General features: G+C 35.7%; 7 protein-coding genes and 1 long non-coding RNA gene across 29 annotated transcripts in view; 4 read left to right on the forward strand and 4 right to left on the reverse strand.

Moving 5' to 3' along the window:
* Nucleotides 1-2,622: 2,622 nt before the first annotated feature.
* Nucleotides 2,623-10,281, forward strand: LOC113051079 (tubby-related protein 1-like). Of its 2 annotated transcripts, none has more exons than XM_026214690.1 (13): nucleotides 2,623-2,757; nucleotides 4,476-4,599; nucleotides 4,685-4,789; nucleotides 5,693-5,818; nucleotides 5,935-6,045; nucleotides 6,133-6,282; nucleotides 6,939-7,024; nucleotides 7,154-7,321; nucleotides 7,922-8,034; nucleotides 8,142-8,250; nucleotides 8,329-8,427; nucleotides 8,548-8,719; nucleotides 9,545-10,281. In XM_026214690.1, exons 1-13 carry the CDS (start codon nucleotides 2,743-2,745, stop codon nucleotides 9,676-9,678), a joined length of 1,512 nt encoding a protein of 503 aa, XP_026070475.1. In that variant the 5' UTR covers nucleotides 2,623-2,742; the 3' UTR covers nucleotides 9,679-10,281. The 2 variants fall into 2 exon arrangements, with proteins under 2 accessions (XP_026070475.1, XP_026070476.1); XM_026214691.1 differs by having other exon boundaries at nucleotides 6,136-6,282.
* Nucleotides 10,282-13,387: 3,106 nt separating this feature from the next.
* On the forward strand, nucleotides 13,388-47,616 carry LOC113050146 (transcriptional enhancer factor TEF-5-like). Of its 12 annotated transcripts, none has more exons than XM_026212849.1 (15): nucleotides 13,388-13,554; nucleotides 13,939-14,005; nucleotides 27,561-27,812; nucleotides 36,225-36,289; nucleotides 36,416-36,649; nucleotides 37,802-37,813; nucleotides 39,133-39,261; nucleotides 39,355-39,398; nucleotides 39,481-39,537; nucleotides 41,529-41,590; nucleotides 41,732-41,868; nucleotides 43,712-43,885; nucleotides 44,017-44,160; nucleotides 44,239-44,391; nucleotides 44,910-47,616. In XM_026212849.1, the coding sequence occupies exons 3-15, from the start codon at nucleotides 27,689-27,691 to the stop codon at nucleotides 45,021-45,023; spliced, it is 1,449 nt and encodes a 482-aa protein (XP_026068634.1). In that variant the 5' UTR covers nucleotides 13,388-13,554; nucleotides 13,939-14,005; nucleotides 27,561-27,688; the 3' UTR covers nucleotides 45,024-47,616. The 12 variants fall into 12 exon arrangements, with proteins under 12 accessions (XP_026068634.1, XP_026068636.1, XP_026068637.1 ...); XM_026212851.1 differs by having other exon boundaries at nucleotides 36,416-36,478; nucleotides 44,910-45,119; XM_026212852.1 differs by having other exon boundaries at nucleotides 36,587-36,649; nucleotides 44,910-45,119.
* Nucleotides 47,617-53,686: 6,070 nt separating this feature from the next.
* Nucleotides 53,687-66,021, forward strand: LOC113050148 (plakophilin-1-like). The gene is made up of 13 exons (XM_026212861.1): nucleotides 53,687-54,017; nucleotides 54,942-55,039; nucleotides 57,584-58,011; nucleotides 58,084-58,225; nucleotides 58,627-58,831; nucleotides 59,487-59,655; nucleotides 61,309-61,426; nucleotides 62,411-62,587; nucleotides 62,717-62,887; nucleotides 63,294-63,447; nucleotides 63,646-63,841; nucleotides 64,122-64,206; nucleotides 65,562-66,021. Exons 1-13 carry the CDS (start codon nucleotides 53,702-53,704, stop codon nucleotides 65,589-65,591), a joined length of 2,289 nt encoding a protein of 762 aa, XP_026068646.1. The 5' UTR covers nucleotides 53,687-53,701; the 3' UTR covers nucleotides 65,592-66,021.
* A 154-nt stretch (nucleotides 66,022-66,175) lies between these two features.
* LOC113050149 (troponin T, cardiac muscle isoforms) lies at nucleotides 66,176-75,679 on the reverse strand. The gene is made up of 13 exons (XM_026212862.1): nucleotides 75,547-75,679; nucleotides 75,381-75,423; nucleotides 75,214-75,224; nucleotides 72,153-72,179; nucleotides 71,968-71,989; nucleotides 71,762-71,822; nucleotides 71,276-71,392; nucleotides 70,343-70,420; nucleotides 69,999-70,106; nucleotides 69,808-69,920; nucleotides 69,589-69,679; nucleotides 69,256-69,296; nucleotides 66,176-66,567 (listed from the first exon to the last, which is right to left on the reverse strand). The coding sequence occupies exons 2-13, from the start codon at nucleotides 75,407-75,409 to the stop codon at nucleotides 66,528-66,530; spliced, it is 738 nt and encodes a 245-aa protein (XP_026068647.1). The 5' UTR covers nucleotides 75,410-75,423; nucleotides 75,547-75,679; the 3' UTR covers nucleotides 66,176-66,527.
* Nucleotides 75,680-79,357: 3,678 nt separating this feature from the next.
* LOC113050150 (troponin I, slow skeletal muscle-like) lies at nucleotides 79,358-83,631 on the reverse strand. The gene is made up of 8 exons (XM_026212865.1): nucleotides 83,532-83,631; nucleotides 82,445-82,472; nucleotides 81,648-81,654; nucleotides 81,421-81,462; nucleotides 81,193-81,324; nucleotides 80,963-81,052; nucleotides 79,708-79,884; nucleotides 79,358-79,623 (listed from the first exon to the last, which is right to left on the reverse strand). Exons 2-8 carry the CDS (start codon nucleotides 82,450-82,452, stop codon nucleotides 79,531-79,533), a joined length of 549 nt encoding a protein of 182 aa, XP_026068650.1. The 5' UTR covers nucleotides 82,453-82,472; nucleotides 83,532-83,631; the 3' UTR covers nucleotides 79,358-79,530.
* Nucleotides 83,632-86,751: 3,120 nt separating this feature from the next.
* LOC113051080 (cysteine and glycine-rich protein 1-like) lies at nucleotides 86,752-90,122 on the reverse strand. Of its 2 annotated transcripts, none has more exons than XM_026214692.1 (6): nucleotides 90,031-90,122; nucleotides 89,501-89,610; nucleotides 88,217-88,385; nucleotides 88,011-88,140; nucleotides 87,620-87,713; nucleotides 86,752-87,052 (listed from the first exon to the last, which is right to left on the reverse strand). In XM_026214692.1, the coding sequence occupies exons 2-6, from the start codon at nucleotides 89,607-89,609 to the stop codon at nucleotides 86,976-86,978; spliced, it is 579 nt and encodes a 192-aa protein (XP_026070477.1). In that variant the 5' UTR covers nucleotide 89,610; nucleotides 90,031-90,122; the 3' UTR covers nucleotides 86,752-86,975. The 2 variants fall into 2 exon arrangements, with proteins under 2 accessions (XP_026070477.1, XP_026070479.1); XM_026214694.1 differs by having other exon boundaries at nucleotides 89,501-89,617.
* A 7,701-nt stretch (nucleotides 90,123-97,823) lies between these two features.
* Nucleotides 97,824-144,179, forward strand: part of LOC113050151 (neuron navigator 1) — a 56,594-nt gene continuing 10,238 nt past the window's right edge. The window contains exons 1-19 of one of the 9 annotated variants that reach the window (XM_026212866.1): nucleotides 97,824-97,894; nucleotides 100,916-101,657; nucleotides 102,389-102,477; nucleotides 111,924-112,026; nucleotides 116,020-116,382; nucleotides 130,168-130,306; nucleotides 132,943-133,246; nucleotides 136,251-136,983; nucleotides 138,024-138,428; nucleotides 139,528-139,569; nucleotides 139,652-139,806; nucleotides 139,889-140,050; nucleotides 140,873-140,925; nucleotides 141,098-141,121; nucleotides 141,381-141,458; nucleotides 142,309-142,317; nucleotides 143,071-143,154; nucleotides 143,787-143,898; nucleotides 143,989-144,110. In XM_026212866.1, the coding sequence (XP_026068651.1) occupies nucleotides 100,981-101,657; nucleotides 102,389-102,477; nucleotides 111,924-112,026; nucleotides 116,020-116,382; nucleotides 130,168-130,306; nucleotides 132,943-133,246; nucleotides 136,251-136,983; nucleotides 138,024-138,428; nucleotides 139,528-139,569; nucleotides 139,652-139,806; nucleotides 139,889-140,050; nucleotides 140,873-140,925; nucleotides 141,098-141,121; nucleotides 141,381-141,458; nucleotides 142,309-142,317; nucleotides 143,071-143,154; nucleotides 143,787-143,898; nucleotides 143,989-144,110 (3,654 nt within the window). In that variant the 5' untranslated portion in view covers nucleotides 97,824-97,894; nucleotides 100,916-100,980. Of the gene's footprint in view, nucleotides 97,895-100,915; nucleotides 101,658-102,388; nucleotides 102,478-106,721; nucleotides 107,720-111,923; nucleotides 112,027-116,019; nucleotides 116,383-124,842; nucleotides 125,144-130,167; nucleotides 130,307-132,942; nucleotides 133,247-136,250; nucleotides 136,984-138,023; nucleotides 138,429-139,527; nucleotides 139,570-139,651; nucleotides 139,807-139,888; nucleotides 140,051-140,872; nucleotides 140,926-141,097; nucleotides 141,122-141,380; nucleotides 141,459-142,308; nucleotides 142,318-143,070; nucleotides 143,155-143,786; nucleotides 143,899-143,988; nucleotides 144,111-144,179 lie in introns of those variants that run through there. The other 8 variants (XM_026212867.1, XM_026212868.1, XM_026212870.1 and 5 more) reach the window with 8 other exon arrangements.
* Nucleotides 103,517-106,648, reverse strand: LOC113050153 (uncharacterized). The gene is made up of 3 exons (XR_003276742.1): nucleotides 106,539-106,648; nucleotides 105,526-105,642; nucleotides 103,517-103,891 (listed from the first exon to the last, which is right to left on the reverse strand). It is a non-coding gene; the product is annotated as an uncharacterized LOC113050153 (long non-coding RNA).

A 144,179-nucleotide genomic window follows, 5' to 3' on the forward strand; every position in this document is an offset into this window, starting at 1 on the left:
GCTCCACCTCCGAAGCTCCTTGAGTTCACTGGCCCTCTGAGAGCATGATCTGTGAAAGGGAAGAAGCGGAAACAGCGCCATCGTGTCACCGGATGAAGTACTGCAGCTCAAACAACTTTAGTTCACCATAGAACATGATCTTGTGTCAATTTCCAGATTTAATTTATTGTATTTAGCAATATCGCCACCTAGTGTCGGCGCAGGAAACATTTAAATAAACGATACCTATTAATAATATAAATTATACAATTTATTCTATATGTAATAATACACATTTAAAATGGCACAATTTGTAAATATAATAATATAATAATAATAATAATAATAAAAAGCAAAAAAAATTTGTATTTATAGTGTGCCTTTCTCAAACTCAAGGCGACAACATATACACAAATGAGATAAATCAACGAAGTAAAGCATTCATCATTCATATATATATATATATATATATATATATATATATATATATATATATATATATATATATATTTTTTTTTTTTTTTTTTTACGCAGGAAAGGGGAATGCAGTGAAGTGAATAAAATATTGCAACAATAATAATAAATATATTACAACAATAATACAACATAATAATAATAATAATAATAATAATAATAATAATAATAATAATAATAATAATAATAATAATAAAACCTTTGTATCCATGTTTTTTGTAAGCTAATGTAAATACTGACATTAATTCCAGGCATGGAATTTCTAAAATGATATTGGTATAATTGTCACTGGAATCATGCACCATCTTTACTTGCCTGTAGGTGGCGCAATATTAGATTAGATTAGATTAGATTCAACTTTATTGTCATTATGCAGAGTACAAGTACAGAGCTAATGAAATGCAGTTAGCATCTAACCAGAAGTGCAAGAATATAGTGTTATATATATACATAAAAGTGCAGAGTAAGTAAAGCTTATACAGAATGTACAGTGGAGTTGCTATATACAATATTGATCAGAGTATATACAGAATATAAATATTAATGTAATGTAGGGATTGTATGTACATTATGAACAGAGCAAAGAATGATTATATATACATTATGAATAGCAGGAACTTGAGAACAGTAATAATAAATACAGTTGAATGAGTGTGCAAAAGTATTGTTTAACAATTATATGCAAAATAACAGTAGTGCAATTATATTTTTTGTAGAATAGTTTACTGTGCTTGTACAGTAACAGCTTTAGACAGTTTATAGTGTAATGGATTTAACCATGTGCAGTCTGTGCAAAATATGAGTAGTGCAATACATGTATGTAAAGTACTGTGACCAGTGCAGTAAAAGAGCAGGTGCAGGTTAGATTGGTGGTGTGGCGTTCAGGAGTGTCACAGCCTCAGGAAAGAAGCTCTTCCTGAGCCTACTTGTTCGAGAGCGTAGGCTTCTGTAACGCCTGCCGGATGGAAGGAGGGTGAAAAGTCCATGGTTTGGGTGAGAGACATCCTTGATGATGTTTCTTGCCCTGCCCAGACAGCGCTTCTGGTAAATGTTCTCGATGGATGTTAACTGGGTGCCGGTGATCCGTTGAGCAGTTTTCACCACCCGCTGGAGTGCTTATGACCATGAATATGACCATTCTAACAACATTAAACTAAAGTCTTAAAGTGTTGAGTTTAAAGTTTATTACTGTGCAAAAATAAGAGGTACTTCTAGTTCTCAGTTCGTTTCAACATATTTGATTTTCAGATATATATTTACACTATTCCAGCTTTTCTTGATGGCTGATCAGCCAGTGGCCTTCATGACCTGCTTTTGCACAAGTCAAGTAGAGCTAAACCAATAATAGGAGAAAGCTCTGCGTTCAGCCCAGCGATAAGCTCGTGTTGGACAGATACTCTGGCCTGAATCTGCTGTATATCTGCTATCAGAGCACACAACACACGTCTGATCTTTGATCATCATCTTTGAACAGGCAATTTTCTTCAGAAAATGCAAAAATGAAATTATGTTCAGCAATAGCAAAATCAAATGTTTGTTTAATGTGTCAGCAAGGGGAGTGTTTTTTAGCATTTAGCAAGGAATCATTCAACTAAATTTAAACATGATGACCAATCAAGGCAGCAGCAGGTGACTTATAAATTCAGCAGAGTGATGTGAATCATTAATAATAGTAAGAAATCACAGTATTTACCTTAATTACACAAATGTGTATTACGATGACTGGGTCAGTCCATTGACACATTTAGTGCATGCATGATGCTCAGGAGGAAATCTACATCACATGCAGGACAGGAAGAAGATGATCTGCAGGGCTGGATGACAATATTACATTATTTATTAAATAAACAAACAAATGGAAATAAACAGAGTTAAATTAATAAGCAAACAAATTAAGTCCTGTGGAGATCAAGAAAGATGTTACATCAAAGATGTTGGATGTTACTTTTAACTATTGATTAAACTTTATGTGGATTTACTTCCATGTCCACTAGTAAAGGCAAAATGTGATTAAAAGTGGTGAACATTTAATTTCAACCTACATAAAAATCTTTAAGTTGACGTCCATTTGTCAGTGACCCATCTATCTTCTCTTCTCTGTTATTTCTTCTTCTCCAGTGCCGCTCGATGTGTGAGTTTGACAGATGGGACAGTGGGAAAATCCGCTTAGCAACTTTCTGCTGATGGAGGTTCATTGAGTAAAGCCCCACACTTTCTCATTCAATCACTGCAGCGAGGCCTCGCACGCTTCTGATCAACTTTATCAGATACAGTTTCAAGATCAGGGACATGTCTGCCGAAAAGGTGAGTTTGATTTAATCAATCGATTTTATTATTATTATTAGTATTATTATTATTATCATCATCCAAATACCTGTTGATTTACTGAAGAACATTCAGAGATTCTGTTTTAAACTAGATCTGTCATCAGAATAGATTTAATCCCAATTAATATATTTAATACTGATAATTAAAAAACATAACAAGCATGCTATCATTGGTATGTTGGTTGATGTCACTTGTCTAAATAGTGTGTTATAATAAATAAATAAATAAATAAATAAATAGTGTGTTATAGTGAGGTCACTCCTAGTTTTACAGGAAAGTTCAGTGATATCTAATGGATAATTGCAAAAAAATACATGCAATTTAACAAATCAAACACATCCAGCCATGAATTTCACTATTATTAATCACTTCAGTTCTGTTGCTTGTGATTTGGAAAATGCTAAATGGCTGTAAAATATTAAAGTCTTATATTTACATATTACTAGTAGGACTACTAGTATAACTATAACATCTAGTAGAAATTATGATGCATTGCACATTTATATAATATGTGTATGGTGATGTAGTATTGTAGTAATCAAGAATATGTTTGATAGTTACGATGTATTTAGTTTAAGGGTTCAGAGCTTGACAGATCATTTTGAAATGATGATAAATTTATAAATGAAAATATGCCTCATTCAGTCTCATTCGAAATATAAAAGATGACCTACAAACACAACACGAGTTCATTCATTTTTACCTTATTTTTAAAGCCTTATTTCAAAACTGTATTCAGTAAATGTATTATTTGTTGCTGTTGTTATTGTTGTTTATTTAATGGATACATTGAATTAGGGTTTTTTGTTTTCCTCCACACCTCATGACAGAGATTGACTGAGTTGATGCTATTAATAGCCTTATTCCGGCTGTGTCTTAAGTGGATCACACACGCTTACACACACATACACACACTTTCAGACTCACAGACAGTCAGTACAGGATCCCACAGAGAGTGTCTCCTGTTTTAGGCCATATATACGAGGGTGAAAAGATGAGTGGAAAGATTTAACACACACATATTTGTGAAATAAAAGAGAATAATGAATAGAAGTGAGGTTTTTGAAGCTTAATCACTCACAAACAGGACGAGTTGAATAATCACTGCTGTTATATAAAAAAGATAAAGCAAACCTCAATGTGATAAGTTAATTATTTTATCTAAAACTTCAAATGCATATATATATATATGTATATGTATGTATTAATAATGTTTTTTTTTTTTTTGGATGCAGTTTAATAAAAAAAGCATAAAAAATCTTAAAATCCGAAGAATGATATATGTTTTTGGATGCAGTTTTACCTGCATTTGTTTGCCTTTTGTTGTTGTTGCTTTTTTATACTTTACATATAGCCTAAAATATCTTTCATGTATAACATCCTCCACATCAGACAGATTGGTGAGCATGTTTCAAACAAAAATAAGAGTATTTAGTAAATAAATTGCTCAGAGAACAAAGCACAAGTTGTACACATAAACTCAAATCCAATAACTGTGCATTAGCATTCTTTAGAACTCATTGAATAGGCTTAAAGTCACAAATATATTCTTTTTTTAATTTGTTGCTATCACTTGCATCCTTACTGGTGAGTAATCTAACTTTCTAACTTTGATTAGTTTTAATAATATCTACTGTCCAACATGTCTATTACAATAATATAATTTTATAACTGCACACATCAGGATATTGCAGAAGCCCAAAAAGAAGAAGCCCGAGTCGACTCCAGCAGAGACCAACGGCACCGAAGCCAAACCCAAAAAGACCAAGAGCAAGAAGAGCGGTGATCTGCCGGCCGAGAGCAGTTCGGTCACTCAGAGTACGGCAGAGAGCTCATGTCCTGATGTTACATCACTGCGCTTCTGTCAGTCTGTTTACACAACTCTCACCAACCTTCCTCACAGATGGAGAGAAGGTGAAGAAGAAGAAACTGGAGAAGGACAAAGAATCCACAGAGAAGGAGAAGGAAATCAAAAAGAAAGCGAAAAGTGCTCCAAAGAAGAAGAAGAGTAAGTGACTTTGTGTTTTTTTTTTTTTTTTTTGCATGTGTGTCATCTGTGACCCTGGAGCACAAAAGCAGTCTTGAGCATATTTGTAGCAATAGCCAAAAATTGTCAAAATTATAGATTTTTATTTTATGCCTAAAATTATTAGGATTTTTTGTAAAAAATCATGTTCCATGTAAATATTTTGTACATTTCCTACTGTAAATATATCAAAACTTAATATTTGATTAGTAATATGCATTGCTCAGAACTGGACAACTTTTTGTGTATTTTCTCAATATTTTTATTTTCAAATTTTGAAAATCTAGATATAATAGTTGCATGAAAATAAAAAATTTAGAAAATCCACAAAAAGTTGTCCAAATATTGTCAGATCCTAATAAACCATTCATCAATGGAAAGCTTATTTATTCAGCTTTCAGATTATATATTAATCTCAATAAACATAAAAAAGCCCTAAGGTCTAGGGTCACATTCATATTATTTATGTTATTATATTAAATGATGTTTGTTATTTATTTATATTTTATATTATTAGATTTTCTATTTATATGTTTCCTTTTCATTTTAATTTTAGCTTAAGCTTTTTTTTTTTTAAATAATAGTAATCATAAATAAATAAAAAGTCTCTTCAAAAACTGAAAACAGTCAGAGTTTATAGAGCTATAAAATGTTCATGTATAGCAGCTCAGATCTTGGGAAAAATTGATGAGAAATGTTTGAGATCTTTACATTTTGTTTGCAGATTTTTTATATTTTGAGCTTTGTTTGAAACAAGGAGTTTGAGTCTCAGTCTGCTCTTCAGTTCGTCTGAAAGAGAAACAACTGTGATACTAAAGACGTGACATTCAAAAATCAGTCTGAACCAGATTTTCTGAGCACTTAAATGTGTTTATTGCAAAACAGGTTCTACAGATGACGATGATGAAGAAGGGCATGATGAAGAGACCACTCCTCAGAAGAAGACAAAGAAAAAAGCTTCAAAAGAAAGTTCTGATGGAAAGGAAAAAGATAAGAAGTCCAAAGCAAAAGGTTTTAAACTACAAAGCACTTTAAACTTTCTAATCTGAGATATAATATTAGTTTAGTAAGTTTCAACAATATCTGCTAACTTGACTTATTTATGCTTGCTTTCTGATGATGTTAAGATGTCAAAGAGGACGCAGACAGTAAAGGAAAGTCTAAAGCCAAGAAGAAGGAACCAGCCTCCATGTTTCAGATCAACGGAGACAAGCCTGAAACCAAGAGTAAGAAGAAAGGTAATGTTTTGAGAGCTCGTCTATGTGCATGTGTGACTCTGTTTGATGATTCAGAATAATACATGCGTTTGCAAATGTGACGTGAAGCAGCTGCTAAATCTGAGAGTGAAGAGGAGAGCGAACCAGAAACCAAAACCAGCAAGACGAAGAAGAAGAGCAGCTCAAACCCAGCATGCATGTTTCAGACAGGAGGGGACAAAGACAAGGACAAGGACAAAAAGACAAAAAAGACCAAAAGTAAGCCCTGATCCTTTCAAGACATTATGGTATATGCAATTTTAAAGCTTCAATAATATATAAAACATTTTATGTATACACACAATTATATCACTATAAACAGTTCATTGAATAAGTAAATAATATATACATAAATTGATAAACAAACAAATAAATAAAATAGAATCTGCATGGCATATGTTATATTTGTTTTCTGAATAGCAATGAAATGATGTTAAAGGAGATTTATACCATGTCACAGTGTGAGGAAATTAAATATGATTGTTATTATCTATGTCTGAACTGACTTGTTTCCATAAAATGGACATTTCCATGTCTAATTTTAAGCATACTCCAATCAGGATTTTTGGAGCTGGTCACAGGAAGCAGTATCTATATGATACGATCACCGATACCAATCTTTTAGAAGCTATTTTTTATCGTGTAGAATTATTTATAATGATGCTCCGATTAGGATTTTCACTCAGAGCCTGAATTTCATTTGCGTGCAGCGTGCAGCTTTCTTCTAGTGCAGACAATCTGTACCTCACCTTCAGCATTGAAATAATTTTACCTGTGTCTTTAGCTTTAGATTTGTGTGTTGCCTTTATAGAGAGCGCCGATCCAAACCATTATCAGCTGGACCCCTATCTAATTTGATTGCTTCTCATCCTAAGCTCCTGCTAAAGCAGAAGAGACTGAAGACTCTGATTCAGAAGTGACAAAGAAGAAGAAAAAGGGCAAAGGGAAAAAAGGAAAGAAGGTGAATTCATTATCTTCCACATTAATTCTCACTGCAGCATTCATTTCCGATGATTTTATTTCTCTAGTAACAAAAGACTATGATCATCACAGGAAACGTTTCTAAGATTCCTCTCTTATTCCTCTGAAGGAGGAGCGAGCACCTTCTCCTCCCATCGAGTTTGACAATCTGGAGGAGTTCGTTCTTCAGCCTGTACAACAAGGCGTCACGGTAAAGTGCAAAGTGACCCGTGACAAGAGAGGGATGGACCGAGGCCTTTACCCAACGTACTACCTGCACCTGGACGATGAGAAGAAAGTACTGACATTGGTTTTTATCTCTACATATGGTGTGCTTTTGTTTTTGAAGAAGTCTCTTACGTTCACCAAGACTGCATTTATGTGATCAAGACTACAATTAAATTTGTAATTTTATGAAATATTTTTATATAATTCAAAATAACTGGTTTTCTAAGTGAATATTTGAAAATGTCTTTTATTTCTGTGATGCGCAGCTGTATTTTCAGCATCATTCCTCCAGTCTTCAGTGTCACATAATCTTCAGAAATCATGAAAATATGATAATTTGCTGCTCGAGAAACATATCTGATTATTATCAGTGTTGAAAACAATTGTGCTACTTCATATTTTTGTGGAAATAGTGATACAATTAGGATTTATCTTTGATGTATAGAAAGTATAAAAGAATGCATTCATTTAAATAGAAATATAGATAGACAGCTTTACTTTACTGTTATACTCTTGATCGATGTAATGGATCCTTGCTGATTAAACATATTGATTTCTTTAAAAATCTTTTAATTTTTATAACGACAATATATGTCAGTAATTTTAGCTTTGCAAACAGGAGTAATATGATTTTTGATGTGACACATTTTTCTGTCCATCTTATATCCAGGTATTTTTGCTAGCGGGAAGGAAGAGGAAAAAAAGCACAACCTCAAACTACTTGATCTCCATAGACCCGACCGACCTCTCCAGAGGAGGAGAAAACTTCATTGGGAAGCTGAGGTAAGTGGGTTTGCATGCATTACCATTATAGCTGCTCCTCTTGGACTCTTTTGTAGGTCTGTAAGACAGTCTTTTTCATGTAAAGGTTATTTGCATGTATATTTCAGGTCAAATCTGATGGGAACCAAGTTCACGGTGTTTGATAATGCACTGCATCCGGACAGAGCTCTGCCGGACATGTCTAACGCACGGCAGGAGTTAGCAGCTATTATCTATGTAAGGCTGCTGTTGTTTTAGTTATTCAGTGCTTGCTATATTTCATAGCATTAATTTCAAATTGCATTGTGAATTTAGGAAACAAATGTTTTGGGCATGAAAGGACCAAGGCGAATGATTGTAATCATTCCTGGCATGAACAAAGATGGAGAACGAGTCCCTATGCGGCCACGTAGTGTAAGTAAAACACAAATATTTGTAAAATGATATTTTTTTTTTCATTTTATTTACTTTTTTTTTATTTATTGGATGTATGTATTTGTTAAAATGGCAGCTGAATCAACTGCTTCCCAACAGGAAAATGATGGCCTCCTCATTAGACATCAGAACAGAAATATGGAGAACTTGATAGAGCTGCGCAATAAGACGCCGGTGTGGAATGAAGAAACGGCGTCACACGTGTTAAACTTCAACGGCAGAGTCACACAGGCCTCCATCAAAAACTTCCAGATTGTGCATAACAAAGACCGTAAGTAACTTAACCATATCTCTGCAGCTCCAAAACATAAGCTACTGTATATTTGTTTTATATCTCTATTAAGCTTTTTTATGGATATTTTATTAATTTTAGTATTTCAAATTTTATTCCAGTCATTTGCCAGATCAACATTTCTAATGGATTGATTTTTTTTAAGTTCCTTTTTTTCCAGAATATTTTAATTTTATTTCAGCTTTATTTAAATTATTGTTTATATGTATATATATATATATATATATATATATATATATATATATATATATATATATATATATATATATATATATATATATATAGGTTAAGCTAATAACATGGTTATGATAACCTGTATACTTTAAATGCTCTGTAATACGTGTTGACTAAAAGTGTCAAAAGTGTAAACATTTTTAATGCAACACACTGTATCCCACAATGCAATGCACTTGATCTCCCCACCCATTACCATTGTGACAACTGTACCACAAATAATAGCAGCAACTATTTTAATCTCTTCATTCATTAGTAATTACACAAAATGTATTATTAGCTCACAAAAAATTGATTAGAAATTCAAAATAATCATACTTTAATTGAATTAAAAATGCAAAATGCTCAAGTGTAGCAAAGCAGTATTTGAAATGTTTATTGTTCCATGTTGCATACTGTTTGCATACTGTTTCACTATTTGAAGTATGAAATGTGCAGTGTACACTTGTGCAATATGCAGTGTCTGTCAGCAGTTATACAATTTTATTGCAAAATAATAATCAATGCTATATTTGTATGTTGGCTGAGTAAATAAAGCATTACATGAGCCTCTTTTTCACTATATTTCAGAGGACTATATAGTGATGCAGTTTGGGAGAGTAGCAGACGATGCCTTCACTCTGGACTACAGGTATCCTCTGTGTGCTGTACAAGCCTTTGCTATCGCTCTCTCCAGCTTTGATGGCAAAATGGCCTGCGAGTAAAAGTGTAAAGACGTCCGTGATTTTGTCAAATGCAACAAATGGGAAATGTTCTCACTCATCATCAGCTCAATTCACGACGAGAAGACCAAAACCCATAAATCTGTAAGATAAAGCCACCATTGCTAGTGGGGTTGCATGATTTTACATGCCATAGAGAGATCTGCTGGTGATACCAGCTTTGGCTTAAAATAAGTAATGGTTGTACAGTGGATGTACTGAGAAGGGAGGAAGAGTTTTGAGGTGTTTGATTTTGAGTTTGAAAGATGTAAATGACCCCTGGTGGTGAGGAGGTCATGCTAGATGTGTCCTGTGTTTGAAAAGGGCAAAAGAAACAATGGATTTATTTAATGGTTTTATTGTTATGCATACCATGCAATTAGGAAAAATGTGTTTTAACATTGTCTGCTTTACATTTTAGTAAACCTGGTTAAAATTGGTGTTATCTAATCCTAGTAAAATAAATAAAAATAAAAAAACTAGTTCACCCAAAATTGCAGAAAATTTTCTCACCATCAGAACATTCAAGATGAGTTGATTTGGAGAAATGTAGCATTGCATCACTTGCTCACCATTGGATCCTCTGCAGTGAATGGGTGCCGTCAGAATGAGAGTCCAAACATCTGATAATAACATGACAATAATCCACAAGTAATAATCAATACCACTCCAGTTCATCATTTAATGACTGTGTGTTTGTAACAAACAAATCTTTTATTAGGGAGTTTTAATTTTTTTAAATAAAAACTCTTGTCCAAAATCCATAATCCATAATAAAGTTAAAGAAGTTAGAACCATCTTAATGATAGATTTGTTTTTTTATAAACACAGCTTTTGGCATCACAAGATGTTAACTGAGTGCTGTGGATTACTTGTGGATTATTGTGATGTTTTTATCAGCTGTTTGGACTCTCATTCTGACGGCACCCATTCACTGCAGAGGATCCAATGCTGAGCAAGTGATGTAATCCTTAATCTCTCCAAATCTTTTCCATTGAAGAGACAAACCTCTAAATCTTGGATGGCTTGAGCACTCTGGGTGAGTACATTTTTAGAAAATGTAAATTTTTGGGTGAACTATTCCTTTTAAAAAGGGGAAAAAACATGTATCTGTATTATTGGTGTTTTGTGTGAGTAACAGTGTAAGAATGCTTATCTGAGAGCAAGCAAGAAAGAGGGCCCAAGATTAAAGCAAGGTCCAGGGTTGTCAAAGCTGATAGTAAATTTCTGATTTTTGCACATGAAATATAATTGACTGATGCTTGGAGTAGGCTATGTCAAACATTTCAACCGCTTGTGCTGTTTGCTTACTCAAGCAAAGATGATCTGGAATAATGAGTGTCAATACAGGAATACCAAATCACTTGATGCATATGTGAACACCTGATGTTTGGTGTTTAATTGTTTTGTTTTGCCTTGTACGTGTAATTGTAGTTTGTTATTTGTGTAACATAAGATATTTGATAAAAACCCATAACTGTCTTAATGCACACAGACAAAAGTCATTAGTCATGTCATTCCATTTTTACCTAATGCAAATGTAAATGTAGGAAGAAAAATTTGAAATATACTTTGAAATGAAATAAGTGTTTGTAAAAATGTGCTTCGTTTAAGAGTTTTGTTTCTGGGTGTTTGATGGATGTGTGAAAGGTTTTGCTTTTGAGAATGCAGGTTGCCTAAAGTCAATATGAAATAAAAATGTACTTCCTTGCACCTTCTGTGTATCTTTGGTATTTTTTGTTTCATTTATACTTTTTTTTTTTTAATGCTTCTCTTTGACTCTGAAATTTATTTTTCCCTTTAAAACCACCAAAGCAGCTTCAACATTGAAAACTGATGTTAACCAATAACCAAATATCGAGAAATGTTTTAGGCTTTAACATTAATTTAAAATTAATGGATTCATAAATGCTATGGCAATAATAGCAAATTACAGTCGATTTGAAAACGTATAATGAGTTGGGAATGCTGATTTATAATGAGTTTAATAGCCTTTCAAAATCTTGTAAGGTAAAAAAAAAAAATACAGATCTTAAGTCATTGCATGAGGCTGAATGCATGCACAGTATAACAGAATTAAAGTCTCGATGGGGATCTCTCTTTAAACTTTCAGCCTCAGGCTAGACCGGATGATCTGTCACAGCCTGCTGGGTTGGTTGTTCAAACTTGTAGGTCTCAAAAAAGTTAACACATTGAGTTGCTGTGATAGTTTCAACTATTTCCTTGTCATGTTCCTGTAGCTTTTTGTAGCCCTTGTAATATTTAAACTTTTACTTTGCTAATCTTCATTCTGGACTGTACTCTGTTTCAGGCTTGGCCTACAGACGGAGCTCTACGTACGTGGAAGCAGCATTCGTGCATTATAATCTTAGGATCCATTCCAGCATATTACATCACTGAGCATGAGTGTTTTGCTCCCCTGAGAGGTTGGTTGTGGTGAAGAAGTTTTGCTGCTCACACTCATCGCTCTGGAATGTTGAATGGATTCTATTAGAAATGCAGAATGATGAAGAGTATGGTGATGATGGCCTTCTAAGGGTCTGGGAATCAAGCAGTATTTAATCTGCAAATATAATATAATGTGCTTTTAAAAAGTGTTTAAAACACAGTGTTTATCTCATATATATATATATATATATATATATATATGTGTGTGTGTGTGTGTGTGTGTGTGTGTGTGTGTGTGTGTGTGTGTGTGTGTGTGTGTGTGTGCGTGCGTGCGTGTATGTGTGATTTGTGTACTTGTTTTTCTATTCTGGTAGGGACTTAAACCTGAATACACACAGACTCATGGGGACTCGTGTCACGGTGGGGACCTAAATTGAGGTCCCCACGGGTAAACAAGCTAATAAATTACACAGAATGAAGTTTCTTGAAAATCTAAAAATGCAGAAAGTTTCCTGTGAGGGTTAGGTTTAGGGGTAGGGTTGGTGTAGGGCGATAGAAAATACAGTATAAAAACCATTACGCCTATGGAGAGTCCCCACAAGGATAGCTGACCAGACGTGTGTGTGTGTGTGTGTGTATAAACATAACATTAAGCTTAGTACTGAAAAATTATTTGAATTATTATAAGTTTTTGTATAAAATGTTGAACCTATGTTAGTTTTTATTTTTCAGTAAATGAGTATATAAGTACTTATTTGAATTAACACATTTGACATATTTTAACATATTTAAATTGGCAATTTTTTTTGTCTAAACTTTTTTTAACGGCATTCGTTTTTATTTTCAGTAAATGAGTAAGTAATTACTTATTTTAATGAGCATATTTTACTTCTTTTGTTTGTATACAGATTTTAACATATTTAAAGTGGCCCTATTATAAAATAAACGTTCAGAAATTCCAACAAGTATTTCTTAAATCCACAAACGCAAAATAATACTAATTAAGTTATTAATGAACTAAACATTGTAAATGTTACCAGTCTAATTAGTTATGTTAATGCACAAACTAATTGTGTGAATATTTGCAATATCATATTATGTTCCAGATATTATCTACGCTGCGCTATTTTTTTATTGTTAAACGTAATTACATTAATCTAAACTTGGTATTTTTTAACTCAAACGCACAGTAGCTCAAGTACAGCTGTCATATTTTCTTCTCTGAAGCCCAAAGTGGGCGGGCCTTTGGAGAAGTCCCCGCCCCCAGCAGCGTTGATTGACGCGCAACGGTGGCCCCTCCTTAAACTTTTCTCCCCCTCCTTCGTTTTCCACTGAAGTGCGTGAATTTCATACCAAACCCATACTTCGCATTCCACCTTTACTGTCAAACCGGGAGAAATATTACTGAAAACAATACAGCACCAAGATAAATATAACGTTAAAGAAATAAACCTCGTCCAGTTCTATCGGTAGAGGTGTTTGCCAATAAAGGTGAGTTTTAGATTGACTCGTTCCCTTTGTCTGATCGCGTTTTTCATGCCGCTCTAGCGAAGTTTTCAGATCTTTGTCATATTTCGCATTTTTCCTCGGAACTCCCTGCGTTGGGTGGGATGAGGGACAGAATTCCGTGTGGATATGCTGTAATTGTGCGTGTGTGAGAGCGAGGAACCGATTTTAGTGTGATAGCCCGGAACTTTTAGCCTTTGAATTAGACTTTTAAGTTAGAAACATTATTGCAACTAACGCTTCCATTGTTGCACGTAGAAGCGGAGTCGAAAATGTCCTGCTCGTCCGCACAGGCTCTTAGTTACTCTCATAGCAGGGTTTCCCAAACACTTGTGACTGAAAATAAGGAAAGCGGTTTTGTTGTTCCAGGGAATTGTCAGAGAGAAGCGACAGAAGTGTTTGGAGAGATCTCTCACCCCGTTTTCTACGTTATCAGGTAAGTCTGACTGTGTTTGTTTCACTTGACAGGCTCAATAGGTTTAATATTTACTGATTTCTGTGAGATTATTTGTGAGGTGGATTTAAGAGGAGAAAAGTACATGCATTAAAAGTTATGTTTATTATTAACAAAGTTCATTGCACACTCTAAAAACATGATTGGTTGTTTTGTCCCAACATTGGGTTAAATATGGACTAACCCAAGTTCTGGGTTAAAAACTTACCAACATTTGGGTTAGTCCATATTTGACCCAAAGTTGGGTTGTAACAACATTTTTAAGAGTAAAAAAAAAACTTTTGGGAAGAGTTGAACTCACTTAACCTTAGAAATAATGTAAAAACAATGTATTGTAAAACTGTTTGATATGAAAACTGATTTTTTTTTGGAAATGGCCATATATGTCTTCGGGCACTTTACAGATTGGACATATCAAAACTGAATGAAATATTATTATGTTTAAGTATGGATTTTTGTTCTCTTAATAAACTCTTTGTTATATTATAATGATGTGTTTTTTTTTTTTTAAGAATAAAAACTATTTTGGTTCCTCAGGTATAGCAGTGACGTTGAGTGATCTTCCCGCCCAAACAGCTCAGATTGAGCATTTCAGTATTAACCCTTCTATGTTTTAAAGATGATTTTAACCCTTTTTGGTGTCCTATCCCGACTTTGTGACATTTAAAAAAATATCTAAACAAAAAAATTCAAATGTGTTTTATTAAATAAAAAATAACATTTTCTCATCATTCCATTCATATTTATTTGTATATATTGTGCTTTTCAAGATACAAACTGTGAAAACTGTTTGGTCTTTATGGTCAAATTTGTTGATCTAATCATGGCCTTTGGTCTTTAAGATGTTATTCATCTTTAAATAGTTTCTGTAAATCTATGAAATTTTTTTTTCCATAATTTAAACATGAACCCTCATGAATGTGATTATTTTCAGTGTAACAAATTTTCCTGAGGGATCCTAGGAGGATGTAGGTTTTTAGGACAACAAGCGTGTTAATTAGTTCTCATCTTATCAAACAGTTTCATCTTATCTGTGTTCTTTTGTGATTTACTTTTTTCCCCCCTGGGTTAGTTGGTGAGACCCAAGTATTTTGAGTTCTGTCCTCCACAACGAATATGTCAATTCATTTTTAGTTTGCTCAACACACATGTGAGTGTTTTTAATGATGCTCTCCATATTTTTATCGTTCCTCTGAGTTACTATGAATGGACAGGTTTCGTTAAACAGAAATGCTGCACTTCAGGTTGGACTCAGTTCAGCTCAAACTGACTCTTCTAGTTCTGCTGCTTGATTAGGTTGTCTTATGTTTTGCCTCCTTTTAGAAAAGTTGGGCTTCTCAAAAAGAGTTTGAAATACAGCTAGATAAAGGTCGGGTTGTGTTTAGAAGTGATTGTTGTTGTAGCTTCTTAAAGAGACAGTACGTGGACTAGATGTTGTGCTGTTTTTTTGTATTGTTTAGTCAACAGTAAAAGTATCTAAATTGTAACATTTTCTCCTATTTAATTTTTTTGTTTACATTTAGATTTTGAGGCAAATCTCAGCCAAATTCTTTTCTTGCTCTTGAGTCCAAAACACATTGTCTTCTGAAATTTATTGAGATGTTACCCCATTATCTGATCAACAACAAATGAAACCCACCAAGAGATTTACACATCAGTGGTTCGGCTTCTTAAGTCTTTTACAGGAAGTTTAGTCTAGTTTAATTTGTGACATGCACTCCAGGCAACCTGTACTGGTATGTGCCTCTTACGTGATATGTAAGTCACTTTACTGTAAGCCTTCACTGTACGGAAATGTCTTTTGAAAAAAATATTCCTTGGGTAAATATGTAAGCTCAAGCCCACTAGAATTAGTGTTAGTTTTCCCTTATGCCATTTACAGTGGCCAGTACTGAAGAAGATCACAAGGCATGGGTTATATAATGATACATTTTCACATAATACAAGTTAATGATTACAAAAGCACATTTCTGAAATGAAAGTATTGTTTTACACAGAATTCTGAAACCGAGCATCTTTTTTTTTTTTTTTTTTTTTTAATAGACAAGGTTGTTGACAAGACAAGACACATTTTAAGCAAACACATTTTTGGATGTAAATTTAAACAAATGCCACATGTTGCCTTTTATGGCTTCTGTGATGGGCCACATTTGTTGTTCAGCTGCAGATATGCTGTACTCATTTTATTTATGTATTTTTCCTCATACATCACAAACGAACCCTGAACTCCCTCCACTGTGGGGCTTTGCCATATGATGACACGTCATTTCAACCTCTTGCTCTCCCGCATTACATAGAGCTTTACTGTTTAATAAGCTAACAAATCAGTTTTAATGATTTGTTTGTTCTTGCGCTGAGCTCTCAATCCTGTTCCCAAACCAGTCCTGAAATTTGCAATCATCTCCACTGCATTTCTAGCGGTCCTTGATGCAGAAGGTCCAGCGTGTATCCTCTTCTTGTGCCATCGGAGCAGATTGTTTGTGCCATATGTGTTTACATTGCTGGCCGGTTGACAGTTCCTTTAGCTGGTTTGTGTTAAGGGCCCAGCGTAGAGCATAATGAGCCTCTTTCCATTTGTGCGGATTGAAGCGGCCTTTTAGCACCCGCCGCAGAAGTGGCTCTCCAAATGGTGACCACTTACCTGTCTGTCAACAAAGCTCTGAACAAATCTCTATCTGTGTGTGTGTGTTTGAGAGAGAGAACATCTCGAATGATGCACTGGCGTTTGGCCTCCCAACAGCCCCGTGTTTGCAGAAGGAAACATTTTACATGCTCTTCAGTTCCCCCAAATTAAATTTTTCCCTTTTAAATTAAAGTCCTTATCCATGTCGAGGTCGATGGAGCCTGTGGCGAGACGCGAGTCAGAGCACGCACAATGTGTCGCTATGCTTTATTAATTATAATGGAGAGATGGCTTATGTAAGCGTGTTTACATTGCACTGAAAATTAATGCCCGTTCTCAGGACACTTGTTTACATGCAATTCCCGCGCGAGGCATTGGCAGATAAGATTTTTTTTTTGGCTTCTCCGTGGCTGTTTGTGACTCGAGGGAGGGGCGAGCTGTGGGCTTGAACAGTATAGCCTTTGTTTTTTGTCTGTCTGAAGTTGCTAAACTTTCCAGTTGTTCTTGAAACTAACTGTTTGTGGCAGTGCACCGGGGTTCACGCGGCAGTCAGATACGCTCCATGCAAACATGCACCTGAATTGGAGAAAGGAAGGCAAACTGGTTATTTTTGGCCTTCTGTATAGTGGTTGCTTTTATTTGTCATTCTTTGTTAAGAAGCTTTTTTATGTGACTGTTATCATTGTGATAATCATGACAGTGAACATTGTTGCTGTTTTCATCATGTCTATTACATTATGAATTAACTTAGACTTAGTGCTCATTCTTAGGATTAGTCATTTGAATAAACCCTAAATCCTAGGTATTAATGGTATTTATTCAAGCATGTTTTTCCAAACCTGTATCACTTATAGAAGATATTTTGAAAAATCCAAAATAATCATCATAATAATAATTTTGGACCCCATTTAGTTTATATCATCATTTGTTTTTCAAAGACAAAAGTAAGTCAAGGCGTGGGTGAATAAATGATGACAGAATTATCATTTGTGAGTGAACCACTCGTCTCACTTCTCACAACATTTGTGCCATTTGTCTCGTATAATGCGGCATATTAAAGAAATGTGTGGTATTAGTGTCAGGGAACAGACTTATGATTTTCACCTTGCGTATGATGAAACCAATTATAAATTCCCCTAAATTTACATTGAATGAGGGACTCACAACACCCTAGCATTGTGTTTTGCAAGAGCCAGTTACTTTTCTTCATAAAATATAAAAATCTGGTTTTGTTTTAAACATATCATCAAATGCATTTACTCTAGTTTTGGAGGTAAATAACAGACAATTGATTAAGCTTATTTGGTGATTTGTCTTTTATAGTTTTGCCATATTTGTTTTAGAAATCTCTAAGAAAGGTTTCAATCTAATTTTAATAATAAAATCTGACTGCAAATTTAATTTGTACACTGTATAAAAACAGTTTTGGAGTATATTTTACAAGAACACACCATTTCAGTCTTTCATACTACTTCTGTTAAAATGAAATTTTAAATAGTGTGTTGCCTTTCTTTGTAATTATTCTCGGAGAAAATAGTTTTTACACCAAATCTTTGTGGGTGCATGAGGTTTTGTCTGTGTCTTCCTCTGTTTTTGGCATAGATGTGTGACTCAGAGATCAGCACATGGGGCCTCTTTCTCTCTGCCATCCCAGGAGTCCTGTGAGCGTTCGTCTCTTTATGCATGTCTTTTCGGTCTTTGTGGGGTTTGGCTCGAGCCTCTACCTCATCCACTAAATGACCAAGTCAGGCAAGAGCACTCCTTCACAAATTCGGCTGATGATTTTCCGCAGGAAAGTGCTGAATCAGATGTTCGAGCGAGTCCTCTGGCACATGCGGCGCTCTTTGTGTCAGTCTTTCCTCTGCTGACTGAACCAGGACTAGAGTAAACCATATGGAGAGATCTGAGAGCAGACGGCCGTCCTGGAAAGTCACCCTGGTGGATAATGTCGAAAGGAATCGGGAATCGTTAATATCATGTTTAGCTGTCTCGTATGCGTCAAGGGTTATTTCCACGAGGTGCTTCTGTTCATGTAAAGAGTCATTTTAGTTTTGTAAAAGCCGTTTATTCCTAATTTCACTCTCTTAGTAATTTTACATTTTTCTCGCCTGTCGAGCAGTTCGGCAGCTCTCTCTTTCTCTCGCAGGCTCTTCAACAGCTCTGATCGTTTCCTGAGTGCCGAGCCAGAGAGGAAGTAAGAGGAAGTTATTGGAGAAGAAGGGAAGAATTTATTAAAGCCAAACACAGAGAGGAAAAGAAAGCAAGCGGGTGAATGAAAGTGATTGGGGAGTTGGTAGAAAAGAGAGAGTATGTGCTGAGACCAAAAAGGTTTCCTCTCTCAGATAAGCTGATAGTTCTGGAAGGGTGTTGAAGCAATCTCTCGCCATTGACTTTTAAACAAAAGCTCTCTATTAGAAGCTGAAAGTCAGTGCTCTGAGCTGCAGGACTTGGTTAAATGCTATCAAACATGATTACATTTGAGGCCTTAAACATATCGAAGCAATAATGTGTAGGCTAGGCAGAAATTGCTAGCTAAACAAACTTGATCATGCATTATTCCAACGTGTCCAAATGTAAATTATATTGCTTTAGCACTCATTAGATAAGTACCCTTTTTTTTTACTGAACAAAGTTTAAATGTTAAAGTGTTAGCATGTTTATAGCTAACTATGGTACCTGAATGAAAATGCATCTGGTTTAATACCACAAATATTTATTGGTAACTCAATCCTCCCTTTCATTTTTTTCTTTTATTGCATTAGTAGTGCAAGAGTGTATATTAAGTATGTACAATCGGGCTGCACATGCATTGAGTTGACCAAGTTTACACATTTGTGTAGCATATGAAATGCTGACTCCATTTCTTTTCAAATGGTACCAATTTATCAGTACCATACACATATCTTTTTTGCCACTTAGATTTTTTAAATTCATCATTATCATTAATATTAGGCAATGCATGCAAATTTCCCTTTTATATTTTAGTTTTCTGTTGTCGTCATCTGATGCTAATTTCAAGTTTATCAATTTATCTTCAAGTTAAATCTTATCAAATCTCAAAATGAGCATTAATTTTGTAGTTATGATGCCTAATTAACATTTGAAATGGTTGATTTTTTTTTGTTAATTTTTTTTTTATTTAGACAGAATAAATTGAATAAATAGTATAATAGTATAGAAATAATATTCAGTACTGGCTATTTATTGATTATTGGCCATAACATGACTCATTTATTTTTTTTGCCATTATTATAATATTGGTGCATTCCTTTTTGTCTTTGTGTTATTTTATATTGACCTCCAGCAAATACTGTTTTTAACGTCTGAGATCATCCAGGCCAAGCTTATAGTTCCATTTTGAACTTTAATATCCATTACTGTATGTTGATTCCTATTCATTTTTTTAGGCTTTTCATAAAGCCTTGAGTACAATCTAGACAAACTAAATTGATCTTCTAAGTTTGTTTCTCTAGTTGGCCACCCATAGGTTTTATGATGGTCAGTTCCTGGTGTGTGGCATTGGGTTTGAAGGCCATAAACGGTGTGTAGACCATCAAATCCAATGAGTTAAAAAAAGAGAAACCGACTAGAACGAATGGCAGGTTTGCCTACATTTGTCTCTCTTGGGCCCACGTATATCCGTTCCTTCAGACATGTTCAGACTTGGACTCCTGCGACGATCATGTGAACAGACAAGTGTGAAAAAAAAAAAAAAGCTTGAACCAATCACTTTCTCAGATTTTGAGAAGTGTTTTTTTTTTTTTTATTGCTTAATGCTTTTTAATGATCGTCATTAGCCAGCCAAAAAAGGCAAAAGTGATGCCGGCTATTCCCAAGAATAGATTGAGTCATACTCTTTCAACCTAGTTTCAGAGGTTATCTTCTGCTTTGATGAATCATACTAGTAAGGGCTGATCTCCAGCAGGAAGTGTGATTCATATTATTTTGGCCGTAGTTGGAAATCAGTGACGGACAATGAGAAGAAGAGAAGGAGACGCTCTAAATGTCTTTATCTGTAATCTGAACCCGACCAGCAGCTGCTGCTACACTTGTCCAGCCCTGTTGTTCTCCTGCTGCTGACTGTGTGTGTGTGTGTGTGTGTGTGTGTGTGTGTGTGTTTTCGAGAAGGAGCCGAACACACTGAAGAGTATTCGGTGTGTACGCTCTTGCGTGAGTGAAGGGTGGGTGTGATTTGGAGGCTGCCCGTAGGGATACGCTCCCTGGGGGCGACTATTGCCAACAAGTGTTCCAGCTGCAACAGTTTCCTAACAAATCTCACATTATGAGCTGCGTTCGACCGGAAAACCAGTTGGAGGACATTTGTTGAAAGAGCTTTGTGCATTCGTTTGAATACAAAAAAAAAGGCAATTCTTACTCTTATAAATAATTAAATTCTGAATCACTCTTAAAAATAAAGGTTCCAAAAGGAGGTTTTCACAGCAATGCAACAGAAGAATCTAAGTAGTTTAAGGTTCCTCAAATAACCTTTCAGTTCCCACTGTTTGTGGACTATATAGTGGAAAAAGCATACAATGTTCTATGGTTCACTTAAGAACTGTTTGGGGAGCCAAAAAAATGGTTCTTATGGTATTGCTGAAGAAACCCCTTTATTTTTGTTCTTCATGTCACTAAAGAACATTAGTTTTTTTAGAGTACAGGCTAGTCATGACTCAGATCTCTCCAGCTCTCCTACATCTCTGTGTTTGGGTTTCATAACTTGAGTGTCCAGCAGAAGGGAAAACTAAAGGTAGGTTCTGGTGGTTAGGGTTGGCTCCCATGAAGTTCCCCAACATCCTTTATTTTGCGTCCAGGGCAGAGTGAAGATCTTCCTCTTGAACAGCTTGTTTTCTGCCAAAAAATGTCCGCCTGAGATGACTAACGCGCAAATGGACTCCAGCGTTCGCTCCCTGTGCTGGAAAGTCCCTCTGCTCCTCTGACAGTTAGCAGAGACCCTGAAGATGACTTATTATTGAGACTGGAAGAGACTTTATAAAAGCCAAGATGTGGAGATACAGGATTAGTTGAGATCTGTTGAGAGCTTCTTTGAGAGTCCTAGCACCATGACTTCTCTTGTTTTGAAATGATGGCAAGTCCAGATTTGGATTAAATCCCATGATTCAGTCATGAATCTCTCTCTGGTTAAGCTAAAACTTGATTTTTCTCTATGGCATTTTCTTGGTATTGGCCAATAAATGTGACTTTTTAATATTTTTGAATCTGTACTGACCTGAATAAGTAAATTAAGATGTCTAAATTGATCAATATGATCACATTTCTAGTTAATTTCTTTATCATATTTATTCTTTTTTATTTATGTGTACATTTATTTTGTAAAAATAGTTTATAGTAGGCCGAAATTTATTTAATAACCTTTGGGATAAGATTTTTTTTAATTGAAAAGTAGTTTTCCACTGACTTTGATGCCATTTGAAGCATGTGGATAATTTTTTTATAGATCTGTGTAAATCTAGTAGTTATTGGTTATCTGCTTTGAAATGTCAATCAACTTTTATTTTGAAGCTGATAGCCAAAACTGGCTTCAAAATTAAAACAACTATTTAGAATGTATTATTTTAGTAGTTTTAGTTTAAATAAAACTGACTTCTTTACTATTTCATATTTCTCATTCTTTCATCATTTCATCAAGCTTTTTTAAGTGCTAACGAAAAGCAGACCGTACACATGAAGTGTATCAGTGTTTTATTTGTGTATTTTATCCCTCTCTTCCTGTCACAGAGAATTATGGGAAATGTAGTTAGGTGGCTCAAGTTGGTCTATTCATAAACCAAGCTTTATTGCTATACTTCATCAACAGTATACAACTCATACTTGCTAAATTATATGTAGACTACAGTGTATTAAAATTTAAACAACAAGCTTAAGTAGTGGCTTATATTCTTTAAAAATGTCATCTTCTAGATGTTTTCACTGTAAACCATAACTCCAGTGAAAACTTCTATATCAGCTGTGTGATTTCATGTGCTAGGTCATGAAATCACCATTCAGTTTTAGTTCAGTCCTCTGTTTCTTGAACATGTGTGTCTTGTGTGTGACCACAATGTCTGACTTTTTCCTCTCTGAGAGGAAAATCTGAAAAGGCCACCAAGTAAACATCAATCAGTGCCCCTTTCCTGGAACGGCCGAATGACTAAGTCTTCATGATTCTGGTAACCATAGTCTGTCAACTTCCGTCCCCCCATAAATGCCCCCCGTACACACCAGATTCCATGGTTGGAAGTGTCTGCTTGGGTAAAAACTGGCTGTAAGTCCATGTTTTGTAATTGATATTAGATCATACTGAAGTAAGTTTCCCTGGGCTTTCTCCTACAGAGACTGTGAGGAATCCAGTGAACCCGGAGAATCGTGGCTGGAGCCAACTCAGTGCTTCAGCTGACAACAATACGTACTGTGTTGGAGCTCTGGGAGATAGTGGGCAGGGAGGGCTTGTGTTCATTCAATGGAGACTGAATGAATGTGTGTGCAGCATGGCTTTCACTGCATTATTTACATTCCTGCACCACATGGAAATTCTTCGGCATTATATACTGACTAAGAGCTCTGTTTGGTTCGGCAGGGAGAGAGAGAGGAGGCGGGAAAGAGGAGGTTGTTGCACTAAATATGTTTGCCATGTCATTCAAAGTTAAGTTCCAGTTGCCTTATGGGAAAATTAAGTTTTTGTGTTTGCATCGGCTGCGTCGCATAGAGCTGAATGGGCTTCAGCATTGCAGGATGAGGCTGGTTGTTTTGCAACAGATGTTTTGCAGTTGTGTCCATCTGACCTTATTCTTGCTCACTTGCCCTGTCTCTTTTTGAGAGTAACTGGACGTTCATGTTCGCAAAGTTGCTTTAAGATGAAATCGTAAGATAGAGAGAGAAAGCCTTGCCAGATGTTCGTTGCAATTAGTATTAAAAATAAACTTTGTTCTTTGTTGGCAATGCATCAGTGTGTATTGCAACGGCTGTTTTTTTTTTCCCTTCAGGAAACAGTTTTGTGAATTTGAATTCTTATTTGCTACCACTGTGGGATTAAACACTTAAATGTGTATGTGTGTATATGTATGTATGTATGTATGCATATACATTACAGACCAAAAGTTTGGACACACCTTCTCATTCAAAGAGTTTCCTTTAATTTCACGACTATAAATATTGTAGAGTCACACTGAAGGCACCAAGGGCTATTTGAGCAAGAAGGAGAGTGATGGGGTGCTGCTCCAGATGACCTGGCCTCCACAGTCACCGGACCTTAACCCAATCCAGATGGTTTAGGGGTGAGCTGGACCGCAGACTGAAGGCAAAAGGGCCAACAAGTGCTAAGCATCTCTCGGGGAACTCCTTCAAGACTGTTGGAAGACCATTTCAGGTGACTACCTCTTGAAGCTCATCAAGAGAAAGCCAAGAGTGTGCAAAGCAGTAATCAAAGCAAAAGGTGGCTACTTGACATTTTTTTCAGTTGTTTCACACTTTTTTGTTATGTATATAATTCCATATATAATTCCACATGTGTTAATTCATAGTTTTGATGCCTTCAGTGTGAATCTACAATTTTATAATCATGAAAATAAAGAAAACTCTTTGAATGAGAAGCTGTGTCCAAACTTTTGGTCTGTACTGTATATATGTGTGTATATGTGTATACATACAGTCTATATATATATGTATATGTGTGTGTGTGTATACATATATATACATGATATACACACATTTATGTATGTTCATATGTAATTTAATAATTGCTAAATATTTAGAATTTATAATGCTATTTATAATGCTAAATATCATTTAATTAAATGATATATCATAAAATTAAATTACATTTGTGTGTGTGTTTAATATATAATTTACATATATAATTTATTTAAATTATATGGATTTATTACTTTTTTATTATTTACTGATAATTTTAATTATTGTTTAAAAATATATTTTGTTATTAGTTTTAATTGTTTAACTTTTTTTGTACTTTTAATTTGTCTCTCCCCCCGAAACTTGTTTTATGGCTGCTGTTTTTTTATTTTTTATTAACTAGCTTAAAAAAATATTACCATGGTATTTGCATAAAAATAAGCCATAGGGATCTTATTCTACCATGAAGTTAAAGGGTTAGTTCACCCAAAAATCTAAATTATGTAATTAATAACTCTATTAATGTTATTAACACCCTCTTGTCGTTCCAAACCCGTGAGACCTCCGTTCAGGAACACAGTTTAAGATATTTTAGATTTAGTCCGAGAGCTCTCAGTCCCTCCGTTGAAACTGTGTGTACGGTATACTGTCCATGTCCAGAAAGGTAAGAAAAACATCATCAAAGTAGTCCATGTGGCATCAGAGGGTCAGTTAGAATTTTTTGAAGCATCGAAAATGCATTTTGGTCCAAAAATAACAAAAACTATGACTTTATTCAGCATTGTCTTCTCTTCCATGTCTGTTGTGAGAGAGAGTTAAAAACAAAGCAGTTTGTGATATCCAGTTCGCGAACGAATCATTCGATGTAACCGGATCTTCTTGAACCAGTTCACCAAATCGAACTGAATCATTTTAAACTGTTCGCATCTCCAATACGCATTAATCCACAAATGACTTAAGCTGCTAACTTTTTTAATGTGGCTGACACTCCCTCTGAGTTCAAACAAACCAATATCCCGGAGTAATTCATTTACTCAAACAGTACACTGACTGAACTGCTGTGAAGAGAGAACTGAAGATGAACACCGAGCCGAGCCAGATAACGAACGAAAGATTGACTATCTTAAACTGTGTTCTGAAGATAAACAGGGGTCTCACAGGTTTGGAACGACATAAGGGTGAGTTATTAATGACATGATTTCGATTTTTGGGTGAACTAACCCTTTAATACGAAGGCAAGTCAAAATGATTTGAATTGTGGTTCTCACAGTACACATTGTTCCAAAGCTGCTTTACCAAAATAACACACAAAAAACATCATGATGTTAATGTTTATAATATCTTAACACCATGGTTTTTTTTTTTTACCTTACAAATATAGTTTTTCAGTTCCTCATGTATGAATATAGTATTAGTTTTCATTTTTTGCATTGATAAGCCACCTCCAGGCCACTTTCCCTCTGTTGGCTATACTACTAGTTCTTTCTTTATCAGGAGTGCCGAGAATGCTCAAGTCCCCGAGCATGCTGATGTTGCGTTTTGTCCAAAACAATCCCACTGTTTTTCAGACTCCGAATGGATGTCTAAATTGGTCAGCCCTCCCTTCCCTCCTGCTTTGCCCCCCGCCCCCACCCCATCGACTCCCTTTGACTCCAGCACTCCTCCCTCCCCCTTCACCTCCCCCTCCCCTCATCCTTTGCTCACCTCTCCTTATTTGGGCAGACTGCTTGGAAGCAGAGGGTGGGGAAGAGGGTAGAGCGAGAGAGTGATCGGTTGACATAAGGGAGAGAGAGAGAGAACTAACTCTGCACTTCCTTAATAAGGACATGTCTGGAATTTAAGCCCTACTCTCCAATAGAATGGCTGCTTTGCACTCCCCATGCACACACTCGTCTCTCACCCTCTCCCTTAGTGCACACACACACACACTAAATGGAGAGCTTTTTCAGAGCATGCAGTCATGCGCTTTTACTTAAAGTTTGCTTGTTTGTGTTACTTTGCATTATATGATTCTGTTTGGTGACATGGCAGAAATCTAGGGCTAACTCTTTAGGCAAAAAAAAAGATCACAATAAAATTTTTCATATCAGTCAATATCAATAATTATCACGATACATTTAAAATCTTTATTACTTTGAAGATTAAAGGCAGATTTTTTAAACAAGGTGTTCATTCAATCCTGCTAAAACATACAAATACTATCCAAATTCAAAATGAATGTTTATTCCATAAAAGTATGCACTACTCGTATCACCTTAGCAAGCACACTGTGAATCACCTACAATACCCTTACATTGTGGCACTAAGTTTTTCCATGCTTACTTCACTTTAATCCTAGATCATAGTCTTTTATAACTCAATTTTGATTGTTTTGTATTTTAACCTAGTGTAGCTCATGCTTGAGGTTAAATGTCTGCAGTGTGTGACTGATACAAACAAGTCTGTAAAGGATATTGAGAAACAAATGCGTAGTTGTTCCAAATGTTGGTTCTACTGCAGCATTAGACATTCTGTAACTTCTCTGGAACATCCATTGACTGCAGCCGTCCCGATTGCATGGGATGAACAGTGTTGCTTGTCACCTGAGAGGCAAATGCAATTTGGAAATGAATTGCTAAGTGTCCTCTCTACAGCATTAGATCACGCTGAGTCCTGCAATGTCGAAAACTTATTAGTCCGCTTACATATTCCAATGCTCTCTGCACCGTTGTTTTACTCACTCTGTGTCATCGGGCTGCCAAGTCAAGCTTATTCTTTCAGTGTGCGTGTAACCAGAGCATTTGAATATCCCCAAAGGAAGGTCTCAATCAGAGTCGGCCGTATTTACCCAAGCTGCGTTTTTTCGTCAACATCAGCAGAAAGTGAAATAAAAGAATGAAATATGTGGGCACACCAGTGAAACCTGGGTCCTGGTCCTCATGAACAATACCATGCGAAAAAGAGGCAGCCTGAAAAACACTTAAGATCCCTTAAACATTTTCAGACATTTAGACGGCCACATTGGACCGCGTGCTCCCAACCACAAGCATTTTTGCAGGCTAGTCCTAATTATCAAATCCTTTTAAATGGAGCTTTATATAATGTTTAAAATCCATTTGTCGTTTTGGAAGCTTTTGAGAAGAGGAAATGGTAATAAGAGTTACAGTTGCTGTTGTCTTCATCAGCCGGTCCCCAAAATTGTGGGTGCGTACGACTAAAGGAAGCGCTTTTGAAAGGGGATTTATTATGGCCATAATAAAGTAACGTTCTCTTTCTGTATGCTTCTCTTTCCTTGTTTCTTTCTCGCAGAAATTGCGTAGCGTGGGGGCTCGTGGCAGGGCCCGGTAGGAGCCGGCACCATTGCGTCCAACAAGTGGAGTGCCAACGGCAGCCCGGAGCAGGGGCTGGAGGATGGGGGTGATGAGCTGGACAAGGCCATGGATGGAGACGCCGAGGGAGTGTGGAGTCCCGACATCGAGCAGAGCTTTCAGGAGGCACTGGCTATATATCCACCCTGTGGCAGGCGCAAGATCATCCTGTCAGACGAGGGCAAGATGTACGGTGAGTGAGCTTCCACTTTGCGATGAGTTCGCATCAACTATTGACAAGTTACTATGCTGTTGGATGCTAGTGCTTGATCTTCATGCTGAATTTAAACTTTGTGGTCTCATTTAGGGCTGCAGCTTTCATTTATTTTGGTAACTGGTTAATATGATCTCACTAAATTAGTTTCCTGTCTTATTGTCATTTATGATAGCCTGTTATTCCACATCCGGCTCAACATTGTCCTTCAATTAACAGACAAATTGAATCAGAATTTTAAAAAGTGTAAGAACATACTTGATTGTACGTATTGGTTGATGCATCCCCTCTTCGTGTCGCCTCAATATTGTAAATGCTCATTGAAAATGAATCAAATGAATCAGTGCCAGTGTGAACTGTATTTTTGTTGTAGTGGGTAGCCCAGTCATCATGATGACAACAAATTCATGTATTTGATATGAGGGAAGCAATTTTTGGCTTTAAAACAACCTGAATTTTGCAGGAATTTCAAATTGTACTCCTCAATTGAAGAGAGTCTTAAAAACACATGGTTCAACTGTTGAGATTGTATCGCTGCCTTCAGTTTTTGTGATGGAGGTGTTTTTGTGCTTCTAGATAGAATGGCTTATGGGAGGGGTGGGAACTAGAGAAAAGATAAGAGGGCGGGAGATAATGGGCTGATAGAGCCGGCTTGTTATACCTGACATGCTTTCATCCACACACACAATCCACTCGAGGATCCCTTTGTGCATACCATCATGAAAATCCATGAAGTGTCATAAAATGTCTCATGCTCATACGCCATCTGCTCTCTTACGTAATCTTGTATTTAGTCATGCTGAAACAGCCATTCACTAGCAGCCATCAATGGCTTTGTATTAGGATATAGGTGTTCGGTTTTGTTCGATAAACTGAGGTTCCTGTTTTCTAAAACACCCATGTAACTTAAAAACACACAAGCATTGCATGTCTTAGCTTAGCCAGCAGTTGTGTGTTTTCAGAGCACATAAACAGGCCTACACTTGTCCCAGAGCACCTCTGTGGACTACAGGCCCGACAGAAGACAGGTTTCTCAAGAACATATCGCTTTTCTGTCTTTCTGTTGCTTTTCTGTTCATGCTTGCTTGCTTCCCCCTCCTCTATTTTTTGCGTTTGCCCTGAAACTGATTGTATTTATCATCTCTGATCATTAGCAGATCTTTTTCTTTTCCCAGCCCTGTGAGAGTTGTCGTTTATTTTCCTTCTGCCTCCCTCTCACCCAGTTGAAAAAGTGGCAAAACCAGCTCTGTTTGTCTTGCTCAATCAAGGTTTTTTCCCCCACAAGATCTCACTCACCCTCCCGCCTCCATTTTCTTGTACTCCTTTTTTCTTCTTACTAGTTCTTCCTCCTAAACAAGGTAGGTCTGCCCCTGAGGCAAAGCACTTTAATAACTCCAGGTGCAAAGGAGTAGTTCCAGTGTAAAAGCGTTAAACTCTCATTAGACTCAACAACATGAGGATAAGAATTTGTGAATGCAAACTTCTTTTTTTTTTATCAGACTTTTAATCTTGTTGCATTCCAAAAGCGAATAATTCGTCTAATAACATGAAGTATTCTCAATGTTTCACTTTAGAGGCCATTTGAGTATGTTTTCTGTTTCTATTGTCAGTCTTCAAAACCACAGATCAAAGATAATCTTGCTTTGCAAGTTGGTTAAACTAATAGATATCTATCTGAAAAATGCCTCTGACCTTTGAAGGTAACGTTATCGCTCCTATTAAGGACGTAGTTGACACGCCAGGAAAGCATGTTAAGTGTCGCGTATATTTCAAGTCTAAGGCTACGTTTACACTACAATGATGTAGTCAAAAACTTAAAAGTTTTCCCCTTGCATTTATTTTCATTTTCACGTATACACAACAATGTTTACAAAATTATTCTCTTTTAAATATACGCAAAAAGGTAAAAGACACTGTATTATGTATGTCAGGCCAGTAGTTGGTGCTCTCACCTTGTTAGTAAACCGTACCTGTAGGGAAGTCCCGATTATGTGTTGTATATGATGCGTCTCCTCTGTTGGTTGTAATATTGGTGAAGTAAATTCACACTTTGCTGAAGAAGCGTTAGCAAACTCTCAAGAAGCAACAACAATACAATGTATTCCGACATTGTTGTGTATGTTTGTTCGCGCTTGCCTTGGAAATCAGCACGTACTGCACATATACATACCTAAAACGTACTACTCATGCGCAAAAACCCGTTTTCAAAAATATCAGTTTTCAGTCCCCAAAACACTGTTGTCGTGTAAACAAACATGCAAAACGCATAAAACGTTTCCCGTTTTTGGCTGAAAACATAGCTAATTCGAATTGATTGATTTACGAACTACAAAACAGCTGTATCAGGAAGTTACTGGGACAAAACGAGCGAATCTGTTGCTGCAATTTGATGAATTGCAAAAATGACCAAATGTGGTTTTAACTCTTGGCTTGAGCAATACGTCTCTTTTTCAATGCACTCATAATTTGCAGATGGATACTCCAGTTTGGCTGGTTTGGGAGGGTCCAGGTGTTTGGCTTTGGTCCCCTCCTCCTCAAACTGCTTGCCTTTCTTCTCCTCAGAGGAACAGACAAGACAAAAACCCAAGTGCTGGTTTGAATTAGCAAGCCAAGCCTCAAGATACAAACCAGACTGGGAGAAAGCACAGCAGAAACTGACAGTAAGCGTCCCAAACACAGCCCAGTTTTGGTGAAGAAACATTGAGGTTCTTTTAGGGTTGCGGTTGTCTTTTCCTTTGAAGAACTCCGTTAAATGCAACTGTTGTGTTCATATGTATTCTTCTTTCTTGTGCAGTGTTCTAAAAAAATATGTTAATTCAACATGTTTAATGTAAGCTTGATCAGTTCAGAAGACGGGTATGTGAGCTTCCTACTTAGACAGCATCTGTAGATGCTATATGCACCTAGTGCAGAAATATATAACAGTAGTCAACAAAACAGTGCAACCATGTAACATCCTTTGATTTGGCCATATTGTAGGAAAGTCCCAAAAAGCATTTCGACAAAACTTTCATAGACTTATCCAAATTTGGTAGGCCAGAGGTGCCAGTTCTGCTCCTGGAGGGCCACTATCTTGGCACAGTTTAGCTCCAGTTCTAATTAGACACCTGAACCAATGACTAGTCTTAAGAAATACTGGAAACTCCCAGTATTCTTCCAGTAAAGAGCTGGATTTGTCACTGCTGTCCCATTTGTCATTGTATAAAGAGTGGTCGCTTTTGGCTAAGGGAAGCCTTTTGCCAAATCAGTGCTAGCTTGGATTGGCAATCTCGAGTGTGTCATTTGGGACAGGTTCTGAGTTAAAGGGAAATGTCAAGTTTAAGCAGGGCTATTAAAGTATAAATGGGAAAACCACTCAATTTATGCACTTTTTATGCTCCGTAATAGTGGTTTTCACTAGATTAGCAACACGCAAGTATCAGTCTGTTAGGATCAACTGTGAGAGTTAGTTGCATCTCTTGTAGACCCTATGCAAGGTCTTTCTTTTATGCAGCATGTGTCAACAAAGCAGCTGACATTTTTCAAGCTATTAAATCCGTTTCATCCTCTCTTAGAAGGTGCGGCTGTCTGTGTTGGCTGCAGACGACAAGACAGCACACTAAATCTGGCAAGCAAGCCTCCTGAGTCTCTTCTTTAGTCTGGGATTACATCATTCAGGCTTTATCCTCCTCTTGCAGTAGATTTAAACATACTAACTGACTCACTATGAAGTCAGAAAGACGCTTCAAATGCGTGTTTCAGATGCCATGACTGGCTGATAAGAAAATACTGGAATATTGACATTGTTTGATAGGACATCATTGGCATTTTCTGGAAGCTTATGCCTGATATCTGTTGTGTATCTGTCTTTTTTTTTCATTGAGGGATTCCCTAGAAATCATGCGGCCTAATGGCGGTATCCTTGGTTTCGTTTTATATCACTTGTTCTCCATGGTATGTTTGACAGATAAAGGTTTAGTGGTTTATTTCCAGTGAAAGTTGATTTGTGAGATGATTTGACATGTTAAGTCACTGTGCCAATAAAGTGAAATTCCACAAATCGGATTTATTAATAAATAATTGACTCTCATTGCCATCTTCAGGAAAGTGAATACCGACCTCATGGAGAGCCTGTTCTCTCTTGTGACTATAAACACGTTATCCATTTACATGTAGTCATCTGCCACTGAAGGAGCCCCCTCACAAAGAGAATGACGACAGCGCTCATAATACCACCGCTGATGTGAGGCCTGGGGAACGCTGTCTGCTCTGGCCCTGTTAACACCGCCTGGATAGAGATTTTTTTATTATTACACTAACTTTGATGGATGGAAAGTTGTTATGCTTTGAATTTTTTTTCAACCCTCCAGCAGGAAATGGCTCCAAGAGTTTAACTTGAGTTTTGCTCCCAATAGTGACTTGTTTCTTCTAAACGTGTAAACGTTTCTTGTAATGGTGACTATATTGCAGAATTATACCTTTATATTTTTTGGATCTCTCAATATGACATTAGGAGAGCCTGTTTACGTCTCAAGTAATAAATGAAGATTTGAGGTCACAGCAGTGAGATGTACAGTTGCGTTCACAAGAAATGAAGTTAAGTGAACTAAATTCTCATAAACCACTGGAGAGAACACACACCTGACATCTGTATATGTTGCATGCCAAATGTCAAGCCATTTTTCACAAAATGCTAAATTTCTGATGCTACCATATCTTCCTTTCCTCCCTCATCTCCTCTTCTCAGCGTCTTGGCTCTGCCCGGGGGATTTACAGCCCAGTTGAATGGCAGAAATGCCGTCTGTCTGGTTTCATAGTTGTTATAGCTTCAAGATATTTTCCACCTGTGCTTCAACGGGAACGGAGGCTAACAAAAATGCCCTGCAGCATGATGATGGAGCCAAGTACCATCCGCTCTCTCATTTCTGTTCAACAGCACGTTCTGGTAAACCATCTCAGCAGAGAGCATGAATGGTGTTTGAAGGACGAGATAACACAATGTGTTGATTGTGGTTTGGTTAGTGGATCACAGCTCATTCCTTGCAGGAATTGATCCAGCAACCTTCCAGTGACCTGCTAAAGTTTTCAGGTGTTATTCCTGAATTGAAACAGTCCTGCTTGAGCTTCCTTTCAAGACATGCAAAGGTTGAGAAGAAACTCGATGAGGGAATTAGAGCTTGGAGGTGGGAATATGGGACATAGGGGGTCCGTGTTATTCTTTGCCTCCTGCCGGAACGGTTCGTGGCAGGTGTGGGTGTCCGTTTGGTAAGACAGGATGATCTTCAGCTGCCAGTTGTTTGAAGAAACAGCAAAGCTCTTTGTTTCTCTCTTACTCTCTCCCCCCTCACTTTTTCGGGCCCTTCTCTCGCTCTCTGAACGCATGCTCCAGGCTGTTGGCCTCATCAAATCAAGTTGTGTGGGGCAGATGTCACAGGCGCAGTGGAATGTGAGGAATGCGGAGGCTCGGAGAGAGAGAGAGGGTGTGTCTGGGGAAGGGTGTGCAGAAACCAAACTCAAATCACTGCAGTGGTCTCTCTTCTGTGGAAGACAATTTCCACTTCATAGTTAAAAAAAAAAATAATAATAATAGCAATTTGCAGCTTTAATACTCTTAATTGCAACAATGTTTTCCGAAAAATTTGTATATACAAGTTGAGACTTTATTTCTGACAATATGTCTTTAAATCTTGCTAATTATATTTGACTTTATATCCCAATTTTTTTACTTCGAGGCAGATATGGCCATTCATATTCTACTTGGACTCTACACTGAACATGTCTATGGCTGCTAATCAATGAGCGGGAAATGTCACTAGCTAAAATAGTTTGATAACCTACTGTCTTACTGAAGGGGGCGCCGAATGCCCCATGCATTCAAATTTCAGGACAGTTTTTGTCTTTAGTGAGAAAATTTGAACAGTCGAAAGTGTTACTTTTTTTGTTTTTGTTGTAATTGAAAATTTAGATAACAATAATAACACATTATTATATTTTTTAAATATTAATATATAATAAAATGACATATTCTTCAAGCATTTCTCAATTAAATAGATATTAAGTAGAAATATATATTTTTTCTAGTATTTATTATTTTTATTTATAGGCATTGTTTATTTTATATACAGGTAAATGGTCAGTATTTAAATAGATAATGGAAGTTAGTGTTTTTAAAGGTACAGGTTGTAGGACCTGCCACTAGAGGGTGCACCAAAACAATAACAATCACGTGGTTTGATGACGTTAGGAAGGAGCGTGGAATGATGGGATTTGTTGTCTTCTACCCAAACGCTGACGGCCATCAATCAGACGGAAAATAAATCATGGATTTAATTGATTACAGTTTAGTCAGATGATATGAAAACGATTACCTCTTGTTCAACAAATATATTCACTCATGTACATTCAAACACAATAATTGGGCATACATAGCACACGCGAGTTCAACGATTTGCACTAGTAAAATTACATACAAAGTCATTGCAAAGACTCAATCAGACTATGGATAAGACGCGTCCTCGCGCGGGTCTAGAGACGCGACGCCCCGCATTTGGTGTGTATGCCCCATAATATTATGGGCCACAATACTAATCTTGTTGGTCGTTATAATAGCATACATTTTCTGCAAAGATACGAATCAAAACAACTCACCTGTCGAGTAAAACACGAGCGAGATCGGCATCTCTTTCTAGTTGAAGTTTGTTGCGAAGCTCTCACCATCTTTGAAATGCAACACCGATATTGAATCTCGCTCCTTCTCTCCTCTTGTCCCAAACTCTTCTTGGGTCGTTTGGTTGGCCCGTACGCTTACGTTTACGTTTACGTTTATGGGAGCTGTCTTTGTCGACAGAACCAGCGGCAGATGGTAACCAGTAATTATGTTCCATAAATAAGTAACACAATCCACCATAAAATGTGCAAGAAGTAAATAAGGAACTGCTTGAAGCAAGTTAGTGGTTTGCTGGACGCTAGACACTACTTCCGCATTTGTCCATGACACTGTTGTCATGTGGTTTCTACATCAATAAAGGCGGTTACTAAGGGTAACTAACGTCATTGACAGGCGAATGCACCGTGTCACTGTTTAGAATGGGAATTTTCTCAAGATTTACAAGGTATTGAAAACATTATATTGTTAGTTATCAGCTGGACAAAATATATAGCACTTGACTAGTGGTTTTTGGGTATTTTATGCTGTTCACACCAAACGCGTATATAACGTCTGGCACAAATGATTTCAATGTTAAGTCAGTGCAAAGGCGCATTTACGCGCGTCTGGAGGTCTCACGGCGCGAATGAGGCGTTTAGCACGGCGCGGAATTGACGTTTTGCACGATAAGCGCATTGAGCACGAATGGTGCTTTTTGTGCATTTAAGCGTTTGACGCAAATTTGCGTTTGCCGCCCGAGTTGAAACATTTGAACTTTGGTGTCAATTCGCGCCGCGTTAACCAATCAGGAGCCTGCTAGGAGTCACTTATTCAACATGGAGGAATGACTGATGTTGTCAGTGAGCAGTCTACCGGAGCTATATGACAAAAGTTCATATTTCTATAGATACAGGGATAAAAAGGACCTATATATATGTATATATAGGTATATATATATATATATATATATATATATATATATATATATATATATATATATATAACATATTAATAACCAACCCTTTAATTATTTTAAACGTCTCATGTTGTTATGAAAACATTCGCATATTAGAATGATTGGGAAAGATCACGTAACATTTAAACAGCCTTCTGTCTGTACCGCCTTCATTTACTTGCTTGTTTTCATCACTTTTGCTTTCATTCTCGGGCACTGACTTGTTCGCTAAACTGAACATCCAATCAGAGCTCTCACTCTCGCCGACGGCCCCGACATGTTGAATCGGGAAAACTGCCTTGGAACTTACCAAATGAAAAGCCATAGGCTCCTTCAGGAGTTTCACAGTAAATTAAAACTACTTAAATTACTGCATTATATAAGACAAAAAAAATTGCAAATATAAAGCATTGGACATTCATACTGATTTTTTTTCTTAAGTAGAATTATTTTCCCCCTAATCAAAATGTTAACATCCTTAAAACAATACATTTACTTTAGAAGAGATTAAGTCTTGTTTTCAGAGAAATCTAACACATTTGTTACTGTCATAACATGTTTTTTCAAGTTTAGCATGTTTTCTTTTAATTTTTGAATACTGCTGCTGTGAAATACTAATAGGTATTGAATTAAAAATATGATGGCAAATCTATTATATAAAGCCAAAAGCCTGTCTGTATCAGTTCTATTTGTGGTTTCAGTCTCGTGAATTCTGCCAGTGTTGTTGAGAGATGCATGCTTCTCTTGCATTGCTTTTGTCGCCACCTTTTGGTCACTGTAAAACTTACAGGAACTTTTCTTTTCTTCTCAGGTCGCAATGAGCTTATTGCCAGATATATCAAGCTGAGAACAGGCAAAACCCGTACAAGAAAACAGGTATTTAATGCACTTCATATATGTATATATACTATTGATTGCAATAACAACAACTTTAATAACAGTTCTCCGTTTAGTAGGTGAAATAAATGTGTATTTTTGTTAAACCATCTCAAAATTCTTCAGGTATCTAGTCACATACAGGTGTTAGCGCGGAAGAAAGTTCGAGAGTATCAAGCAGGTATAAAGGTAGGTTGGAAACGCAGATCTTGTCCCTCTTTGGTTACGGCTTCTCTCTCTCTTTCTCCTCCTCCTTTTCTTTTTCTTTTCCTCCTCTTTGGCTTTTCTGTTCTGCAGGTTTCTAGCCATTTGCAGGTTCTTGCCCGGAGAAAATCTCGCGAGATACAGTCAAAGCTGAAGGTATGCGCTTTCCTGCGGGTGGGGGCGGGGCTTGACAGCATTTGCCTTTGCACAAACCAATGAGAGATCGCTAGAAGTTCCATTTATCTTTGGCTGAATGAAATCTCGAGGAATGAGTGCTTTCATCAATATTTGGCATAAAAACAAAGCAGGAAGTGCTATGGAAAGCTGTGCCATGTAGCGTAGTGCTTGTGTTTGGCGCTGCTGAAGGTGCATGAATGCCTGAGATCTTTGACTGTCGGCTTTCCTGAAGCTCACTGTTTCTTCAACCTTCTTTCCTTGCATCCAGACTCCATGTGTGTGTCACCAATACTCAGTTTTGACTGGTAAAGTCTGTCTGAGAAACTGCTGGATGTCACAATACTGTCATGAGAATTAGCGGTCGACCAGTATGGGTTTGTCAAATGCAGATTATTTTATGAGTCTGTCCGAGACTTAAACATATGTTGAAATTAAATTAAATTGTGTTATTATATGTCTGTGTGTGAATAGAGGGAGATATTATGTAATGTAGTTGGTCTATGGTAAAAATATGTTGTTTAAAGGATGACTTGAACATTTTTAAATGTGTAAATTGTGTATAAAAGTTATTCTAATCAGGATTGCACAAAGTTAGAATAAAATACTGGACTATTTTTATGTTGAAATGTTTTTACCTTACATTTAGGATAAGTCAGTTGGATTCCAAAGTTACATAAATATAATTTGCGTAAACACTGAATTCTTAACATTAATATCTAGAATTTGCCTTAATGGCAATGTAGTATTTTTGATTATTTTAAATTGTAATGTTTGGCGCCCCCTGTCAATATATTAATGAACTACAAGACAGAAGTAAATTATTTTCTGAAATGCACATTCTTTTTATTTTTTAATTCTTATTAGCTATTTTTTGTTCAGGCATGTTATAAAAACATTGAACAAATCGAGTTAATGTGTGTGGCTTTTTTTTATGCACAAAGTATGAAAATTTCTACCTCTTCATAGGCGCTTTTTCACAAGCAGTTTTAATGTCTAGGAAATAGTTTGATAAGCTCTAGAATAGAACTGACTAGTTGGCATACATCCAGAACTTTGCTGTCAGTTACAAAAGGTTTAGTATAATTTGCCCTCAGAATATTGTACTAATGGTCTTTCTTTCTTTTGATTCAGGCAATGAACTTGGTAAGTGTGGATTTGAATGGTGCAGATTATTGTTGACTTTTTATTTTTGCTTCGCTTTGCTTGGCTGTCCTGCACAGGTTCAGCTTACATCCAGCACTGCCATTATAAAGTCCTCTTCTCATAATTCTTGTGTCAATAATGTGCCTGGCCGTTTTGCTCTCTGAAGTTTCCATGTCGTCCCTCTATTTTGTGATGTACTGCAGATCATACAGCCATTATTAATTCCAGAAACTTAATTGCGAAACAACACCACATATTGTGGTCTTGCTTCCGAGTTAGCTGCAAGTCTTTTTATTATCCACATTCATTTATTGTGATGCAAAGTGACATGCTGCACGCTCAGCCTCTGGAAAACGGAAATGTCATGCCAAACGTGTAGTTAATTTCTGCTTTCATTTGTGGGCATAATTTAATATCCTTGAAGAAGAAACTTGACCAGATTTAGTGAATGACTGGTGAACTTGAAGACAAAACTGGAATGTAGTTCAAAACCGTGTGTGTTTGTTTGACATCCCTTGCCAGTATGTTGCTTTTGCTTTGCTGGCTGCCCAATAATTGATATCTTTCAGATAACTGTATTGCTTTTGCCCTTTTCCTCTTCTTATTGAAACTGTTATCCAGAGACTCTTATTAAACATGATTCTGAAAGGCTTAAAGACAGTCTGAATGTTCAGTTACTAATTATCGACTACATAATGATAATGTTCACAAGGCAGAGGACTAGTTAATACAAAAAGAAAAATTTGCAATATTTTCAGCCTTAATTTAAAGGCCTATTTTTTAATACATTTATAGATGCACAAATTTGAGATTTAGTTTGAAAATCGTTACATTTTTAGAATGTTCAGAATCCTAAAATCGTTACATTTTTAGAAATCGTTACATTTTTAGAATGTTCAGAATCCTAAAATCTAACAGCAATGACATCATTATATTTGCATACTGATTGGTCTTCTGTTTGTATGCTATATTGTGTTTAGTTTTTTGCATCCATTTACTCATCTAAAGCTGCCTTTATACTGCAGAGATAGTGTTGCAGTTCTGTGTGCTGATGTTAATGCACAGCTGAAAGAAAACAAGATATATGAAGCCTTAGACATCAATTTACCTATAACAAATGTCCTTTGTTGTCTTGCATTCACTGTAAATGTGAATCTTATTCTCTTTGTGATTCATATGGTGCTCTCTGATCTCCTGTTGTTTCCCTTTCTTGCTTTATCATAAATCAGCAGGCTGCTTTGCATGAATTAAAATTAACAATGATTTAGTCAGTATTGTCTTCTGGGTTATTCTGCTCACCTGTGTCTCCATCTTCTCAGGATCAAGCGTCCAAAGACAAGGCTCTCCAGAACATGGCAGCACTTTCCTCCGCTCAGATCGTGTCCCCTAGTCTAATCAAAAGCCCTCTTCCGCCTCTTCCGCAGTCCCCCTACCCCCCGTCTGCACGGGTACAATTTAGATAGTTGTATTTAACCTGGAAGTAACCTTTTAGACAAATTATAGAGGGATTTGATTTTTTTTTTTTCACTGTTGTTTTCCAGTTCTGGCCGACCCCCATCCCCGGCCAACCCGGACCCTCTGAGGAGTGAGTAACTCATGAATTCATACGTGTTGCTCTGTGTGTTTGTGTATCTGGCACGTTTAATGGATTACATTTTATGTATCAGGCTGGTTCTTAGGCACAATCCAGGAAGAAGTCCTGGGCTTGGCCGCACCAGCTACGCGTAAGTTCCCTCCACAGAGCTTGAACTGATCTTTCTGATCAGTTAGAGTTAACATTGATTCACTGCTTCAGATGGGAATCTGCTTCAGATTCTATTGACAGTAGTATAATAGGTCCAACCGTTTCAGTGACTTATTTGACTGATTCAAACTAGTATATCTTGCATTTGATAGAGGGTTATTTTAGTACTATATTTTTTATTCATATTTTTCAGATTTTCAGTTTTAAGTAAATTTGTCTTTTTATTACTTTTTATTATTTGTCTTTATATATATATATATATATATATATATATTATACCTTATATATTTATTATATTATATTTCTTTCTAGTTTTACTTATTTTTTTTATTTTTATTTTATTTTAGTAGCTTAAACCTATTTCAGTTAATGGCCAAAGCAAAATTTCGAATTTTCGTGAAGGCTTTCGTCTAATATTTATATTTTATTTTAGCTGTATTTCAGTAAACAAAGAAGTATTTTAATAGTTTTAGTTCACAATAACAACGTTTGTTTGATGTGAGAAACAAAATCGTCTTAAGAGTCATTTGTTTGTAAATAAATCAGGTTTTTTGGAGGACAGCTCGTGAAAACGATGCATCGGTTTATTATCTGTGCAAGATTACTATGAGTGTGGAAAATATAGAAAACTATGTATATATAATTATATAACAATACATGATAATACACTAATACATGATAATACAAGAATAATTTCAGGAAATTTACTGTGCCTGGAAAAGTCACGGAAATTAATAAAATCATGAAGTTATGAAAAACTCATCCATTTCTATAAAATAAGTTGTTCTAGTTATGCTTGGCTCTAAATTATTTAATCCTACATTTCTCTGTGCAATGTTATTGAATAGTCTAGTAATTACAAACAACTGAGAAAGTCATAAAATCATCCGTGTTTAAAAGTAGTTGAACTCTTATTATTCTGTGTTGGCCACTCTTTTCCATCACATTCAGTTCAGATTTGAAACTCACAGTTTCATTAAAACTTGGTTGGATTTATGGCTGATTCAGTACGGGTGCAGGAAATCCCATTAGAGACCGATTTTAGTATGCTGCTCTGTCTGGGTTCTGCTTTTTACTCCCATCATTATTCACAGGCAGCTTGCTAAACTAATTCCTCTCCACATGGTGGACTCTGTGGTCTCCGCTTCTGTTGAGATCTCTTGAGCGCGTGTGTTATCAGACACACAAGACTGTTGTGATGTTACACTTCCACTCTGAAGTAGGTGAACTTACGCTTAGCTGAAACGGCCAAAACAAACAGTTGTGGGACAACTGAAGTGTCAAGGTGTGAAATATTGCCACCTTTAAAGCAAACACATGACCAAAGGGTTCCCACGGTCATGGACAACTGGAAGATACCAGGAAAACTGTGTAAAATGATAGTTCGCCCAAAAATGAAAATCTGACATTTTTCACTCAGCCTCATGTTGTTCCAAACCTGACTGAGTTCCTTTCTTCTCCAACAAAGAAGATATTTTAAACAATGTTGGTAACAAAAAAGTTGACGATGGCCATTGACTTCCATAATATAGAAAACAAATACTCTGGAAGTCTGTGGCTACCATCAACTGTTTGGTAACCAACATTCTTCGAAATATCACCTTTTGTGTTCAGCAGAAGAAAGAGTATAATTTTTTTTTTTTTGTTATCCTCTCCATCTGGAATATTAATTAAATAATAATGTGCTTGTTATAAGACTTAATAAGACTTGTTTAGAAACCATACTGATGTTTGACTTGTGAATCTTTTTTTGTTGTTGTTTTTTTACTCGTTCTTTGCTTTCGATTCAGTTGAACTGGTTACAAATTAGTTTCATCAAAATTATTTTTAACAATCCTTATCCAGTGGTCCCAAATGATTGGAAATGGTCTAAAAGTGTGGGAACCCTGACAAGTTGACGTTTAACCCAAGTCAATAATCTTTCATGTGCAAAAGAACTTTGAATCTAACAAATCCTGAACGCTTTTTCAGCATCAAGCCATTTGCACAAACTCCTTACCCAAACCTTTCAGGACCTGTTCAACCACCCTTATGTAAGTGTGCTAGTGCACTAGTTCACTAGTCCATTCAACCCCCCAACCACACACACACACACACGCACACACACACACTTCCATTTCTTCTGTTAATTTACCAGGTTGAGTCTTAACTGGCGCCCCCTTGTGTTTGTGCAGCATATGAGCCCCTGGCCCCTCCTCTCCCGCCGGTTGCCACCGCAGTGCCCGTGTGGCAGGATCGCACCATCGCCTCCTCCAAACTGCGTCTTCTGGAGTACTCTGCGTTCATGGAGGTCCCGCAGGATCAGGACTCTGTGAGTAGACCGCAGTTATGCATATCTAGAAGAGTCGAGGAAAGAGTGAAATGGATTATGTGGAAATAGTAATAGATTAATTCATGACAAGTGTGCACCTCAAAAAAAGTCTACATCATAACAGGAGATCTGACCTTTGTCAAAGAAAGCCTTCTTAGTTGCCTTTTTCCCTATCATGCTTTAGAAATCCTATGAAGGTATACATCAATTGAAAACCTTAAAATGTCAAAATTCATCCTTTGAAACCCATTTTAAAATCAGACATTGCATTACCATGAAAATGGTACATCAGAATCATGTTACAAAATGTTTTCGTTCATGAAGTATAGAAATGTAAGTTTGGATAGCGCACTTTCCACGTCTACGTTCCAAAATGTGTTTTTAGGACCTGCCACTAGAGGGCGCACTACCAAAACAATAACAATCGCATGGTTTGATGACGCTAAGGAGCGTGGAATGATGGAATTTGTTGTCTTCTACCCAACCGCTGATGGCTCTCAATCAGACGATGTGAAAACGATTACCACTTGTTCAACAAATATATACACTCGTGTACATTCAAACACAATAATTGGGCATACATAGCACATGCAACTTCAACGATTTGCGCGAGTAGATTTCATACAAAATGAAGGCAAAGACCCGATCAGACTATGGATCAGACGCGTCCTCGCGCGGGTCTACAGATGTGACGCCCCGCGTTTGGTGTGAATGCCCCATAATATTATGGGCCATAATACTAATCTTGTTGGTCATTATAATAGCATACATTTTCTGTAAAGATACGAATCAAAACAACTCACCTGTCGAGTAAAACACAAGCGAGATCGGCATCTCTTTCTAGTTGAAGTTTGTCGCGAAGCTCTCTCCATCTAGGAAATGCAACATCGATACTGAATCTCGCTCCTTTTCTCCTCTTGTCCCAAACTCTTCTTGGGTCGTTTGCTTGGTCCATACGCTTACGTTTACAGGAGCTGTCTTTGTCGACAGAACCAGCGGCGGATGGTAAACGATAATAATGTTCCATAAATAAGTAACACAATCCACCATAAAAACTTCAAGAAGAAGTAAATAAGAACAGCTTGAAGCAAGTTAGTGGTTTGCTGGACGCTAGACACTACTTCCACATTTGTCCACGACACTGTTGTCATGTGGTTTCTACATCAATAAAGGCGGTTACAAAGGGTAACTAACGTCATTGACAGGCGAATGCACCGTGTCACTGTTTAGAATGGGAGTTTCTCATGATTTACAAGTAATTGAAAACATTAGAGATATTGTTAGTAATCAGCTGGACAAAATATATAACACTAGCCTAGTGGTTTTTGGATATTTTACTACAAATATCTTACAAATTGTACCTTAAAGTGGTTAATAATATATTTATTAATACACTTTTTTTATTAATAAATATAAATCTAATTTTAAACAAAAAAACCTGAATTAATAAAAATTTTCTCATTTTGTTAATTTACAAAGAATATATAAATCATGTATATATAAAACGTGACCATTATACTATACATTTTTCTAGCTATCGTATGCTAAAAATGTATCAGTTGAATTTATAATCCGATATTGCTCTTTGTTTTAAGTATGTTATCAACGTAACTGTTTCAGTCAAAGTTTAATTGATGAAAACTCAAGAATTTCTTAGTATTTGGTTTGTCTCCTTTTGCTCTAACCACATTGTTGCTGACTTTTGAATAAATTCACTTGTTTTTACATATTGATATTTCTTCTTTCAAAATAAGACTAACTTTATTGGTTTTAATAGTGAACCTGGCGTTGCGCACAGAAACACAGACGGCTCACAATATATTTGACTTTTTCCTTTTTACAGTACAGCAAACACCTGTTTGTTCAGATTGGCCAGACCAACCCCTCGTACAGCGACCCTCTGCTGGAGGCGGTGGACATCCGACAGATCTACGACAAGTTCCCCGAGAAGACGGGAGGACTCAAGGAGCTGTACGAGAAGGGCCCTCAAAACGCCTTCTTCCTCGTCAAGTTTTGGGTGTGTGCATGTGATTTCTGTCAATAAGCATGTAACCCTTCACTGAAAAGCACTTTAGTGGGGCTTCTCCAGACATGACTGATTCCTCCAATCATGCAGCTTGAATCACGTTGGTTGTTTTTCTGTCTCAGGCGGATCTGAACAACAGCGGCTTTCAGGATGGACCGGGCTCCTTCTACGGAGTCAGCGGTCAGTACAGCAGCTCAGAGAACATGACCATCACCGTCTCAACCAAAGTCTGCTCTTTCGGGAAGCAAGTGGTGGAAAAAGTGGAGGTGGGTGAGAGCAGCATTTAACTGACTGAAAAGCGCTGGCGTTTCTCACATCTGATCACGTTTCTTTTGGACTTCCAGACCGAGTACGCTCGTGTCGAGGGAGGGAAGTGTTTATATCGAATCCACCGCTCTCCCATGTGTGAATATATGATCAACTTCATCCACAAGCTCAAGCACCTGCCTGAGAAATACATGATGAACAGCGTATTAGAAAACTTCACCATCTTACAGGTAAGAGACTTTGAACAGCCTGTCATGTTTAGATTTATCTCTATTGTTTTATATTGTTTTATAAAACTCTAAATATATTTATCAGATAATTCTGAAAATGTTTAATATTTAATGATGATGATGATATAATGATAGTTGTAATATATTATTTTACTTTATTGTTTAATGCTTGAAAATAATCACAATCATTATGAGATTAATATATTTATAGTAATATATAAATTTATGATCAGAAAAATAAAAAAAAAAAAAATCTGTAATTTATAGGAAACATATAACATTATAATTTTATAAAAATTAAGGTTACAAAATTCAATTAATTTATTAATTTAAATTGTGTGTGCAGCATATATATGATAATAGTTATAGTGTATAATTTGACTTTTATGTTTATTGCTTGTAAATAGTACTCAAAATGAATATTTTCTAAAGGCTATTTAGCTTTGTGAAAACTGTCAGAATTGAGTTTCTGTAATAGAAGTGCTCTCTGTGTTTCTTCTCTGTTTGTGCTGCTGCAGGTGGTGACCAACAGAGAGACCCAGGAGACTCTTCTGTGTATAGCGTTTGTATTTGAAGTGTCGATGAGTGAACACGGGGCACAATACCACGTCTATCGGCTCATTAAAGACTAGCGCTCGCCGCTGCCAGACTTCGGTTACTTTGCACAGTCCCTCCGTCACACGTATGGAGGAATCTGACAAATTGTCCAAACATCGGAGGAATACGCCAAAATGTTACAAAAAAAAACACTAATGATTTGCTTTAGTTTTAAACCTGGTAAAGAATTTGAGTCTTTGAGGACATAAAAAAAATATAGTATTACTCTGTTTAAAAAAAAAAAAAAAATCAAAAAACACTTTTTTGTATTTGTTTTTTAATGCCTTAAATACAAAATGGGTCATGTTGGTTTTGTTGCATATACAGATCAAAGATGTCTTTTAAGCTTTGTTATGTCTCCACGGAGGGAATGTGAATGTGTTTGGATGGGAAGGAATGTCATGAAAGACGATGTGTGCCATTTATGCAGCATTTTACGGTGATCTAAGGGTGAATCTCACATAGAAATGTCTCTTTTTACTCTAAAATCAGAAGAAAAAAATATACATCTAATATATACATATTTTAAATAAAGAAAATTAAGGCTATTTTAGGACAAATTTTGCATGTTATTTTCATTATGCACCCCCCCCCCCCCCAATTCTTATTATAAAGCAAGGGAAAATACTATTCTCATTACTCCAAAAAATTTTTAATGAAAATGAGCACAAATGCAATGCTTTTCTGCTTTACAGTAAAAAAATAAAAATTATATTGAAATTTCTTCAATATAATGTCATGATGCAAAAAAAACATTGTCCCAAAAATAAGCTTGTTTTCTTTATGCATTTTTCTTTTCATAAAGAAATATATTATCTTTTTTTCTTTTGATTTTGGGGTGAAATATGACCTGGATGTGTTTGTGAGGTTTACCTGATTTGTAAATGAGGACCAGGTCGGTCGGCCAGCGGAGGGTTTGTGTTCATCTTTATAAAGGACAAACATACTGTAAACACTGCAGTTAGATATCAGGAAACCAATGCCTTTATTCAGCTGAATTACTGCGGATGTTACTAGTTTCATCAGCTGTCCTTTGAACAAGAGAAAAGGCGTCAGAAAGCATTTTGCAGGTACTAAAGGATTTTGAGTAGTTGACCCAAATGTGAGTGCCTTTCTTCAAAGAAACACAAATAGATTGATACTCTGAAGTGCCTTTTGACTACCTCTTGACGTGAAATAGTAGGAATAGATAAAGCGATCAATTTCTTTGTTACAACATGACATCGTATTTAACTCTGCTGTTCATCAAAGCTTTCGCGAGATGCACAAACTGAGAAAAGGTCAGATTGTTTAAGAGTCAAGCCTGAATTCCACTCTGGTACAAAAAAAATGGCTCCACAGTTGCTGCCCGTCAAAATTTTAAGCATTTAATCCTGGAACAATACCTCGAAAGAGTTTGTGTTTTAAAATTGGAGGATTGCTGTTGCATTGCTGTCGTATCTGGTGCTTTTTAAACCCTTGAAGAGAATGTTCATTTCCAAGCTCTTTCTTACTCATTTTTTATCTTCACCTTCACAATATATTTGCTCTGTGCACCACTTTTTTTTTGTTGCATCAAGTAATTTTTTTTTGGAATTTCATGTCGGATCCTTTAGTTTTTAGTTAAAGCATCTGTTTTTCATTTATATCTGGCGTTGAAGTGTGACAGAGAAGTCATTAATGTCACCCCATATGTCAGCACAGATGTGTGTTTTTGTGGTTTGTGCATCTCATTTTTAGATGTAAAAATACAAATCCTTTTTTATGGTAAGAATGCACCAGGTGTTTGACATGAAATTACAGAAATATTCCATTTTAACGGTGCTTAATCGAGATTTTTGCTACTGAAAATGTAATGTTTATTTTCCCGTTAGAGAACTAAAACTTGAATTTTAGACCAGATTCGATGTTTTAAATGCCTGTTTTTGTTGAAGCCATGTAGTATTTTTGTTCCACTCACCCTTAAAATTTAAAGACGGTTCCTGGGATGGTTGTTAGACATGAGACGGTGCTCGCTGATAGTTTTAATGTCAGATGTGTTCAGAAGGTACTGCTAAATCTTGGGTACACCTTAAAAATGGAAATTTTATGTATATTGGTACAGCCTTAACCTACTTTTTCGTGTTTGAACTTCAATGACGACAGTTTCCTCAATTGTATTTTTTCTTACAGGTTTTCTTTTTGTTTCCTTTTTATAAGTATTTTTATTATAATTATTAATTTTATGTTTTCTCTTTGACTTTCGATTGATGCTATATGCATACATTGAATATGTTGTGTGTTACTGTTATTTCTTGCCATAATCTAAGTGGTGTTGGCAAAAGCTTTCCCTCTGTTTTTAACCCTTCATTGTGGCCTTGGTTGCCAGTTGTGCATTGCAGTTATGTATATTTTCAACGTTAGGGGTTTGTACAATATAATCAAAACAATGTATAGCAATACCAATAAAATGGCATGGGTCTCCTTGGACCATATTTCTTGAAACACACTTACAACTTCGTACAAAGTGTCTTATTGTACAAGTGCCAAAAGGGACCGCGGATGAAAATTAGCAGTGTTGGCTAAATCTGCCGCATTTTACATATTGTATGTACTGTTAATGTGCATTGTCCCTGATTAAATAAAGAAAATGAAAATCTCTTTCACATCAGTGAGGATGACAAAATCTTTGTGGAAGCCAAAAAGGAACAAGATATTTATTTATATGTCTGACATTCAGTAAAACGGAGTTAACATGATTAGTGTTTTGTAATTAACTCTCATCATCTGCTTCCACTATGTTGCAGAAGTTCTTCCTTTAGAGGGCGTTTGAAAAAAACCTTTTAGGAAAATTATTAGCCTATTATTTATTTATTTTTTTTTTACTCCAGAAAGTATTTTGGTTAAATGTAGGCTATTGATTCTTAAGCACGAATAAAAACCTCTGCCCAAATAGCCTAATTTTAAAATAATTACCCCCGAATAGCGATTTAATAGCTGTTTAATTACAATTATAAAGAGAATACTTAAAATATGTTGATTAATATTTTGAGCCATTGTACTTAACCAAAAAGAGACAATAATAAAACTAATTTTCCCAGCATTCCACTCAACGTGGCGCTTGTAATGACGAAACCGTGATGTCCGAGAGTAGGCGTTCACGCATTTAACAAGTTTCATGCATCTGCTTCAAAGTAGCTTTTGCACAAAAAAACAAACACTGTATTGCAAAACTCGATTATACGCGAAACAAAGTCAAAGTCGTGTTTCAGTGACAGGAAGACACTTTAGTTTGCGCTTTGCTGTTGAAAAATGAACACGTTTTCTAATTCTGTTTCTTTCCTGAGCTGGTCAACACAATCAATGAAGCTCGCACTGATGCAAAGGTGAAGGTGGGTCTCCACTGTGCTGAACGCATGCGCCACACCGCGACACGTACAGGCATCATGGGTCTGGTCCTGTTAGTGCTTGAGCTGGCAATCGCTGCTGTCCCATTGTTTGCTCTGGGAGCTGAACAGTCCTCTCCCAAAGCCTCTTTCTACCTGCTAGGGGGCGCTGTGTTTTGCCATCCTCCTCTCCACACTGCTACTGTACATCTTTTACAGCATGGAGGTGAAGGCACTGCAAGGCACTGAGGACCAGATGAGACTGGCACACTAAGTAGCCTTCAAAAAAGAGTTAAGGTGTCCCCCAAGGTTTTATCCTCGGACCATTTGCGAAATCCACTAGATGGGAGTTTGTAGCCAGATAGATAAACCAACATTTATGTGTTTTTTGGATTTGTGAAAATCACAATTTTATGACATATTGTCTGGTTTTATTAACTATGAAGCTTTTTCATTCTGATATCAAGGATACTTGTTCCTGGGAGCATAGAATCCAGAAATTTGTCAAGATGTTTGTAAAATCATTACTTGCATTACATATATACTTAACTTTACTTGATTACTTCACAATGGTCCTCAACCAGGGCCACAGAATGACTTAAAATTAAATGAAAAATCAATAAACATAGTTAATATACAACTCAATATTATTATTATTATTATTATTAATTAATTAAAATAATGATTAAACATTTATTAATTCAACTATCTAAATTAAAATGCTAACAATACATAAAAAAAGTCATATTTGTCACCTTATTTGAAGAACATACAATACGAATGTGCACGCACACACAAATAGGTTGAAAGCCACTGTTTTAGAAGAATGGTCCACTTTGAACCATGTATGACAGGTTAGAATTACTTGCTCATTATATATTGATTTCTTTGTCAACGTTTGTTAATGGAGACCTGCTGGGGAGGTGTTTCAGTCCTTTATATGTTAAATGTTTCCAATCATTAACTTGTGACATTTTGTCCGTTTTGGGAAAACAAAAGCAAACTGATATCTTCAGTTATTTTCAGTTGCTGTTTGGGAAAGTCAAGCGGAGGAGAATAAAAGTTGTACTGCAACTGTGTATTTTCCTTTTGTTTAACCTGTCAACATCCTCAAGTATATCTAATATAACAGGTTCATTACATAACTGTACCTTTTGTCAAAATAATAAACAAAGAACATCAATTTTTCAGGCAAACTGGTGAGGTTTGGTTTTAATGTGATCTTGCCACAAGGGTGCAGTGTTGGTTAAGCATTATCACAGTCTTTAGGAACTTAAGAAATTGTTCATGGTAGATGTTATAACACAAATATACAGTATTCTGACAGTTGCTACAGTACATTTAGTAGTTAATAGGACTAGATCAGTTTTTGAAAATGAAATTTGACCTCTTTTTCTAAATGTACATCTATGAATGACTACTTGTTAGAGATAAAGATATGTATTTTGTATATAACTTATATATAATGTTTATTCGTCGTGTGGTACAAGTACAAGAAGGGAAAGTGAGACTCCTCCTTGTTGTCCCTTCAGAACAGGACAGACCCATTCTTCATCTTAAAAGGTATATGCTGTTATTTACTGTTGAAGTGTTCTAACATTGATGAGGATTCATGTGTGGAGAGGGACTTGCCCATGCAGATGACTCGGGTGCAGTTTTGTTATGGGTGTGGTTGGAGCTGCTGTCTGCACATGTGTGCTTACTAATTCCTTCTGTCTGTTGTAACTCAGTCCTCGTCTTAGTCATGGAGGTTCTCAGCAGATGTGCTCATGCATGGCCTCAGGACTGCACTTACAAAGGTCTTTGTTCATGAGGAAACGATGTCAAATTAATAGGTAGTAACACATGTTTTATACTATGTGCAGTGCTAGTAAAATGCTAAAAGTAAACGCTAAAAGTGAAATGGTACCTGAGAGTTCATTTGGGGTTGCTCAGATTTCTTCAACCCTCTGAAGACACCTTCTCTAAACCGTTCTCTAAACACCTCTGCAACAACTGGACTGGGAACGTTTCACCTAACTCCTCATAAGAAAGGCTTTTGGGATTATTGAAGGCTTACTAGAAGGAATCTGTGTGTGTGTGAGTGTGTGTGTGTGTGTGTGTGTGTGTGTGTGTGTATATGTGTGTGTGTGTGTGTGTGTGTGTGTGTTTAATGTGTATATTATATTATAAAGATTAAAAATTAAAATCTAACATGTCCAGATAAATCATCTTTAATTGATCTTATCCTAATCAACGTTCCTCACAAATAATCAGCAGCTTCTGTTTTTGCAAACGACATTAGTGACCACTTTGTTGTTGCCACGGTCAGAAACACAAAAATTCCCAAAACCAAGCCATGTATCATTATTAAGCGTGACACAAAACATTTTTCGGTACAAGGGTTTTTATATGACCTGTTTTATTTTGATTGGAATAAAATGTATCTTCCTGCAGATGTTGAAAATGCTTGGAAATTTTTTTATGATGGTTTTACAGAAAAGTATGCTCCCTTCAGAAAATATAGAGTAAAAGGCCAAAACAGTGCATGGTTCACTGTAGATTTAGCCAACTCTCTTCATGAGTGTGATAAGGCCTGGGCAAAAGCCAGGAAAACAAGCCTGGATTCTGATTGGCTGCTCTTCAGGAGACTGCGCCACTTGTGTACTGTGGCTATCAGGAAGGCCAAAGCTGACCACTTTCTTATAGAAACTTCAAATAATTTAAATAACCCCTTAAAATTCTGGAAGACGATTAAATCCTTGGCTGGAAACAAAACTTGCATTGAGCTGCCACCATGTATTCTTAAGGACTCACATAAATTATCTGATAAGGCTGAGATGCTTGGCTGTTTTAATGAGCATTTTATTGCCTCTGGTTCATTATTTGATTCCCTCAACACTTCACATCTGAATCATCTTAAAGGTAATTCTCATGGTCATTCTGGAGTCAGTAATTATTTTAGTTTCAAGCCATTTTCAGTTTCAGAAGTGCATAAAGCCTTCAAACTTTTAGACATTAGAAAATCGGCTGATCCTGATAACTTGGAGCCTTATTTTCTACAATTAGCATCTGATTTTATTGCACCGCCTTTGACTTATCTTCTTAATCTTTCTCTGGACACAAATGAAATTCCACTTATATGGAAATCCGCATTTGTATTTCCTCTGTTAAAAGGAGGCGACCTGACTGATTTAAATAACTATAGACCCATCTCGAAACTGTCTGTCCTGGCCGAGGTTATGGAAACTCATGTGAACGAACAATTGAAAGAGTTTCTAACTATCAACAATATTCTGTCTAATTTTCAATCAGGTTTTCGTAAAAACACAGCACAACTACAGCAGCCCTAAAAGTAGTAAATTATTTCATTGACTCTTTAGATAAAAAACAACATTGTGCAGCTCTCTTCATTGACCTATCGAAGGCTTTTGATACTGTGGATGATGCAATATTAAAACAAAGACTTCTCAGTGTCGGGTTGTCAGAACAAACAGTTTGTTGGTTTGACAACTATCTATCAGGTAGATCCCAGTGTGTACAGGCAGATGGTCTCACTTCCAGCCCTCTTAGTATATCCAAGGGTGTGCCCCAGGGGTCAGTGCTGGGACCACTTCTATTTATTTTATATATCAACAATCTTGATCAAAATGTCTCCAATGCAAATTTTAATTTTTATGCCGATGATACTGTGATATACTGCTCTGCATCAACTCCAAACCAAGCTCTTTGTCAGCTTCAACTTGCTTTTGATACTGTACAATGTACTTTGTTCGATTTAAAACTTGTTTTGAATGACGACAAAACAAAACTTATGTTGTTCTCAAATGCAAAATCAAAGTCAAGGAACCTTCTACCCATCACTACTTCTCAGGGCTCCGAGATTGAGTCTGTATCTCAATTCAAGTATCTTGGTATCCTAATTGATGATTCACTCTCTTTTAAACCTCACATTCAACAGTTGGTAAAAAAATTAAAGCTGAAATTGGGTTTTTATTTTAGAAACAAGACATGTTTTTCCTTTGAGGCCAAAAGGAGGCTTGTTGCTGCCACTCTCTTGTCAGTGCTGGACTATGGCGATGTTATATACATGAATGCTTCCATCACAAGCTTGAAACTGTTGGATACTGTTTATCATGGAGCTCTTAGGTTTATCCCAAACTTTAGAGCACTTACTCATCACTGTTCTTTGTATGATCGGGTTGCTTGGTCTGCATTGTCCACCTGTAGACTTAATCATTGGTACATTTTTATCTACAAGGCAATTCTTGTTCTGCCTCCCCCATACCTCCAATCTTACATTGAAAAGAAAAATACAGGAAGATATTGTCTTCGTTCTGAGGACTTATTATTATAATCTGTCCCTCAAGTCCGGACCGAACTGGGAAAAGGGGCGTTCAAGTATGCGGCCCCCTGCACTTGGAATCAGCTGCAAAATGTCCTGAATCATAAGGAGCCGGTTTCATTGGCTGATTTTAAATTACTTTTAAATAACATGGAAGCTATACAAACTGGTTGTAGATGTTATGACTGATTCAGTTATTACGGACAATCCTTGCTGTTGTTTATCACTTGCGATAATTGTGAAATTCTTATGACTTTATAATTATTTATGACTTGTACAAATTGTTATATGTTGATGTTATATGTTATATGTTTTTATGTCTGTAACCTTAATTGTGCTGCTGCCTTTCTTGGCCAGGACGCTCTTGGAAAAGAGATTTTTAATCTCAATGAGTTTTATTCTGCTTAAATAAAGGTAATAAATAAATAAATAAATAAATTTCCACATGCTTTTTATGATCATATTTACTGCACAATAAATGGATGTTTACCTTTATTTTGCTTATATGCATTTTATTTAGATAAAAAAGATAGATTTTTAACAGTGTTGTTGTTGTCATTATTGATATTATTAATATTAATAATAGAAAATATTATTAATTATATAACTTAATAAAAAATGCTATAAATGCTTAAGAAGTATACTGTAATCATATTTATTTTTTTCATTTATACTGTAACTATTGTTTTTAATCTAACAATATACAGTTCTTCTGGAGTATATCATATAATACTATAAGTGCATCGTTATGTGGTGTGTTTAAAATAAATAAACACTACATTTTGTATTTATTTTCATCAGTTTATATAAATATATATATATATATATAATCTGTTTTCTGAATAAATACACCCTGCACGTCGTGCCTAACAACGCCTTTTCATAATATTACATTAAAATCAAATACTTTTAAAGTATATCTATTATCCTTATTAAAAGTGACTCTCTGTTGTATCATTAACAAGCTTTCTAAGTGTAATCGGGAGAGTGAAGAGCGGATGTCGAATGCGCTTTCGTTCTCTAGTCGGGCGTCATTGGGGCGTGGATGAGGGCAGGACCAGGTGAATCTCTCCGTGAGTCAAACCCTGAATCAAACACACACCAGCCAGACGGAGCAGATACCTGGAGCTTTACGAATCGGACCTCACCTGTCTCTGGAGTGGAGACAAAAGCCAAAATGATGCCCGAGCCTTTAAGATCGGCTTTGTCCATCGGAGGTGTGGAGGACACGTCTCTCGCGGTTCCGTCCGATCGCGAGCCGAGATCCGCGCAGCAGCGAGTTCTGGAGCAGGTTCACACCATCAATAGGAGCAAGTCCAAATACAGCAGCAAAAGCGTGTCCGGAGTCACTTCCCCCACCAGTGAGTGCACTCCAGCTCATCCACTCCTGCTTTACACGGAATCTTCGCATTTTATAATTTGATAGAACTATGGGAATACAGCGGTATCCATTATTATCACTGGGTTTCATTTTCACAGACGTTTGTTTCACTTTATGGTGAAATTGTGATACTTCTGCAATTACTAAGTGCGTATGCACATGCAATACTGTGAAAATGAGCAATTTCTTTTTCTAAAAATGCCTTTCATATTAAACAAAGGTAGGCCTATTTGGTTTTATTCAGTCATATTTAATCATTTCTTTGACATGAATAAAACCAGTTTATTTAGAATTACATTACGCATGTTAAAAAGTCCATTGATTCTTAATATAAACTCTTATTATTTATGGATAAATCACTATGTATAAGCAATTCAGTACTGTGAAAAGTGACAATGAGCATTTTATTAATTTATTATTATTGTATTATTTTAAAACCAACAGTATTGAACTATTTGGTTTTATTCAGTCATGTTAAATAATTTCTTTGCCTTTTAACTTGCCAGTTAACTTAAAAGTACATTAAAGTACGCACAATAAATATTAAATGATTAAATAATTTAAACTCTTATTGTTAAAGGATAAACCACTTGGCAAATCAAAACTGTAAAAAGGGAAAATGTGCACTTTCTTTTTCTAAAAAACAAACAAAAATCAAACACTTTCGTTGTAAACTAAGATATTTGGTTTCTTTCAGTCCTATTAGATAATTTATTTAACTTGGATAAAACCATAATGTAAGTACCTCTTTTCCCAAAGTAAAATCTGTTTTCAGAGGACCCTCATTTTGTTATAGAGAATGAAGTGCTAAACTCTGTGAAATACGTACCTTAAATACTGTATATTACATGAAAATATCCCTGAATGCATATTTTATTTGTCGTTTGTCATAATTCAATCGCAGGCCCTGAAGGTAACAGTGTGTTTAACGACTTCAAGTTTTCTCCCGGCGCGTCTCTCGGCAGACCCTCGGTCAGCAGAGGAGGAACCATGACAAATGGGGTAAATGTCATCAAATATGTTTTTACAAACATTTAATTTTTTCATACGTGCTCTGCGTGTGTAAATCTTTGCACATCTTCAAGTGTGTGTAAATGAATTCTGCGTTTCAGTTTCCCACGGTTGGGTGGATAAAGCAAAATTTTTTTCCATTATTCACTCTTATATTCACTTCTCACTGAGTCATCTTTCAGGATAACAATAGAAACATGTGAAATGTCAGAGCTTTAGCTTGTAACTAAATTTCAAATGTTATTTTTGCAAAAACAATAATAGTTACTAACACATGAGAGCAGAAAAAACAATCCATCAAAGACGTCAGTGGATGAAAAGTAGTTAGTGTCTTAACTTAATTACACGTGGTTAGTAAGTCTGTAGTGTGTCCATATAGTCCTAGTTACTAGACAGAGGTATGCAAGAAAAAAAGGCTAAATGAAACCACTCCTCTCCTTCAGTTTTTATGACTCATCCCATTGTTGTCTTACCAAACGGTGTGGTTTCTAGGTATTCTGCTAACACTTCTTCACATTTGGGTGTTTTAAATGGCTTTGTTGGCTTCAGTGGACCATTAAATCCAGCTGTATTGTGTTACTTCATTATGACGTTCTCTAAAAACAGTTTTTTGTTTTCTCACCAGTGGCACACTGTTGCTTGGATTTACCTATAGTCATAATTCGTCTAACAATCATGTTTAGGAAAAACTGTGGCATGGATTAAATGATTATGATGGGTTTGAGTCGTTTTCAGTGTATAATGATAAGATTAGGATTGTATTTACAGTTGCATTACAAATAATGTTATCAACATGAAAACTGTCCAGGCTATGCAAATGAACGGTGTTTTAGTGTGTTATTATAAAATTATGACTTAAGTCTTATAGCACTATTTAAAATGTTTTAATTTTAAATCATAAAATGCTTTAATTATAACTTAAATTTTTGTTATATTAAAATATTTGCATTTAGATTTTTTTTTTAATTACAATTTATATATTATATCAGTATGAAAAGCAAGTGTCCAGACTATGCAAATGAAAATGTTGAGTACAGAGTAGTTTCTGTGTGTAAATATAAGTTGGACCAAAGTCTGATGGCACTCATTAAAATGCTCTGTTTTGGATGTAATAATATATTTATATTTGCACACACACGCACACATAGGGCCCTATCTTGCACCCAGCGCAATTGACTTTGTACACCGACGCATGTGTCATTTCTATTTTGCACCCGCGCAAAGCGCGCTTTTCCCTCCACAGAAGCACGTCGCTAAACTAGTGAATGAACTTGCGCTCCCTGGGCGGTTCAGCGCAAAAAAGGAGGCGTGTTCCGGCGCAAACAATCCCTGATGCTATTTTGCTGTTCCATTAAACAATTGCGCCACTGACCAGAAAAAACCTAGTCTAAAGTCAGTGGCGTGTTGCGCGTTGTTTATTATGCTATTTTAAAGGCGCATGCTTGACCATAATGTATAGCGTGCACAACGCGCATACACTTTGCTCATGTAATCTACACAGATGCAACAGTTATTTTTGCATATCATAAATTGTTACACTAAAAAAAAATATTAACACATGAGATGACGGAAATCATTGTGGTGTATTTTGGGTGGGTTTCTCCCATCCCCATACAACACAACTTCTCTGTCTTTCACTGCTCTTACAAGAACATCAGTCTCCTCGGCTGTGAACCGCTCCTGGCGTGCGCCTGGTAAATACGCCATAATAATAGCAATCCATAATGGAACTTGCGCACCTGCTTTCAAAGGGAATGTTGGATGACGCTCTGATTGGTTTATTTCACGTTACGCCCAAACCACACCTATGAATAATGAAGCTACTTCAGACCAACCCATTTTAGATTTGCGCCGGGCGCAAGAGCCATTTATCCCGCCGGGAAAATAGCAACAGCGCCGAGACCCGCCCACAAACTTACTTGCGCTTCGCGCTTTGACACTTGCGTTTCAGATCGTCAAAATAGGGCCCATATTGTGTGTGTATGAGTGTGTGTGTGTGTGTTTGTGTGTGTGCATTTTAAATAGTTCTATTAGACTTAAGCCATAATTTTAGAATAACTCAATAAAACACCATTCATTTGTATAGTCTGGATGCTAAATATATATATATATATATATATATATATATATATATATATATATATATATATATATATATATATATATATATATATATATATATATATATAGCTTTTCAAATTTTTATAATTATAGGCTTAGGAATAAAGTATACACAGTATGATAACATGAGTTATTTTGCATTTAATTATAAATTAAAATGTGAATTTAATAATAAACAAAAACATTTGGATTTTACCAATTATGATATCAACATGAAAATTGAGTGACATTTTTATTTTGTTTCTCTTTGCATTAAATAATACATTACAATTTGCATTCATTAATTTTTTTTATTTTTTTTTTATTGCATATACTTTATTTGGCATCCAGATTATTTAATTACAAATGATGGTATCAGCATAAACATTTTACTGAAAAATTGAAATGAAAAGCTTGACTTGTTTCCCTGTCCAGACTACACAAAATCAAGGCTTTATGTGGCAGTCGACTAACTCTCACAGCTCCAGCGGTCAGCAGGTGACCAGTGGCTCGGGCAAGTTAGATTGCTACTACAACACTACTAGGACCCTCCCTGCCCAAAACCGGACCAATAACCAACTGTTCAACTACCAAGCCACCCGCAGCGCTCCAGACCTGGGCTTCAAGTCCAGCGTCAACGGCAGGACCGGCAGGACTATACGCACCCAAAGCACCCAACAGATCTTCAACAGGGTCCCGAACAGTCAACCTGCTCAGGCTCTCGGTAACGGCTCTTTAAACAGAATGTCTAACAGCAATCAGACCATCACACAATTCAGCAGACGCCCGTCTTCCCTGCTGTCCAACGGAGGAGAGTCCAGGATGTCCATGATCAGGACCGGACAGGTCAAGGATATCTCTGGGTGAGTTTTTTAGTGTTACGATTATTTAGTGATGATCTGTGACCGGTCTCTCACTCACTCGTTTGTCGATAGGATGAACGCAGAGAAGATTATGATGGATATGACGATGCAAGACGCGATCGACTATCTGTTCAGTGCGGATGAGAGCGTCCAGCTGTGTGGAGCCGCTTACATCCAGCACAGCACCTTCACTGATGACAAGGCCAAGCAAGAGGTCTGGACCATAAACTGTCTAAAATCTTTTAGACAAATACTACTATAGAAGTGATGTGTGTTTTGGAAATTTGCCATGGTATTGACATGGAATCCTTTAAATATATTTGATCATTTGATCAACACCATAGTATATGAATTATATAACGTAGTTATGAATGCATGTACGACCAAAGTGTATGTGTTTTATGACAGTACAATGGTACAATATCCTTGGATTGACAAGAAACTACCATGTTTATATTTCTATTTATCTGTAATATTTCAGCTTTAGTGTTAGACATTGACGTACTGTACTTCAGCTTATTTTATTTCAGTTTTCTAAAGTTTTAAAGTTATCGGATTGCATCTGAATCCATCACTGTGCTATGGTATCATTTCTCTGTCTGTCCTGCGTGACAGGTGCTGATGCTGAAGGGCATTCCTCCGCTGGTCAACCTGTTGCACAGCCCCAGTCCTCGGGTCCAGGAGGCCGTGGCCGCTGCTCTGAGGAACGCTGTCTTCAAAAACCAGGCCAACAAAGAGGAAGTGCAGCGCTGCGGAGGAATCACACAGACTGTGCAGCTGCTCGGAGACACCAGCTCTGAGACACAGAAACACCTGACAGGTGCCCACCGTCTCTGTTTGCATTACGTTCAGCTCCACCATTCAAAGCACATGACTGGACACTAGACCACAGGACTGTATGTGTGTGTCCCACAGCATTAACTAGTGTCAAATTTGTACAAATGAACTAATTACATACATATACAATAAGCAAAAAAAATACTAGGTTATTAGATTACTACAAGCTAGATTAACAAATACTGTAAAACTATTTGATAAAATATTAATATTTTTTCTCATTGTTAGTTTGATACCAAATGCATTAGCTAACATTGATAAATGTAACTTTATTGTAAAGTGTAACCATTAAAATAAATTAATAGCAGCGATACGGTACAAATGTACTTCAAGTCAATCAAGTTTTATAGTTTTTATGTAGCTTTTGTTTGCAACTTAACATTATCCTGCTAAAAATTCAGCTTTGCATCACAGGAATAAATTACTTTATTAAAATATATTTAAAGACTACACAGTTATGTTAAATTGTAATAATATTTCACAACATTACTGTTTTTGACCTTGGTGAGCAGAAGATACTTTTATTCAAAAACATTAGAACACTTTTAAACAGTCGTTTGTTTTTTCTTTTCATCTCAAGCTCTCTGTTGGATGGTGTTTGTGTCAAACTGTCTTGAATTGGTTTTCTGTGGTGGTAGGTCTCTTGTGGAACCTCTCCTCTGCGGATAATCTTAAGCCGGATCTGCTCCGCTCTGCCCTGCCCGCAATCACAGAGAAAGTCATCGAGCCGTTTTCAGCAAGTTCAGATGACAGCTCCAACACCAGCCCAGCACCAGATGTCTTCTACAACGCCACGGCATGCCTTCGGTAACATCACACACACACTGACTGCTGTATGCGATGCAAACCTCACTACTGAGGCCACTTAACATACTGCTATTGTTGTTGGAGCTCGTATCTGACACTGGCTATATTTTCTCCAGTAAGCTGTTAAAAATATTTTATCTGGATTCATATAGATTTTGGCACACCTACAGACCACCTAGAGTTTGATACCTGTTGGAAATTAAACTGTAAATCACTTTCTGGAATTGTTAAGCTCTAAACTGATTGCTTGGCATTAGGTACATACCTTTCAGGTGCACTTTTTTTAATGTTAAAATGTAAAAAAATTGAATAAAGTTGGCCAGGTTACTAATATTAAAGATGATAGTTCATCTAAAAATGAAAATTTCCCCATGATTTACTGAAGCATCCTAGAAGTATATGGCTTTCTTCTTTCAGACGAATCCAATCAGAGTAACATTAAAACAGGTTTTGGCTTTTCCAAGATTTGTAATGGGAGTGAATGGATGTTATTTTTCACTAGTCCAAAAGAAGCCCAAAGGAAGTTTTAAATATGGATATTTTCTTACAAAAATGCATCAGTTTGCTTCAGGAGGCTGTTATTCCCCCTTACAGCCAAGTGGTGCACTTTTTTTGTGATGGATGGATGCACTTTATTGGACTAATAAAAAATAACACTCATTCACTCAGAGCCAGGAATGCTTTGAATATAAGACTGATTGTATTTGTCTGAAAGGAGAAAGTCTTATATCTAGGATGGCTCGAGGGTGAGTATATCATAGGGTAATTCTCATTTTTAGATGAACTATCCCTTTAAGACGAGACAGTAAATGCAAACCATTGTTTTTCAAGCACTGATCAATTTGGAGATTTTGGGCAAAAAAGAACACATTTATTTGTTTTCACACTTTATCTATTTGCATCGATTTCAGTCACAATACATCTTTAAAGGCTGTTTTCATCACTTTATCAGTACAGTTTTCTTCCTGTTTGTATTCAAAGGTTTGTTAATGTATATTTCACCTGGCATTTTATTTTATTTCATATTACATTTTATTTTAATTAGATTTCTGTTCTGGAAACGTACATTAATATAAAACACTGTTTTGTGATTAATCAAGTGGGAAAGTGCAGTGATTAGGGTAAGGGTGTATTCATTTTTTACCATTTTTACCAAAGGTTTATCTTGCCTTAAAAATTTAGTTTAGTTCTTAAGGAGAGTTCAGTTAAAAATTACAATTCTGTGGTTTTCTCAGCCTCCACCTGTTCCACAAGTTTCTTTTTTCTATTGAACACAAAAGACTTGCAAAATATGTTCTTTTGTGCTGACGAAAGAAAGTCATTCAGGTTTGGAACAACATGAGGGTGTGAGTAAATTGTGAAACAAATTTCTTTTTTGAGTGAACTGTCTCTTTAAGTTCTTGACCCATCAGAAATGTGGGGTTGGTCACTTCACGTGTCATGTCCTGTGTAAGTGGGCGGTTCTTGACCAGAACGAGCTGCAGTATTGACTTAAGGATTATTTGCATTGCATGACTCAGCTTTAGATTTGGCCGCAATTTGTATATGCTCAAATTAGTGTTTAAACATTGTACCTCACCTCTGTCTTCAGATTGTCTGTTGCTTTTCTGAGATCAAAAACACACTATGACTGTTTCTCCTGTTTGTCAACAGCAACCTGAGCTCCTCCAAAGTAGGGAACCGACAAGCCATGCGCAACAGCAAAGGCCTCATCGACTCGCTCATGCGCTACACAGAGAACTGCGTAAAAGATGGGATCTTTGACAACCAGGTAACCGTCTGATGATGATTATATGTGCTACTGAACAGAGGAACTGGAACTGTGTTTTACAGGCCTGGAGAAGCATGAGAGAATGTGAGAGAAAGCATGAAATGTGAATTACTCTATTATTCCTAAAATAGGAAAAGTCAAAAAGTGTGGGAACCTTGCATCAGTGTTTTCTCAGTAATCGTGAAGTAAAGGAGTTTTAAGGTGGCATGACATGTCAAGTGTTTTTTTTTTCCTAAGAAAGCATCTTTATAGTCTGGGTGGAGAATGTTGGTGTGGCTTAGTGTTTTTATGAAGTAAAAAAGTATTGCCCGAAACTCTAAACTCCCTGAAGGAAAGTGTGTAAGGACATAAGGCGTTTCCAGGGGCTAGACGCATACAGTCAAACTCTATTGTTGTGACTCGAAAAAATGCTGCATTACTCGTATTTAATTGACTGCCAGATTTGATCAGAACCTTGCAATCATGTTTCAACATCTGATTTCATTTGATATGCAAATGAGGAGAGAATTTCAACTTCCTAAACCCAGGACAGCCACTTAGATCAAACTCAAACATGCTTGAAAATCTGGTTTTACATAAAACCTGACATAACATGATTTTGTGAAAAAAAAAAAAAAATTATATATATATATACAGACATTACAAATAAAAAAAAAATTCTTAAAATATTTATGCATTTATATTTCCAGCTTGAATTTTTTTAAATATATGTATGTGTGTGTGTGTATATATACACACACACACACACACATACATACATACATACATATAAATATATATATATATATATATATATATATATATATATATATGCAATTTTAATAACAAAAATAACATGTCATCAATAATCAAAAATGATTGCTTAATAACTATAGAGTAAGATTTATGATGGAGCAAAACACAGAACAGGACACTTCTGCTGCTGCTTATTTCAATGTCTGTTGTTTTTACCACTATATTGGTTATTGTGCTCTTGTTTTCCAGTCCTTGGAGAACTGCGTCTGCATTCTGCACAATCTCACCTACCAGCTGGAGACCGAGATGCCGTCTCTCTTCACTAAAATAAACGCACTGGCCAGTAATGCTCGTAATCGCGCCAGCTCCTCAGACACCGGTCCGATCGGCTGCTTCGGCTCCAAGAGCCATAAACTGCAGCAGGAGGTTTGTGGTTTTACCCTAATTAAAGCCTGCATTTCACAGCCAGTGCAAAAAGCTTACTTGCTTTGGATGTTAGTTTTTCTTAAGTGTCATCTTCATGGGTTTGTATTATCGTGTTTGTTTGTGTTGCAGAGAATGTTTAACTATCCAGTGATGGAGGACAGCAATCCTAAAGGTGCTGGCTTGCTCTTCCACCCCAAAGCCCTGCAGATGTACGTCAATCTGTTGCGCTCCAGTGAAAGCAACGCCATTCTTGAGGCCAGCTGTGGAGCGCTGCAGAACCTCACAGCCACCGAAGGCTTGGTAAGACATCAACAAGTCAGGTTTAGTATGCACCTGGCCATAGTTTGGATGCAGAGAAAATCAAGAATTTTGCTATATTGTTATATATAAATACAGTGTATATATAAAAATACGGTGTGTGTGTATATATATATATATATATATATATATATATATTACCAAAGGTTAAACTTAATTACATATATATGAAATAACTTAATTGTAATTTAATTAAATATATATAATAAATATCATGCATGTATTCATTGGTTGCACTCAAACATTTTATTTTATTTAATTATCATGATTACATAATATTATGATTAAATAATGTTTTATATATTAAGCATGCATATATATATATATATATATATATTATTATTATTATTCCAGATAAATCAGTGTGCTTCATGTCTTGTGTTTTGAGGTATCGAATGTGTTGAGTAATACAATCATTCAGAGGCTCAACGGTCTTAAGAGCATCAGTCCGCTGTTGCAGTCGCCCAATCCTGCTGTCCAGAACAGCGCAGTCGCTCTGCTCGGGAACCTGTCCAGATCCACAGATACAAACAAAATCATGGGTAAGCTAATGTAATGGCTTTCACCTTGTAGTGTAATTGCTTTGAGGAGTTGTATAATGTTTGAAGGTCTTCAAGGCTCTCTGTTCTGACTTCACTTCAGATTGCATATGATTGACTTTTTTGCACTTAGGGTTGTATTCTTAGCATGGTGTTTTTGATATAGTGCGGTTGTTCTGATGAATGTTTTTGCTGGTGAAGCTCGACAGACTCTTCCTCAGCTGGTCGAGTTCCTGAACTCAGGGCTCAAGAAGGTCGACACCTCACCCGAATATGACAGCACTATGTCCACAGCTATTCATTGCACACACAACCTGATGAAGGCGGACCCTGAGATCAGCAAGAGCCTGCTGAACACCAGCCTGATCAACTCCCTCCAAACCACCAGTCTCAACATGTGAGTGTGCACTTCCTAGTGTCCCACACAGGGCTATTCTTGATATATGAATCAATAGAAGAAGGTATTTCACCTTGTTTGTGTTTTTTTTTTTTTTTTTGTGCCAAAGCAGCTGAAGAAAGCAGAACAATAAAGAATATTTAAAAAAAAAAAATTCTAAGAAATGTTAAGAATTTATAATAACATATACTTTTATCTATTTTAATTTAAAATATATTTTTCCGTTTTATATGTATTTTTTCAAGGCTAAATGTAATTGTAATTTCTTGTAATATATCAGGGGTCTGCCAAAGACCAGCATTTCAGCAGGAGTTTTTCTTCACTCTCTGTGGTCAGAGAAGAATATTCAGAGTTTCCTTAAAAAGGTAAGACTGCAAACATAACCAATATCTGCTAGAAAGACTTTCCTAATACAAATGAAAAAAAATATATATATATATATACAGTTCCTCAGTGGTTCTTTGCAGCAGAGAATCTAAATCAAGAGCAAGTTCTCGATGCTTCATTATAGGTTCTTCAGATCTGTTTTGGTTTATTGATTTATTCATACAGTGCTTCACATTAAACAACAGGAACATAACAGTGGAAATGTTGTAAAAGTCGCCAATTCTGAAACAAAAACTGAGTTTCAGTTATAAGCAGCTCTACAGAAGTTAATGATGTCATTATTTGGCTCAGTGTCGATGCTGCAAACTTTATTTTAGAAAAGAGGTTAATTCAGCTGTAAGCAGCACTACAGCAGACAATAGTGTCATTTATTTATTTATTATTTATTTTAATTTATTAATTATTGAGCAATATGTTTATCTATTTTTTTTTAAATCTATTTCTTTCATGCTCTAAAGAACATAATAGTGTAATTACACAGCTTAGGTCATCCAGTGTTGATTTAATTCAGTTCTGTACTGTCAGAATGTTGGTAAATTTGATCAAATCTGTTCAGATTTATTCCTCCATAAATGAAAATATAATGTAAAATAATGTATGATTATAATTTAGTTTATAAATATTATGAACAATATTTGTATCTATTTTTATTAGGGCCAGAGCACTGCAGTGCTTATTATTATTAAAATTGTATTCTATTTAATATGTATTTTTAAATGTAAATTTTAGTTTAATAACTCTTGCAAAGTTAATCAGTGCATTTAAATAAATATTACTGAAAATTCAATTTCTTTTAAACTCCATCTGAGCAAGCCAAAGGCGACAGTGTGGCAAGAAAAACACCTTTATGGTACCTTTATTTTACATAAGAAAAAACGATGTTTTTCCTCCAGAGTAGCTGGTGGAATCAGATCTCTCATTCCTGAGGCTGCTTGTAGGAAATTAATGTGTGTAGTTTAGTGTGTATGTGTTTGTGTGTGTCTGTGTGTGTGTGTGTGTGTGTGTGTGGGACGGTTGAGGATACTGGGTGTGGTGTGGAGAACTAGCCGTGAGGTGTGTGTGTGAATGCTCAATGGTGAAAAGCAGCCACACCTCACCACACCGACCCTGCAGTCCTGGCTTTCTTTGTGTGTCGAGATGACCTGAAGAATCTAACCTGCCCTGTTTCTGATTATGCGATCAGACTCACATAATGTCATTCTAGCTCAAAAGTCAGTCTTAAACATACTGTAAATCGGCAAATACTGCTGTGAGGTCATGTTTACGTATATTTAATATTGATCTGTGTTCTATATTCACAGTAAAATAGCTAACCTGTGTGTTTACCTTGCAGAAAGGCATGAATAAGAGGATGTTTTTGTGAATGACGTCATCGGCAGCGTTCAGATCTCTTCAGGTGGTCGACTAAGAAATGCACTGAGTATTGCAGAGGAGATGAGCTTAATGAATATGATTTGTTATTTTTATAATTTACATTTTTCAAGACCATAGTGTTCTCATTCAGTTAAGATGATTTTATATGCCTTTGTTTGTCTTTATAATTTTTTCTAAAATGCAAATGGTTGTATGAGAGTGTTATAGGTTGTTTGTGCAAGTTTAAGATATTATTTTTATACTGTATGATATCAAGTTATATATCAGACAATATAAATATACATATGTATGTCAGTCAGTCATTGAGTAAAAGCTCCTTTGGCTCATTTTGACATTTCTTGTGTTAAAGGTTTGGATCGATTTATATGTTTCAGCTCACAGTGACTTCAAGCTAAGTTTCAATAAAGTTTTCAACAGCGCTAGCTTGTTTCATGATTTACTCTAAAATGTTCATAACTTTTACAAAATCTATGCAAAAAGAAAGTGAAACACAGGGACATCCTTAAGCATTTGCTGTTAGTCTGAAAACTCATTTATTCTTAAAATATACAATCATGCTTGAAGATCTCTGAAAATGCATGCAATGTTTAATTATATCTGTACTTTCACTTTACTTATTATGATTCATTAACATTAAATCAACCAGATAATAATCATAAATGACAGCATTACACATCATGGCACTTTGCATATTATGACATTCATATAATTAACACCGAAAAGTCAATAAATTCAACTTATCATATTAATATGACAAATGTGGACTGTTATTTGTTAGTCTCTTAAAAACCAACTTCACTGTGTCATCTTTTATTCAGCTCCAAAAACATTAAATATGAGGATCAGAATGTATAACTATATTAAAGCACATTATTTATGCAGATATGAGTATGGTAGAAGTTTCTGGTGTCTCTGTGAAGCTGCTTTATTTTCGTAGTCCTCTCTTACTCCTAGAGCCTTTGGTACTAAGAGATAGGGGGGAAAAAAAACATTTAAAAATACATTTGTTATTAAGTAAATGATCAGTGAACAATTTTATGGTTGCATTTTTTTAATGCTTGTTTTTAGATCAGAACAGACGTGTGATCTTTTTTATGGTCACAAAGAAGACTACAGTTTGCCGCTTGACTTAAACCTCATCTGTTTATAGCATTTATTTTATGACATAAACTATACAGTGATGCACATGTTCTTTTATTGACGTGCCTCAGATTAGTCTTATTTTGCACAGGCATATGTTGTCTTGATCTCTTGCGGTAGTGATGTCAGGCCAGATCAAATCTCCCATTCTACTAGTGCTTAAAACGGGATCTTCCAGGAGCCCTGGGTCTGTCTGACCCCCTATAACTTCCCTGTTAACCCTTGAACAGCTGCTGGATCTGTCTTCATTCTCTGTGTGCCCTGGAGAGCCCTTAGATAAATCATCTTGAAACCGAATTTACAGTAGTGAGACTGTAAATGTTAAAAAACATCCCAGCTGTGTTACGGCTCAGTTTAGTTCAGGTCACATTAGCCATAACAGCTCGGTAGAGGGGTGTGCAGATTTGGCATGAGTCAGACAGAGGGTGAGGGTTGAATGACGGGATCAAGCGCTGGTTTGGAATAGCAGCTCTGTTGTGTGATATTTTATGGTGATGGTGGTCTATTATTAAACCACCTGACTTCCAAACAGCTTAGTGTTGAGCAGCTGTTCACATGTTTACGAAAAATGACATATTCATACTACCAGATGTATTTTGCAATCAAAACAGTCCCTTATACAGGGTAAAAAGCAAAATCTGCATTTAATTAAAATTATTTTGCATTAAATGAATGTGTCTTTATTTATTTTGTAATAACAAACTGTTAAAAAAACATAAATGTTATGTAACATATAAATCTTATATAAAAACATGGTTTGGGGCATTTACAAAATTTTATTTTTACATTTAATAACTATGGTAAATACATACAACACGTTGTTTGGTTTTATTTTCCTGATTATTAAATAATTTTTGTTGCATTAACTTAATATCGTGAGATTTTTTTTTTTTTGTAATATTATTATTTTTTTCTATAAAACAAGTGATTTTATATCATTAAACTTTTAAGTATAGTAAAAATATCTAAAAACTAGATTGTAATACCATGGTATTTTTGAGTACTATTTAAATACCATATTTTATTTGAATTGGATAATTCGGTGGAATTGTTTGTAATTGTTTTTGTAATTGCAATGTTTTCCAGATTATTACATTTTTATATTTTATTATTATTAATAATGATTAATTATTTATTTTAATTAGCTTAATTGCATCAGAATGATTCAGTAATATTAGGTTATATTTCTTACTTGAATTAAACCAGTTAATTTAGATTAATATATATTTATAAGTGACCAGACAATATTTTTTATGAGGTGTATTGTTTTGATCATTTAATCATGTAATATTTTGATTTAATCATTTAATTTTTTTTTTTTTTTTTTGTGGATAATTTAATAACAGATATTTTTCATTTGTATTTTAAGGTAACAACAAATAGTGTATATTTTTTATTTTGCATAAAAATATATGAAATAGAAACAAAGTTCCCTTAAAAACCATAAGGTGTATGGTAATTTGGGTATATATCAAAATGCAACCATGCTTCTTTTTCTGTTTACTTGCAATGTCCAGTACACAATCCTTCAGATATCTGTTTATTTCCTTTTGCATGCCTTAGGTTCTGGATAAAGGTTGTGCTAGAACAAAGCAGCAACTGTTATTCCTCACAGAGAGTTCTGGAAACATGATGCTATTCTAGATTAGTGGCATTATGCGCCTTAGCTTGGTCTTTACCAACGCCTTTCACACACTGAGGTCAATCCTGTGTGTTATTTCAGGACCATTGCTCATCACTGTTCACATCTGAGCTGAAGGTATAACGGGTTTTATTGTTCAACAGTCGCTTGATATTTAATATTTGATATTTAACACCTGTAGGGGCTACGCAGGTTTTTGGCAGTGTTGACACAGTTGAATGGGGCCCAAATCTGTATTTGTTTTTCTTTCTTATCTAATGACAATATCCCACTGAAATATATTTGAGCTGCCTTCATAAATATCAGATGTTATGGAACATGACTCCAGAGCAATCTTAATGTCAATCATAATGGCATGCTTGATTTACTGCTGGGGTGAATCATGCAATATGAATTGCACTATAAAAAAATCAATACTTTTATTCAGCAAGAATGTATTAAACTGATCAAAAGTGACAGTAAAGGCGTTTATAGTCGAAAGTTCTATTCATCAAAGAATCCGGAAGAAATATGTTCCAGAAAAATATAACAGATCAGCAAATCATCATAATAGAATGATTTCAGAAGATCATGTGACACTGAAGACTGGAGGAATGATGCTGAAAATACAGCTTTACATCACAGGAATAAATTATGCTAACATATATTACAATAGTATTGGTTTCACTGTATTTTTATCAAATCAAAATGTTCAAAAACATTAAAAATAGGTAAATCTAGTGTACATTTCTTTGAATTTAATATAGGCCTAATGACAAAAATATGCTGATTAGTGTCTAAAATGTGGGCCATGTGAACCTCACAAAATGAAAGGAGGAAATCTTTGGTTTGTCGTATGAACAACGCATCAATCAGTCTTGATCAAACTTACTTTTTCTGATGGTCACTGACGCGATTCCTAAGGACTGTGATCTGGGAGACAGAAAATCACAGATATGAATCAGTCTCTGTGAATCTGCTCTGCTTCCTTCTCATGTTGCTTCTCATGATTGATCTGCTTGGTCTGTGCTGTGTGTGTGTGTGTGTGTGTGTGCGTGTGTGTGTGTGTGTGTGTGTGTGTGTGTGTGTGTGTGTGTGTGTGTGACTTCATGTGTGTGTGTAAGTGATAGTTGTACTGTACTGTTCATCCCATAAACCCGTCTTCTCCTAATGTCATCATAACTCCTCTAACATCATGTTAGGTTTTGTGGTTTTGAATCCTCACCTCATATTTCTGGCACATGTATCTGTCCTGCAGCTCAAACCTCTCGGCTTCAAGTTGGTGCATCCACTTCCAGAGTTCATTCGCAGTTTCTCTGAATAAAGACACATGAGGAACATGATAAACCAGTCTATGAATGTGAAGCAACAGCCTGTGATGTCACGTCACGGTGCTGCTCGACTATATTTCATACAGGCATTGGTGTTTTTTTAATTCCTTCACCTGAGTTTATCAGCACTCAGGTTTTCGACATTCAGTTCCTTACGGCGTTCACTAAGAATCGTTTTTTTCTTCTCCCTCTCTGTTTGCTTCCTAGGCACTCCCTTTTTGTCTGTCTGTCAATCAAAGCAAAACAGAAAACTAGCATTTGTAGTGGTTGTGCAGCTTTGACCTTTGACCTCTGGGCTCATTACCCTCTGCATGAATCCTGTGAACTGGAAGCTCGAGAGAATCTTTTTCTTCTTAGCATCATCATCGGCCTTCCTCTTAGCCTCTTCCTCCTCTTTTTGTGCCTTTTCCTCCTGGAACAAATTGATGGCCATTTGTAATCTGAATTTGCACAGGACCTCAGGTGTCATTAACTTCCTGTTATTTTATGCTGTTTGACATTGCAAAGTGTTATTTGTTATCATTATACAGTATATTAATGTATTATCCTAATCATAAACAGACTGGTTTGTAGCGAAAATAGATTCAACTGCACTTTATCTGCGGAAGTCAGAAGTCTCACATTCAAAGAAAAGAGCTTTTTTCTTACGGCTAGTTTGTTTTGTCGCTCTTTCTCGTGCTCCGTCCGGATCCGGTGCTGCTCCGCTCGTTCTGCCCTGCGGTTCTCCTGATGGTCACAACACACAGACAACCAGCCTGAAGATCAACTAATCATATTTAGCACATCTAAAAGCTTGGAAACAAGCTCAGAGTTCAGTTTGAGGCACTTATGAGGCACAAATGGCCTTACTGCATCAGTCGGAACAGGAGATTTTTACTGTTTTTGAAAGAAGTCTCTTTTGCTGACCAAGGCTGCATTTATTTGATCATAAATACAGTAAAAACAGTCATATTTGCTGCTCAAGAAACATAATTGTTATTATCAACACTGAAAACCGTTTTTCAGTATAAAGTACAGCTGCTTCATATTTTTGTGGAAACAAAAGTAAAAAAATTAGAAGTAAAAAAATATATATATATTGTAACGTCATAAATGTCTTTCCTTTTTTAGTTTAATACCTCCTTGATTAATGATCCCAAAATGTTCAACGGTCATGCATCGCGTCAATCGATGTGTAACTCAAATGTAGTTTGTTTTAGTTTTATACTTTAAGTCACGCATTCAGAATTCACAATATACACAATACACAAACATTGACTGTGGTATATTTCAATCTTTTTTCTAGTTTTTTATGTTCCCTACACAGTTATGTCTTTATTTGAAAGTATGTATTTATGTAGCTCTCTAAAATGAGTCTCAGTCCTGCTGAAAAGAGCAGAGTACAGCATTGAGTTTCATGCTGGTAAACCAGTATAGTCCTGCTGTTTACCGACAAAACCTCACGGCTCAATAGCATTTATCAGCAGGGTGATTTCTACATGTTCACTTGTTTTATTACAGTTGCAGCAGTGAAGGTTAATTCATTTGTTCTGCAATGTCTGACAATAATTATGAAGAAATGTATTTTGTAACATATCTTACAATCCTTTGGGTGAGGTTGATTAGCTCCTCTTCTTCTTTCTTTCTGCTCTCGAAGTGAGCCTCGATGAGCGTCTGTAGCTCCGTCAGGTCTTTCTCCATGCGTTTGCGGTGAATATCCTGAGGATTTTGTTTTGAAGGTGATTATGTAGTATAGTGGTAATGTACAGTACAGTACAAACTACTCGTAGCACATGTTTTATGACAGCGCCGGTCATATAACACTGTTTAGTTGAGTGGTTTATTGGCATGACAGTTAACTTATATTTGTAAAAAATTTGCAGCTTTGCTGCTGACAAGGACGACAGTGCAAAGCAAAATTGCAGTTGTAAACAAATGAATGCAATGCAAATAAATTAAAGAAGTCTACTACAATAATTAAATAAAATATGATGCACAATTAAATTAAATTAAATTAAATTAAATTAAATTAAATTAAATTAAATTAAATTAAATTAAATTTTCAATAAAATAAAATAAAATACTCACATCAAAATCAACTTTCTCTCCATCAGGAATTTTAGGAGGCACCAAAGCTGGCACAAAGGGTCTAATAATCAATAACAATGCATTAGTATATATATTTTTTCTTACTAATGGTCTTACATTTGGAAATATATAGTTATATATTATACTTTATATTTAACCTATTTTATTTATAATTTATTTCACAGAAAAGTGAGAGTTACACTCACTTATGCTTTGGTTTTGTTTCTCCTGCATCATCAAGTTGGCAAGAGTATAAAGAAAAAATGAAAATGTATAATTTAGTTGCTGGTGATTTTATTGTTGTTTCTTTTAATAAAGGGGTCAAAGGTTGCCAGGGCTCAGTTTGTAGAGTGAAACCAGTTTAGAGTGAATCTGATGTTATCGTGTTTACCTTCTTCCCCAGGTTCCTCAGAGGCATCTAAATAAGAAAAGACAGTCATGTCAGCTATGACAGCAATGTGGAGATCCACAGCATACAGATAAAGATAAAGGAAGTAGAGAAAAAGCCCCGAAGACACAAGCTATTTTGTCTAAACAGTTTTGTTTTAAAATCCCCATTGTTTTCAGAGTATTTCAGGTTAAGAAAGTCTGGAAGAGCTTGAAGCTTCTTAAATATGATGGATGTAGTCCATTAAGCTGACAATAGCAGACATTGTTCTAAATCTCGTTTAATCAGTGGCTTTGTGAAAGTATAATTATGGGTGTTGTTGATCGTATTATAAGAACTTGCTTAATAGTTTTAATTTAGTTTTTTCACCTGCTTGATGTGGATTGAGTATTTGCTTCCCACTGGACTCTACAAGCCCAAAATAAAATACAGGAGAATTTACCTGAAAACTCATTATGATCATTCTGAAGTCTTGCCTGTCTATCACGATTTGTGTACATTACTCATCAGTATTAACCCTGAGTAACTTTAAGAAAAGTTGATGTAAGATTTAAGCCTGGAACTGTATTTTCTTGTCAAATATTCTCTAACAATCTTTGTTTTATTTACAGTTTTACTAGTGAAGTAGTACGTTATTTATAATTATAAATATTTCACATTCATTTCTATTAACATGCATGATTTATTTTTTAAAGTATACACATTAAGCAAAGTATGAGGACCAAATTAGGGTCATTTTTCAAGGAAATATCTATATTTCAGTCCTTAATTAAAGAAATAACTATGGAATTCTATTATGCATGAAAACAATGGCCTTTATGGCTTAAAATTAAGCATTACTTTCATTCTTTTAAATTCATGAATAAAAATAAATATTGCTCATTTGTATTTAATCCTGAATTATATGTATTTTATGTATTTTCTGTATTTATTTTATTACATTTATTTGTATTCTTCACTTTTATTTACTTATTCTTTCATTTATATATAATATTACATTCATTATTGGCTGTAGCATGAGAACATAATCATGCATATAGTTGCAAATGAGCAATGCACGCATGCAAAATACACAGACTCTCAAACACACTCATATGAATGATTTTATTATTATTGTCATTTTGTTTTGTTTTTTAAAGAAAAATATATTCCTATATTAAATCATTTTTTTCCATTTGAGGGCATTGCTATATGTTTCCAAAATTAAGTTTGGACAGATTTAGCTCACCTTTGGTGGATAGTTTTGACACAAAAACTCAAACACACACACAAACGCATACTTCAGTCTCATTTAACATTTTGAATGCACGTGAGGAGTTGATGAAGGAAATCAGGCCTCGTTTTATAACGCCTTAGACTCGTGAATGATGTCACTCAGGGCATTGCATAATGTTGTTTGGGAAACTGCTGGTCCTGATACTCCACCCTCGAACTAATCCAGCCACACATAACACACCTGCCACCGGCTTCTGCTGCCAAAGAACATGATCTCACAACACACACACCACCGCTCATCCGCTCTCTCTCTCTCCTGTTCTTCAGTGCATGATGGGTAGGTTTACAAATCAAAGCAGCCAAATGTCCTCCCAGAACAACAAATAGCCGACACTTTCATTAGGACATTAGAAATAAAGCTGTTTTTTCAACAAATGTTCAGTAAAAGGAGGTGCTTAACAATCTGATTTATTGAGGTTGAGATAAATATATAAACAAGCTTCACAAGTTTGATTTATTTTTCAGAATGGATCCACAATTGTTCCTCTCCCTGAACCAGTTTTTGTTTCTACAGGTCTATTTTCAGTGGGCTAAACACACATTCCTGTTATATGAAGGGATGGTTTGTATTCAAAATACATGTCTCTGTTCAGTGCAACCTCGTTCACTGTGAATCCCACTCTCTCTGTTACTGGGCAATAAAGGTAACATTTAACTGAGGCATCAGGGTAAAAGCCCAGGAGTCGAACTACAGCGAGGAAACCTGATTCTCATTCGGGTCGGCCAAGAGAGGGAGAGACTGAGCCTGTCATTGTGCTCCAAACAACAGCCCTTCTCAACGGCCTCGAACACACAAACCTTTCTCTGCGTGAACACTGACCGGAATGTTCCAGCTGAACTTACTTCATCACGGCTTTAAGGAAAACAGCAGCAAAATCATAAAAATTGATGTCTATTGTGCATGCTTTTTTATCATTATGAATAATCGGAAGAATAATCAGATGCCGCTTGTTAAGTGTCTCTAATACATGTTTATTAAAATCATTATTAATGAAACATCACTGCAATGCATTTATGCATTTGATCCCACAATTTGACGGATTTAGTTTATAGCAATTATTATAGATGTAATTAGATGTCCAGGGTAATAATCAGTAAATTTGTTAAAAAAGTAAATAAATAAAAAAAATCTGTGTGAAAAGATAATTTCTCCCACATAATAATGACATAAATATAATAATGACATAATGACAAAAGTCAAAACTAAGAGATAAAAAGTATTTTGTGTGTCATAATGACTTCTAATGACTTCATTAATTAATCTTTTATGTGAGAAAGTTGACAAGTTAGTCAATTATGAATTATAGCATGTTTGCAAATGTTTAATAAAATGCTCAATAAAAGGTGAAATGTGAGAGATTGTTTACATCCTTTAGAATCTCATAAATTCAGCTTTTTGGGGGGCATAATTATGACAAATAAGCATGATTTCTTTCCTGATGTGGCAGAAATTGTCTTAGATAAAAGTTGAAATTTTCTATGTGAAAGTTGTTTATTTTTAGTTTATCCGCCAAGATATTAGCTATTTCACTGAATTATTGTCTATATTAAAAAAAGTATTTTGTCAGGTAATCTAAATTATTATTTTCTATGTAAACATCTAAATTAACATTATTTAATTAAACAATTATGCTTCTTACAATATTTGTATATTCTCTACTTTCAAACAGTGCATTTTGTGTGTTGTTTTGGAGTATTTGATTTTAAAATAATGTTGGCTTAATAGACAAAACGGTGCGTTTAATGCAGATTTATGATTTACTGAGAAGCAAAACAGATGAAAACTTACCCTCTTGCCCCCTGGACAGAAACAAACAAGATGGAAATGTGATGTTAACTTTTGCGATCACTATAAACTCAGACTCAATGATTGAATGTGTCTGGGGATAAACTTTAATTTATTCCATCTTACACAATAAATATAAATGCTCTTAAATGAATCATAAAGACACTTACTCATGCTCAACGTCCTCTCTGTTTGACATGCTTAGATTAAGACCTGTTTCATATACCGATTACAGAAGATTTTGTCAGCTCTTAAAATGCCTATACGAGTCAAGACACCATATTAAACGATCAGTCTATCATGCTTTTGGTGGAGACGTGCAGATATTGCTCTTACCTGTCTGTAGGTCAGGATGAGGTTACTCACCGGTTTGTTACCAGAGGCTGTTTGCTCTTGAAGCTGAACCCCAATGATATATACATTGTTGCAAGATCACATGACTATACTGTATATGAAATGATTTGTGATGATAGAGGGTGGGCTGGACGGACACGCCACATACATGCACTTATCAGCACATATTAAAACAATACACACATTCTCTTTGTCTGTGCATCGTGTCTATTAATAGATCAGCTGACAACTGTGTGCTCTTATGATGATCTTAGAGCTCTAACTGTTCTGGAGTGATAATTCTATATATAATAACACAGTGACTTAGGTGATATGATATTTAGCTTCTGGTAAATTAAAGGAATAGTTCACCCAAACATAAAAATAAAATACAAATTGCTGAATTTTTGCTCTCAGGCCAGCAAAGATGTAGATTGATAGATGTAGAGTTTGTTTCTTCAACAGAACAGATTTGGAGAAATGTAGCATTATGATACGTGCTCATCAATGGATGCTCTGCAGTGAATGGGTGCCGTCAGAATGAGAGTCCAAACAGCTGATATAAACATCATTATAATCCACAGCACTCCAGACCATCAGTTAATGATTATTAATTATTGCACATGTATTATTATTATTATTATTATTATTATTATTATTATTATTATTATTATTATTATTATTTTATGGTTGTTTTATTTATTTTTAAATGTTATTTATTTGTTTGTGTTTCTTGTTTTTATTTGTTGCTATTAAATTATAGAATTAGTTAAATAAACAACTAAACTGTATCTAACATGATAATATTTTAAGGAAAATAACAAACTGTGGCAACTTGATTTAAGCTGCCAGTATCAATACAATATATATATATATATATATATATATATATATATATATATATATATATATATATATATATATATATGTGTGTGTGTGTGTGTGTGTGTGTGTGTGTGTGTGTGTGTGTGTGTGTGTGTGTGTGTGTGTGTGTGTGTGTGTGTGTATTTATACTGGTGGTAATACTGAAGGACCTTATATATGGATGATGTGATATACGTACTGTTATAACATATTAGTATTCTAGTATAAACTATATCTTATCAATTCTATACAATCTAAAAAATCAAATAACATTGCTACTCCTAAGAACAGACAGTATAATATCAAAAGTGATAAAGAAACTGACTTCCTGTTCTTATTTGTTCTCACATTCGAGAAGAAACACTCTTTAAACCTGCTCTTAAATCATTTTATTTGCTAAGTGGCTTGATAAAAGAAAGATGAATGATAAAACTCAATACAATGAACGCACAACTGTACTGGTTTGGAAACACTATTCAGATGGTTAATCCAGCACTAGATCAAAACTTCATTATGTTCTACTGAATACAGAGGTAATGTGAGGGACATAAAGGCAGATCTTTCATATTTCAGAGGTGAGTCATGTGACCAGGATTGACCCAATATCACAAAAACACAGGGCTGAGAGTTGGTCAATCTTTTTTGAGCACTGTGTGCACATCATGGACATTTAGTGAGCAGTGTTTGACTTTAGTAACTGGTTTTGTTTGTCTGCTATAGCTGTTTGGGCATGTTTTGGATGAATGGCTTTGGACTTGATTTTTATGCACTTTTTCAATTTCAAGTATGACATTATTAAAAAGCTTTCAATGTCAATGATTTATTTTCAATGCACGCCTAATAAAGGCTCTTCAGTGGTTCTTTGAACCAAGTTCCACGATAGTCAATCTAATAACCATTGCTGTGTACGTACAGTGAGGCTCGAAAGTTTGGGCACCCCTTGCAAAATCTGTGAAAATATGAGTAATTTTCCAAAAATAAGAGAGATCATACTAAATGCATGTTATTTTTTATTTAGTACTGTCCTAAGTAAGATATTGTACTTAAAAGATATTAACATTTAGTCCACAAGACAAAAAAAAATGCTGAAATTATTAAAATAACCCCACTCAAAAGTTTGTGAACCCTTGGTTCTTAATACTGTGTTCTGTTACCTGATGATCCTCGACTGTCTTTCTGTTTTGTGATGGTTGTGCATGAGTCCCTTGTTTGTTCTGAGCAGTTAAACTGAGCAGCGTTCTTCAGAGAAATCTTTAAGCTCCTGCAGATTCTTCAGTTTTCCAACATCTTTGCATATTTGAACCCTTTCCAGCAGTGACTTTATGATTTTGAGATACACCTTATCACACTGAGGACATTTGAGGGACTCAAACACAACTATTAAAAAAGATTCAAACATTCACTGATGCTCCAGAAGGAAACAAGATGCATTAAGAGCTGGGGGGTGAAAACTTTTGAAATGTTTTTCCATTTAGTTCTGCCCTTCGTAAGCAACAGAAGATACTTGTGTGTTTCCCGGTACACAAATTAAGTACAATTTACCTTGATCTTCAAATTCCAAAAGTTTTCACCCCCCAGCTCTTAATGCATCTTGTTTCCTTCTGGAGCATCAGTGAATGTTTGAATCTTTTTAAATAGTTGTGTTTGAGTCCCTCAAATGTCCTCAGTGTGATAAGGTGTATCTCAAAATCATAAAGTCACTGCTGGAAAGGGTTCAAATATGCAAAGATGCTGGAAAACTGAAGAATCTGCAGGAGCTTAAAGATTTTTCTGAAGAACGCTGCTCAGTTTAACTGTTCAGAACAAACAAGGGACTCATGCACAACCATCACAAAACAGAAAGAGAGTCGAGGATCATCAGGTAACAGAACACAGTACTAAGAACCAAGGGTTCACAAACTTTTGAGTGGGGTTATTTTAATAATTTCAGCATTTTTTTTTTTGTCTTGTGGACTAAATGTTAATATCTTTTAAGTACAATATCTTACTCAGGACAGTACTAAATAAAAAATAACATGCATTTATGATCTCTCTTATTTTTTGAAAATTACTCATATTTTCACAGATTCTGCAAAGGGTGCCCAAACGTTCGAGCCCCACTGTATGCATTGTCCAAAGAAACTTAGTTTGTGTTCAAGTTACCCGAGTAAATTGTAAAAGTTCTTGATTTATCTGGGAATACACCTATGACCTTGTTGTTGAGCAACAGGAAAGCTATTAAATTAATTTAGATCAATATTGATCATAGTGTATAAGTAAATAAGTTTAAATCATTTATTTGAATACAATTTCTTCTAAAGTTCTAGCTGGTAAACACTGCCCTCTATCAGCTGGTAAGTGTAGGAGCATCAGTTTCTTGGTTTTATACAAGATCAAATCAGACTCTTTTAAGAGTGTTGGGGAGTAACTAACAAAGATTTGATTTCAAAAACAGTATAGCTATTAAATTATTTATTTTTACTATGTTAAATCTGTATTTGACCTCAGGATGATCTCAAACCAAGTCCGATTTTGCGTTGGATGTGTTTAAAGTTATTATAATCTTAATGAAGGGTTTTGAAAGTCAGACAGTAATCAGTGTTGAGTCCTACTGTAAAGTTAACCCTGCCTGCTTTTCATGCTTGAACATAATTAACCATTGAAAACAACAGAACATTTAGAAAAGTAATCAGTTACATTAATTTAAATGAAATAGTTACACTGTGAATTACATTTTAGACAGTATCATTTGTTATCTGTAAACTAATACGTTTCCAAAATAACCTTCCCAACACTGCTGATAAAATACAATCCTCTGTTAATGTGACTGTAATGCAATGACGTCAGCTTTTATCGTAACTGATAAACTGAGAAATATGCAGCCAAACCAGTGATACAGTCACTCTGGCTTTATCAGCACATCCGCTTTTCCAATGTAGACACACCGTGTGCACGTATGAGTATGAATCACTTCCTTTTTTCTTTTCTTTTTATCAGGAACTGAATTTCCAGTTTATTTCAGTTTTATTAGTCACTTTCTCCTCAGCTATATTCCTTACCAAACATTTGTCTATTACAAACATTTAAATTAAAATGACAAATCATGATATTTATTTACAGTAGACGTTGACTGTGTTCTCTTGTTTACTGTGCTGCATTAAACATTTTCTTTCTTCCTTCCATTCCAGACATGGCCTCCACATTTTTCCTCCAGTCACTGACCTCCGCTGTCTTTTCCTACAAAGAGACACACAAACACAGAAGAGAAGTGTAATAATGCAGATCTGAATAACACTGGTTCATTTCAGTCCAGATGCACACCTTCTCTGTGTCTTCCTTCTTGACGGACTTGAGGTTTGCTCTCAGGTCCATGGACACCTTGTGTTTGGAGCCCAGCAGAGAGCACAGGATGGCGTCAGCGGAGACTCGGACTCTCCTCAGGGTGGGACGCTTGAATTTGCCTCTCAGGTCCAGGACTTTAATGTTCAGATCCTTGATCTGCAACAGGTTCGTTTACAAGTTTTCAGTTTCTGTCGAACAGTTTGGTTCCTGCATGAATATATTACATCACACACTACCACAATCATATTTCTTTTTTGAGAAATTGATATAGTTGTGACTGCTGTGTTATATTATGCATCAAATTAACCAAGAGGGATACACCCTAAAACATAATCACTTGTGTATGGTTATATATTAATGCTGCAGTTGGTAACTTTTGACGCTCTAGCGGTTAATAAACAGAACTGCTTGCGTCTTGCGGAAGAACATCGTAGCCGGAACTACTTCTCTCTGTTTATGTCTATGAAGAGTCACAAAGGTACTGGGTTACTCCGCCGCGGTACCCCCGAAGCAATCTAAAATAGTCCGAATATAAACACTTATTATAGGTGCACCCTAGTGATTCAGGACAAGCCAAAAACACGGTTTGGAAAATGGATTCATGGTGTACTCGCTTATTATATACATTTTTCTACATTTTGAACACAAACAAAGTTACGGACCGCAGCTCTGATTGGTCGTTTCTTACCGGGAGCGATGTATTTCTGCAAATGGCAATAGGACCACTGGTAGGAGCCAGAGGAGCTTGATTTTTCACAGATTATCTGTCTCATATTCTACTGTCAGGACATAATGACAGGTTTAATAAATATGTAAAAAATATATTTTTACAAAAGTTACATACTGCAACTTTAAGCAATAAACGTATAATGTATATTAATTTTTTTTATAGCCAGTAAAGGCATTTGCAATGCTTGAATGAATATTTTTTGGCACTTATGTTGTTTTTGTTTAGTTATTTTCTTCAGTTTTATTTAGGCGTAATATCCAGTTGTTGTTGTTTATTGTTGTGATTCATCTTGGAACGTTTGAATTTTATTTTTTTATTTGTTTAATGCTACAAAGAAAATGAACAGGAAAAATACATCCACAAGGTCGGTTCAGGCTATTGGTTCAGTAAATATATCGGACAGTGTTTTTGCTTTTAATATGGACTGACAAAGTCCATCATCTTCCGCTTATCCGGAGGACTGACAAAGTAATACTGAAAAACGTATTATTTCAGTTTCTTTACTTCTCTTGTGTTGTGAAACACTTTAGCCTCGATATCGTACCGCTCCACGTCCACCACATCGATTTTAGCATGTAGTTCCTGACACAGCTCCTGATAGAGAGAATAAATACAGTGTTTACAGGCCTCCTGCTGTTTCTTCTGGTTTTGAAAGTGCATTTCGTAAACGTACGATAGTGTCAGATGCTAATACATTATACAGTCATATGATAGTGTTTTATATGTAGACGTACCTGAAGCTCAGCTAAAGACATGCTCCTCGTCTGTGGAAGAGGAGCATTCTCAGCCAGATATCTGTCCTTCTCTGCCTCTTTATCTGCCAGCTCCTGCTCTAACTCATCCTTTGCTTTAGCGACCATCAGACTCTGACAGACAAACACACACACACACACACACACACTCTTCAAGATCTAATCAGTATACTAAGCATTTGAATGTACTTTAGTGCAATGCAGCTGTACCTTAAGCATCAGCTTGCGAGATGCAGTGATCTTGGACTTTTTCTGTCAAATTTGAAATAAGCACTGGTTAGTGGTTACATAAAGCAAACATTATATATGAATCATATACTATCATCCTCATGTCACAATATCATTTGTTATTGTTACAGCAGGTTAGTTTTCTGATAGATTAGCTTGATCATGATGTATTGAAAAAGTGCCATTCAACGATGGCTTTTAACTCTCACCTCTTGCCTGCAAAAGAATAAAAACACTTGATTAGATCGTAAAATATCATAATTCTTATTAACAACATAGCTTTTTATTGTTAAGGCATACAGTGATGCCCAAAAGTCTGAGACCACAAGAGAAAATGCTTCTATTTAGCACGCCTTAATTTAATACATATTGTAAATAATTTTTCAAAGTTATAAATGAAACAGATTATTAGTGCATGTTTTACAAGACTACTTCAGTATTTCTACTTCAAAACTTCATGTTTTACTTCAAGTGTGTTACTGACCATTTATTAGTTATTATTTGTCTTAATAATTTAAGTAAGTTTTTTTTATTATTAGAATGTGTTAAATTCACTGTGTGACTTTGTCGTTTTTATTGTCTTTATATTATTTGTGAAATTGACTAGCAATTTCTGATGAAAACTGGAAATCCTGCACCATTTATTTATTTTATTTCAGTTTATCTCCCTCTTTTTAATTATTTAAGATGACATGAACAAAACCTGATTCTTCAGGTTATTCGGCATACATTCAAAAACCTTGGTAATTAATTATTAATGCATTATTAATTGGATTATCAAAAAGTGACCCAGAAATAGTGCAGAATTTGTTATTTTTATTTTTTAATAATTTTCTGTCTCAGACTTTTGGACTCCACTGTATTCACACACTCCTAATCAGCCTACACTGAGGCCTTGAGTTAAGACAACACAGCCGGTAAATCCAAGAATGGAGCACATTTGTCAAGAAAACTTTAAGACATCTAGGATGACGAACAACAGAAAGCAGAGACACAATATACTCACTCAGGCATCTTTACAATGGCGTTTCAACCTGGGAGATAAAAATAAAGGCATTTGATTCTGAAGGGCAGGACCATTGGGAGGATCTTCAAGCTTGTCCAGACTCAGACGTGCTAATCAGATGTCATTATACCTCTGTTTACTCTAACAGCGGTACTCTCACATGAAATCATTCCTGTTATACTGTATGCTGATTATGTGTCATTCAAATAAATGAACGGACCCTGACTGATTGATTTGGCATCTGTTCTGCATTTGTTAACCACTTCAAAGTCCTGTCAGTGTTGCGCACACAGATGAAGTGTCCCATAGGAAACAAGGTGTTGGCAGATGCCTATGGTGGCGTGGTGATTTTGGCATGGTAGCTAACTATGCCACACAGATAACAATCCCAGCTTTCTCCAGCTCATATTCACTTGCAGTGCAGCATAAATAGACCTGCACCAGAGCTTTAGAGGCATTTACCCGGCCCAAGTTTCTGCTCACTGATGCTAAACCGGTCTAGCGCACTTAAAAAAACAAAATAAAATAAAATGAATGCATATAATCATAAATCTGGAATTTAACTGGTTTATTTAACTGAACGCCAAAGGGAGTTTCCAAAGTAGCCTAATGTTTTTACAATCCTTTTGTTTAAATAGTATTATGCAATTTAAATCAATGTTTTATGCATTTCAGTATTGGAAAGCCAAAAGTAAATGTTTTGAATCAGGTTCATAAAAATTTAATTTCATAATTTAATTATCTGAGGGATAAAATCAAAGTGATTGGAGAGCCGGAGAAAGATTATAAATCATTATCTACTATTACAACACACTTTTGTAAATAAAATACATACGTCTGAAGTTACGTTTCTTTTACAAAAGTAATATTCACCACAGATATTGTCTCCCAAAATAATTTGATCAGTTTGGTTTTACAAAGACACTTTCTAATATTGTATATTTGGCTACATGTTTGGCAATATGTACAGACACCGAGGAGGAAATGTCCATGCAATATTCAGATTTATTCTTCTTTATATATATATTTTAGTAAGTTGTAATGCAAGCTAACTCTCCTTAAAAGGGAAGCATGTGAATGAACTTACCTTGTGGTGCTCAGATGGATAGAGAAATGATGCTCTAGAACAATGCCTCTCTTTTTTATTTGTTCATCCTCTGTCTGTAACTGGATGATATTATTAGCACACACACACACACACACACACACACACACAAAGCTTTTATCCAGGGCTGTTGTTGATAGGCCTTGTGGGGCACTTATCAGCCCATCAGACTGCTTTGGACTGGGGCTCCTCATGATACAACCTAATTTAACTTTCTAAGAGATAAAACATTTTCATTTAAAGAAATTTCCATTGATCTTTTTAAAATGTCCACAATAAAGTTGCTTAATACAGTATGTATATTGTCTGTGAGAGCAAATCTTCTCCTGAGTAAAAGTATCTAGTAATCCATAGGTTTTGAAAGAGATCTTCCATCGGTTAGTTTTCATAGAAGAAGATGAACATTATCTGTCTGATTATCATTAGCAATTTGCTTTAGGGATGAATTCACTTCATGGGTATCAGTTTTTGCCTTTTATATTATTTTAGCATTTATAAGATCATTTTATGTACATTAGTTCTGCTGTTTCTAGAGAAAGAGCCTCTACACTGTAATTGTTTTTTTTTTAATAAGTTAATGTGAAAAAAATTATTGGAGTATGTTTTGTAAGAAAATACCATTTCAGTATTTATAATTCAAAGCTTTATGTTTTATTTCAATGTTACTTACCTTTTTTGTAATTATTTGTGAAATGTAGAAGCAATTTCTTAGTGAACATTTTCAAAATTTTCACTCCGAAATTGCAAGTAAATTTCACAAGTAATTACAAAGAAATGGCAAGTAACACATTTCATTAAAAATATGTGTTTCCGTTTTTATATAATAATTTTTGCATTTAGATAATAATTTTAAACCCATTAAATCTGCTGCTTCTGAGATGTTTCTCCTGGGAAAATTAGCCAAGAATCCAAAGTCTGCAGCCCAAAGTATTTCAAACATTTCTCGTTAAATTCTCCTAAAATCTAATTATCTGCAATCTATATTACTTTTATAGCAGCAAGCATACTGTATGATAACTACTGATCTCGTTGGTTTTTGTTTTTCTATTGGAATTTAAGAAGAAACATCTGAAATTTTATAATAAATATACTGAGATTTAAATGAAGTCTCATAAGCTATAAAAAACGACAACATCTGAGCATTAAAGTCTTCCTTTAAGCTTTGCATAAGATGAATATTATCTCTCATAAGTTTGTTTTACCAGTAACAATTTACTTGGTTTAACAGTTCAACTTTCCTTGTGATGATCAGCTTTTCTCTTTTCTATAATTATTTTTTTGCATTTATATATTCATTTTGTACACAATGGAAAAGGATGAGATATTTGTGAGATTATTATTATTATTTATTTTTTCTGACACATTGATTAGCTGTATGTTTCCTCAGTGGAACCATGCTCTGTGTTTGACCCTACGTGTGATTCAAATATTAACTGTAGACAACACTATTCTCCATGAGAGATAATGACAGGTATGTAAAGTTTGCCATACTTGGCTAAACATAGAGCTGTTAGGCAGCTGATACCGCCACTCTGGTGTTGTGAGATACTAAAAGCTATTTTGATGTGTTGACTTAAAAATGCATGCGTGCAATGCTTTCATCTGGGCTTAGTTTTTGCTAGCTTTCTCTAGATGTACTTAGCAGTTATGTAAAGTCTTTAGGTGTCATAGTCACAGAGATTAGCTGCTTTAGATAAAGTCTGTACTTTCAAAATAGAGTGTCTTGCCAGATAGATTTTCATTAGAAGTGATAAAATAATCTCTGAATTTGCATTCTTCCTTGTTTTTGTCTCTGTCACCAAGTTACCAGACTCTCTCTGGTTGCAGAAAGCATTTGCACGATGCTGTTTCTTGGCTGGATTTTGTTTGTGTGGGTGTGTATTTTAGCAATGCTTTCTCTTATCTGCATATCATGCATCATTAACAGGCTTTCTGAGAGACATTACATCATTCAGGTTTTATACTATGACTCAGAAGCTGTTATTGTGTCTAAACGGCTTGCTAGTGTCATCTGCAACGTTACTAGCTGTAGAGAGCCCTAGAAGGGTCAGTCTGCGGGTAACTCGTGTCCTGTTTACTCTCATGAAGAGCTCTGCTGGATTTGGTTCTTGGCTGATGTGGAAACCCAGGATTATAGATACTGCATGCCAGTCGTGACCGGACCGTATTTAGAGCTGCTGTTGATACTGAACGTTGGTGTGAGAGGATTTAGCGTCATTTTATATGTGCTTGTGTTTGTGATTTATTTTTTGTCACATATACAGGGCAAGATGTTGATACTGATTTCAGAAGAACACCTTTTTTGAAATATGAAATGCTTCAAAAAATTCAGTGTGTGTTTAATATGTATTATTGGCTCTTTGATGACTTTTCAGCAAAATTTCAGCTGAACATAAATAATTTTATGAATTATATAACTTTATTAATTTGTTTTCACCAGAATAAAATTTGGCGCCATCTGGGGATAGATTTATGCTTCTTCAGTGAGAAATAGTGGTTGTGTTTAATATTTGATTCTAATCAATTCACACCTTTTTGACTCATTACTAAATCACACAGCCAAAAGATGACATTTTTTACATTAAATTACATGTGTATGTTGTAGTAAACACCCCAAAAATAACTAAATTGAGTCAAAATTGACTCAAAAACATACTTCTATTTGAAATGTTCATTGCTGCATATTGTGCATTCCTGCAGAATTCATCTTGATTCACACACTATTTAGGCATAAACTTGGCAGTAGCAGTACACTATTGTATTCTTAACATAGCTTGTTTTTTGATGATGGTGGGAAAAGCCATCTGTGGAAATTTGTTTCCTCCAGCAGCTGCTCTGAGAACAGTTTTGTTTATTCGTTTTCATTGTTTAATTCAGATTTTGTTAGTCTTTAGACTCTAGATGACAGCATTACGGTCTCTGTGATATCTTCAGGCTTCTCTGTGAGTCAGTGGTCTCATTAGATCAGGCCTGTGACAGGCTCAAAGACATAAACACGCTTTGTTCTCATCACACTTGTGTTTTTGATGTGTGTGTGTGTGATGTCATGGACAAAACAAGCCAGTCATCTGAGAGTGTTTTCATCTGTTTACAAACATTTGTGACTCATGTTTGTTCAAATTAAAATCGCATTCTTAGTTGTTATACCACAATGCATGGCACAGCCCAGTCAAAGAAAATCCTAAAAAATAATAAATCCCAGTAAACATAAAAAAAGGAAAAAATTTATTATTGCAAAAATGTCAGTTGAAAATAATATTTTGCATTTCACAATAAAACTGTTTATTAAATCTAGTACATATTGAGCACCAAACTGGGCACTTATATGTGTTTTTAACATTTACCAAACATGTTTTTCATGAAAGTGACCAGTCTGTCCTCCTGGGTTCACCGAAGTCTGTATTTCTACTGTATTTCACTGTATTTCTATTGAGCGTGAGCCAGAGCGCCAGCTCCCTGACCAAAGCCAAAGCCCTTCGGTCCAAAGCTTTTAGCATAGCACCCTGTATAAATAAAATATGAGTAGAAATAGAAATAAAAAAATAATGTTATTATAAATATAAATACTGTGAATATTAAATATAACTAATAAAATAAATAATGCTTTTATAAATATAAATTCTAGAAATATAAATAAAGATTAAATAAAGAACATAATTATGAATATCTTTTAAATATGCTGTTATAGAAATTTAAATAATATGTAAATAATTATAAATATTCAATAAAATAATGTTATTGTAAATATAAATACTAAAAATATAAATGCATGTTCATGTTATTAGAAATATAAATAATTATATATATTACATGTAAATAATAATGGAGTTATTAGAACTAAAAATTCTATAAATATCAGTACATTAAATAAATAATATTATTATGACTATAAATTTAAATATTTTGTTATTATATAAATATTATTAGAAAATATAAATAATATAAATATGAAATAAATAATATGATTTAACATTAATATTAATTGTTTATATTTCTGTTTATTTCTGAACAAATCCTCAGTATCTTAATATCGAACAAACGTACCTGTATGCATGATATTTGATACTGACCTTTACAGTAAATCTCTCCATCTTTATCTGCTAGAGTTGTGGACTCCAGACTCTTTCCACACTTTGCGCATCTGAAGCAGCTCTTATGCCAAGACTGAAAGAGGAGAAAAGTAAGGCCCGAAATGTCATAGTTGTCATTTCATGCTGGCTGACTGTACATAAAACATCAGACATGTTAGGATTAGTAGAGATTTTGTCAGTTTGCAGCATTATTTGGCTTTCATATGAGGGCGAGTTAGGACACAGAGTTATTATGTTTGCGTCAAGACTACTTTGGCAGCCAAGCCAAAACAATTAAGCCTTTTCTCTAAATTAATTCAAAGTTGTGTTAACCAGTTTGGTTAGGCGTTAAATCCAGGCAAAGTGACTGCATCAAGAAAAAGCAACTCACGTTTCCTCCTCCAACCACCTTCTCTGCCGCATACACGGCGTTTCCACAGCGAGGGCAAACCTCTGAACCGCCGAGCTTCTGAGCAAACTTTGACGGGTTGGGGTTGTTGGTCAGACGATGGGATGTTTGTCTGTGTGACAGATAGAGAACGGCTACTTTAATGCACACTGGTAAAGACACAATGAAAATGAAAACATGCTACTAACCCGGCCGGTTTGATTCCCAGAGCTTCGCCCGTGTCCATGCTAAGCGTTCCCGCTCCTCCACCAAAGCCGTAGCCTTTTGGCCCGTATTTCTTGCCGTAGCAGGACTTGCAGTAGATCTCGTCCTGATGCACAGCTACTGTTGTGCTGTCCAGGTTCTTTCTGCACACCACTGCAGTTAACACAGACCTACATTCATGATCAAGACACTTATTATGCATTAGACAACATGCATAATTGTCTGTGCCAAAGGGGGCCATTCAGGGGCCTTGCACCGCCCAAATGATTTAGTGTGCTCCCCTTTCCCCCTGAGGTCTGTTCTATATATTCTATTCTCTCTCTCTCTTAAAACACAACCCTAAACATATACACTGTCCATACTGTTTGCTAATGTACTATGTAAATGTGTCTGTGAGAGTCATCTACACATAAACATTCATCTGTTCTACAGATCTGCAGTCAGATGCAGAAGATGCACAGCCATAAAAGGCAGACGAATTCACTGGGATGTACAACACCTAATATAGACTCGCTGTTAAACAGGAAAGATTTACTCACTGCTCTGACTTTTATACAAACTCATGCCAGCTTTCTTCTCTGAGGACTTTTCTCATTAGTTCAGAAGCGCAAACTATTATTAATGATCCAACAGTTATTACTTGATTTACTAAAATAATTCAAAATAAATAGACTTAGTTTAAGAAACACTAAAACTACAAAAATTAATAAATTATAACAAAATATGAATAAAAAATAAAATAAAATAAAAACTTTGTCCTTAGTTCAGAGGCGCAAACTATGAATGATTAATTTGTATATTTCCGGGTAATTATAGTTAAATAAAACCATTAAAAACTGTTAGATGAAAATAAATAAATAATATAAAAAAGGTAAACTTAGTTTAACTTGATGTACTACTATAGCTAAAACTTTTTAAACTTTAATAGTATTTCAATAATAATAGAATAACACTGATGCAATTAACAAATCAAACAATTATTATTATTATTATTATTTTTCTTTTTTTATATAAATGAAATCCATGGCATTTGTGGAGATTTGTGCCCGAACCAGAACAAACTCTATAATGAAATAAAAATGTTCTTTGGGTTGGTGTCATGCTATCACATTCACAGCTGTCAGTTTTGTTCAAAAACATTATACTATATATTTCCATTATATATATATATAACAGCAGGTCTCAGGTTAGGTGTGTGTGTGTGTGTGTGTGTGTGTGTGTGTGTGTGTGTGTGTGTGTGTGTGTGTGTGTGTGTGTGTGTGACTTACTGCACAGAAAGCAGGACTTGTGGAAGCTTTGTCCTTCACACTGAACCTCCTCTGCGAAATACACCGTCTTCTTACAGCAGCCACACTTGTTTCCTCCTCCCAGCGGCATCCTGACAGCTTTAAAAGACATGAAAACATGGAGAAATTACAGACAGACAGACAAAAACAGACATTAACACATGCACAGATACTTCACAAATGCACCTTAGGACTTGTTGCATTTGTATATGCACAATTTTTGTCATTTCTGTTGTGGATTTTAAGTTTCAGTTCTCTTCATCACTAGGTAAATTCTGACATGATAAAGCATCATTTGTCATTGCCATTGTTTTTAAATAATCCAAATGGCAACATACTGGTTTTTGGAAGTCATGGTAGAATCTGGAAACGTTATTGTAAAGTGTTATATACTCCATATAGACTGTAAATCTGATATCAAACCAGGATAAAGGGTCAAAACACAAGCATTCTGTCTTTCCTACTGTTACAAAAACGTTATTTTATGGAGAGTAGTAGTTTAAAGCTCTTACCTGCGGTGATAGTTCGTCTGGTAGAAGATCACGGAGAGTCCTTGAGAGTCTGAGTCCTCAAATGAGTCCAGAGAGGATGAGACAGATGAAGAGATGAGGAGATGAGGAGAGGGAGGGAAAACAGATGCAGAACGTGACAAAGAAAGAGAGAGAGAGACTCTTTTAACCTATCCGCCTGTATTTAAATCACTATTTGACAGTTTTCTTTTCTAATGATGTCTGATCTTTTCAGAATTGTAATGCTTTCAGGAAGACATGCAGTGTTGTAGTGACCCATTAAATGTTTGTACAAGTGTTTTAACCTTAAACGCTGTTTGTTAGGAACACTTCAGTCCCTCATCCTCCTCACACCAAACACAATGCTGCTGCTGGATCCCAAAACCCAGATCTCATAAGGAAATGAGAAGCAGAAGATGGTCAGCTAGTTAGTTAGTTAGTTAGTTAGTTAGCTGGTTAAGAAATAAAGCAGATCAAGCTTTATTTAAAAGTAGATCGAGCAGATTAAAGCTTTTAAAGAATCGAGCCGGGGTGCATTTCCCAAAACTAGTTAGTTAGTTAGTTAGTTAGAAATAAAGCGGTGTTAGTTAAACCTAGTTACAGTGGTTAGTTTAAGTGAGATTTTAAGAAATCAGATAAGATGGGACATGAAGCAGATTAGAAAGTAATGAAATAAAGTTAGTTAGCTAGTAGTTAGTTAGATGGTTAAGAAATAAAGCAGATTAGTTAAGATAAAAGATAAAGGTTTGTTAGTTAGTTGGACATTTGTCTGGATTTGTCATGACAGACGTGGGCAAATCATAATGACAAAGAAGTAGCATGATAGTGTGGTACTATTCATGCAAAATAATCTTACAGTAGCAGTACATTACCATGAAATGCAGATAATAATCAAACTGTAAAGTATCAAAGTTTTACCATGGTACCACATTCCTCTTTATAAATGTGACACTAATTTAACTCCAGTTTCTTATGTGTTGCATGTTCGCAGCAGCACACATCTTCTGTCTCTGCCAAGAGATGGTGCTGTTCTTATGACACGGATTCATCCGATCCAATGACTTCCTTCGATTGTCGATGCAAAGAGGGTGTTGAAAACTGATCCCTAGCCTTGAGAAAGTCTTAAGCTCTGCTTCACTTGTGTGTGTTACACAGAAGCCTTTTTATATACCTCTCTCTCCTCCGGACATCTGCATGAGTGTGTGACCAATGCATTAATCCACCATTGGAGAAACAGCAGTCCTGGACAGGAAGGTTTTCATGTAAATCTGAGCACGTGCTCGGGCCTGAAAGAGAGAGAAGTTTATATGATGAATGAAGGTGCTGTTATGTTGGCCTGTATAATATTGTTAGTGGCTCTGCATCAGCATCTGTGAGTAAATTATTATTGTATATTCAGTAGTGCATTAATTTCCATTTGTTTAATTAAGCTGCTTGTTTGTAAAGCTGTTAAATCATATGCAATCAGTCATTTAGATTCTGTTTATCACCAAAATAATTAAGTCAGAAGTTAAATTTAATGTGAACTGATTTTAATTGATGGCTTGTTGAACTGGAATTAATTCACTAAGTAAAGGTACAAATTTTATGTGTGGTTTTGTATAGTTTTGTAAGTATGATGGCCATAGTTGAGTGGCTTAAAGGGATAATTCACCAAAAATGGTTATTAGGACTTTGATTTTGTTGTCTTCATCACACAAAGCTATTGAATTGCCTTGGAGGACTACAATATAGTTCTGTATGGTTATCACACTTTTTGGTCTTTTCAGAGGACTGGACATCTGCATTTGTGTTTCACAAAAAAGAGGCTACGCAATTTGGGTTTAGAATGACATAAGGATAAGTAAATTATGACAGAAAGTTGAACTGTCCCTTTAAGAGGAAATAGATTTGAGATTTGTTGTATTTATTTGGGTCTCTTACATGTCAGTCAGTAATGTTTTGCATGTGTCTTGCACAGCTATGCATGAATATTAGACTCTTTGTCCTTGCCAAGTAACAAATAAAAGTAAATATTGGTCTATGCGCCGACGCAGAGAAGGGCCGGACGATGGCGCGCTCGCGCTTATGAACGGACTTCATGTATGTAGCGCGAGCAGCGCGACACACCCTTTTTTTTTTTTTTGCTCTTGGTTATATTGACTTAAATCATACGTTCATCATAGCATTATCATATTTTTCTTAAGTCTATCACTCTAGATTATGTTTTTCTCCGTGTACATGTGCCTTAACGATTTCTTTATCCCTCACCACAAAACAAACAAAGCACGCGCCGAGACCTCATATTTTCTCTGCTGCTGTTGATTTTGATTTTTAATTATGACTGCGGTCTTAAAGGAATAATCCGAGTTAAAGTGCATTAGCTGAGTAAATGCAACCCGTCTGATGTGAAACAGGTCAGTGTGTGATGTAGATGGAGCATCACTCCGTCATGCTCAGATTAGATTCAGTAAAGCATGATCATAAACGAGCAATGCGGCTCAAACTCGAGCCTGTCTGCAGAGAAACATATAAACCAGCTCACACTGATGGATGACACTTTATTCATTGCCTTCATCATCATAATCATAATCATTATTTTTATAGTAATAATGATAATAAAATTAATATCAAGGCATAATTATAAGCTACAAAATCATTAATGGGATAAAAAGTCTAAATGACAAGACTCCAAGACAAGTCATAATTATGAGATAAAATTGAAATGGACAATTTAATAATTATTAGATAAAAAGTTGAAATTATGGCATATTATGTCTTAATGTCAAATTAATGTCAAAATTGTCAAAAGTCATAATTGTGAGATAAAAAGCTATAGATAAGAAATTATACTAAGTTAATTATGAGTCAGTTACATTGAAACAAAGTAAAACATTTAGATATTAGGTTATTATTATTATTATTAAATAAAATGTCAAAATAATAATTATGACAAAAAGTCATAGTTTTAAAATTGAAAACTATTATGAACAATGTGGATGTTTTGTGTAATAATTTTTAAGATATTTCTGATTTACCAAAGCATTTTTTTACGTGGTGGAAATGCGCTTAATATCTAGTCTCTCAAAATATCTAGTTACTCCTTGATGGTTTCTTCTGAAAGAAATAGCTTACACCAGTTTGCTCTAGCTTTAGTTCCAAGCTGGTTTAAACTGGTTTTATGCACAACAGCTTTACTAGTGCAATCATAATAGACAACCAGCCCAAAGCAGCATACCAAGACTACCCCACAAACCATTATGTGATGGTTGAACTAGTAAACTGGCTAAAACAGGTCATCTATGTTTGTTTTCAGGGATCCCAATGCTAAACTAAATCCACACTAACAAGCATTAGATGGATCATGTTTATGTGGCTGGCTGCACTTCGGGTTTTGACTGTGAGCTGGATTTGCACGGGGCAGAAATCCCATGATATTAACATGTCATCCTTTTTTGCTTGTAATTTGGTGTTTTAAAAGCCACAGGCAATATTAGGGTGACATCAGCACACTGGTATGTTGTGGTGTCGTACAGTTATTGAACATCTAGATGTTGCTAACAGTTCAACCCTTTAATAAAAAGGTCTAACCTTTTTTAATTAGACAAGATTTTAATGGTACTTCATTATTTATTCATTTATTTATTTATTTTCATCTTTTTAGGCAAGACAAGATTTTTAATCTTATATTCATATTAATGCACATTATATTATCATTTTGTTTCAGCTTTTTTCAGTTACTGAAAGTTATTTATAATCAAATTACACTTCACAGTTGCACAGAAGTGTGCTTTAGATGTCTTTACACATGCTGTTCAATGCTGCTCAGCTTAATCCTGCATAAACGTATTTATTTAGTCTGGCTGTTGTGTGGCATTGTGACTTTTCACAGAACTTTGAGCAGGAACAGAGCAGCCTTAACTCGACAGTGTAAAGCCACCCTTTATTTGGCACATTGCATTCTGGGATTGCAAGAAAGGGTGAATGCAAGGCCACCTTAGCATTTGGCATCTTGAATCATCATAACACATTGTGCTGCCTTGTTTTTGTACCAGCCTTCAGTTTTTCTGTGATGCTTTAAATGCTGTTCAGGTAGGCAGTATACTTGGATTTGGAGCAGAACTAAATAGACTTCCATTGTGCATGACCTCAGGGAACAGCGTAATATAATACTAGTCTATATATTCTATATATTCCATTAAACAAGACAGCTGTTTAAATGTGTAGTAAGGTCATAAGGGCTATATCATCTTCGATGTGAAGTAGGAATTGTATTTCAATTTACAGAGCCCCTCAGGAAATGTCCTTTACAAATGAACACATGATGTTTAATGACATTTTGATATTTTAAGGCCAGTAATTACATTCCCTTTTGCAATATAATATTATTCCAGAAAATAATGTGGAAATCCCTTACAAATACAGTGTTACACCAATCTCAACATTCATTTTCCACTAATGAAAGGTGTTTTTCGGTAGCTGAGGGAATTTGGTGTCGTTGGCCATTTATTTATTATTTTCCTGTTGGTTTTATCTAATGAAATCAAGCCATTAAAGTCTCTGGACTCTGTTGGTTTCAGGACGCTGGTAAGGCTACTCAAGTCTTCCACAATGTTGGTTTTTAAACCCTGAGCCCATCCCTAGTTGTCAGATGAATCATGGAGAGGAAAAGTTGAGTCGTGGATTATAGTATGAGCTGATCTCTCATGAAGCCTTCCATAAACTTCTAGGCTGATCTGAAAGGTCGTGTAGTTTATAGGCTTTAATAACCAATGTAACTTTACATTTTCTGTCTTAAGTATCTCTTTAGTATTGTTGAACATTTTCAGTACTAAACTAAATTTGTACAAAACTCACTGCCATAATGATAGGATGATCTCAAGGAAGACACAAACAATAATAAAACAAAACAACAAATAAAACTTTAACTGGTCATTGAGGCTATAGTTATTGATCTTAAAAGGCCTTGACATACGCTCTCAAAAAAATAAAAAAATAAAAACGGGTTCTGTTGAATCTGGGTCAGATGTGCCAGACTGTATGTGTGTGTGTATATATATATATATATATTCATTAAGTCCAAGTCCACTAGATTCATATGATTACTACAACAGTTTTACACTTGTTAAAGCCTACCAGACTGTAATGCAGTTGCCAGTTGTATCAGTATGAGGTTTTCACTGCAGTTCACAAACCGCATATGAGGCTCCTCAATTATTTTCATCCTTTATAATATGATTTTTATCTTACAGGTCTGTAAAGCTACGAGTCTTGATCTTGTGGTCTCGGTCTTGTGTCTTGAGACCACATGAACGTGGCTTTCATCTGAGTTTCAAGCCATCAACTGAGACCCAGACCACAGTCTGTCTCCAGTGTCCTAAAGGTGATTATAACCTCAACCACTAGTTGGCGCAGTATCTTTACCATTGTGCTTTGTGTTTGAGATGAACTTTTCAGGCCTTTACAGTGAACATTCTGGTTCTTGCTTTGGATCTGGATTCATGTAGTTTTATGAATTCTTCTGAAATATTGATTAAGAGGAATATTATTTGTATGCAGTGTGGACTGTAGGTTCAGATGGCTCACATGAAGATGAACCTTGAGAATCTGAGCTTTAATGACGTCATCAGAGTGGAGGAGAGTATTTTCTTTTTTTTTTCTTTAGGTCTAATCGATATTTGTGTCTCTGTTTGTCTGCAGTCAGTAGATCATATAATGTTTCCTGTACATTTAAGCTAATATTACACTTTAAGTTTTGATGTAAAATTGGCCTATTAAACTACATCTATTAAAAGACTTTCCCTCATTGACATTCAGTGCAGCTCATTCTGCTGCTGAAATCAGTCTAATATCCTGCTGTAATGTCTTGTCCAGAGAAGATGTATGTATATATGTGTGTGTGTGTGTGTGTGTGTGTGTGTGTGTGTGTGTGTGTGTGTGTGTGTGTGTGAAAAAGACCAGTTAAAAGTATATATTATTAATTATAAGCAACATTTTGCTGCCTTTTAGTATTATAATACACCTTTTTGGTAATTTTTATGATCTTGATTTTTATTTGTATTTTTATTATACAGTTTTATTATATATATATTGATAATATTGACTGCCGTTGTAGACAATGTAGATAGTGATAGGGTTTGGAGCAGAGACAGATGGGACAGTGTGCAGGGGAATGGACCATTAAGATCAAGTGTGTAAATCGTGTTAGTTGTATGACAGATGAGGGTGTGGGCCGGAGTCGATTGGATTAGGAGTGACTAGCTGTAACTGCATGAGGATCATCAGAGCCCGGTCTTTCATGTTGGATCCCTTTAACCCACCAGCGCAGAGTATTACAGCTATTGATGGTCTCACGCTATCGTGCTGTTTTCCTGATCTCATAGAAATCTCAGATCAGTGTTTGTTTGTTTTCCTTTGATAATTGTATGCATCAACTATAGTAATTCACATTTCAAAGAGATTAAACATAATTACTTAATTATAGTTTTCCTGTTTTATTCCAGGCTGGTTGTTAGTAATAGTGTCTGTATGTGCTTAAAGCAAAAGATGACAGATTTAGTTTGATTTCATGAAAATAGGACCAGCTTGTTGAATAGGGATTTAAAATGAAAACATTTAATATTTTGTGGTTTAAGATCTTATATTTTTTATTCGTTTGTCCTTTGAAACTTCACTTATTTGATTGAAAATAATCCACATTAATATGGTGAACTATTATACTGTTTTCTATGTGAGTATATTGTAAAATATAATTGTTTGGTGTGATCAAAGACTTCGTCCAGTCTTCAGTGTCAAATGATCTTCAGAAATCATTCTAATGCGCAGATTTGCTGCTCAAGAAACATTTCTGATTATTATCAATGTTCGAAACAATTGTGCTGCTTCATATTTTTGTGGAAACGGATTCTTACAAATATAGAATGTTGAAAAGAACATCAGTTGCTTGAAATATAAATCTTTTGAAACATTACAGATATCCTTGTCATTGCAGATTATTTTAATGCATCTTTGTTGAATGAAAATATGCATTTAATTTAAATAATTTATTTCTTTTTGATACTTTTCCCCTATATGTATATATAAGACCCTGTTGTTGTGTTCTCTGCTGCCTGACTGCAGGCTGTTGGATAAACTTGATCTGAAACATCTTCTGGCTGGTTTGACCCAGACTGTCCTGCTCTCTCTCCCTCCCTGACAGACTCAATCTGACATAGTGCATTGGTCGTGTAGAAGTGGCAAAAAAATAAATAAATTATTGAATCTGGGTCTTGGGTCTAAATTTAACAAACAAAACCAGGTCTGTTATATAAAGTCGAGACCAGTCACATAAGGACATTGACTGCTGCAGTGTGAATATTCTGTGCTCAAGATCCAAAATCCCTCATCCACACTGATGAGGACCAAGCGTTTATGCATTTCACAACTAGAGATTTTAAGAATAAAATGTGGTCTGTTTCTGCACATGCAAAATTGAGTTTTTTGCCAATGTGTTGCAATGCATCTGCTGAGGTGGTCTGGGTAGCTACTAGGACGTCTCTAAGTGGTTGCTACAGTATTATGCAAAATGACAATGCAAATGAATGGTAATTTGGTGTAATTTAATGTTGAATGCATTGCTGTTGGCATGATGTCATGATGACAAACATAAACATGAGGGTGTGTGTCTGGGTTTGAGGAAACACTGTGTCGGTGTGTCTCTCGCTGAGGGGAGAGAGAGCAAATGTCTCCGGCTCTATCTCTGTCCTCCTCATTGGCTTGAAACGGGTCCTCACGACTGTCCTGCATGTCCAGATGTCTTTAGTCTCCACCTTCCCTTGAGAGTCTGCAGACAGCAGTAAAGGTTATCACAGGGATGCTGTCGGAATTCACTGCAACTCTTTAAAAAGAGGTGAGATTTAATGGCTTTTATTCAAAAGTCTGAATGGTTTAGGCTTTTATAGTTTTTGCGTTGAGTATTTTAGGAGAGATGTGTTTGTATCTCAGTCGGTGTGTGTGTGGTAGACAGTGAATTCAATCAGCAGCTGCTCAGTAGTTGTTTTCTGGGCCACTTATCTAAAATCCTCTTCCTCTGAGCTCTGGACTGCTGTGTCATGATTACTTCAGTCAGATGAGGCACCTGGCTCGGCGTTTGTACTGATCGATTGTGAAACAGAAGTAATGCTGTCATATGCACGAGTTTATTGTGATGTGATTTGCTCAATGTGTTTGCCAGGTGCTTTTTACACTTTTTTTGTGCTGTTGCATTAGGTTTATGTGTTGCTTATAAGGGAGAACAGGGCTAGTTGTGACAGTGTTTTGCTTATTTCCTAGAAAATATTTATTTTTGAATGATTATATCCATATAGGCATATAACTGGAAGCATACGATGATTTTTTTTAAAGATCGTTATTTTGTGAATTTAGTGTAACAAAATATGTTGACATGCTTTAATGTTCAAAAAACACATTATTTTTCAAATACTGTACATTATTGTAAGTCCTCTATGCCCCTCCTCTCTCAACCAAGTTGTTTTCTACAAAGTCCCTCCTTTGGACAAGTGTAGTCTGCTCTGATTGGCCAACTGACCCAGTGCATTGTGATTGGCTGAACACCGCAAACACTCGTCAGAAATGTAATGCCCTTTTCCATAATCATGAGGGATTAATCTTTCAAAATAAATGTAAAGACAGTTAATAATGTCCTTAGTTTTACCATCAAATCAAGCCCCAAAGGGGAACAGTCGCGTGACAGACACAGTGATGAAGCTCGTATGTGTTTGCAGAACACAAGCCACGGACGGTTAAGACAGCTGACTCCACTGTGTGACCCCCTCTCTCTCTCTCGCTCTCTCTCTCTCACACACACACACACGCAACCACAAACCTCCACATTTGAAAATTAAATAGCAAATAATTAAACTAATAACAAAACATCCTTACAGTAGCTGATTCAGAAGCGTCAGATTGTCGTAGCAAAGTCAGAATGACCTCCTCTCCTAGGTTTGTGAAACAGTCATCCATAAAATGTGTTGCTGTTCTGTTTTCCTAAATGCATCTACTTTCAGAAAACCAAATAAAGTGCTTTGATTTCACCTACATACACACAGCTTCTCCCCTGACATCGTTACTGAAACCACACCTTCTTTCTTTGTGACATAGACATGTGGGGGCGTGTTTGTATGAGCTGTTTTAGTCTTAACTTTGATAAAGAATATCTCTTTGGATTTGAGACTTTAGTCTTTGCAACTTTACAGATCTTCTTTATGCACCAAGAGCTTGTGACACTCCAAAGAGAAAGGACTTTTTTTTTTTATAGCAACATATGACCCCTTTAATATGATGTGGCATGTTGTCACACTATATGGGGTAAGTTGTCACAATGGGAGCCTGCTTTTTAAATATATTCTGAAGAAAAATAAATCTATTTTACACAGCATCTGTATTTAATCTGTAGAAATACTGAATTATGTTTAACCTTTATCATCTTTATAATACTTCCACTACAGCTGCATGTGTGGGTTTTATTGTGAATAAGAGTTTATAGTATTAACTCTGTGAATTAATGAATATAATAGGACATTTTGCTTTATAGTGACTGAGTTACATAGCCCTTCCACCTATGACAACTAATCCCTTACATGTAAGAAACATTTTAGGTTATTTTGAGTTGCTGTCTTTTGTCATAGACCATACAGCCAAGATGCTCCATGGTGCTATGATGGCTTGGTCATATTTCCAAATTAGCCACTTATTAGTGCAGATAATGAGCACTAATATGATGTGACATCTCTGTCAGGTCACCAGAGCCCTGAGGGTCTCATTATCAATATCTCTTTTATTAGTCCTCACAGAGCAGCTGTTGATCTGGAATCAGGGCTTAGTGACCTACACAAATCTGCAGAGGTTAAATCCAGAATCGGGTGTTAATATATGACCATTGTTATAGATTTATGTGGCCATGTGCGATCGCTACAGTCATGTGACTCAGTGGTTATGGCACAGGATAAATCAAAACACTTAATTTGAGCAGAAGTGGACTACAGTGAGACTCTACAGGCACAACAGAGGTCCTATTATTGGGAGGAAGGGATCCGTTTTGGTGCCAGTCACTGGAGGAGCTTGAGAGATGGCAGACAGGGCTGGCAATGCATGCTGGGAGTGCCAAGTGGTGCCAGTCTGTCAGCAGACCTCTGATCAAACCCCTCCAGAGAAGAGCAGCCGGTCCGGCCAAAGCGACTGCAGTGTGTCACTGAGTCCTAATTATTATCAGCTATGCAAATTCAATGCTATTTCTGTCTGTCTGTCTGTCTGGATTCATTTGTATTTCCTAACAGCCATGGATGATTTTATTTTATTATGACATATGACATACGAGCAAGCTTTTAAAGTAAGATTTTTGTTTCCATATTCGTAAATGATTAAAATGTCCTCATTATTTATTTAATATCTTTTTATATTTCCCCTCCCTCCACTGACAAATTACTTTTTTTATTTGAATTTATTTTGAACTTTTGTTTGCATTTGATTCATTTTGTATGCATAATATGCAAGGACACTGTGTGTTTTTATTTTATTTTAATTTTAATTTTTTATTTTAATTAAAAAATAAAGTAGTCACATAAAATAGATTTGTTTTATTCTGTTTTCTCTTTTACTTCTTATATTTTCATTTAAATTACATTTTTATATTTATAATTTATACTTGCACACCCACTGATTATTTTATTATATATATTATATTATATTATTAATTCGTTTCTTTCTCTTCTCTTGTACTGTATGAGTAAACCATCCTTAAGATGCCGATCATGCTGTCAAGCATACTTTCCTTATGTTTAGTCATGATGTTTCGATAAATATGAGTAAATAAAGTCATAGTCAGTTTTTAGACAAAAGTCTTATCTTAACATCTTATCATGTTCTCTTGAAGTCTTCTCCCTGAGCTCCATCTCGTGATCTTCCTGGACCACGAGCGGTGGTGTGAACCTGAAGACGATGTCTCAGAGCGGCTCTGGTATTCCTCTGCCACGGAGCATGACCAGCCTCTCCAAGCAGGACACCAAGAGCTTGAGCGGCACTTTACTGGGTCGTGCTGCTCAAAACCAGCTGGCTGTGCCAACCTCCTCGCTTTCTTCCTCCACCTCATCCATATCTTCTCTATCCGTCTCAAAGGAGTTACTCAAAAGGACCGGATCAAGAACTCAGTCTTCACAGAGAGCTCAAGGGATTTCTGGTGGCACATACAGACCGTCGTTTGCTCCCCGTTCGGCCCACAGCAGCCCACATGTGCCAAGACGAGAGATGATCCAATTCAAAAACAACCTCCGGAGGGGCTCGTTGCCCCAGGATGGATTCAGAGACGTGGAGAGACACTCCAACAAGAACTGGAGATCTGGCCATCATCACTTCAGGAGTCTAGACAATGAGGTTGTTCAATCTTCTCGAGAGCAACAGACGGGTCAAGCCCTTCACAAACCAACTAATGGGAACGTCATTTGGGAAACGTCAACTGGTGTTCAAAGGGACTTTCAGAAGCAGCGGATGAAAATGCTGGCTCATAGTGACAGTTACAGAGGAACAATTTCATTTAAATCCCAGGTGAACTTCTCAAATGCTTGTCCTGCAGGAAGAGAGTCTCCACGCATGGCGGCAGTGGCACCTTTCAGATTCAGGTGAGATTTCAGATTTGTAAAAAATTGGTTGTATTAGACATATTTTGACTATATAAAAATGTGCATGCTCAATTTTTAAGTTTTTTACATTTAAATGACTTTGGCTGTCATCTGATGCATGCTTTATATTTATAATTATAAACAAGTATTAGCTTACTGTATTGGTCAGAATTATAATATTGGTGCATCAAAGTCCAATTTATAGTCCAATTAATATGTATTTACATAAAAAAAAAACACTGTCAAATGTAAACTTAAGTAATTTTTATACTACGTTGTGATGCATAAACTTACTTCTTGCATAAAATTATTTATATTTTAGTATTTTGGTGTTTTATTATTTAGACAAATAGTATTGAAAATAGTATAGAATCTTTTACAGTCTTATTTTTATAGGCTCATATTTATAATTATAAATAATCGTTATCTTACTTGCATGGGCCAGATTTTTATTAGTGCATCAAAGTAAAAAAATAAAAAAATGTTATGTTAACATTTCAATATTATAAAAAAAAGAAATGTAAAATAATTTGACCAATTATATTGCCTTATACAATATGTGTGTAATTCTGTGTACATATAATATATTCTAATATTAATTTAGGTATAATTTTGTAGCTCTATACTGTATGATCAACTATTGTCTCATTTTAAGAATTTAAGAATTAATTCTAAACACGCATGATTTCTTTCTTGTTAATGTTTTGTCTGTCGTTCTGTCTGTGCCTCAGGATGCAGGATGGAGAGAACACTGAAGCTTCTCTTGAGGATCTGAGTGATTGTTCCTCAGACTCTATGGAAATGTGTTGTGAGGATTTAGGTGAGTCTCTCTCTTCTAAAAAATACTCCCAATATTCATGACTGCAGGGAATGGCCTTTCAGCTTTCTGGAATGGCATTGGCCTTCCTCATACAGGACTGTAGAGAGTACTGGGAATAGGTCTGAGAGACTGTGGTTAGTATCTGATATCTTTTGTGTGAGTGATGCTATGATTCAGATCGATCAAACTATAAGCAGATGCTGGTGTGTTCAGCTACCATTGGTGTCCATTTGAGGAGATTCATGTCATTGCTGATGTGTGTTTCTGCCATCTGAAGCTTTTCACTCAGACCACATGTAGAGCTTAAATATTAGTAAAACACTGTCAGCCCATGTTGCCAGACATGCAAATGAACCGAGCCCAATCCACTGATTTGGGAATGTATTCAGTACTTTGAGTAGTGCAATGGTGTTTGTGTAGAAGACTGTTTTCAAGAAATATCTTTAAGATGTTACATGCCATGATAATGTGTGGAAAGGTTTGCATTTGTAAAATGAGCTGTTGTGACAGTTGTGTATCCATCCATAGTTAACAATGGTTTTTAGTTGTTTTTAGGCATATGCATTATTTCCATGAAACTGCAACGTGTGCATGTCATAGTAAATGTCTAATATAACATCTGCTATTTTAATAATATAATTTAAAAAAGATCAGAGCTCCTTTGGGAATCTCATATTTCACTCACAAAAAAAAGGATATGTATATATATATATTTTTATTTAGTTTCTAGTTTTAGTTTTTGCATCAAGAAAATGACATGTTTTTTTTGCGTTCTGAGATTAAAAAAAAAAAAAAAAAAATTAATTCCTGGAACCTATAAACTACTTATACTTAATATGCTATATAAACTATATACACATATTTATATATATATATATATATATATATACATATAGTTTGTAGAAGAAAGTGTTAAAGCATGCACATTGTTATTCCAGATATTTTCAGATATGAGAATAATGTGCAACGCTGCGATTTTACAGACTGTGTTCACAAGTTTCACATTAATATCCATCATATGTGCACCAGAGACAAATACTTTTATGACTTGTGAGCATAAGGTTTAAATTGTGTCAGTCAGTAATTCTTCATAGGGGTGTGATTTTAATGTAGGAATGATGGCATGTGAACAAACAAACAAACAGATAGACAAGCACAGCCATATGTTGCCACATCCACACACAAACGCTGAATGAAACCCGGGCTTTTCCCATCTGAGTAATACATCAGTGTGGTGTAATGGCAGCAGCTGACCGGCTACAGATGCCAGCAACCCATGGGATGTTCTCATGTCTGCAAACATCTGCGCTGCTGGCCAACCACAGCCTCCGGATGGGATCCAGATGTTTGGAGAACCTTTGGCTTTCTCTTGAGAGAGGGCGGGTGGTAGTCACATCAGGACGTGTGTTTCATTCTTCATGAAGAGAAAACGCTAAAGTGTCAGAATCCAGCGCTGATATGTGGAAGTGTCAGATCATACAGTAATATATTATGGGTTATAATGTAAGTATATTTCTCATAGGGAATAAAAGAACAGGTCTTTTTAATACCTTTTCTGACAGCTGCAAAGTTGATTAGAGACTTTTCAGATCTATTTCTAATTGATTAGTATTGAGTTTAATTAAGAGTTTTGCGATATCTGTAATATATCAAATGCTTTGTTTAGACAATATATTAAATTTATAATTTCAATTAAAAATATATATTATTTTATATATATTTATATATTTATTATATATTTTTTCAGCTGTTGCTCCTTGAGATTTAAGATTAACTTGACAGACTACTTTTCACTTTTTAAAATGACTTATTTTAGAAATAAGATTAATTTGATTAAGATTTTTGTTTTATATCAGTTGTGTCTTTTATACATCAGTGAGTTAAATGGAGATTTTTGAGATGTAATACTCAATTGTTTCTCTTAGGCTTTGAGATTGAGTTGATATACTTTTAGTATCTCCCTTGTAAAATATACTTTAATATCAGATCTTTTTAGTATCTCACTTTTTTTTTTTTTACAATAATTTGAATATTTTATTAATTTTTCTTTGACATTGAGATTAAATAAATACTTTTTTGATCTTTCCATTTATTTATTTTTATATGTTTATATCAGTTGTTTAAAAATATAGGTCTTAATGTAGATAGATAGATAGATAGATAGATAGATAGATAGATAGATAGATAGATAGATAGATAGATAGATAGATAGATAGATAGATAGATAGATAGATAGATAGATAGATAGATTGATAGATTTTTTTTCTATTTGTTTCTTTTTTATCTTTTTGTTTCTTTTTAACCTAATAGAAAACAAATAAATATTTTTCAGGTCTTTTTAATTGCTCAATTTTTTACACATTAACATATATTTTATATATATTTTTGGATGATTTGTAATCATTCTCACACATAATAGAGATTAAACGAATGCGAAACTAATTTTAAAAGATAAATATCTTAATTTTTTTTACATAAATTGAGAGCAAATGGAGACTTTTAATCTGCTTCATAAAACAATCAACAATGTCTCAAACTGTGCCTCAATATGGCAAGAATCCAAAGTCAGCAAATTAAACGTCAGAAATCTCAGAACAAACTCAAACATTTGTTCTAGATTTAGTTGACCTGCTTTTTATTGATCGAACTAAAATGAAGGACTATTTAATCGTTTTGCGATAGCAGTTCAGCCCAAGAGAAGTATGTTCTTCTTTTAATGATGTCAATGGAAAAATCCCCCACAGAACGACACGGTCACTTGTGACGACTTCATACAAAAGACCTCATTCTTCTCAGGCCTCTATCCCTCATCAGTAACATCAGAATTACCCCACATGCCCCTGGACTAGCATGTGTCTGGCCGAGTGTTCGGACCCCCTGCAGGAGCGCGCTGAGATTTTGATTAAGTCATTGTACCAAACCGGTCAGTTGCATCAGGCTGGTTATGGTTGATTTGTTTAAGTCACTGCCAGGCTCCTCTCAGGCTAACAAGGCTCATTTGTGAAGCGGTAAAGACAAACAGAAAGTGGATTTGTGGCATGCTGTTACCTTATTTACGGTGAAGATGTGCTCCATGGAGAGACACAGCCGGCTTAATGCATGTTGTGATGTAGGAAGCAGTGTTGCTATGGTGACGCCTTTCCAGCGAAGCATTGCAGTGAACTCCTTAGAGAGATGTGTATGGAATATCACGAGTGATGATGCTAGGGACCATCTAAAAACAACACAGCGGTTTATGAAGTGAAAATGGATAGGTTGAGGAGATTGAAGGAGGTGTGACGGAAAACATCTGGACTCGATTGATTTATTAAAGAAAATTTATTGCAAAACAATCCTATTCTTAATTTATTGTTTGTTTTACACATATCTAGATACATTTGCAACAAGTTTAATTTACTGGAGAAGCTAGATCTATATTAATAAGAGATGCATGTTTTTCGGAGAATATACAGCATTGTGACTCTTGTTCCATTGACTCATTTAAGGTTACACTTTGAGGGTAAATCCTACTAAATGTATTTAATGTATAATATCTGACTGTCATCTTATAGGTTTGCAGGTGTTGCTAAATTTTGACCTTGAGATTTGGTTTGAGGGGTTGAGATATATCTGGGTCATTTGCAGATCCTATTGTTAATCAATATCTTGTTTTGTTTTTCGATAAAACATCCTTAAAACAAATATCATACTTGTGATGTTACTTGTGATGACAGTATATTGCGTCATTGTATTATAGTACTAAAATGTACATTATAAATAGATGGATGATAAATTTGAAGACATGTTAGACGTACACATTTTTCTTGTTCTATTTTGCTATGTCTTTGCAATTTTTGTTTTAGATTATATGCAGAACTATAGAGCTAATGTATGCATTATTATATTATTCCACTAAAGGCAGTTTATTTAGATAGATGGATTAATATAACACTATCTATTTATTTAGATGAATTTATTTAGTGAATATAACTGTGATTTCAATGAGTATTCAGCATTGGATCATGGAAGGGGGAGGGGCGAAACAATGGGGATGGAGGAATAGTGTGTGTGAAAATACTCACTACAATGTACTGGATTCAGTTTACGTTCTAGTGTTGCAGTTTGTCAGCTCTCCCTATCAGCTTACACTTTCTGCTGAGGCAGAGAGAGACGCACCGGAAAATGCAACCGATTGGAGAGAGAGAGACAGAGAGAGAGAGAGAGAGAGAGAGAGAGAGAGAGAGAGAGAGAGAGAGAGAGAGAGAGAGAGAGAGAGGGGGGGGAGGGACTGTTGTTGCGTGCAGCACTGCTGTCATTTGGCTGCTGCACGGCTCAGCGGCAAGACTGTCTGGGGAAGAGAGGAGAGAAAACGAGTGAGTGAGAGAAAGAGGAGAGAGAAAAGGAGAACCAGGGCAGCAGCTGCTGCAGCCTGACAAGAAGGAACAGGGAAAATAAATGGCACACGAATTAGCATTTTCTTCCCTGCAAGAGAGCAAGAGTTGCACATTCGTCGTCTCCTCCATGCTTTTGCTCTTCTCTCATCCGGCCCTAATGGCTCTCCGGTAGAGGAAGACGCTTGGGGGTTGAATAAAAGTCAGGCAGAGCAAGGAGACGTCTAGGGAAGATCCAAGCATGGCTGCCAAGAGGGGCAAGTCCAGCGTGCCACAAAGCGTGCCACGGAGCGAGCTGAAGGTGTACCGCGTGGGCAGCACAGAGGGACGCATCCCAGTGCCATCCAGCCTTCGGAAACAGAGGTCCCTGACCAACCTGGCCGTGCTGACGGATGCCGAGAAGAAGATGCAACTCTATGAGCCCAAATGGTGCGACGATATGAGCAAAGCTGCCTCAGGACACCTGAAGATGGGCAAGCCCAAACCAGGGGCCGGCGGAGGAGCGGGTGGTTCACAACTTTCTCGCAACTTGTCCAAATCAGACCACTCCCTCTTCCAGGGCAAGCCCAAGACGTTCACCCCGCTTGCAGCACCTGGTGCTTTGGGAAAAGGCCAAAGTCGGATCCCTCGAGGCCCTTACGTGGAAGTAAAACCCTTGAGCAAGACGTCCGACGACTGCAAGTCCGACGACGATATCCTGTCCAGCAAAGCCAAAGCGAGTGGGAAGAAGCCAGTAGCTGGCAGCTCCGGAGACCCGGAGCCTAAAGGTCAAGGTGAGGAAGGTGGCGATAAACCCTTCCTCAAGGTGGACCCGGAGCTGGTGGTCACTGTTCTCGGTGACCTGGAGCAGTTGCTCTTCAGTCAGATGCTCGGTGAGTACGGTTTTTTTGCTTTCACGCCCACTTACTAGCAGCTGCCATTGGTGTCAAGGCTGCTGAATAGCAAGAACTGACTGGAAAATCTCCAACGAGTGCATGCTGTCGTGATTCTAAAGGTGGTCTTGGACAGCTGGACAATGCAGGGCTTTGTTCTGGATAGCATGTGCATCCGCCGCCTCTCGCACTTGTGGGGTGGAAATTGCACTCATAGATTATTCCCCTTGGCATATATCCAATGATTGAATGACAAAATGCTTGGGGGCGATGCTCTGCACACTGTCTGGTGCCGTCTGGTGCCTGGTGTTGCCGCTCTGCTCTCATATGTAATGAGGTAATGGCTGCTATCAGGGATGCGGGTAGAATGAGAAAAGGAAGAGACCGTGGAATACAAAGAGGGGGCATAATGAATTCAGTTTGTACAGTAGTTTGTCTTCACCCACGCTTGACTATGGCTTGATCTGTAGACACTGATAAATGCTGTTGTTGAACACGTGAATGAAAGCATGCATGCATGATCACCTCTCACACTGGAGTTCTCTTTGTAGGGATGTGGGATAAAATTCAACTAAGCTTCCTTAGGGATAATTTGCTGTTGCATACTGTAGAATTTGATTATATTTTATTGGACTACTTGAGGATGGATAATGTATAGGTTTTGTTATGGTTTGTGAATGTCAAATGAGACAATGTCAATTGCATTAATCAGGAAGTATATTTGTTGCATTTAAAACAAATATCCCATTTTGTTTGTGCCATCTTTTCATACAAAGCATGCCCTGAATTTGTGCATTAGTTCTCAAATGAATGACCTCTATTTCAACCGTGTCCAGACCTTCTATATTTAAACAACCAATCTGGGCTGAATTCTTGCAATTTTTTTTTTTGTGTGGAATCCTAGATTCTTCTCCTCTCACTGCAATGCACAGTATTATTCAGTGGTGGGATTAAAGGCTAATAAGAGTAAACAAATGACCTGGATTAAACGCCTTATTAAAATGCTCTCTGTAGCTCTTGGTCAATAATCCATATAGGATTCTGATCGGAATTATAATTTGGAAACAATCCTGAAGGATCCTAATGGGAATATAAAGTTACAACCAAACATAAAAAAAATATTTTTTGGAATTTCTCTTGGAATATTTCTATCAGCATTGTATTCCCATTAGGATGCTTTAGGAAATTGTATTAATTAATTTTTTTATTAAATTATTTTTTTATTTATAATTTGGTTTCAGTTTCAAGTAGATAATCCAATAGGAATCTTGCATGCATTCTTTTAGGATTTTTACCATGCTTTTATATTTATATACAGAGTATAATTATAGTCAACACTAGAGTGGTTGCAGAGCTTTCTCCCCTTAATTTAGAAAACTATGTGCTACAGGGCAACTTTTTCATGCAGGATCTTTTAATCACAAGGTCTCTGAGAATAATCAGTTGAATCTCTATATCAAAGTACTTTCTTTTTTATAATCATAATTACACATAGAGTTTATGCTCATTTGTTCTGCATAATAAACTGCTACATAATAGACTTCCTTATGAGTCGTATATGTCTCATAACATCTGCACACCACTTTTGGTCATAAGACTGAATTAGCGCTCATTGCTTTCCTCTGTGCATTCACAGTTATGATTGTATTGCAAAGCTGGACGAGGGTCTAAACCTGTAGGGGGACGGAAATGTTTAAAATATGTATTAGGGACAATAGTGTGAGTTAAAAAAGGACCAGGGCCAAATTTGGCCTCTTTGTGCCAGTCTGGAAATAAACCAGAATATATACAGCAATTTATGAAAGAGATTTGAGCTTTTATGAGGCTACTGTGATCATGTTGATTTTTCAGTGGTTTCTAGATAGCTGATAGCATACCATTATAGATATACTTTTTATTTTTTATTTTATCATCTTGTTTTCTAGATATATTGTTATCCTTAAAGGGATAGTTCACCCAAACTGACAATTTTGTCATAATTTACTCACCATTATGTTGTTCCAAACCTGTATGAGTTTATTTCTTCTGCTGAACACAAAAGTAGATATTTTGACCAAATAGTTGACTGTAGCTATTGACTTTTAAATGTAAAAGAAAAGAAAAAAAACTATGGAAGTCAATGGCTACCATCAACTGTTTGGTCAAGAGTAAGTAAATGATGACAAAATTTTTATTTTGGGGTGAACTATCCCTTTAATTAAAATAAATATGTCAGAATCAGCATTTCATAAGATACTAAGTTTGTAACTTGCATTAGAGTTTATCTGTACAGTAATGCAAGTGTATTTCATATTATTACACTGATTTTGTAACATGTTTTTCAGTATAAACAAGTTTACAACAATTGCAAATACAGTTATATTCAAGATTCAATCTATGAAAACAATAAGTTCATATTTTATGCAGCAGTGAATCAAGTAAGCATTTTAACTGAAACAGTCAAAAATACTGTATATTTTTTGCAGTGTATACACAACATTTACTCCCAATTCACTCAAAAATACTTGATATATGATATATGATAAAAATGCTGTTACCTGCATCTACTGTTGGAATTCACGTTTTTGATTGGTTATTTATATGACTGTGTTATACACCTTATTTAAATGTATTAAACTGCACCAGTGCTCACATCTGCAGCAGAGTTGCACCTTGTGATCCACAAAATCTACACATGAAGCTATGGTCCAGTTTGCCCTTGCAGATATGTGCGGAAAAGAGCATAAGTGACATTTTTATTCTATCTCCCATGCAGTCGACAGCAGAGCTGGAGATTGCATTGGAGCATTGCACACTGTTTATTTCAGTGTTAATATGCATAATGGGAGTAAATTAATCGATTTAAAATGTGTTTTGTGATGCTTTTTTCTGTCCGTGAAGCTGGTCTATTTGCAATGGTTAAATGCATACCTTGCAATGAAAACTAATGAAATACTCTCATCTTGTCACCTGATTCACTGATTCCACCATGCATGTCTCTCTAGTGATGTAATTAGCCAGAGCATGTGTTAATTCTCTCATGGGAATGTAGTTGATTGACACGAGTTATCTGCTGTCCAGTAATGCTTGTAAACCACCTCTCTCTCGCTGTCTGTAAAGCAGTCCGGTCATTAATAATGTCAGGCCAGGCATCGTGGCTAACTGCACCATGGGATTGATTGGGCATGCTGTTGACATGTTGACCACTCGCCCACGCAGGTTTTCAAGAGATTGTGTGGCGGTTTATTACCACTTGTACAGAAAACATTCATTTGTTTGGACGAAAGACTTTGATTCTTTGTTCTCATTGTCAGTGTGGGTGATGTGATATGAGGCTGTCTGCTACTCGTAATCTCATTGTTGGCATTCGGCTCGTTTTATGCTGACTCCGAGGTTAATGTCCAGTTGTTAAAGACTGTTAGCTTTCAGCAAAAGTTGAGCTGCTTGCAAAATCTGCTTCATCTTTCGAGGGTTGTGATGTAAACGAAAGGCTGTTGGCTCTTTAAAATCTCAACTTCATGTTTCAGTGCAACTTTGGAAACTTTGCCATCTTTTACTATCTGAAGAGATATAGGTGTAGAAACCTACGAAATGTTTTTCAAAATACTAATTGTGTGATAATTTTATGTTCTTTTTTTTTTTTTACAATATTGTTATATAGTAAAAACTGTAAAACTGTGAAAAACTGTGATTTAAAATAACTGTTTTCTATTTGAATAATATATTGTAAAATGTAATTTATTCCTGTGATGTGCAGCTGTGTTTTCAGCATCATTCCTCCAGTCTTCAGTGTCAAATGATTCTTCAGAAATCACTCTAATATGATGATTTACTTCTCAAGAAACATTTCTGATTATTATTAATGTTGAAAACAGTTGTGCTGCTCCATAGTTTTGTGAAAACTGTCATACATTTTATTTTATAGGATTCTTTGATGAATAGAAAGTTATTAAGAACAGCATTTATTTAAAATAGAATTTTCATTACAATATAAATGTCTTTAATGCATCCTTTGCTGAAAAAAATATAAATTTGCATACAACTGTGCAACTGTATTGTGTGTATATATATATATATATATATATATATATATATATATATATATATATATATATATATACACATAACATAAAATGTAAATAATTGGTATTAAATTACGTGTTTTTTTTTGTTTTGTTTTTTTGCATACTTACTGTATATTGCATTTTGTTCATTATGTGTGCAGATCCCGAGTCTCAAAGGAAACGTACAGTTCAGAATGTCCTGGACCTCAGACAGAACCTGGAGGAAACCATGTCCAGTCTGCGAGGGACTCAGCTCAGCCAGAGGTGAGAGAGAACCAGCACATGTTCATGACATCACAAATCACTGCCAGACTAATTCACTGCTGCTTTTCAGGGAATCCTAAATGTTCTTTGGAAACAATCTTCACGCACATTTGTGTCACAAAGAGCATGAATATAAACAAGGCTTTAAATTATACACAAACAATTACTTTTTCCACAACCATTCAGCCTCCCACGTCTTTTGGGAGAGTTGCCACTTCATTCGTTCAGACACCTGGCTGCCACATTCACAAATACACAGTGAAACACTTTCCATCAATGAATAACATCACACACATGCACACACACACACACACACACACACACACACACACACAGAAATCAGCTGGACTCCAGCAATACAAAACTGGACTTTTACAGTTTGAATAGTGCTTGTCCATGGAAAACATTCACATTGCTAAGGTGTTTTGCAATGTTACCAGGATGTTCAGAGTTTTTTTAGAATGTTTCTTTGAAAACTGTGCATTAACTATATGAACTGGATGATTATATATATATATATATATATATATATATATATATATATATATATATATATATATATATATATATATATATAGAAAGAGAGAGAGAGAGATAGAATATTTCATAATATATATAGTTATTAAAATTATATATAATTTTCTTTATATATAAACTTTATATAATATCTGTAAATCTTCTTATATATAACTGTATATTAACTGTGTAGGTCATTCTATATATATTTATTTTTATATAAAGGAACTAAATAACTATATTAACATTATATGTGTATGTATATAAGTATGTATGTACATGTACAGCGATCAAACTTACAATTGGATTATATTACATTATATATGTATATATATATATATATAGAGAGAGAGAGAGAGAAAGAGAGAGAGAGAGAGAGAGTAACTTAGTGACTTAAAGACTACATATATTGTATGTAATTACTGTACATATGTAACGCCTCATTATTTATATATGTACGCATGCACATTTACAAATAAATGAAAATGTGTGTGCTAGTTACAAAATAAGATAGATGCTGTGCTACTTACTGATGAATGCTAGATGTGCTTAGCCTAGCAATTATGCTAACTTTGATCTCAGCCTGTCCTTTCCTCCTAACATCAAACCTTTCCCTGTAGGCTAACCATTCACTGCTCTCCGAAGTTACAGAGCAGATCTATAACACGCTTACTAGACCTGCAGCTAACGCTGGCTCCAGTTTAAAAGCAGCACGCGTGTAAGACTGATGAGCTTCCAAAGACTTGATGGCACTGGCGTAAAAATGATTCATACCAGATTAACCGCACTCAACCCACAGAATCACAGCCACTCTAATGTATGTGTGCATAATGAGCTTTTCTGTAACGGGATACTTCTGTTAACCTTCAAGACATGGAGATGCATGACCTAATACCACTCTGAACAGAGGAGCACTGATTGATTTTTCTGAACTTGTCGATTCCTATCAAACACCTGCTGCACTACACAGAGTCTGCACTTTGTTCAGATGTGCGCTTTAAATCAGAAAATCTGATTCATTACTGAACCACATGGACACTTTTATGTTCTCAAGTGTTGTTTTGTTCAGGAAAATGGTTTGTCATGTGTTGTGCATTCACTAACAGGTATTTTATCAATTTCGACATGTTTCGTTAATGATCTGTGACTAGTATTTAATCAAAACCTGGAACAACACAGTGTTGTTGTTTTTTTGTTTTTTTTTTTTGTATTGATATACTAAAATAATCTTTATTAATATTTTGAATTTGTTTTTATTTTTGTAATTAAAATGTACTTTAAGTTGTTGTGTTGTGCTTTTGTCAGTTTATTATTATTATTATTGTTATTATTATTAAGTTTTATTATTATTATTATTGTTGTTGTTGTTGTTGTTAAGTTTTATTATTATTATTATTATTATTATTATTATTATTTTAAGTTGAATAATAATAATAATAATTATAGTTATATATTTTAGTACATCAAGATTAACTAAATAAAAAAGAGAAATATATCCTTGGAAAGAAGCTGAAATAAATTAAGTTTAATATTTATATCTTGTTTTATTTCAGTTAATTCACTTTATTTTAGCTTTTATTTTACAGTACAGTAGTATTATTACAATAATACATTTCACATTCCAATATTTATATTTTAATAATAGTAATTATAATAAAATCATCGTCATAATAATTATTAATATTTCATTGCCTTATTTATATATAATCAAAATATCATATGCCAAATTGTACAGCCCCTACAAGCAAGCAAAGCAAACCTGAAACTCCTTTAAAAAACAGAAAAACAGCAATCTGATATTTTTTCTTTGACAAAAAAAAAAACTATTCTAAATTATTTAATGTTTGAAAATAAAAAGTACATTAGTTATATTATATTATAGTTTTAGTTGTACTGATTTTATGCACTTATTACTTACTTTATAGTATTATTATTATTATTATTATTATTATTTTAGAAATGTAAAGATCCAGTTCAAGTCTGCTTTTGCCATTACAGTCGTTGTTGATTTTAGTAAATGTTCTTGGCACACCGTGTGCGCCTTGGAGAGAGCAGGACCTTTGCTTTGGCTTCATGTAGGATGTGATGTGGCACTGAAAGCGAATGGAAGGATTGGGAGTGGCTGCTCCAGTGCAGTGAAATAAGGCTGTACTGTATGTGTGCTATTTTCAGATGTTTTTTGAAAATACTGAGAAATTACAGTAACATTTCCCATGTGGTCTTGTATCACCAATCTGGGTCTTCCACTAATAATGCCAGGTCTGCCATGAGTGCCAGCAAGAATCCAGATCATTCATTCCATTTCATTATCAACACTGATATAGAATTCAGATGCATGCACATGACAGATATGAGTAAAACTGATTTTTATTTTACCTAGGACTGAACAATGAATAAAAATGGTAGCGCCTTTTAATATGTGTAGTAAGAGGCATTTATAAAGCTGTTACAAAGACAAATAAACAAATGATTTAACGTTTAAAAAACTTTATTTAAGACATTATTATTTTTATTAGATGCTGAATATTACAGTACAGTAGTATTATTACCTATTAATAATCTATTTTTTTAATACAGTACATTTGATCAAATTCGTATAATATTCTTGTAATATTTTTATAATATCTATATATTTATTTTTTTATCCTATTATTTTTCTATTTTCCTTCGCTAAATAATTCAGCTCTTAAATAGCCCATCGACAACAGAAAACAAATATGAAAAATGATTAGGTATATTGCAACAAAGGAGAGGTTTTTAGAGCTTTTTTCTTCCTTTTAGTTATTTTAATTTTACCAAAATAAAAGCTAAATGATTTAATGTTTGAAAAATAAAATTATTTATTTTGTCATAAATGTGCAGTTTTATTTTATAGTACATTGAGTATTTTTTATATTTTTATTTAATCATAATAATCATTATTTTAGATAGTTTGAATGGCAAAATTGTGCAGCTCTAAAAACAAATACAGCAAATCTGAACTAGTTTGAAATTAGTTGTTCCCAAATCATTCAGCCCTAAAATAACCCATCTACAGCAGATTGAAATTATTAACAGACCTGTTTGCAACCGAGTTACATTGACCAATTGACCCAATAGCAATGAAAACAGACTAAACATTTCTCCTTCAGCTGAATAACACTAACCAAATAACCCAATACCACTCTGTTTGTGTGCTTTTTATGCCTCGAGTGCATCAGATATTTCAACCCACGAGTGCATTTTCTTGCATTTCACAGCTGTCTGATGAATTATCCTGAGAGAAGTGTGTAAAAATAGCATGGTGAAGGAAGCCGATATATTATTCATTTGAGCTGGTGCATCTGGTTATGCAATCTTCATCGTCAGCAGATGAATTCTAACACAGATGCATTCTTTTCTTTAGCAGGCCATGAGTTCCTGTAGCCCTCATCCGATCCAGCAGCCCTGTTATGTTGTGTTTTGCATGCATCAGTGACCATCTCTTTCCGTCTACAGTTGTCTGGACAGCAGCGTCTGCTACGACAGCGATGAAACCAACGCTCGTAGCATCTCCAGCCTCTCCAACCGCTCCTCTCCTCTCTCCTGGCGGCACGGACAGTCCAGTCCTCGTCTGCAGGCCGGCGATGCTCCGTCCTCAGCGGGCAGCAGCTATGTGTCGGGCAGCAAGGCCTCGTCTCAGTACACCTCTCACACCATGCCTGCCCGCTGCTCCAGCCGCCTCAGCCACACGTCACGCACCAACTTCATCGAAGGACTGGATGCCGGAGACAGAGACCTCAAGTCTGGTTACCTGAGTGATTCTGATGTACACTGCAAGAGCCTTAATGATGACGACGATGACGACAATCTGGCCAATGGGTGAGTGTCTGCATGTGTTGCTTTGCTACTATTGCTATTGCTTCACTCTTAAAAAGTACACTTCCAAAAGGAGGTTATTGTAGTGATGCAATACAAGAATCATTTTGGGTTCCTCAAAGAACCTTCAAGTGCACAGTTCTTCAAAGATCCATTACTTATTTATTTTTGGTGTGAAGGACATTTTAATAATTTAAAGAACTTTTCTTTTTGAGAGCACAAACCTTTTTTGGTGCATCTGGTTGCATTGATTTGGTGCATTATTTTTGAGAGTAAGCTTTTTTTGGTGCATTAAGAAAATTTTTTTCATAGTTAAAATAACTTTTTAAAAATCCAAAGAACCTTTTTCAACTTAAAAGAACCTTTTGTGTTCTGTGGATGCTAAATGTTCTTCTTGGAACCATTAATGGCAATAAAGAACATTTATTTTTAAAAATTGAACTGTTAGAAAACTAATAATGTCATTGTTTATTACATAATGAAGACGTTCATAATGTCTGATATAAAGTGTTCATAATGCTATAATGAGATGCAGTATGACTGTTATCCTGTCATGCAAGTACACTAGATGACAAAGTCAGCAGTGTGTAGTGCTGGGAATGATGACACAGCTTCAGAACCTTGCTACAGGATTGTTAGACTTTTGTATAGGATGGTGTAAAATGTCCATAACTTATGTAGACGGAGTTCAGTGTGTAATATTTTAATTTCTTTGGAAGTTTGTTGCAGCTGCGAAATCTGTGTAGTCTGCAAAGTTTGTGGTCTGTAAGATTTTTTTTCTCATGCTCACCAAAGCTGCATTTATTTGATTAAAAAATATAGTAATATTGTGAAACAGCTGGTTTCTATTGTAATATACTGTAAAATGTAATTTATTTCTGTGATGCGCAGCTGTATTTTCAGCATCATTCCTCCGGTCTTCAGAGTCACGTGATCTTCAGAAATCATTCGAATATACTGATTTACGTCTCAGGAAACATTTCTGATCATTATCAGTGCTGAAAACAGCTGTCCTGCTTAATATTTTTGTGGAAACCTTCTGTGGATTCATTGATGAATAGAATGTTCATAGAATGTTTTTTCTACTGACCTTAATCTTTTAAACACTCTTGGTTCAGTTGAATAATATTGATTATTAAGTGTGGCATTGACACTGGAGGATGTGTTGTGAGCGTCAAAGTGAGAAATGCTCCGCTTTATGCAAATGAGAAGCAAAAATAAATAAAGAAGTGTAACTTCATGAGAAGGTACATCAGTTGTAGCTGAATATAAATATCATCAATACACCGTTTTGATCTTGGTCATGCTGAGTTAGTGTATTTTATTGTGTTCATTGGTTTGATATTTAGCAGGTTTGCTGACAGCGAGACTGCACACACCAAAATACTAGCAAATAATCAAGAAGGCATTTAGCAATTGTTTTATCCATTACAGCGAGTCCCTCTAGAGCACCTTGAACAACACCGTCAAAACAAATCTGCTGATTTACAGAAAATGCATAACATTACCTAAGTTGATGATACTGAGTTCAAAAAGAGCAATGAAAACTCTCCATCATTTACAGTGTTTTGCTTCACAAAATAACACTGAATAATAAATCATGATTTTTTTTTTTTTATCAGGTTGAATGCACTTATCAAAATAACAAAAACGGTCAAATATCAAAAAAGTGTGACATGCTTGAGCGAAACAGACACTATTTTTGGAATCAGAACCCCAATCATTTTTGGATTTCATACAGGAGATAGGATACAGAGTAGTAAGTACAAATTAACTCCTTTGTTTCCACTCTTTTGAGACACCTTAATTGACTCCAAAAAAAGCTAAACCTTTTCAACAGCAAACCTGCAGCATTTCAAAGCACCCAGTCACCATTTTTGTCCTTTTGCAAGGTTGAATCATATCTGCCAGGTCTCAGATCATTCATATAAGTCCATGATTTGATTGTAATCTGCGTGTCACAGTGACCTTGTGTTCCTCTTGGACTCGGTCAGCACGCAGCAGCAGGAGTCTGATCTGAACTCAGTCATCCCCAGATCTGAGGACAGCCTCTCCTTTATTGGCCTTGATTGTCTTTCTGATTCCTCCTTTTCAACAGAGAGTTTGAAGTAATCCTCACAGCTCACTGCTCGGTCACACACCCCCGGATACACACATTGCATGCACAGTGAAATGATGAAATCCAGGCCAGTTCTCCTGGGCGGCTCATGTAGAGTTTAACCTCTTTAGCGAGTGCTGCATGACGGTGGGGTGATCAAACCCAGCCCTCGTTCTCACTTTCTACTGACGCTTCAATGCAGTGAGAAGAGAGAGCGAGAGAAACTTACATAAGAGAGAACAGACCTCAATAGTACAGATCATCAGAGAGCCTTGGGTCAATCGAAGGAACTGTCTCTTACATTATTGGGCCAGTCTTAGCCCTCTTGCTGTGTTGGAGTCAATTTGACCCACACTTGAACTGCTCTGAAAAAGGGTTCAGCCGTTTCTTTGGATGTGTTTTGGATTGGCTGTACAAATGTTATGATTAGATTGACCTCTAATGTTTTCCATGCAGTTTGCCAAAAATAAACCCTGTGAAAAACACTAAAGAGCCAGGTGATTAGTTTGGAGGTTTGTGTCAATAAATGTTGAAAAAAAGCACAGTTTATCACAAAATCATATCTGCATGAGCCGAGCTGGAAGATTTTGCTAGATAAAGTAATTGTAAATAAGTACTGGTTGAAGCCAGCTGCTGATGTTTTCTGTTCCTGCAGCTTGTGCTCAGTTTACAGATATAGGCAAGAGCTAAGACTGCAGTTGGACAAATACTGTAGGATGTATTGATTGCATCTGAGAGACTGAGACTGAGACTGTTATTGGATAGTGACCCGTTCTCTTCCTCTTCGTGGTTAAACTCTTCCTGGATCTTTAATGATAATTCAAAGTGATATACTGATTTACAAGCTCATGTTTTGTTATAAGTTGTTTTTAGAACAAGAAGCATATTTTCCCAGCATTAAGATCAGCATTAGGACAATTAAACATACTCTCACTCCCTAATTCTTGCTTATGGAAATAATCTTAATTTCTGTGAGACGAATAATTCTTATATTATATTATATTATATTATATTATATTATATTATATTATATTATATTATATTATATTATATTATATTATATTATATTATATTATATATTTGTTCTTATTACATTAAAGCAATTTCTTTAAAGTAAAAAAAATATGTATTGTAATATATATATATGTGTGTGTGTGTGTGTGTGTGTGTGTGTGTTGTTGTTTGTGTGTTTGTGTGTGTGTGTGTGTGTGTGATTTATTATTAAATAAAAATCTCTTTTCGTTATACATACATTTTTAATAGTGCTAATTTCATGGTAAAATGTGCTAAAATAATTGCCTCCCAAATGCAGAATATTTAGGCTTCATTTTATCTGCATTTTGTGTATTTCTTTTTGATTTAGTTTTTTGATTTTGGAGTTGATTTAGATATCACACTCCAAATAATCTCATGAAGGTCCTTTAACCTTCTCTGTATCGTCTCATCTTCTGAGGTCTGAGTGCCGTTCCATGTTCTGGTCTCCATATGTCCCTGCGGTCCAGATATTACACTCTCATATTTCACCCTAAAGCTTGACCATTCGTATGAGAGGATATTTGTACAATGACTCCCATCAGTGCTGAGAGTTCTGTCACACGGTCAGTGATGGTCAGTGCTCTGAGATGCTGAAAGATCAAAGGATGCACACTGTGGGCTCGACCTCAATCCGTCAGTCTGACATTTCAGAGACTGAGAGAGAGCTTTTCCTTTGGCAATGAATGAGTTGATGATTTAGAATACACACAACACCAACAGCCCACCCAGGATCATCTATTTACCATAGCTGACACTTGGAAATAGTAACTAGATCAATAGGTTTTTACATTCCTAAAGAGCATATGAGTACCGTATTTTTTAGACTATAAGTCACACATGAGTATAAGTCGCATCAGTCCAAAAATACGTCATGATGAGGAAAAAAACATATATAAGTCGCACTGGACTATAAGTCGTATTTATTTAGAACCAAGAGAAAACATTACCGTCTACAGCCGTGAGAGGGCGCTCTATGATTTCAGTGTAGACTACAGGAGAACTGAGCAGTATAGAGCGCCCTCTGGCTGCTGGAGACGGTAATGTTTTCTCTAGTTTCATTTCTCTTGGTTCTTTTCTCTCGGTTCATGTCAAATTAATTTTGATAAATAAGTCGTACCTGAATATAGTCGCAGGACCAGCCAAAATATGAAAAAAGTGCGATCTATAGTCCGGAAAATACAGTAGTGTTTGCCCTCGGGCTGCTAGGTGGATGCTCTGTGGTTGCTATGTGTTTGGTAGGGTTTGTTGTTGTTGGCTGTTTACAGATCTGTGTCCTTGTTGTTTTTTTCAGGTTCCTTATCTTTACTATAATATATCTGCACTAGAAATATCTGAAAGGGTTAAGGAATATCTTTGTCTGGCGATGCACTGTAGGGATGCAGTGGCGGGTGTGTCTGTGAACATGCAGCAGCGCATGTGTTGCCATGGTAACCCCCATCATCCTGACTCTCGGTGACCCAGTGAAAGTGTGTGTGACTGCTGATGGAAAATGGCTGCATATCACAGCGAGAGGCTGATGAATGCCTGTGTGCCATTGATTCTGAATGTGCTCGTAATCAGTTCAGAATCAGCTTGCTTCCGGTTTCTTTCCATGCAGGGTTTTTACAAGGCATTGGGAGTGCAAATTACATCAGGCATTAAAAAACTGCATTGTGGGTATAGCATAAATGGTTTTTAAAAAGTAAAGGAGGAGTAAAAAAACTCATCTAGTTGTCTAATAAACCTGGAATTGTGTGATATGACTATTGTTGGCTCTTTTATGAATTGCTTTGTTATAACAGCATCTGCTAAATGCATTAATGGATGCATATAATTAATGTGGATCTTCAGATGGTTTATTCTAAACCACTGCAGGAAATACTGTAATTGAAAATAATGCAAAAATGCAACAATGTTAAATTCTTACAAATTTATGCACAAGAGGAAAGATGACCAGCGTAGATCTCTCAGCATGTGGACATCAGCTGTCCTACAGACAAATAAACACAGCATAACAACATCTGGAGAGGTGTCTGAGGTCCTGAGGGCTATTATTCTAAGACTCCCATTACATACACACTCTCTATGTGTGGTCACCTCACGTGCATGACAGACTTGACTGTGATCAGAGGGTGTGATGAGGGTCTTACTTCACATGTTGTGACCCCTGCTGGACACGTACTGTAACTGCAGAGCTCTTTAGTTTAGCATGTGTGTGATTTTTACTTTACAGGATGTGAAATGCCAATCAGATGGTGATTTCAACACTGCTCCATGTACTTTAAAACATTGCACAGCACAGAACAATGTGGAATGCATGTGTGGGAGACACCCGTCGGTGGAATATTATCACAGCTTCTCTCTGCTGTGGAGTTTAATGTGGGTGTCAGACAATTATCGCTATTATTAGGGTTCTCCGGTGGCGGTGCAAATCTGTGTGCTGTGCATTGAGGTTAAGAAGTGAAGAAAGGTTTTATCTCCATGCAGAGATCCCAAAAGAACATTTTTTTATGTTTAATATCTTAATATTCATATTAAATTAAATGAAGACTTTGCTTAAAGGAATACTTCACCGAAAATGAAAATATGCTAAATAATTTCCCTAAGGCCATCCAAGATGTATAGATGAGTTTGTTTCTTCATCAAAACTAATTTGGAGAAATTCCATCACTTGCTCACTAATGGATGCAGTGAATGGGTGCCGTCAGAAAGAGAGTCCAAACAGCTGATAAAATCATAACAATTAAAGCAGTTAAATGCTCAGATTTGCTCAAGTACAACAACGTTCAATCCAAATCAGAACTATTTCTAGAGCAAATGATCTGATCAGCTATCCATTTTATAACTCTATATACACTTATTTGTGGTTATTTTTATCCCTAAAGACCATCCAAGAGAACCGTCTCAGATAAAGTTGATGCCTAAATGATTCTTAACTGAGAAGTCTCTCTTGAGCTTTGAAAGAGCAACCTCTGAACACTGAAGCTTTCCTCTGAGCACGTGCACAGAAAGTGTGCATGCCTTTGTTTAATGTTTCAGGCTTGATTTGCTGTGGTTTGAGATACTCACATAATTTGTTTCTAGTTGTGTGAACATAACTCACCATCTTACATCTCGATCTAACAGATGCTTTGTGTAAAAGACTCTCTAAAGCACTTTGTTGCATGAAAGTCCAACACGGTAACACATGGAGCATTTGTTCGTGTAAACGCGGTCTGAAGTCATTGGATTTATAGTTTGGCTGAAATCTTCATTTAATAATTGTTGAAATGTATTCCTGACACAAGAGTATAAAAGTGAATGATGTGTTACTCATGCACTGCATTAGTCTGAATCCCAGAATACAATTATTGTGTATTTAGAGGCTTGTTGCACAAGTACACTGCAGTCTTTCTGGACTGCTGTAGTGACGTTATGTGTTTCTGGTAATGCCAAACCACACAAATAAATAGTTAATGCACATATGTGCTATTCTGTAGATTTTATTTTACTGAAACAACACCCATTTACTTCCATAACATGATGTATTTTAGACTAAAACAGACTGTTCTAAGAGTTTCACTGGACCTTTGAGTATCTTAAATATTGAAACTTTATAGAAAAAAAGAAAAAAAATTATGAACATGCACATTTTTATTAGGTGCAAATACAGTGTGGTTTTTAATGCATTACTTTCATCAAGCCTTGAAATACATTAATAGGGCTGTAAAGATGCATCCGTTTGCTATTTGCAGAAAGATGCTGTTTACATGTTATGATTATCTGTGTTTAGAGATGGTAACCTTGTGGCTGAAGGAACACGGGCCACACACAGTGTGTCTGGTGTATATATATATCTGTGTGTGTGTGTGTGTGTGTGTGTGTAGACATGGTTTGGCACCACTGGAGCCACATGAAAGAACTGAGATGGACAACAAACGACTCAAGCTTCATTTCACTTTAATAACTCGCTCCGAGCTAACATATTCCTGCTTTCCACTGTCCTTCTCGAGCTCATGTGTTGCTCATCGAGTCTTTCCCCGCTGGACTCTGGCGTGAATGAAGCAGAAGCTCTCCACATCAAAGGTGAACAGAGATAAATGTGTGCAAATCCTCCGTGTGCATTTGCAGGGAGTTTGGCGATGTGGAAAAGCCATTAACGCGTCTGTCGTGGAAAGTTTGTGCGTTCCTGGCTTCAGCTGGTTCAGACACATAGCCAGAAGTTTATCTCACCGGTATTTCAGTAGATGTAGAGTGTTGTAAATCTAAAAACTCAAAACACTTTCCATGAAGCTTGTACTGCATATGTAAAGCATTATAAAGGTATTCCCTTTATAAAAACACTGTGGTGATACCATGCTACATTAATAATACTGTGGTGTTTTTATAAACTACTGTTCAAAAGTTTGAGGTCTGTAAGATTTTTACAATATTTTTGGAAGAAGCCTCTTCTGCTCATTGAGGCAGCATTTTTTTTAGATCAAAAATACAGTAAAAACAGTAATATTGTGAAATATTATTTCAAGTTAAAATTTATGTTTTATATTTTAATATATTTTAAAATGTAATTTATTTTCTGTGATGCAAAGCTATCATCATTCAGCATCATTTCTCCAGTCTTCAGTGCCACGTAATCTTCAGAAATGATTATTATCAATGCTGAAAACCATTGAGCTGCTTCATATTTCCGTGGATTGTTTCAGGATTCTTTGATTTATAGAAAGTTAAAAAAAAACAGTGTGTATTTGTATGTGTATTTACTGTCACTTTTGATCAGTTTAATGCATCCTTTGCTGAATGAAAGTGTTCATTTCTTAAAAGAAAATCTTATTGACACCAAACATTTAAATGGACGTGCATAAACCATGGTACAGAATTATTAAAATATTCATCTGCCATGGTTTTTTACAGTATATGGTAATCCATAATACCTCAAAAGTGTGTGGCATTACATGTACAGTACAACAAAGCGTGGTATTAACTTGGAGGGTTTGCATGAATAACTGAATGAAAGGTTATGCTGTTGTTATAGAGTGTATAATAATTGTGTGTGTGGATATATATGGATAGTTTTAATGGAGATGATATTTTTACATTTACATTTTACATTTTATTCATTTAGCTGACGCTTTTATCCAAAGCGACTTACAATTGCTATATATGTCAGAGGTCGCACGCCTCTGGAACAACTAGGGGTTAAGTGTCTTGCTCAGGGACACATTGGTGTCTCACAGTGGATTCAAACCCGGGTCTCCCACACCACAGACGTGTGTCTTATCCACTGCGCTAACACCATATTTGTATATGTGCAAGATTCATATAAATGTCCAGCATTCAGTAAGTGCACTGTAAGAGCTAGAGTCAGTGGTCTTCATCAGGTCCAGCACGACTGCGGCTGTATTTGTCCTCGCTGGACGCTTCGGTACATCTGGATATGATTAGGGTCTGTCCGGGAGGTGGGGGTGTTGCCTGTGGAAGGGGGACTCCTGGTCTCAGTCAGATAGCTTCAATGGATGTGAGTTGGATTGAGCGTGAACAAAGACACGATGACTGTGTGTGATTTCATGTGACTCACTGCCGGGAGAGATCAGCGATGAATGAGGGATTCGCCCGCGGAGAGTTTCGCCCTCTCATGACATCTGCACGTCTGAACAGGACCATGTTCTTTTCAAAGTGAGTCGAGGCTTTTTTTTTTTTTGCTTTGCAATTACGAAAGGAAGAAAACGTTTGACAGTAATATACTTTTTTTTTAATCAAAAACTGCAATATACTTTTTTATGAAACTGATATTTTCCGTTCTAAATTCTGATTGGATAAGTTGCATTTGAAGAACGTTATAGTCAAATATTGTAGTAATGCATCAAGTTGCAGCCTGCAGTTGCTAATGAACTATGTTACTTTTTGTTATTGTTATTAAATATAATAGTAATATTAAAATAATAACAACAACAAACAACATTAAAACAATGAAAACATAAATACATTTAATAATTTACTGAACTGCTGTTTAACTGAGTGTATTTTTATGTATAAATTATATTCTATTTATTGCTATTTAACATTTTTTTATCATTTAAATTTTAATTCACGTTTAGTTTTAATTCAGTAGTTTTTATTTTATTGTACCTTTACAATTTTATTTTGTTTTATTTATATTTTATTTTAATTGTTTTACATGCAAAATATTTATTTAATAGTTTAAATTCACAACAACATACACTGCTGATTTAGGTTCACATTTAAATAATTTTGATACATGCTATTGTCATTTATTTAATCATAATTAAAATTTGATTTACCATTTATTATAAATATTATACTTTATATTTTTATATTATATTTCTTTAATAGTTTCAGTTAACAGTAACAACACTGCTAATGTAAAACAGTGTGTTTTAGCCTATTGTATTAATCACATCGTTGTGCATATTCTGTGTATTATGAAAAAAGTTCATTAATATTCTCTTCAAAGAAGAAACAGGGAGACTCTATTAGTTTGAGAAAAACAGTAACCTGCAAGTGCATGCTCATGTTTACAGAGGTCAAGGTCAAATCTTGAGTGGCTAATTAGGATTTTCTTCTTTTTGAAGTGGCGCTGTATTTTATTAGTCAGTTTACTGTTGGAGGAACCAAGCCTGTTTGAATTGGTCACCTGGAAATAGCTCAAGACTCAACATGCTCTTGGTTGTGTCACTAATGGATTGAATCCTTTTTTTCTCTCCAATATGGGTGTAACTCAAAACAGAGTCTCAGCTGATATGAGTGCTGTACGCTGGGAGTTGTCCCAAAGCCCCAGATGCCTTTCATATGGGTTAAAGTTGGGAGGAGAAAACAATTGCTCAATATTTGAAGCTCTCCACATTCTCAAACTGAGCTGACTAGTTTTTTGTTAGCAAAAAAATATGAATGACAGTATAAATAATGGTCAAAAGTCAAAAAAAAAAAAAAAACAGTAATAGGTCGGTGATGAAAAACACAATTCTTAAAATATACAGTAAAACTACAGTGAATTACTGGAATTAAATACAGGATTACTTCATGGAAAATAGAATTCATAATAAAAACTGTTTGTAATCTTTACAGAAAAATACTGTAACCATTGTAAACTAGGTTGTTAAATAAGTTGTAAAATATACAGACACTAATAATATGCCATCTCATAATATCCAAAGCACTGTCACCATCACGTTGAATTTCTGGCACCCATCTGCTGTCTCTTTATCAGAAACTGGACAGGATCTTTAGAGTGCACTTTAAAGCTACTAAAGTAACTAGCTGTATGTCTTAGGTCATCGTCTGTTTTTTCTCTCTCAGCGGCTGTGATGAATGATTTCCTGAGTGAATGTTCAAATGAGATTGATGGAGACCGCAGCGGTTCCTCGTGAAACATCTCTCAGCCCAATATGTGTTTCCTGAGAGAGGGAACAGAGCAGGACTTTTATTACTGATGAAGCAAATCTTCTGTTCTCAGACGACAGTCACAGTGTTTGTGTGAACAACCTCAGCTTGTGTCTGTGTGTTTGAGCTGTATACGCACTGTCTGCAATGCTTTGTTTTGTTTTTTTTGTACACTACAGTATTGTATATATTTAGATTTTTACTTCTTCAGGTTTATTTTGATTTTAGTATGTTTTAGATTTTTTTCATTTGCCTTATATACACTTTCATTCTATTAATAATTCTTTAGCTTAAAGTTTTTTTTTTTTTTTTCAGTTTTAATTTAAAAAATTTATGCATTTAGCAGATGCTTTTATCCAAAGCGATGTACAGTGCATTCAGGCTATACATTGCTTTTTTTACCAGTATGTGTGTTCCCGGGGAATTGAACCCATGACCTTTTAGCCACAGGAACTAGTAATTGTTGTACTTTTCTGCTTTTAATTCAGTAAGTCACATTTTTGCTCTTTTTAACGTTTTTCTTTGTTATCTAGCATATTGTATTTTTTTCAACCTTTTCAATTAATAACCATTTTTATAGCTTTATGACCTACATTTTAAAAGCATATGTTTTTTATTTTATTTATTAATTTTAGTACTTTTATGTCAGTTAGTTACCAAGAAAACATTACAAATTAAAAAAAAAGTCATGTTTTTCTCAGTTATCTAACATTTGTATTGTTTTTTTATCTTTATCTTTTAGCTTTAATTTATTTGTAGTATTTGATTTATTTTTATTTTATTACTTATATATGTATATATATATATATATATATATATATATATATATATATATATATATATATATATATATATATATATATATATATACATTTTTGTAATTTTATTTATTAGTTTTATTAGTTTTAGTGATTTTACTACACTAGGGATTTCATCTTGTTGTATGTTTTTACATTTTTCTTTAAGTTATCTAACATTATGTTCTATTTTAATGCAATTTAAATCAATTTAAAGTAATTTAACACTTTTTTTCCAATTAATTAAAAGATTTTTAATTGTTTAATAGTTTAAAATACTTCATGACAGTGAGTTTTGTACATGGTGGCACTCTTATTTTCTTTAGAAAATGAAAAAACAAAAAAATGATTCTCATTATGTAATATCTCAGCATGGTAATCACAATTTCCATTCAAATGAGAATAAAACTAGCTGACACAGACTTTGGTACATTTCAAACGGGTGGAAATAGAAACTGATGTGGAAAAGAAAAGCATTAAGAAATGTCTTTGCGGGAGTTGTCTCTAACCATTGAGACATGAAGGCAAGTCCGTTCTCTCCCCTCGGTGCCGCACAACCTGTAATTAGCACAAATTGCTGGCTCCTTAAGTTGTCCTTCCGAACATCAACAAGCCATTTTTGTCCTCTGTTTCTTTGGCACCCATAATTCCCTTTTCCATCTCCGTAGACTCTGCTGAGTCGGAAACCACAGAGTACTTTATACGCAGCGTGATGCAGATAGAGACAGACGGACAGACAGACATCTACAGTGATCATGACACAGGTTCATAAAAGAACCTTCTTCTGGTCCAAAATCATCTTTCACTGTATAGGGTTCTTCAGATGAGCAAAAAATTGATTTTAATGAATGAAGTTTACTGTAACTTAAGAATTGAGTTACCATTTTAAGAGTTTTATAACAGTAATTAAGGATAAAAACATTCATAATCTTTTTTAAAACTGTAATTTTGAGTTTGTTCCTCATCTTTTTACTAAATCTTCTTTTTATCAAGAATGCCATTATCAAATCCTTTTTTATTTTTGTTTTATTTCTTCGAAAGTTAAACACCTATTTAATTTATAGGTTCTTAAGAGTGTTTTTATTTATTTATGCATGCATGTATCTGAATCTATTTTTGTTGTAGTTGTTGTTTTACTTTTTTTATTTTGTAAAAGTTAAATGTCCATTTAATTCACTGTTTTTAGTTAAGAATATAATTATTCCCAGCCTTTTTATATTAAATTTTTATTTTCTTTATTTTCTATTGCTTCTTAATGTGTCATTGAATTAAAGTCGTAATAAACAAAAAAACACAAATGAGGACGTAATGAGGACAGTTTGGAGAGGAAAGATTTTAAGTGTGCACAGATCTTGCACAGCATCTGCGTTCACATACATATATTTGTATGTTTCAGGCCTAAATCACATCTTTGTCATGAAAGATAGAAGATGAATCATTATGATCCTAGTTTGGGTTTCCCACTTTCAAAACAGATGGACAAATCCCAAAAAAGCTGTAACGTTTGCCAGAGAAACCCATTTGCAGTTTCTGCACCGATGCTTTGCCATTCATAAACTCTCTGACCTTAAGAACAGTACAGTCATTTTAAAGCCTCCAGTCACCACTCATCAGTCTGTTCTGCATCTACACCCCTTCCAGTGTTTTTGGGGAAGTGAATGCAAGCCTGCTCCAGATCTGAACTGAGATTGTGTGGTCATCTCTGCTGTCTGTTCCTGGGTCAGGTAATGGAGCATGAGCGTTCTCAGGAAAGACAAGTGACAAACGGTTTCTTACTGTAACATCTCAGTTGTTTCTCCTAGACAATGCTGAGATGAAATAATGATCAAATAATGCTACTCAGATCTTTCTCCTGAAAAAAAAGATTTCGGTTTCAGAAGAGGTTTGCTCTGAAAGCATAATTCCAGCATGTAATATAAAATTAATTTTTTTTTTTTTATCTACAATTCTGACTTTTTTTTTTTTCCTCACAGTTCTAAGAAGAATGTTAATGAGAAAAAAGTCAGAACTGAAAAAAACAAAAACAAATGTCTGTTTAATTTTATATTATTGTGTGGATGAAAAAAATGTCAGTATTGCTAGATGTTAACTCAAAATGATGAGTTTTATAACTTGCAATCATGACATAAAAACATGCAATTCTGAGGAAAAAAAAGCCTGAATTATGAGATATAAACTTGCAATTCTGAAGAAAAAGTCTGAAATGTGAGATAATAAAAAAAGAGTCACAATTACGTTTGTAATATTTTTATTTGCTGACGGAATGAATTTGCTCATTTCTTCAGTCCAGGTCTAATCTGTCTATTGATTCAGTTGTGTCTCATTGTTATTCCTCCAAAGGAATTTTAGAAGAGATACCTGAAACCTCTGAGCAATAGTGTATGTCCTGGGTGTGGTGCTGTGCTGTTTACTTCCTTCTTGCATGATTCAACCTTTCCTGTATTCTTCTAAGCGTCTTTATCTCCTCTCTGTGTGTGTGTGTGTGTGTGTGTGTGTGTGCAGATGGGACGAGAGCAGCTCCATCAGCAGCGGTTTGAGTGATGCTTCTGATAACCTGAGCTCAGAGGAGTTCAACGCCAGCTCGTCTCTCAGCTCCCTCCCCACCACACCTGTGGGCTCGCGACGAAACTCCTCCGCTATGGTAAGTAGCTCGGAGACCAGTATGGCACAGATCAGTGTTTGTGTGCACTGAGTGATTTGGGTCTTGTTCTTGAATGATGCCTATTTGGATTAAGTATAACTTGGCCTAACTATCTACTGGAATATGCTTAGTTAATATATTTGAGACATCATATATTTTGGACTAAATACATGATTAATAGTAACAAACGGAGCTAGATTCATCATTGCAATGGTTTAAAACGTGCTGACATTGGAAGTGTATGACCTCCACTGCAGCTGTTAGATATGAGTGAAATTCATGCTTTTTTTCTGTTTGATTTTACAAACTGAGGGATGTTGAAGACATGTTTTTCTATTGTAGGAAAATATCTATATATGCAACAATTTGAATAAGAAGTTGGCCATACTCTGTCCATGATTTAGAAATTTTACAATCTGTCTTTTTTTTTTTGCAATTATTTTATTCAGCAAGGATGCATTAAATCTATCAAAAGTGACACTAAAGAAATTATGTTTAAAATGATTTCTATTGCAAATGAATGCTGTTCTTTTCAACTTTCTATTCATCACCGAATTTGGAAAATATGCAAATGTCACTGTTTCCACAAATATTACTACATTCAAATAAAATGCAGTAATATTTAACAATAATTTTGGCTGGAATAAATGCAGCCTTGGTGAGCGGCAGAGAATTCTTTTGAAAACATTACAAAAATACTTGCCAACCCTTTTTACTTAAAAGGATAGTTCACCCAAAAATGAAAACTCTGTCATTAATTACTCTCCCTCATGTCGTTCCAAACCCGTAAGACCTATATGAAGATATTTGTGATGAAATACGGGTGTTTTCAGACACTAATGTAACTCTATCACAGTCAAAGTCCAGAAAGGAAGTAAGAACATCATTGCAATAATCCATGTGACATCAGTGATTCAACCGTAATGTTACGAAGCTACGAGAATACTTTGGATTTTTGCGTGGATCATATGGATAAGAAGCACGGAATTTGTTTTTTCTAAAATTAAATGCGAACATGCCACTAAAACTGGATGTGGACACCAAGGCACTTACTGAAATGACTTCCAGATCTGTTTTTGACGTTGTTTTTCAGTTCCTTCTCTGGTAAACACCGACATAAAATAACCTCTGAGGATTTGTCTTGTTTCGAGACAAGAGAACGCAAGACGTCTTGACAGTTTCAGGCTCTAGTTTCAGGCTGTGGTTTGGCGTTTCTGCCATCTTCAATTTAACGTGTCTCTGGTTTGCTAGTCTGGGGTTTTTCACTGCAGTGTTATACGGATGGCCTGAACATTTCTAAAGCTGATAAAAAGTTCAGCAGTTTTTGGTGTGTGGGTCTGTTTTTGTCACTCTAAGCTGTTAATGTCATAGAAGCATCACAAATAATGCAACAGACTCACACATATCACGTTCACCCCCTGCAGTCAAAGTCAGGCCGGGAGAGCTTGTACTTCCTTTAAACCAGCTTAAAAGCCTGGCTTTGATTTTCTTGGATGAATTAAGAGCAGCTGTTTCCTATTGAGCACGTCATTTGCCCGTTTGAAGCGCTCGCTATCAGTTCACCGTGAAATCAAACCTTTGTTTTCCTCATCATTAAAGACGCAAATGTTAATTCTCAGGCTCATACAGACAAAAAAGTCCCATCTGGTCTATATTCTTAGACGGTGTGAAAAGAGAAATCTCATATTCTCAGCACTGGCAAATGCTTCCATTGCGATGTCCAACATTTTTATCCACAAATGGCATGTTATATATAATGCATAATTATTTTTAAACTTAGTAATGTGCTCTGTTTCTGTCATGTTGACTTCATTATTGAAGTAAAACTGTAAAGCATCACAGAATCCAAGTGTAAATGTGGGAAAGTATTTTAGAGTAAGATTCCCTGAGCTTCATTTTTTTCTTCTTGAACCCTCGTATTAATCTTTATGTTTTAGAGCCAACACAGAGCAGGACTTTGGATTGCGGTTATTACTTTCTAGATAACAGAAACATGCGCATCATTCATAGTGTGTTTTAGTATTTCAGTGTGTAATATGAGACCTCCATCCGTCTGATCTTACCTTGGAAACATGTTCTTGCATGGAATTATTGGGCATAGTTATAACGTATTATAAAATTTTAATAAATTAAATACTTTTATTTTTTTTTATAAAATGTAGTGCAAATGCACTACTGTTTAAAAGTTTGGGGTCAGTATGATTTTTAAATCTTATTGAAAGAAGTCTCTTCCACTCATTGTAGGTGCATGCATTTGATAAAAACGTGAAATATTATTACCATTTAAAAAAGAAAAAAAAAATTTTTTTGTGAATATATTCTAAAATGTAAATTATTTCTGTGATTTTTTTTGATCTTCAGAAATCATTCTGATATACTGATTTGCTGCTCAAGAAACTTTTCTGATTATTATCAATATTGAAAACAGTTGAGCTGCTTCATATTTTTGTGGAAACGTCGATGCATTTTATTTTTCAGGATTTATTTATGATTTAAAAGAAGAACAGCATTTATTGGAAATGGAATTTTTTGCTGCTGGCACATTTGATCAATAAAATGCATCGTTTGTGAATAAAATGTAGAACAGTGTGGTCTCTCATCTTCTAACAGATGTCCTGTACTCTGTGTGTGTTCAGTTGCGGACGGATGCAGAGAAGCGCTCTCTGGTGGAGAGTGGACTGGCGTGGTACAGCGAGGACAGTAAGTCTTTACGGAAGGCTGATGGAGTTTATGACACAGGGAGCTTAAAATCTGAGCCTTCAAGCAAGTGGAGGAAACCTCGTCTGCTGGATGCTTCTGCGCAGGACAAGACGGGGAAAGGAGAACTGAAGAAACCTCACAGTCTTGGACAACCTGCGAGCTACAAAAAGAGCCGCAGTCGTCCTGTGGGCGTCACCTCTCCCATCACACACACCTCACAAAGTGTGCTTAAAGTTGCAGGTATTATTTGATTTGATTCGATTTTTTTTATTATAATTATAATTTTTTTGGTATTTTATATTTCATTTGTCGTTATGTTATTTTATTATTTTTTGTTTGTATGTGTGCGTGCTAACATTTAGGCTTTAGCTGTGACACAATCGGACTGTATATTTTGATTTGGATATATTTCAGAGATAAATTCATTCGGGGGAACTGTTGGCAGCCAAACAAAAACTTTTTGTTCTCCAAACATGCATCTTCACTTTTTTCAAGCAGGATGCAGCTCCAGAAGGATTATATATTAACGGTACTATATCATGAGCTGGAAATGAACCAGCTGGACAAACTTCTTAGGTTGATTCTTACTGCTGTTGTAAATGAAGACTGGTGAAGTGTCTCTTCAGCAGATCTCACACTGATGACTCGAGTGGAAACTGTAAAACAACCACATGAATCGGATCAAAACAGAGTCTTAACTTCAAAAGTTCAAGTCATCATTGGCTCACCTTCATATCCATCTACATTAAGCTTTTCTATACAGTGACCAGGGCCTCAAAAACAGACAAAAACTAACCATAAAAGAAGTCCACATGACTCGAGCCCTATATTCAGAGAAATCCGAAGCCATATGATAGATTTCTGTGAGATTTAACTCATTATCCACTTAAAAAAAGTTGAGTTTCTCTCAAACCTCATTAAGTCATGCTGGTTTGGCGTTACATGAAGATGCATAAATCATGGTTAACTATTCCATTAACTCTTCTCCACTCTATTTTGACTTTCCTCAAATGGCTGAGCACATTTCTTGAGAGAGAAACCTGTCAGGTTCATCGTTTCACCATCTTCCATCGCCTTACCTTTCTGTGCTGGATCCATCGTTTACAATGACATTTAAATGTCAGGGATCCATTGTGCTTAGAAGAAAACCAGCAGCTGTTTGGCACCATGTGGCATTTGACTTTGTCACACTGACATCCTGTTATAAAAGTCCCCTCACAAATGGCAAATACATAATCATCAGTTTAAGGAATAAAACTGAAAATTCAGCTTTGCCTCACAGGAATAATTTACATTTAAGAATCAAATAAATGCAGCCTTCGAGACTTCATTAAGAACAAAACAGAATTATGTATATAAACAAAAATGCATATACATACTATATACTGCAGAAAGAAAGTCTGGCAAGTTTACATGTTAAACAGTATATCAGCTGTTTTATCATTCAAAACCTAACAAATGTGTTTTTAAAAAAATATTTCTGCATGAAAAGTGTGCTTGAGTTGTCGCAGAATGACATTTTTAAGTAGAAAAACTGAAATTGTATCCAAAAGACAATAATCAGGCATGTTTTCAGGCATTTCCCAGCATGCCACGCTCAGATAATGCTCTCCGCTTGATGATAGATTATCTGTAGGCACTTTGAGAGCTTCTGTCATTAGTGTTCGTTCAGTGATTAAAGCTTCATAGAAACTCATCTGTCTGTAATTACTCCTCCAAATGTCATTAAACCTCATTAGTTCACGTATCCTTGTTTGCTATTTTTGCTTGTAGTGTGTAGACGTGTGTCACGCGTGCTGGTGTTTAGATCCTGTGTAGGCCGAGATGCTCTTATCTTTGAAGGGTCTGTAATTAAACACAGATGGCTGCTTGCCCTCGTCTTCATCAGCGATGACTCACTACTGTAGAGTTAGGCCACAGAACCATAATCATGGCTTCAATCGGGTCCTCTCCATGACTGCATCTGATGTCATAGCCCCAAGGCTTTCCTACTCACCTTTCTAATGATACGTCTCTGTGTGTCATCCTGGTTTTGTTCATTATCTCTGATTCAGCTTTGTGTGTGAAAGGAAATTAAACTTTCTTGACGATGAGGTTGATGTGGTAAGTTCCCACAGAAAAGCACTGCGGTGGTAACATGGGAATTGGATGGGAATAGCGTGGTATTTAAATGGATTGCATGGAGCTGAATGATTGCTGTAATCATTCATGTGGTTTATACGTGATATATCAAGGTACTTCAATAAATGCCGTGGGTTATGTCTAAAAACATATGGGATTTCCATCCTAGAGGAAGATTTTTTGCTCACAAATTGCTTTTCATATTTCAGAATAATTAATGGAGTTTGAACATCCCAAGGTTTCTGGGTTTTGGCTTTCATTGGGGTTTTGTGTCTAAAACTATGTTTTAAAAGATAAATAGTGTTGTTATCATTAACTAAAGCTATTACATTTAAAGTTGAAGTAATTTTGTTTTTATATACTCTATCTCTATGTTTTTATTTTTAAATTAAGTTTTAGCTGTTAAGTTTAACTAATTTAATATGAGAAATGTTTGCTTGGCATCTGGCTGAAATTATTTTTATATGTATTTTATTTTATTACAGCTATTAGAATTTTTCTAATGTTTTTATTTAAATAAATAATAATTTATTCAATAATTATAATAATGTTTGGTATTTAGTTAACTATAATAACCCTGATTAAAATAAAAACTGATATAAAATAAATGATACAAATTTGATGAAAAAATGAAATAATACAATAGAATAGAAGCTAATTAGAATTCGTATTTAAAGTACAAAAACTATTCAAACTTAAAAACTAAAATTAAATAAGAATATATAAATAAAACGTAATTTAAAATATTGATAAATAGATTCTAAATAATACTAAAATAACATTTTAACAAATAAAAAAACACAATGTTTTTCATTTTGAAGAGATTTGATAAATATTTTGGTTAAAAATCCATGAAAAAGATTAAATAGTTTCCACTGACTGGATCTAATTTTAAAGGAATGGTCTTCTTTGAGCGATACAATGAAAATATTTCCCTGAAATATCAATTAATCATTTATACTTTTAAAGTCACCCGATCGACTTGTTTAAGATAAATAAATAAAATGTAGTCTTTACCAGTAATATTCCCCTCTGTATATCTTGTGTTACAGCAAACATTGGTGCTCTTGGGTTTAAATATGCATGTGTACATATGAGTGACTGTTTCTTTCTTTCTTTCTAGTCCCTAAAGGAGACACTAAGGCAGTCGATAAGGTGAAAATGTCCGTAAAGGCAACGGGTCTCCAGCGTTCCCGCTCTGACGCCGGCCGGGACAACGAGCACCGCAAGCCTCCCTCAGGTCTTCTCAAACCATCCGCTGGAAGCTCCTTCGGTTACAAGAAACCGCCAACCACCGGACCAGCCACTTTCCTGACAGCAGGAGGCGCTACCATCACGAGCGGCTCGGCCACCGTGGGTAAAACCCCTAGGTCCTCTGGCATCCCCATCAAACCCGTCCCAGGCGGAGGAGGCCGCAAAAACAGCTTGGACGCCAGCGGCTCCGAACAGGGGTTCCTTGCGCCCAACGCTCGCGGGAGCATTCAGTATCGCAGTCTGCCACGACCTGCCAAATCCAGCACTATGAGCTTGACCTCTCGCCCTGTCAGCGGCAGCATCGACGCCAGTCTCCTCACCCTCAAACCCGTACCTCCTCTGTCCAGCACCATGCCCAGCAGAGGGAAAGACGGAGGCAGCTTGAAAGCGGCTAGTCGCCCGAGCACCACTGGACCCGTCAACCAAACAGACCGAGAGAAGGAGAAGGAGAGGGCCAAGGCCAAAGCCGACCTGGAGATCAGCTGTCTGAAGGCCGAGAACCAGACTGACAGCTGTGCAGAGGCTGTGGAGAAGATCCACCGAGTGAGGAGGACCAGCAGCAGTAAATACCCAGAACTGTGCTCTCCGACCAGCACGCCAAGGTACGACCCTCTGAACCAATCCCACACATCAAATACAGTTCACTGCAATCAATTCATGATTCTAGTAAATAAATAGGTAAAAAAAAAAAAAATGCATGTATATTACAAATTGTATTAATATGTATTGAGTGTTTTCATTAAAAATGTAATTGCATGTTTGTGTGTGTATGCACATTTTATTATTTTATTCAGTATACATTAAGTTTGTTATTTGATATATATTTAATATTTTGTATTTATATTTATATTTAATATTACATGACATGCAAGAAAAAATAAATAAATTGTACGATTTACTAATTCGTTCTCTTAATTTACTAAAACATGCACACAATTACTATTGCCTGCCCTCGATTTACTATTGCATTTGCTCGATTTGCTAAATCATGTGCACAATTTATAAATCGAGGGAACGCAATAGTAATCGTGTGCATGTTTTAGTACATTGAGGGAATGAATTAGTAAATCATGCACACGATTTAGCCTTATATTTTTTCTGCGTGTCATGTGCGGGGCTCCGTATAATATGATATTATATTATATAATATTTAATTTGAAAATATCATGCATTGATTGTTACGATTTGTTGAATATTTAAATATTTTATAAAACAGCTAATGCTTCTGGTCTCTTGCATTTAATTTAACAAATTATAACAATATCTCCATGATATTTTCAGATAATAATTGGAGACAACTGGGGGAAATAAAGTGACTCCAGAGGCTGTGGAAAATGGGGTGGGGTGTATTTAAAATAAAGTTGTTGTTGTTGTTTGTTTTGTTTGTTTAGAAAATGGGCATAGGCAACATTTAGCAGGAAATATTCTGCAGATGCCCTGTGTGTGTTTATATTATGCAACTTATGCCGCTCAATTATTTAAAACCCTTTCTGGAAACAGACATCAAGATCCTTTGAGGTTGATTTGATGGTTGGCAGCGTTGTTGTTATGTGGATGCACTGAAATGCCTTCAGTCCTTGACTACAGAAGGTCTCTGAGTTCATGAGGTTTCTTCTGATGTTGTGGTGTTTGACTCTAACAGGTTGTTGAGCAGTAAGTCTCTAGTTCATCCTCCCAGTCTGGCTCACCTAGACACGCTCAACTCCAACAGTCTGGACTCCTGTATCACCATCCATGACCTTCCTCCAAAGATCCCTCCCTACTCCAAGCTGCAGGACCTAGCGGGCTCCCGCGTGTCCTCTCGACTCACCCCGAGCCCCGCGCCGGTGCTCCACATCGACTCTCCCAGCTGTTTCTCAGGCCAGACGCTGTCGGTCAGCAGCTCCCCCATCCTCTATCCCAAAATGTCTGGCCTGCACCGCAGCATGGAGTCACTGCCGCTTCACATGAGCGTCCCCATCAAACCTGATCTGGGAGACCGGGACGAAACCAGGAATACTGGGACATGGGGCGCAAGCAGTCGGACGTCCATCACTTTGGGCGACAGGTGAGTTTGGGTCTGTTTATTAGTTGTACTACATGAGCAAAGTAGAGCAGAACCGTGCTTTCATATAGAATAGAATCTATTAAATTCATTAAATCCCTATTCAAATTTAATCCACATGATTTTTCTGGCCAATGTACTGTTATATTATTTATGTTATTTTACTATAATATTATTATTAATCTTAGATCAACAGTTTATTTAGGAAAATATAAGAGCTAATATATTAAACCTATTATTATTATTATATAATGTTAATTTTGTATATATTAAGGATGGTAAGATTCGCTGATTCCCATTGGTGCATCAGCATAAAAGTTAACGATATGATGCATCAATTTAAAAAAGTTTGCATCGGATACAAGTTGGCATTTGTATCTTGATTAAATATAATTGCATCGTTAAAATATATTTACATCATTAAATTTATTTATATATCATTATTAGTAGATGTGCTGTACTTTTATTATTTAGAAAGTGACCAATATTTTGTGACCAGTAATTTATATGTAGATTGATTTCTCCTCTCTAAACACGTTTTCTCATAACTTCGATGTATCTTTAATGTATAGTATTATATATAATGTATTTTTTTTATTATCAATTATATTATGAATTGTCAATTGTATGTATATAATTTTTAATCAAGTAGAGAATAAATATACTCATTAAAATATATAGTACATTCATTATTTTTCATTATTATTGTTTAAATGTAAATTAAATACAAATATATTTTTTCTATAGAAGTTCTTGGAACAAATGTTTTAACAAGTTTTTAATAGTAATTATTATTATTACTGTTATTATTATTACAATACTAAGATTATTTCTATTATATATCATTTTGTGTTATGTAGTAGCACACTTATATTCCTGTATGTACTTAATTTTCCAAATGAGCTAAATAAAATGTTCAAAGCTTGCTCATGTCATTTGCTGTGAGAGAGTCGCCCCCTGCTGGCACAAGAGGGACAGAGCAAGAGCTTGAATTAATTAAACAATCAGATCACAATTCTGGACTGGGTATCAGTGTTATATTGAGCTTGTTGGTTCGGGAGGAGGTATTTATACTGTATGTGCTGCTCTCTACCCCTCCTAGTTTACAAACTGATAGGAACACCTTTCCCAAGAAAGGATTAAGGTACATCTATTTTATCTAATGTTAACTAGTACAGCAGTGCTATGTAGGATTGTTCTGATGGATGTTATGCTATCTTCCACAGTCACTATGGCGGCGGCCAATCAGATGGTGAAGTTAGGGAGCGCCGTCATTCCCACACGATCACGAGCATGACGGATTCGGAGAGCCCACCACAGCTGCCCTCTCCGACACACGTGACACAGACCTTCCTGGGAAAAACACCGCCGACCAACATCGGTGAGTGAAGGCAAACACTTCCCAGGTGTGAGATTTTACAGATAAAACCTCTGCAGATGCACATGACTGATTCTCTTCACAGTGACACCAATCCCGAGTTCAGGCTCCGGTTCCCAGATCACACGCTCCAGCAGCATCCCGGCCAATGACGTGGGATACGAGCTGTACGGCACGTCTCCTCTGGACAGCTCTCTGTCAAAGAGCATGATGAGATCTGGATCCTTCAGAGATCAGAATGAGGACGGTGAGTCGTGAACCTGCACTAATCTACTCCTGGATTTGATGCAACATGCATAAATGCTTTGTTTTGCTAGTGTTCAAATGCAGAGATGAAAACTCAAGTTTTCTAGCTTTTAGTGGTTTCTAGTCCAAGAATTTGATGTTGTTTGATCTCATTTTTACTGATAGCTCTGTAGCAGTATTATTTTAGAATTATTTATTACTTTTTAGTGTTTGTTAATATTTGAATTAGCTTTTATTTTTATATTATAGATCATTTTTATAGCAGTTTAAGTTTGAGATATTTTCATACTTAAACGTATTACACTTACGTTACCAATGCAAATTTTTTTTATTCATTTTGATAATTAAATTAAATTCATTTTTACAATGTTTATATTTAACTTTTTGGTAATTCAAATTAAACTTCTTTCATTTAGTTGCCAAATAATTTTTATTTATTTTTTTCATCTAATATTTCTATTTCATTTCAGCTTTAATTTGAATTGCCAGAAAAGCTTTAGTTTTAGTTCATAACACTGCTTCATGGCCAAACAAGATATCGTAAAATGAAACTGAGCCTTTCCTTATTTTGAATAATTGATCAGTGCATGTTCTTCTAATCAACAATCAGGTGTAGATAAACTTCAGTTAAACATCATTTTAAATATCTTTATTCACAGCATCTTTATTTCATTTAGAAATAGACCGTATTATACAAAGAAAATTGTTGCCTTCAGTTTTAAAGCAAAACACAGCATTAACTTTTCAATTTTAAATTGGTGAACATGAATCAATCTTTGGCTCTAGTCTGTATTAGTGTGTAATGTTGCTCTCTGTCTCTCAGTTCATGGATCTGTGCTGTCTCTGGCCTCAAATGCTTCATCCAACTACTCATCGGTGAGCAGAAACTGATGTATAATGTTAAAATTGAATAGAAAACAAAATCTCATGCGATTGGCTCTTTATTTTCTGAAATGTCTCTTAACAACCAGCCCTTTTTTCCTTTATTGCCTGTCCTTGCTCACTCTCTTTTGGTCTTTATCACCATTTCTGAATCTTGCTCTCTCAGACTGAAGAGAGAATGCAAGGAGAGGTAAGAATCTTCTTATGACACTTGTCTTTAATCTTCTTTTCCTCTTATTTTCTGTAATTGCTGAAGAAGAAAAAACACATTCATACTCACTTCTGAATGAAACTTATTCTGTATTATAAATGACATTTCTTTGTAATGTGACGTCAGTGTGATACTAATTGCATTACATTTTAACATTAAACCTTTTGCTGATCATAAATGTCTGTGTTTTGAAAATACCTTTGATTTTTTATGTTTCTAACTCATTCTCCCATCTCAGCAAATCCGGCTTCTGAGGCGTGAGCTGGAGACGTCTCAGGATAAAGTGACCAGTCTGACCAACCAACTCTCAGCAAATGTACGCGCAAAACACACCACCCAAAAACTGTTATATTACTTCATTCTATATTACTGGTATAATTTACAGTACACTACATTTCATAATTTCACAGTTCCTAATTGCTTTACTAATCATATTTAATTATTTTATGCTGTTATTAACACTTTTTGATGTAGATTTTGTATAGCATGTAACTGTTTGTGTCATAGCATCTATAAGCAGATGTCTATAAAATGTTGTCAGAGTTGTTTGTTTTTCAGACACACTGCCATGCAAATGATGTCACCAGCTTTTATGTTATATTTAAATACATTCCGACACTTTGGCAAACTTTTCAATCATCATTGCTTGTTTTCCTAGAATTATTAATTGGATAATGAGTGTTGGCAATATTTCTAGTGTCTTAAATCCAGCTCACTTCTCACTGCAAGGTCCCACTAACCCCAGCCTCCTTCAGCTCACCCTGCACTGATCTGCTGCTTCGACACAGCTGGCTTCAGCTATACACTCACACACTCTAATGACTGTCAGATCTGGATGGGATCAGTTTTCCCAGAAGAGATTTTGTGATTCGGATGGCATTAAAATCACTAATTCTGTAAAACACAAATTGACCTAATCACCTCAGGGAAGACTTGTCCTGTAGGGCTGTACGGTGTGCTTTATTTGGGTGAACATTTAATTGCTGTCATAAACATAAAAGTTTTCATTTCTGATGCTGGTCCCAGTGCATATATAAATGTGTGTGTGTGGGATGGAGGGTTGTGGCCCTATAGTCCTAACAGCACTGTCCCTCTCTCATCCCTGGCTGATGTCCTGTCCTGGCTTCTGATGACTGACTGCTGTCTGGGGTTGCTGGCTGTTGCAGGCAGGCCAGGTTTGTTGGACTGTCACTCACAGCCAAATCCGTCGCTGTTGCATGTGTCCGTGCCCCTCGCAGGTCCTTAGTGTGACGCTGACTGATGATGTGGAGTGGAAGTCATTTATGTTTGCCCTGTGGCCGAGTGATGATGATGATGTCATAGTGATGATGCTGGGTGCTGTATGATGGAACCACAAACACAATTGCTATGTAATTGCAATAAAACATACACAACATGCTAACAACCACTTTGCAACACTTTAGAAACACCCTGAGAACTCCCTGGAAACTACATGGCAAATCCAAAGTACTGATAATCAGTGAAAACATATTTGCAACCACATATTAATGCCAGAACACGCTAGCAACTGCAGAGCTATGGAGATGTGTGTGTAGTTGTGTATGTGATGCACTAGCATGCGCTGCTGGAGTCACAGTGAGTAGCATGATGGATATTGTGTTTTTTATCTGATTAATTGCATCGTCTCTTTGTCACACACACACACACACACACTCCTGTAACGTGTGTGTCGTCATGTGACAACCTGATGGTTTTGGCCTTTCCAGATTGCAGGTCGTCCCCTGTTCACCCTCCATCCATCCATCCATCCATCCATCCATTTCCAGATCTGTTCTCGATTCCCATCCTTTCCCATCACTCTTTCCCGGTCCAGATGGAGACCCCCGTGTCTTAGTGTGTGTGTGTGTGTGTGTGATGGTCAGTAGTGTCCGTCACACACTAACCTGCACCTGTCCCTGTGTCTGCAGGCGAACCTGGTGGCAGCGTTTGAGCAGAGTCTGGCCCTCATGACGGCGCGACTGCAGAATCTGTCAGTCACTTCTGAGCAGAAGGTCCGAGCACAGAAACAACACACCGCAGACTTACATCATTAGATGTTAGATGGGACATTTTATTACCCACCATTCAAACAGTGGAACATTTTTGCAGCTGCCTATTATATAAAACTATTATTGACATAAAAATAAATATATATATTAAATAAAATAAAATAATAATCAGAAATGTTTCTTGAGCAGCAAATCAGTATATTATTATGATTTCTGAAGAATCATGTGACACTGAATACTCGAGGAATGATGCTGAAAATACAGCTTTGATAACAGAAATAAATTCCAGTTTACAAAATATTCAATTGGAAACCAGTTATTTTAAATTGTAATAATGTTTCACAATATTACAGTTTTTATTGTATTTTTTAATGTCTTTTGTGAGAATTATTCTTCAATTCTTCTGACTTATTTAAAAAATTCTAGGCTTTTATAAAACTGGCTATACACAAATTAATTGTTATATCCATTATTAATACTAAACAGAGTTTTATTTACAAGATAATGTGAATACATTTGGGTAACAATCAAGTTTTATGGATTGTTTGTGAAAACTTTCCGTTTTAACAGTGGAATCAGATATGTTCACGTGTCAGTTTTTAACACTGAAGTGTATCTTTGGCTTATCGTTTCAGGATTCTGAGCTGGTGGACCTAAAAGAAACCATAGACGTCCTAAAGTCCAAGAACACAGAAGCCCAGTCCATCATTCAAGTGGCCCTCAACGTCCCCGACACCACACCCAAAGGTTTTTGTTTGTTTGTTTGTTTGTTGTGTATTCATGTATTCATTAGCATGCATTTTAGACTTGATGGAAGTCAGATTTGTTCCCCCTCAGAGTTGCAGATCGACCGTCAGAACTCGTCAGAGAGCATCTCCAGTCTGAACAGCATCACCAGTCACTCCAGCGCCGGCAGCCTGAAGGAACAAGAGGCCAAGAAGAAGAAGAAGAAGAGCTGGGTAAGGATGCGTTTCAGATGGTTTTCCTCGGGTCCAGGCTGGTCCAGGCTGCTCATTTCGTTGATCTTA

This window comes from Carassius auratus, chromosome 31 (assembly GCF_003368295.1).
Source record: "Carassius auratus strain Wakin chromosome 31, ASM336829v1, whole genome shotgun sequence".
Lineage (NCBI taxonomy): Eukaryota > Metazoa > Chordata > Actinopteri > Cypriniformes > Cyprinidae > Carassius > Carassius auratus.

Coding starts and splice junctions, on each gene's coding strand:
- LOC113050150 (XM_026212865.1), bottom strand. Junction 81,053..81,192: donor TGTCTTTAGCTGAGCTTCAG/GTACGTCTACAT, acceptor TCTCTCTATCAG/GAGCTGTGTCAGGAACTACA. Junction 79,624..79,707: donor AGAAGGAAGACACAGAGAAG/GTGTGCATCTGG, acceptor GTCTCTTTGTAG/GAAAAGACAGCGGAGGTCAG.
- LOC113050146 (XM_026212849.1), top strand. CDS start 27,689: ATGGATGGAGACGCCGAGGGAGTGTGGAGTCCCGACATCGAGCAGAGC. Junction 43,886..44,016: donor TCTTCCTCGTCAAGTTTTGG/GTGTGTGCATGT, acceptor TTTCTGTCTCAG/GCGGATCTGAACAACAGCGG. Junction 44,161..44,238: donor AAGTGGTGGAAAAAGTGGAG/GTGGGTGAGAGC, acceptor TTGGACTTCCAG/ACCGAGTACGCTCGTGTCGA.
- LOC113050148 (XM_026212861.1), top strand. CDS start 53,702: ATGAGGGCAGGACCAGGTGAATCTCTCCGTGAGTCAAACCCTGAATCA. Junction 59,656..61,308: donor AACGCCACGGCATGCCTTCG/GTAACATCACAC, acceptor GTTTGTCAACAG/CAACCTGAGCTCCTCCAAAG. Junction 62,888..63,293: donor TCACAGCCACCGAAGGCTTG/GTAAGACATCAA, acceptor TTGTGTTTTGAG/GTATCGAATGTGTTGAGTAA.
- LOC113050149 (XM_026212862.1), bottom strand. CDS start 75,409: ATGTCAAACAGAGAGGACGTTGAGCATGA. Junction 70,421..71,275: donor TCAACCTCACCCAAAGGATT/GTAAGATATGTT, acceptor TGTGACCATCAG/GAGAACCGCAGGGCAGAACG. Junction 66,568..69,255: donor GTCAGTGACCATCAGAAAAA/GTAAGTTTGATC, acceptor CCTATCTCTTAG/TACCAAAGGCTCTAGGAGTA.
- LOC113051080 (XM_026214692.1), bottom strand. CDS start 89,609: ATGCCGCTGGGAGGAGGAAACAAGTGTGGCTGCTGTAAGAAGACGGTG. Junction 88,386..89,500: donor CAAGTCCTGCTTTCTGTGCA/GTAAGTCACACA, acceptor TGTTAACTGCAG/TGGTGTGCAGAAAGAACCTG. Junction 88,141..88,216: donor CTGGGAATCAAACCGGCCGG/GTTAGTAGCATG, acceptor TCTGTCACACAG/ACAAACATCCCATCGTCTGA.
- LOC113051079 (XM_026214690.1), top strand. Junction 4,790..5,692: donor TGCTCCAAAGAAGAAGAAGA/GTAAGTGACTTT, acceptor ATTGCAAAACAG/GTTCTACAGATGACGATGAT. Junction 8,428..8,547: donor TCCCTATGCGGCCACGTAGT/GTAAGTAAAACA, acceptor GCTTCCCAACAG/GAAAATGATGGCCTCCTCAT.